General features: G+C 54.6%; 6 protein-coding genes and 1 long non-coding RNA gene across 9 annotated transcripts in view; 5 read left to right on the top strand and 2 right to left on the bottom strand.

The window, feature by feature from the left end:
* The window catches only part of GPT2 (glutamic--pyruvic transaminase 2), a 20305-nt gene extending 18827 nt beyond the window's left edge, over positions 1 to 1478 (bottom strand). The window contains exons 1-2 of the mRNA XM_054570299.1: positions 1370 to 1478; positions 889 to 1152 (exon numbers count right to left, since the gene is read on the bottom strand). Of these exons, the coding sequence (XP_054426274.1) occupies positions 889 to 1131 (243 nt within the window). The 5' untranslated portion in view covers positions 1132 to 1152; positions 1370 to 1478. The remainder of the gene's footprint in view (positions 1 to 888; positions 1153 to 1369) is intronic.
* A 14681-nt stretch (positions 1479 to 16159) lies between these two features.
* On the top strand, positions 16160 to 24119 carry LOC129068189 (uncharacterized). Its single transcript, XR_008528909.1, has 3 exons — positions 16160 to 16350; positions 18560 to 18656; positions 21434 to 24119. It is a non-coding gene; the product is annotated as an uncharacterized LOC129068189 (long non-coding RNA).
* Positions 24120 to 27201: 3082 nt separating this feature from the next.
* CUNH16orf87 (chromosome unknown C16orf87 homolog) lies at positions 27202 to 47255 on the top strand. Its single transcript, XM_054570298.1, has 4 exons — positions 27202 to 27489; positions 31402 to 31498; positions 39999 to 40181; positions 46265 to 47255. Exons 1-4 carry the CDS (start codon positions 27424 to 27426, stop codon positions 46381 to 46383), a joined length of 465 nt encoding a protein of 154 aa, XP_054426273.1. The 5' UTR covers positions 27202 to 27423; the 3' UTR covers positions 46384 to 47255.
* Positions 47256 to 61595: 14340 nt separating this feature from the next.
* On the top strand, positions 61596 to 83951 carry MYLK3 (myosin light chain kinase 3). The gene is made up of 13 exons (XM_054570297.1): positions 61596 to 62293; positions 67388 to 67478; positions 68207 to 68615; positions 70119 to 70627; positions 72351 to 72456; positions 72964 to 73057; positions 73413 to 73522; positions 74170 to 74311; positions 77748 to 77818; positions 79077 to 79205; positions 80262 to 80414; positions 81363 to 81495; positions 82428 to 83951. Exons 1-13 carry the CDS (start codon positions 61799 to 61801, stop codon positions 82485 to 82487), a joined length of 2502 nt encoding a protein of 833 aa, XP_054426272.1. The 5' UTR covers positions 61596 to 61798; the 3' UTR covers positions 82488 to 83951.
* A 4407-nt stretch (positions 83952 to 88358) lies between these two features.
* On the bottom strand, positions 88359 to 92988 carry ORC6 (origin recognition complex subunit 6). Its single transcript, XM_054570296.1, has 7 exons — positions 92844 to 92988; positions 91656 to 91785; positions 90450 to 90613; positions 90138 to 90227; positions 89666 to 89778; positions 88974 to 89045; positions 88359 to 88486 (listed from the first exon to the last, which is right to left on the bottom strand). The coding sequence occupies exons 1-7, from the start codon at positions 92906 to 92908 to the stop codon at positions 88359 to 88361; spliced, it is 762 nt and encodes a 253-aa protein (XP_054426271.1). The 5' UTR covers positions 92909 to 92988.
* Positions 92989 to 93391: 403 nt separating this feature from the next.
* Positions 93392 to 114687, top strand: VPS35 (VPS35 retromer complex component). 3 transcript variants are annotated; one of them, XM_054570293.1, is made up of 18 exons: positions 93398 to 93466; positions 96089 to 96318; positions 97697 to 97795; positions 98712 to 98808; positions 99364 to 99487; positions 99964 to 100146; positions 101684 to 101897; positions 102785 to 102868; positions 103248 to 103357; positions 105131 to 105227; positions 105334 to 105482; positions 106824 to 107031; positions 107347 to 107502; positions 109172 to 109294; positions 110996 to 111175; positions 111669 to 111908; positions 113048 to 113191; positions 113755 to 114687. In XM_054570293.1, the coding sequence occupies exons 3-18, from the start codon at positions 97781 to 97783 to the stop codon at positions 113932 to 113934; spliced, it is 2304 nt and encodes a 767-aa protein (XP_054426268.1). In that variant the 5' UTR covers positions 93398 to 93466; positions 96089 to 96318; positions 97697 to 97780; the 3' UTR covers positions 113935 to 114687. The 3 variants fall into 3 exon arrangements, with proteins under 3 accessions (XP_054426267.1, XP_054426268.1, XP_054426269.1); XM_054570292.1 differs by lacking the exon at positions 96089 to 96318 and having other exon boundaries at positions 93392 to 93466; XM_054570294.1 differs by lacking the exons at positions 93398 to 93466; positions 96089 to 96318 and having other exon boundaries at positions 98627 to 98808.
* Positions 114688 to 115589: 902 nt separating this feature from the next.
* SHCBP1 (SHC binding and spindle associated 1) lies at positions 115590 to 130396 on the top strand. The gene is made up of 13 exons (XM_054570295.1): positions 115590 to 115698; positions 118452 to 118619; positions 118765 to 118880; positions 120166 to 120374; positions 120727 to 120819; positions 122317 to 122550; positions 122634 to 122802; positions 123034 to 123154; positions 124779 to 124910; positions 125540 to 125658; positions 128280 to 128366; positions 128670 to 128811; positions 130071 to 130396. Exons 1-13 carry the CDS (start codon positions 115590 to 115592, stop codon positions 130394 to 130396), a joined length of 2025 nt encoding a protein of 674 aa, XP_054426270.1.
* Positions 130397 to 136336: the final 5940 nt, after the last annotated feature.

Here is a 136336-nt window from a genome sequence, read left to right as displayed (position 1 = left end):
AAGGCTTTCATCAGTTCCTACCAATCTTAGATGTGCTTATCTTTTGACATTCCCTTCTTGGCGTCACCTGCAGAAGTCCCCCCAGGTTAGAAGTCCCACGGGGCCCCTGTTACGACCACACCAGCTGCCCTGGCTGTGTGGCCCCTTTTCACACAACTACAAACTCAAGCCCCCAGCCAGCTGCCCAAGAAAGTCCCTACCAAGGTCTGAAAAGCCCAAGTCTCCGACTACCTGACTCCTCAGGGAGGGGTGGCTGTGTCCTCAGACAGAGGACAAAATGCGGCTGCGCACCATGGTTTCAGGGCGAGCCTAAAACAAGGAACTAGGCAGGGCCCTCCTGTCCGCCTCTCCTCAGGGACTCACTATTGGCAGAATGGCCCACAAGGTCTTGGACAGAGAGAAAAAGTTTGGGGCACCCCCCCCCCCCCCCCCCCCGTGACCACCTTTCCACCACTACCACGCGGCAGCGCATCCCACGCCCCTCCATTTTACTTTTTTCAAAGGACTTCTTCACGCTCTGAAATTCTGCTGATCTGTTCACTGCTCCTTGCTGTCTCCCTGCCCTACCCCCACCCCACCCGCGTCCCCAGGATCCGGGTGCCAAGCGGGGAAAACAGCCACCTTATCCACATAACACGCAGTGCCCACCGAACACGTAGGGCCAGGCGCCACCACCGCTCAACAAGTGAACCGCATCTGGGGGTCTCACTCGGTGCCGAGTGCCGGGCACTGGTGGGTGAAGGGCGAGGGGGAAGGCACTGTGTCGTTCCACGCCAGCCTGGCCGACTGCAGGAGCCCCGCGGGCTTGGAGGCAGTCCGGCGCGCGGACCCCAGCCTCGTTCCCCTGTCGGCGCCCCGCGGCCCCGGGGCCCGGGAGCCCGCGCTCACCCGCTGCAGCTCCAGCTCGATCTCGCCGGCTTTGAGCACGATGGGTCCCCGCACCGCATACTCCACCGCCTTCACCTGCGGGTTCATGGACTCGAGCGTCAGGATGCGCTCGCGCCGGCTCCGCTCGGGCCTCACTTTGAGCACGGCCGGGGCCTCGGCGGCCGCGCTGCTCTGACGACGGCCCCAGGGGCCCAGGGTCCGGGGGCGGCAGCCCCGCCGGACCAAAGCCGCCGCTCGCTGCATCGCTCACCAGCCCTGAGAAACCTTGGCACAGAAAAGAGAAAAGGACATCGCTCACGGTCCAAGGCGGGCACCCGTCCGCCTGCCCCCAAGCCCAGCCAAGGGCTCCTGAAGCGATCGGTGCCAGCCCGGCTGCGGGGCTGGGTGCAGCGGCAGGACCCTCCATCGCCCCACTGCAGAGCCAAAGCGCTGCACAATCGGGCGTTGCAGAGGCTGTGCCCAGTGCATGCATGCAACGTGCCTGTCGCCGCCTGGCCGCCTCCCGCCGTTCCGGCTCGCGCGCACTCCAGGAGCCGCTCTCCCGCTCCAGCGCCCGCACCCGCAGCCCAGCGCCCAGCGCCAGCACCGCGGGGTCCCCTGCGCTCGCACACCCACCTCCGGCGACTCCGCCCCGGGCTGCCCGCGGGCTCCTGGGTTTTGTAGTTTCCCAGTCCGTTTCTGAAGTGGGTGTGGGAGCTGGCTGAACTACAAGTCCCATAGTGCACCGCGCTGGTCTGATGGGGGCCGGGCGGGAGGCGAGAGCCGGAGCCCGGCTCAGCCCGGGACTGAGCAGGCTTTGTCCCGGCAGAAGCGGGGCCGGGCGGGGGCCGCGCTCTCGGTCTTCTGCGAATTCAGAGCTCTTTGCAGCTGCTCCCTGGAGGCGCGTTCCTCCCCGGGTCCCCCACACCTGCAAGGACGCCTGCCGAGAGATGGTGCAGTCCTCCACCGGAGTTTCATCATCCAGGTGGCAGCGGCCGCTCCGCAGTGGCTGGCAGGAAGCGGGCTTTAGGAGTTTGGGACTTGACTGCCACTCTTACCCCTTCTGAACGCGGGGTGCCTTGTTGGCACAACGGAGACCCGCGCACACCTGTAAGGGTGGCTGTGAGAACAGAAGTCCCAGCACCTGGCCTAGCACACGCCCAGGCTTTTCCTGACCCACTGCATCGAGGCTCTCCCCCACCTGCATGACCTCTTTTCATTTTTTGCCAGGCCTCCAAAATGATCTTGTTCAGATACTTTTTACTGGGTTACGGTCTACCTCTACGGGTGCTCTGGCGCAGCATGCGGAGCGCGTTTCTTGTCCATGGTATTCTCGGCACCGCCAGGGGGGTTTCCAGCACAGAGTAGCCCCTCAGTCAATGTTTGCTGAAGAATGAACGCTCAGCACAGGGCGGCGCTTGTGTGTGGCAAAGGTCCCTACAGGTAAAGAAAGGCCTCCTGGCTCACCCAGAGCCAGTGCGGGGCAGGAGAAGCAGGGAGAGGCAGCAGGCGGGAGACACCGAAGTGCACAGAGAGGATGCGAGAGGGCCTCAGCTTCTGCCGCTGCAAGGGGGCTGCATAAATGACCGCTGGGGCCCCTTCCGGTCTACCAGGTCCTTCCCAGCCTCTGCCTCAATGGTCAGGTATTCAGCCTCCGGGTGATGGGACCGCCAGGGAGCTTAGCTTTCCTAGGGACTCTGCTGCCCTCAATGGCATGTTCTCACCTGTCCCACCTTCCCCTCCATAACACCCTTAACCTTGACCTGCCTACGACGGAATCACAGTCCCTCACTCTTCACGCAAAGGTCAGGGCACTTCCTGCTGCTCTCTCCCCGCCCCGGCCGCAATCAAAAGGGACGGGAGAGCTGGGAGGCAGGGCGGGCTTCGACAGGTGAGCTCACGCTTATTTGCACAAGCTGGAAAAACAATGCCCAGCACACAGCCCTTCCACATGGGCTCCCGTGTCATGACGTCGGAAAACAAGCCAGTGTCCCAATCAGGTCCTTTGCCAACCTGTCACGATTGCGGGAGAGGAAAGCTCCCTTGTTTTCTTGTGAAACACACCTTACAATTTGCAAAACACTTCCTGGCCTCTCACTGCCTTTGAACCTGACAGCCACCAATGAGGAAGACAAGGCAGGCATTCTCCCCACGTCACAGACGAGGCTCTGAGAAGGTCAGCGACGACGTGCTCGCGCTCAGGTGGCACAGTCAGGGGGAGACCGTGGTTCCTAGCTCCGGGGCGGCAGCCCCCCCGACCCCACCCCAGACCCGGCTTGTGTAGCCCCTGGGCTGGGAAATGTGAGTTGCTCCTGGTCTTGCGCTGAGTCTTTAAAAGGCTTTTGGGTGGTGGCTGTGGTGATGGGTGGTGATAGCAGTGTGACCTTTGTCCGTTTTGCCCTTTAGAACAGGAGGGGGTGGGGCAGGAGTGGGCTCCGAGATAGTAAAGATGACACTTGATCGAACCGATCGGGACTGCCCTCCCCGTGAACTGAGTGAGCACTTGGACCGCACACGAGCTCCTGACGCCGCAAACGGTGGGGAGAGCCCAATGTCACGAGGCGTGGCTCCGGCCTGTGCTCCTTTACCAATTTTTCCTAAGCTCTGGGGCTGTGGTGAGTCACGCAAACCGTCCCCAAACAGAACGTATAGTTTCTTAGAGACGACATGATCCATTAGGTAATCGCACACGCAAATGTGTAATTACAAACGGATCGCCGCTGGGAGAAAAAGGAGGGCGTTTTATGGCAAGTTAGGACCCAGAGGTCTGAGCAGAGGTTTCCCTTCGGAAGCGGCCCACAGGCTGCCCTGCGGCTCGGCAGGACACTCTGGGACAGCGATACTGTCAGGGCCTATGTGCCCCCTACCCGCCAAGAGGGAGCTTACCTCCTGCTGGGTGGTGCCCTCGGAGCCAGCCGCACCCGCACAGAGCCGCCCTGCCTGAGGCCCCACCTTGCCTGACACTCAGTTCAAGGACGGACTCTGAGCTCAGCGACTGAGCAAGACTCAGGACACGATGGAGCAGCATCAGCCCCAGGGCTTCCCAGCAGGCTGGCCAGTGTCCGGCAGGCCCGCATCGCAGCGGTTCTCTCCCTGACTGACCCTCTCCCTCCCACCTCCTCCTACACGGCTGGCTCCCTAACATCCGTCTTGCACCCCCACCCCATCTGTGCGTCTGTGAGAGGCAGACAGCATCCCAAGCCAGGGACCCTGGGAGGCCTGGAGGCCGGAGACATTGCAAGACAGCTGCAGGGTGGCGTCGGGGTGACAGAGGGGGCGGGGCAGCGTGGGGAGACGGGTCAGAGGTGAGCCGGGGAAGGACAGGCCAGCCTGGTGCCGGGGGTGAGAATTTTGGTGTTCATCCTAAAAAAATTAGAAGCCTCTGGAAGGCTTAAAGTAGGGGAGTGACGCGATCATAATTATGTTTAAGATTCTGCTGCTCGGAGGGCAGGCTGGAGAGGGCAGGGAGGCTGCCCTGCCCTGACCCCTGGCACCGACAAGGTCACCTGCAGGCTGGCCCCGGGGCGTGGCTCAGATGGGTGGAAGGGGTGGTTGTAAATAACAGGCGCTCCCTTCGCTTAGGAAATTCCAAGGGTTTTATGAGCTCCGCGTCAGGAACTGGGGACAAAGACCCAGGAGGTTTCTTTTATGACATCACAACAGCATACGGTTGAATCCTGTTTTTTAGAAGTCGTTCTGCAATACAGAGAAGCTTCGCATGGCCCCCGTGCAGAGGCGGTGTGCCCGTTCGGGAAGCGGTCCACATTTCTTAAAAAAAGCCGTTCTGCCGTCTCAGTCTTCGGACTGGGGAATTTAATCCATTCACATTTAAATTAATTACTGATAGGAAAGGACTTCCGACTGCCATGCTGTTTCTTGTTTTCTGTAGGCCTTAGAAGTTTTTTTGTTCCTCGTTTCCTCCATTTTTGCTGTCCTTTGTGTTTAACTTTTTGTAGTGACATGGTTTGAGTCCCTTCTCGTTTGTTTATATTCTGTAGGTTGTTTTGCACTTTTCCCCAGGTTTCTTAAGATATAATTGACATACAATATTGTATACGTTTAGGATCTACACTGTGATGGTTTGATATACACATAGATTAAAAAATGATCATCGCAATATATTTAACACATCCGTCACCTCACAGAGGCACCTTTCTGTGTGTCTCAGCGACTTTCAAAGAGCACAACAGTGTTAACTACAGCCAGCATGCTGTGCTTTCTGTAGGTATGTTCTTCGGGGTTTCCATGGGGATTACACAGAACAACTCGATGTTACAGTGTCCCTGGTGGGCCCAGGTAGCCAAGTTCTTGGTGATCGCGGACAAAGCGTTGAACCGAACACGCAGAGTTTATAGCAGAAAGAGAGAGAAAGCAGATTTATTAGTGATAGTGCGGTCCACAGAACGTGGGAGCGGGCCGGCTGCGGGCAGGGTTGACCCCGGGGGCTGGAGGGCCTCTGTTCTTACAGGGCCGGTCCCCCGCCCCCGGCTGGTCTTGGCGGGCTTTTATTGCACACGTACAAGTAGTTATATTCCTTTAAGGCTCCTGTGCATGTGGTCTCCCACGATTTTCCTTGATTGGCCACCGGGGAAGGGGGTCCCGCGATGTTAATTTATTATAATGCTATTATAATGAAGCAGGGGCCATGTAGCGTCTGTGCGGTGCATTCCTGAGTCACTATGATTCAGTGTTTCCATGGAAAGACCAGTCTTGGAACAGGGTCTCAGTCCTGAACCGTGTTCTTTATCTTAGCCCTGGGCCACCTCTGGAGTTCCCGCCTTCCTGACTGTCTCCTGCCGCACTAGCAATCTATTTTCTTTCTTCTTTCTTTATTTTCAATTTTAAAACTTTTTTTTAACCTTGTACTCCTCCTAAGGAAGCACTTGGGGTATGTACTCACTCCTTCTCTGGTTTCGTTTCACTTCTGAAATAACTGTAACTTCTTCCTAAGTTTTTCCTGCAGTTTTATCACTTCATGGCCATTGTTTTCCTCCTTCTAATTTATGCTACTCTTGGATACCTTGTAATCTTTCGAAACGCCTTCCGGCTAGTTTTGAAATACCAGTTCATACTGTTCGCCTGGTTTGTGGAACGGGGCTTGGTCGCTGAGCCTTGAGCCGGTGTCGTCCAGGCGGGTGGGCTCCAGCCCCTTCCAGCCTCGTCAGAGACCCTGTTCTCTCGGGCGCTGGAGGGGGCGGGCCCCGGGCCCTGCCACGGCTCCGCCCACACGGGCCCGCTCCGCCTCCCGCTCGGCGGGCGGGTCGGGCGCCCCGACTCTGCGCTCGGCTTGCCCCTGCGCTGGGGTGGCCGCCACGCAGACCTGGCCATCGTCCTGCTGCTTGTCGCCTCGCTCTGCTCTCCCCTTTGGGAGCTTTGGGGGCCGCCTCACCACCCGGCCGTGTCGTAGACTTGGTCCACGGCCTTTGGTTTCACCGTCCTCTTGCTCTGTCCGGGTTTGGCCGTCCGTTTTTAGGCGGAGAGGCGGAGTCAGGGGGAGGGAGAAACCGCAGCGCCCCTGTGACCTGCCGGAATTCTTGGGGAGGGAAAGAGCAGGGGAGCTCAGAGAGTGAATGAGCGTATTTGTTCCCACGACCCTGGGCGGGACAGGCTGGCTCCCCACAAGCCGGCTGCCCCGGCTTTGAATGCTCTACCAAAGAAGCAGACGCACAGGGGACGCCCACTTTCAGCGCGACACAGAGCGCCCCGTTGGGGGGGCTTCGCCCCTCTTTCAGGAAAGAACGCTGAACTCATCCAGGATCGTGCAGTCGGACATGGCTTGTCATGGACCCCTACGTGTTTTCCAGTTTATTTTTCCTTACAGGAATAATGTACAAATATGTTCCTTTGTGAAAGATTAACACAGAGACCAGGCGAAAGCCCTCCTAGGCCACCCAGGTCTCCCGGGGACCTTCTGCTGCCCGGCTGACTTGGCCCCATGGCCTCTGGCCCGTGTCCCGCCCCGCCCCCCACCCCCCCACCCCGCCCCCAGCTGAGAGATCACTTAAAGTCCCTGTTGCATTAACCGGAGTTAAATGTCATTATGGGAGTGAATCCACGAATAGTCTTTTTGGGGTCCAACTAGGCGGCCCTTGCCCCCCATGAGAGGTACCAACGTGTAAAACTTGAGAACTGTTGAGAATTTTGAAGGACTGTATTTATTTATATTTAGAGCGAGGGGAAGGGAGGCAGAAAGAGAGGGAGAGAAACATCGATCGGTTGCCTCTCATATGTGCCCCGACTGAGGACCAAACCCGCAGCCCAGGCCTGTGCCCGGACTGACTGGGAATCAAACCCGCACCCTAACCTTTTGCCTTGCAGGACGGCGCCCAGCCCACTGGGCCGCACCGGTCAGGGTGAGAACTGTCGAGAATTTTAGAAGCGTAGCCCTTTCCCAGTGCTTTTGCATGGCGAGGTCTTGGGTCGTGGCTTCAGCTTTGAAGAGCAAGCTTACTGTTCTGTCCCCCGCTACTGACTGAGGGGCTTATTGACTCCGCTTCCGCAGGGTTATTGAGATTGTTTTCATTAGGACGCATTAGGATTCAAGTTGCAGAAAACTCTACTCATGTCGGCTTTTAAAAGGGATACATTGACTCGTGGCACCCGAGGGCGTGGAGGTATTTGGCGCTTCAGGATCTGCGGACTCAGGGCTCCGATCAGCTCGCGGCAATACACCTTGTCCCGCTCCCGGGGGCCTGGTGACGTTGTGTGGCAGGAGCCCCGGAGTCCTGCGCTGCGGGGCCCTGTCTTTGTTCTGCTGTCTCTGTTCTGTGACTCCCTCGGTGACCTCCCTTCCCCTCCTTCCATCACCAAAACCAGGAGAGGACAGAGGACCCCTTTGTCGCTGAAGCTGCGGGAAAAGCCCCGGCAGGACGCGCTGGCTCCGACTGCGTCACAGGCCCAGCCCTGGGCCAACCACGGAGCTCAGGGGAACGCCGAGCTGCCGACGGGCTCACCGAGGTGAGCTGATCAAGGTCAGCAGCGCCCTCGGAAGCTCTAGAATGAAGATGGGGGAGGAGGGCGTCGGGCAGGCTCGCAGAGTGGCGCTGTGCCCAGGGGGCACCCAGCCTGGCTTCGACGGTGCCCCTCTGGCGAGGCAGCGTATCAGCGTGGTTCAGGGCCACATGACCTGGGTTCCCATAGTCTCCTTATTAGTTAAGGGCTCCATGACCTTGGGCAAGTTACCAAACCCCTTTAGGCCTCAGCTTCCTCCTCCCTTCCAGTACAAGTGCCGTGACATAAAATTGGTTTGATATGCACAAAGCACAGTGGCGGGGCTCAGGGGCTAAGTCGTTGTGATCAAAGATGGGGATCCAGGAGAGTCTGGAGGAACTGCTCCGCAGGAAAGTGCTGAATAAAGGGCTCTTTTGCTTCAGGCTGTGACACACAGTGACGGAGTGACCTAGTTCCTCTGCTCCTCAGCTTCTCCATTGTCCTGTGGAATGAGAGAGCTTCTCATTCCAGGTGTGTGTGCATTGTGGAGGGGGGGTCCCCTCGAGGATCTCTGGGCTCAAGGCCCTCGCTGCTGGATGCCGTGAAGGACCCCCGTTCTGTGCTTTGTGAGATTTGATTCACAGCCTTGCCCTAGAACAGGACGCTGTGATTCAGGATTTCGCCGCCCGCCTGTGACGCCACACGCTGACTTACAGACTAACCGTTTATAGCTCTCCACCCCGCAGCCACGCCGCACCCGCGGCCCGGGCCGATGGGAGGGAGAGCAGGAGGCGTGGGAAGCGTGCGCGCTGCCTTCAGGAATCCCAGGTCTCGGGCGCGCCGTTACCAGAAGCCTGAGAAACAAAAGCGGCTTGTGTTCCTGGCCTCCTTTTCCAACCTCTCCGAGCGAGCGAGCGCTGCGTTCTCAGCCTGACACCCTCCGCAGCCGCCTCCACCCCTTTCTCCGGAGCGGCCTCCGAGCCTGGCTCACTGCGTTCGGCACAGACAGGGCGACATAAATCTTCCCACTGTAAAGCCGTGTCTTTCACCCTTTCTCTGGGAGTCTGCTTGGGCTCCCCACGAGCCAGGTCCCGGGCTGGCTTTCTTCTCTGTTTTAAGGAAAACCTCCGGATGGCAGTGACTTTCACCCGGGCATACGCACATTCATCAAGAGCCTACTATGGGGCAGCCGCCCGGCCAAGTGCTCACAGTCCCTCCCTACCCCTGAACGCTGGTGCTTCGTCCAGTCCATTTGGACACCGCCCCTTTTCTTTCTTTTGAGGAACGGCATTGGCTTAACTAAAAGACCTAGTTCCTGCGTGGTGACCCCCTGTTCGGGAGGGTTGATGCCGTGACAAGGAGGCCACCAGGTCCCCCCAGAATACACCAGGCTGCCTGTCACTTCCTTGCATTCCAGGGTGTCCCTGAGGGCCGCCTCCTCCTCCACCCCCTCCTGCTCCTCCCCACCTCCCCTCCCCCTCCTCCCCTCCTACACCTTGCTGCTTCCTCCTCATTTTTCTGAAGTTCTGCCAGCGTCCCGACCTCGGAGAATTGTCTGGGCCTTCTGACTCAGCTCTTTCTCCCCAAGGCTTCTCCGAGTCCACCGTTCTTGGAAAAAGCCCTCCAGTCGGACTGTGGCTGGTGGCGTCCTAGGACCTGGCTGTCTTCCTCGCTGGGGCAGAGGCCAGGCAGGGGCCGTGCGTGACTGGACTTAACATCCACAGTGTCCGACAGGGAAGTGGCAAAGCAATGAATGAGCACGTTTACTGAGCACCCACTACGTACCAGTCATTGTCCTAGGCTCCAGGGACACCGAAATCTAGTCTCTGAAAGGTGTCCTCTAGAACAGCAATTCTCAACCTTGCCCATCCCACGGCACACATAAACTAATTGCTAAAATTCAGTGGCACAGCAAAATCTATTTTTTGATCATGTGACCAAAAAAATAGGTATAATTTTGAATCATTCACACCAGATGGCTATTGTTGTGTTGGCAGTTGCCATTTTTTTTATTTGATGATCTACAGGAAAAGAGGTTTGTGCCCTGACTGAATCGTGGGCTACGGCATGTTTTAAACATTCTTGGGGCACACGGCATGAAAACGGCTGTTCTAGTGGAAAGACGTGTACTAGGTTAATAATCACACATGGTGCTATGTGACCTTGAAGGGATCTGGGCTTTGAAGAGAAAGAACAGGATATGAGGAGGCTGCGGAGGGAGGACAGAGGCTGCACAAGCTGGACTGTTACCCGGGCAGCGTTCGCGCAGGCAGCCCCGGGGGTCGGCCCTGACCCCTGGACACAGAGGGCAGGGAGCGCCCACAGGGACAGGCTGGCCGCTCCAGCCTGGTGTTCATAGGGTTTATTAAGGGAAACTTGTGTACGAAGCATGCCTTGAGCAAGCGCAAGATGAAATGGATCCCCGCGCTACTTGGCAAGGGCCAAAGAAATCTATGGGGGAAAGGGGGTGGGGATAGGTCACGGGGACAAGTGTACAAATGCCACCAGGCATAGGAAATTGCTTGACATGCTTGACCAGGCCAGGACAACAACCTGTTCTAGGAACCACATGGCAGGGTGCGAATTCAGGTCAGAATGAATGGGGTTTTCGATAGATTGCTTTCCTTTTTTTATTATTTTTATTTTTAGAAAGATGGGAAGGGAGTAAGAGAGGGAGAGAAACAATCAATGTGCCAGAGATACAGTGATCGGCTGTCTTTTGTGCGCCCCGCAGCTAGGGACCTGGCCTGCGACCCAGGCATGTGCCCTGACTGGGAATCGAACCGGCGACCTTTGGGTTCTCAGGCTAGTGCTCTATCCACGGAGCCATGCCACACCAGCCAGGGCTACTTCTTTTAAATGTATGATTGATTGATTTTAGAGAGAGAGGAGAAGAGAGAGAAACATCGATTTGTTGTCCCACACTGGTACATTCATTGGTTGAGTCTTGCGTGCCTCTTCCCCGGGGATCGAACTTGCAACCTTGGTGTATGAGGTCAGTGCTCTAACCAACTGAGCCACCTGGCCCGTGCTGGGAGCAGGGTTTTCAGAAAGCAACCTCCGTGGCAGCCTGAGCCCAGCTCGTGGGACTGACAGCGGTGAGCCGCGGCACACCCCTGCTCCCCGGGTAGGGGTGGAGAGCCAGAGGGAGGAGGCTTTCAGGTGGGAGATGCTGAGCTGCGCTGTGTGAGCTGTGAACAAGCACGAGGAAGGGAAAGTGAACAGTTGCTGGCTTGGTTTGTGCTGTGTCCTTCTTCAGGTGATAGTACCCTGGTTATTTCTCTTAGGAAGCAAACCTCCCTCATTCCCAGGCTGACCGATGCCCCTTTCTGGCCCCAGGCACTCAGCCTGGGGAAGTGGACTCTGTCCTCCCCAAGGCCCTTTCCGTGTGTCAGTCTTGGGATAGCTTTGCACCCAGGTCACGCTTCGGAGTCTTGGGAAAGGGACTATGAAGAGTTCGTCTGCGTGTTGGATGTGCATCTAAGGAGAAAGCAACTCCTCAGGGGCAAATTTCTGTGCAATATTAGCGATATTCAGTTCTTTCAGCACTTGGAAATTCGAGCTCAAGGGAGAAGGGAAGAGATGGAGACAACTATATTCATCATTTTTGGCCAGCACCTCGATCCAGCCTTGCCGAAAACTCGCGTGGATATAACTGTGTCTAAGTGTGCATCCTATGGATGGCTCTTAAAGCTATTAACTGAACAATTCTCCCATCTTTTTCTTTGGCTTACGCTCATTTTCACAGGGCTGTGGACACGTGCAGCTAAAAGTGCCTTTTATGATCACAGTGATTTGAACTCATGTCACTCATTTGCTAAATCCAAAGGTGGTGCGGACACCAGTTAAAGCAATTGTGGGGGTCAGCCACTTAGCGAGAGGGAGGGGCATCCAAACAACGCCTTTATTTCCTGCACCAGGAGGGATTCCTCCGGAGACTCTACCCTCTGCAGCCTCCTTCCCTGAGACCCTCGGGGTGTGCCTGGGCGTCCAGCAACAGATGCGCGGAGAACGGGCCGCAGAGAGAGGTGCAAGTAGGAACGCTCCGTGACCCTGGCCGTGCAGCGAGGCCCGGCGCCCACGCGCTGGGCGACGGCCAGCTCTTCCGTGTTGGAGGCGTCGGAAGCCCCTGAACTGAGGGTGGGGAGCCGGTGGGAGCGCCGGCTTCGCTGGACGGTGAAACCTGACCGCGGGGCCAGGTTGGCTGGGACTGGCAATGACTTCGGTGAGCGAGGGCGCCGGCGTGTCACGGCTGCCACCTAGTGGCGGGGGTCACCTTTTGCAAGTTGTTTACCGGCCGCTTCCAGCTGGAAGACCCTTTGAGGGCCCTTCGGAGGGAGGCGGTCATGGCCTCTGCTCTCAGACCACGAAGGACCTCAAAATCCGTCTTTCCATACCATCCCTCCTTTAGCGTATGGCGCCTGCTGCGCCGGAGCCAAACTGCCTGGATGGAGCAAAGGGTGGTCTGTTTCCCAATGTTACACTTGTGTCTCGTTCTAAACCATAGGGCTCCTATGAGTTATACAGAAGATAGACACTTTGAAAACCCCTGCAATGGGGAAATTGATGGTTCGGGGTTCTGGCAGGAAACAGGTAGCACACTCTGAACGGGTGTCTGGGGACTGTTCAATGAAAGGCAGTGGAGAGGGACCCAGGGAAGCAAGCTGGCCTTAGTGACGCTAGGGAGCTGCCGCCATCCACAGGCCTGATGGGGCAGAAGCTGCTCTGCAGGTGCTGTGGCCCCCGGTGCCAGCTCCTGGTCAGGCCCCCCGAGAAACACAAGCTTAGAGGAGGAGTCTGTGCAAGCGATTTCTTAAGGAAGCGCTTCTGGGGCCGACGGGAAGTGGAGTGTGAGGCAAAGAAGAGGAGGCAGGGGTGTCTCAGGCAAGTCCATGGAGGGCAGCTTCAGCCGGATCCCGCGGGAGAATGTTGGAGGGCGGGTTGTGTCTCGGGGGCCTGCCTGACATCGAGGCTCTCCGCCGGCCGGTCACTGCTCAGCTGGGAGGGGCGGGCGGAAGCCAAGCCCTGGCTCCTCTGCGTGTCTGGCCAGGGACCCAGGGCTGACTCCAGGGCCCTGAGGGCAGCCCCTCAGCTCAGCCAACGGTGCTGGGGGTGGGGAGAGCACCCTACACATCAGAACAAAGGGACCCAAAGGGGTCTGGGTACAAAAGGACACCTGCTTTGCTTGGGGGCAGGAGCCAGGGAGCCAGGCTGAGCCGGCCGGCTCTGGAAGGAGAGAGGCCCTGAGGGGGACTTGGGAGAACAGGAGGTTCATGTCCAGAACAGGGTGACGCCCCTGAAGGCGAAGGGGAGCTCAGACTGCGATCAGAGCTGAGCTCTCACGTTGGCTCAGGTAACCAGAAAGCCACGCACGCTGACAGGCGTCAGGCTCGCCTGGAGCTGCGCGTTCACGGGGACCACCCGGGCCACGTCCCTCTCTGCCCCTTAGTTCTGTACTCTCTGCAGGCAGGCTCTTCCTCCTCTTCCTCATCCTCTTTCTTCTTCTTTCAAGATTTTATTTATTCATTTTTTTTAGAGAGAGGGGAAGGGAGAAAGAGAGGGAGACATCCTTGTGTGGTTGCCTCTCTCACGCCCCCTACTGGGGACTGGGAATCCTGCCTTTCGGTTTAGAGGCAGACACTCAGGCCCTGGAGCCACACCAGCCAGAGCAGGCTCCTCCTTGATGATTCCAAAGCTTTTGGGAGGAAAAAATAAAAAAGAATGACCAAAGACCTCTAATGCAGGACTCAGGAGCTATTTCTGGTTTTCTGAGAGAAATGGGAAATTTGTTCATTTAAAGACCTGCTGAGCTTCCCACTGCCCTTCTTCCCACCAAAAAAAATAACAGTTTTAAAGGGCCCTTGGCGGAGACTTGGCCGTTCTGAAAATTAAAATGCTGGGCAGAGAGGCGGAGCTGCTACCCCTCAGGTCTGTCTTCCTGAGGAAGCGCATGTCCTAATTTTAGGGAGGCCAGAAAGTGGCTTTGAAGAGCCATTTTGGTTCATCAAGTACATAGTGCTTGTTATTAAAGAAGCTCCCGCCCGGTCTCACTCCTCATTGGGAGACTGGGGCGTCGGCTTCAATGATGGCCATGCGCAGGGGGGGTCCTGAGCAATGTTAGAAATAGCATCAAAGCCGGGGCGAAGTGCACGCCTCTGACACCTGTCCTGGCTCTTTCCTTGGGAAGCCAGCCCTCCCCAGCGGCCCCGGCAGAACTGGTTGTTGCTCCTTTGGCTGCCTGTGGTGGCCAGCATTCAGCATGACCCCCCGTTGCCCCGGCTTCCTGGGATACATGCCCCGATTTAGTCCCTTCCCACCCTGAATAAAGCTGACCTCTGTGACCAATACGATGCTCCAGAAATGAGTGGACTTCTGGAGTTTGCCCTTAAAAGACATTGTGAACTCTTTCTTGTTCTCTCTTGGATTGCCTGCTCCGTGAAAGGCCAGCTGCTGTGTCATGAGGCTGGCCACTCAAGTGGCCTATGGAGGGAGGCCCAGTGGTGAGGAGCTGAGGCCTCCTGCCTTCAGCCAGTGTGGTGGTTTTTGAAGATGTCCACAAATTCTTCGATGCACCTCTCTTCAAGAGGTGGACTTAACTCCCTGCTCCTTGAGTGCGGAATGGACTTGTTGACTCACTACAATAGTGAAGAACGTCATTGTCACCCAGACTTATTGCCCATGGCACGTCCGACAGGCTCAGTGACAGACAGTAACCCCGCAAAATGGTCTGATCACAAATTCCTAACTGGGCAGGTCACAGCGGGTAGTCACGACCCAGGCCCGTAGCTTCCTTAGCAAGGGCCAGTCTTTACCTTAAGCGAGCCCTGTGCAGTGTTCTTGTGACACCTTCTCAGTGTCAGAGTAGGTTTCTTTTCCAGACCCCTCGAAGGCACAAGCACAGGCGCCAGGGCACAAGACCACCAGAGCAGGAGACCACGGAACCCCTCATTGCATCTTGTTACCCTCATACCGTCGCTATGCGCTGTGAGTGTGAATTACTAACTATCCTGCACCGCCAATGTCAAAGACGTATGTTTCACCGTTTTCCTTTCGATCCAGTGCTAGAGATTTCCCTGCTTGCCTTTCTGAAACTGCCTCCTTAATATACCACCAATGAATGTCATGCACCTTCCTTACATTTTCTTTTTTGATTAAAAATGCAAACCTGTAATTTTTCTGGAGCATTTTCTCAGTCAGTTGCGATATTACTTCTGGGCGTGTCCTCAAAATCTTGGCTCTGATAAACTCTTCTAAAATGTTTCTATAGGTTTGGATGTTCTTTTATTGACAGTGAGAACTTAGTAATAGTTTAGACATACATTTTCCTCTACAAGTAATGCCTTTATCAATCCAACCTAGTTTAGATACATGACCAATGAAGGAACAATCTCATTTACCACATCGAAAGCTTTAGATATTTATATACATTGTATCCATTCAAAGTATGCTCACAGGCATTTAATATGCAGAATAGAAATGTTACTCTTAACTGTGTTTTAGTTACAATAGAACAAGTTACCAGTGTAATAGTCATTGTCATAAATGCTGATTAGCAAATTTTCTGAGCCAAGTGTACAGTTTCTTAAATTATTTTCTTTCTGACGTTTGTTCCTATTGTTTATTGAAATGTAATTTGATGTCGGTCGAATTCTATATTTAAAAAAACGAGTGACGGTGTTAAAAAAAATGAACTTGCATTTGTATATATTTTTTTCACTTCACTTTTACGAGTAATTTATTTTTATCTTAATTTAGTAAGATCAGTGACTGATGGGTTAAAAAACAGTCATTCACTGCGGACAGTAAGTAGCGCTGGTCTAAAAGGCTAAACGGCGTTTTGTGAAGGGCAGACGCTGCTGCATTTCAAATTTGCCTGACAGTGGGCCTTAGGCAATTATTTATTACATAAAAGAAAGAATTTTCAATCCCCGACTCTGGGTACATGACGTTAGTTAGGTGTCTACTACGTCTGCTCAATGATTAGACTTGCCAACAGTTACTGACGTTAAGGGAACGCCAACACCAGTGCTGGGCGCTCTACCTTCCACTCCCTCTCGCTCGCGTTCTCCTTCCTCTCGGGGGAGGCGTGCCCAGCATTGATCTGCATTCTGTGTTCTCATAGGTCGATCCCGACGCCCGTCACTGCCCGCCTGAGCCACGCCCCCACGTAGGCCTCCAAACCGAGAGAAGGCGGGGCCATTGTCTCGCCAGAGGGTCGGGCCAGCAGCTCACGTGAGAATCCGGACGCGCTCGAGGGCCGGCGTGGGGCGGGAGGGAGCGCAGTCTGACGACCCACGGAGCCGGCGCACGCCACGCCGCGCCCCGCCCCCTTAACGCAGGCTCGGCGCGGCCTCGCGCACGCGCGCGCACCCGGTAGCTCCTCAGTCTGGGCAGCGGGACCGGTTGGCGGAGGCCCGGCCCCCAGAGGTGCCGGGGGAGGAGCCCGAGCCGCCGCCGCCGAGTTCGCGGCCGTCGCGGTAGGGGAGCATGTCTGCAAGTCGAGCCAAGAAAGTGAAGATGGCCACCAAATCGTGCCCCGAATGCGACCAACAGGTGGGCTGCGGGTCGGCGGAGGGTGCGCCGGCCCTTGGGCTGGAGGCCGTGGCGGAGCCGGACCGCAGGCCGAGCCGAGGTGGCTGGAGGGCGGCGGTGACGGGGCGGAGCCGGGCGGGTGCGCACCTGGCGGCGGGGAGGTGGTGAGTGTGGGTCCTGCGGCGGGCGGCGCAGAAGGGGGCGTGGACTCGTCCCCGAGTGGCCCGGCGGCTCGGGGGACGGCGGCGGGGTCTGCGCCCTTGAGCCCCTCGGCCCCGCGGGGTCGCGCGTGTGCCCGGCGGGAGCGACGTCCTGGCTGCGAAAGCCCCGTCGGGCCCGGCAGGGCGGCTTTGTTCCCGTCGTCCGTGTGCGGGAGACCGCGAACTGTCCCCGCCGTGCCCGCAGGTGACAAAAGGGGCCGTAGTGTAGTGGTGTTTTTCTCTTAAATTTAAATAAACCGGTGATCTTACCATGATTTTTAGCAATTGTCATGCCCAGGTGATTGTCGTGGTCTGAATTTTTGGTGGGATAATGTGAATGCCAAGTTCCCGTAAAGCCCTGTCCTTCTAGGCGCCTGGTCTAAATGGAGTGCACCGCTCTCGCCTTCTGAAAGGTGAACTTGCGTTCCCACCTGGGCGTGGTGTCCCGAATTAACGCCTGCTCTCTGAACCGGAGTCCTCCGGGGGCCGTCGGTGTCTACGGCCCCTGGTGTCGGGTTCGGCAGGACGCTCTTCTCGACTGGGGCTCCGAGGGGACGAGAAACACCGCCTGGGGCGGAACAACTTCAGAGCGGCGGTCCCGAGGGCGCTCGCGGCACCTGCCCGGCTTCTGCGGGCCGGCGGACGGCCGCTGCGGGCAAAGATACCCGGCCGGGCTGGACGTGCGGGGCATACCGCGCCGGGGGAAGCCCGCACCCAGCGTCGGTCACCGCGCCAGAATGTTCGTTCTTTTTTTAAAGGTTTTATTATTTTTAGAGAGAGGGGAAGGGAGGGAGAGAGAGCGTGAGAGATACATCCACGTGTGGTTGCCTCTCGCGCGCCCCGTACTGGGGACCCAGCCTGCAACCCAGGCCGGTGCCCCAACTGGGAATCGAACCAGCGACCCTGCAGTTCACAGGCCGGCGCTCAGTCCACTGAGCCGCACCAGCCAGGGCTAGAATTATTTTCTTAATTACTTCTTTTTGGATTGTTTATTGTTACTCTATACAAATAAGACTGATTTTTATTTTTTGGTCTTCTGCAACGTTGCTGAATTTTTTCATTAGCTTTCATATATTGTATGTGTTTAGAATTTTTTATGTATAAGGTCATGTGGTCTACGAATAGAGATAGATTTGCTTTTCGATTTGGATGCCTTTAATTTCTTTTCTTGTCTAATTTCTCTGGCTTTCCATTGCAATGTTGAATAAAAACAGCAGAAGCAGATAGGCCTGTCTTGTTCTTCGTCTTGGGAAGAAAGCTTTCAGTCTTCCCTGTTGAGTACGATAGTATTTGTGGCTTTTTCACAAGTGCATTTTATCGTGTTGAGGAAATACCCTTCTGTTTCTCCTTTGTTCAGTGTTTTACCATGAAGGGTGAAAGACATTGCTATCCCTCAGGAAATGCCAAGGTATAGGAACTTCGTGTCAGGAATTGAGATCAGAGACCAAACATTAGACATAAGATGCTTCCTTCTAGTGCTCTTAGCATTTATGAAATTACAAGACTTTTAGGAGCTCTGTGCCAGGAACGAGGGACAGAGAGATGTGTATATATACACATAAATGTATTTTCCTGTTGTCTCACAATGATGTTTCTTTTTATTTTTCCTCTTAGCCTGTTAGTGTCTGGTCCTCTTCCCCTCTCTCGTTCATACTCTAAGTCTCCTTTTCACTTTTTTTATAATCAGTGATGTGTGTGTGTGTGAGTCTTGTTCCTTTCTTCCTTGGAAACGTCTGTTGAAATGTATACTTTATTTTTTAAGATTTTATTTCTTTACTTTTAGAGAGAGAGGAAGGGAGGGAGAAAGAGGGGAGGGGAACACCAATTGGTTGCCTCTGGCCCACGCCCCGCCCCGCACCCGACCTGTAGTCCCGGCCCATGGCTGACCGCCCGTCGCTGACCGGGCTCCAGCCAGCAGCCTTTCGCCCTGTGGAGCGCTGCTGGGCCAACCGAGCCATGCTGGCCAGGGCGAGAAGTTTAATGAAAGAGTAAAATGTAATGTATTTTTTTCTCTTTTTTCCCCCCTCCAGGTTCCTGTTGCATGTAAATCTTGTTCTTGTGGTTATTTATTTATTAATAGAAAGTATGTACAAATAAAAAATTCAGAGAAATCATCACCTTTTAAAGGTAATTGCAAGTTTACCACTTTTCCTCCTTTTATGATTTGTATTATATAGGTTAAAGATTAATTTTTGTGAGTTTTTTTTTTTTTGCTGGTGAAGTTATAACATTAAAATCTATTATAAAGCACATCTTTGGCTTTTATTAGATAAAATAAGTCAACTTACAACATTGTTTATTTTTTATTCAACTTTGATAACTTTTGCAATAAATATAAACGAGAAATTTTAATTTGAAAACTCTAACTTGAAGAAAAGGAACCTTAGTTTTAGTATTGACATAATGTTTTAAAGTACTAGTTATTTTGTTCACTGATTTAGACTATCTAGGAAATTGCTGATTTTAATTTTGTTTGAAATTTGTTAGAGTTTGTAGCTTTACCTTTAAAGTTGACAAATCTAGGTTTATTCAGTAAGTATATTCCTAATAAGTTATTTAGTTAGAAAAACTGATTTTAAAATTCTTATGGAGAAACAAACATGGAAAAATAGACAGGAAAATTGTCAATTGACTGTCAATGAAGGTCACAAGGAAATGAACTGGGAAGGAAATAGTCTTTTCCACAGATGGTATTGAGACCCCATTCTAGATATTCACATGTGAAAGAATCGTATTGGGCCCCTGTCTCATATTGTACACAAAAATTAATTCAAAATAGATTATAAACCTAAATGTAAGAGCTAGTAAGATTGTAAAACTGTTAGAGGAAAGCACAGCAGAGTCTTCGTGACTTTGGGTTAGGCGGTGTTGTTTTAAGGATGACACCTAAAGCGTAAGTGACAAAAGAAAAAATAAATTTGACTATCAGAATTAAAACTCGTTTTGCTGCAAATGATATCTAGAAAGTAAAAAGACAACTCACAGATTGGGAGAAACTATTTGCAAATCACATATTTGATAATGGACTTACATCCAGAATATATAAAGAGCTCTTACACTTCTGTAATGAGAAGAGAAATAACACAATTAAAACAGTGGGCAAAGGATTTAATAGAATTTGGCCAAAGAAGATATACGAATGGCCAACAAGTACATGAAAAGATGTTCAACATTAATCATTAGGGAAATGCAAATTAAAATCATGAGTTACTACTTCACACCCACCAAGGTGGCAGTAATAAAAAAGAAAATAACAAACGATGAGGAAGTAGAAAATTAAAACTCTCAGACACCTCTGATAGGAGTGTAAAATTGTGCAGCCGCTTTGCAAACAATTGGCCATTTCCTCAAATGGTTAAATAGAGTGACAAATATGACCAAGTATTTTTTTTATTATTGATTTTAGAGAAAGAGAGGAAGGATGAGAGGGGGCGGGGAGAGAGAAAGAGACACCAATTTGTTGTTCCACCCACTTAACGAATTCATGGATTGATTCTTTTATGTGCCCTGACCGGATCCTGCAGCCTGGGCATATGGGGACAATACTCTAAACGCCTGAGCTGCCCGGCCAGCGCTGTATGTAGTTTTGAGATAAGAATTCTAGTCCTGTGTCCCTTCACCACAGTGGCTTTGAGCTCCATCCCACCTTTATGCATTTGGGAAATTCTTTTTCTTTGGGATTTCACTCTGTATTAAAAAGACTTTTGTTTTTTGGTTGTATCTTAATTAGCATGTTTGCTTGAAGTGGAAGAGGTGACTTCTTGCATAAATTAATAAGTCTATGGGACCCTTTTCCCCCAATTTCTATTCCATTTGGGAACAACAGGGTAAATTGCTTTCAGTATACTGGGGACTAAAAAAGAGCTGCTCACTTTCCTAATATTTATTTTATAGTTGTAATATATATATATTTTTGGGTTTTGGTAACAATATATTATGGTTGAAGTCAGATTTGTTCTGCTCTTGTAATAAAAGATTAATTATGGACTTACTTGAAACAGCCTGGTTTAGAATTTAAGCAAGGGTCCTTCACCATCTTGGGAGCAGATGGGAGGAAACAGGCAGGAAAGTTGATGTGAAGGGACTGGGATTAAAGCTGCGGAAAAGGAAACCTTCCCCCTACTGCTCACGATTCACCCAAACATTGTTCAGAACTTAATTCTGCTGAATCTCTCCACAGCCTTTTTTTAAAAACCTTCGGTGGGTTTAGGAAACACGTGTTATGGTTGTACTTTAAACAACACGCTGGACAGTGGACTCTAGTGCTGTTTAGAATACATGACTGCAAGGGCGGGCGGCAAGGGTTGCAAACCTAGGCAAACAGCTCTCTCACATCCCTAAAATATATTGTTTCTATTCATCTACACCAACATTAAGTGCGAAGCCGAGAACGGAGGAGTAGGGAGGTGAAAGACGACAAAGAGGCCGTGAATTAGCAGTCATTCAGGTCATAGGAGACAGGGAAGAGGACCTCAAAAAACTCTTTCAGAAAACATAAGAAACAGGTGTTTATCAGCCCGTTATGAGAGAATTCTCTTCAAAGCCCCATATTGATCTGAGATCTTAATTTGATAGTACAGAAAAATTGGTAGGCATTGAGTTCCAGGAGTTCAAAGCGCAGCTCACTTTTGAGTTCAAAAGCATGTCTTCTGTGGTAGATGCTTATAAAATTACTGGCAATTGTATTCCTATTGGAAAACCAAAAGACTTGAAAGTAACATCCGCCTGATAGAAGCTGATGGCAGCCGAGCACAGTGACTGCAGCGCGGGCCCCGTGAAACCCAGCCGCGATGGTAAAGCCGCCGTCAGGCCTGTGTCCGGCTGCGCTGCTTACTGTTCATAACGATAGTACGCTCTCCAGTTTTCTTTGGTGATTGAGTGTTTATTGTTTGTTTTCTCCACAGAAGTGAACAGTACCATATCTTTGAAAGATTTGCGAATACTTTTTTTGTATGAATTTAAACTAGGACATAGTGCAGCCATGGCAAGTAGAAACATCATTTCTGTCTTTGGAGAAGGCTCTGTCAGTGAAAGGACTATCCGGTGGTGGTTTGAAAAATTTCGTTCTGGGGACCTGAGTCTGAAAAACGAGCCTCGAGGGAGACCCAGGTCTGTGTTAAATGAAGATCAGTTGAGAGCCAGGGTAGAGGCTAACCCCAAAGCAGCGATCCGAGGCCTGGCGGCAGACTTAGGAGTTTCTGCTACGACGGTTTCTCGACACCTGGCTGCCATAGGGAAGGTGAAACAGTTGGACAGGTGGGTGACACCGGTTGATGGGTGATCACAAAGCGCATGGTTGGAGATATGCCCGTCCCTTAAGATTGGACAGAGCAGAGGCCTTGTGAGAGCATCATAAGCTGTGACAAAAAATGAAATGGAAAGTGACCTGGACAAGGGTTGGATGTTGATGAAGTTCCCAAACATGTTCAGCCATCATTCAGCCAAAAGAGGATCTGATGCTCCCTGTTGGCGGTGTGCAAAAAAGCTATTTCATTATTGCTTTTTAACCCAAACCGCTTTTACTGCTCTAAAGCTATCAGTAGCATTGTCAAGAAGCTGAAACCATGTATCCAGACCGCTCTAAAACCGCGGCGTGGGCCAGGACATGAGGACCTGCACTTCCAGCGACGGCGGTCGGCCGCAGACGTCACAGCCCGGCGTGCGGGCGGTGACGGAACTGGGCGAGGACATGCTGCACGCCTCTCCTCCTTTTCCCAGGAAAGACAGGACAGCTGTAAAAGTCTCCTTGATAGGAACCTTGGTTTGATTATCAAAATAAGGGACAGGAGGCGGAGGCTGCTACAGCTCACCCCCCCAAAACTCTGCTCAGCTCCCTGAGATAGCTTGGGTCCTAATTATAAAAAGGAATAAGTGGACGCACAGTGCCATATACAGATCATGTGTCATAGAAATCTACACTTGAAACCTATATAATCTTGTTAACCAGTATCAGCCCAATAAACGTAATTAAATTATTTTTTAAAAAGTGGTTTTGAATAGTCATTTTGGTTTATCAAGTACACAATACCTGTTACTTAGGAAGCTCCCGCCTGGCCTAATTGCTTATTGTGAAACCGGGGCAGCTACAGCCACTGTAGCGGCACACAGGAGAGACCCTGCGCAGTGAGGAATCGCATCAAATCCGGCGAGCCCTGGTGCGTGTGGCTCAGTTGTTGGAGCATCATCCCATAACCAAAAGTTTGTGGGTTCGAATCCTGGTCAGAGCAGATGCCTAAGTTGCGGGTCCAGTCCCCGATGTGGGCACATCCTGGAGGCGACTGATCAGGGCTTCTCTCTCGCCTCAGTGTTTCTCTGCCTTTCTCTCCAAACGCACTGAAAAAATGTCCTTGGGTGAGGAGAGAAAAAAAAAAAAAAAGTCAGTGAAAAACGGGCTCTCCAAGCTCCTGTCCTCAGTATGTTGGAGTCTTTATGTTTCGGCGCTTCAGCCACACTCTCCTCCTCTAGTTTCCTTTGACCTTGGTTAATTTGTCCATGATGTGCTTTCTCTGAAGAGGAATATTCGCTATTCCTCTTCACCGTATTGACTGCCCATCATGCACTTTTCCTGAAGGAAGTCTTCCCTGATTGTCCCAACGCCACCATAGGTCAGGTCCCTTTGACTGTGACCTTAGAGCTTCAGTGTTGTTCCTTCAAAATTGTGATCACAGTAGTAATACATTTATTTGTCTGATAGTATGTGTTTGTCTCTGTCCTCTGCTAGAGCGTAAGATTCGCAACAACAGGACTTTGTTGTTTTGCTCACAAGCTCATACCCCCATCAAGGGTACAAGATCTAGCACATGGTAGGTACCTAGTAAATGTATGAATGAATAAATGCTAGAGCCAGTTTCATCCACTTCATAGGAAATCCTTGCTTTGTTATCATTGCAAGTACGGGATATGTTTGACAGCAAATAATGAAAAACCTAATGCACAGTGGCTTAAATAAGTAGGTTTTGTTTTCTATAACTCATGACAATTTTCAAGCATGCAAAGTACTTGACAAATACAGTGATCACTTGTGCCAACCACCTAGTATGTACTGTTGACATTTTACTGTACTTGCTTTACTTACCTACCCATGTAGTAATTTTTTTTTTTTGAGGTGCAGGCATTAGTACATTTTACCGTAAATACTTCAGCATGTCTGCTTAAGATTCCTGTTCAGGTAAAATTTAAATTCAATAAAACGCCCAAATCTCAACTGTATTATTCAATGTGTTTTGACACATGCGAACACTTGTATAACACAACCCCTACTGAGATACAGACACCAGCACAGAAATTTCCTTCACACCCCTTTCATTTTATCCTCACCCTTAACCCACCCCCCCCTGGAGGCAAACACTGATCTTTTTCTACTGTAGCATAGTTTTGTCCTGGAACTGAATTAAATGAAATTGTACAGTATGTGCTCTTCTGTGTAAGACTTTACTAAGCATGTTTTTGAGATTCGTCCATTTTGTTATGTGAATCAATAATTTGTTTCTTTTAAAAGCTGTTTAGTATTCCATTAAATTAATATACCACATTTTGCTTATCTATTTATCTGTTTGATAGACGTTTGTGTGTGTTTTTCCCAGATTATGGGCCTATTACAAATAAAGCTGTTACAAATATTCTTGCACAGTCTTTTTGTGGGCATGTGTTTTCATTTCTCTTGGATAAATACCTAAGATTGGAGAACCTAGGTCATAGGCTATGTGTAAATGTTTTTTCCTAGACATTTTTCCAAAGTGATTGCACCATTTTATATGCCCCCCGCCCCCCGTTTGATGTTACGTCTTTTTAATGCTGTCCTGCTGGGTGTGGAGCTGTATCTTGTTTCGAGCTCCTTCCCTCCTTTCGCATTATATGGGACTCAGGGATGCGGCCGTGACCGCGGCAGCCACGCAGCACGCTGTCGGGAGACCCAGGGACTTTCTGGCTTCCTGCTTGGTCTTAGTGGATTGGTCACAATTCCATGCATGGCCCCTGGGGTAGGCAGGCTCTGAGATGTCCCTCAGTGATCCCTCCTGCTTGTCACTCGTGCCCTTGCGTAATTAATTCCCTGTCCCTGAGTGGGCTGGACTTCGTGACTTGCTTCTACTAGGATTCAGCAGAAGTGATGGGACGCCCTTTCAGAGACCAAGTTAGGGAAAGCCTGTGGCTTCCATCGTGCACGCTCTTTCTGGCTCGTAGCTCACTCATCCTGGGAGGAGCCAGTGGCCGCGTGGTGAGGCGGCTCTGGGAGGAGCCCCTTGGTGAGGGGCTGGGGCCTGCTGACAGCCCAGTGAGTGAGCGCAGATGGGTCCCCCCCCCCCAGGGTGCGCACTCAGGTGAGGCTGCAGGACCACCCCTGGGTTCTGACCCACAGGCACTGAGAGAATGTTCGCTGTTTGAAGCCACGAAGTTTTGTGGTTATTTGTTATATAACAATAGATTACTACAATACCTCATGGTCATAAGATGGTTCCTGCAGGACCTCATGGTCTTGCTCCAGGTGGTAAGAAAAAGTGAAAGGCAAAAGACAAAATTTTTTATATGAATTTGTTTTTATCAGGAACTATAACCTTTCCAAAAATCCCACTCAGCAGACTTGAGTTTATATTTTGTTGGCCAGAGAGAACACTGCAGGACCGCTCCTCGCTGCAGGTGGCTGGGGGAGGGGGCCTGCATGCAGTTGCATCGGCCATTGTCAGTGTCCACCACAGCGCCCACTTAACTCTCCCATCCCCCGGAGTTAAAGACCTGTCGCGCCTGCCCCAGCCAAGTGATCTTTTTGGGAGATTCCAGAAAAAAGGTCTATTCAAATGACACCTTCAGAAAATTCCCCAGGGTCTGGATCGCAGGGTCTGGTTCCTGCTTCCTGCCCTCCACCATTCTCCTCCAGGGGAAACTGAGGTACTATCGTTGTCGCCTATCGAGGTCTATTCCTCCAGTCCTTTGCAGTAGAAACAGAGTCATCCCAGAAATGTCCCTGACCGCCCTTAACCCCCAACAAAATAGCTCCCCAAATTTTGCTAACATGGCTTTATATTTTTTATGAGTTTATGTGAGCTAAAATTGATAACATATACTGGGGAGCAGGATCGCAAATGCTCCCCGTGGCCTTATTTTTTTAATCCTGCCCATCTCTACTCTCCATATCTCCCTGTGCATCAGGTCTGATACCTGATGGGTCATTTTGCTGGACCAAGCATTCTTACCTTCATATCTCATCCTGTTACTCCCCAACATAACACGCGTACTGTGCCCTGGCTGGTGTGGCTCCGCGGACTGAGTGCCAGCCTGTGAACCAAAGGGTCGCTGATTTGACACCCGGTCAGGGCACAGGCCTGGGTTGCGGGCCAGGTCCCCAGGAGGAGGCGCACGAGAGGCAACCACACAGGGATGGTTCTCTTCCTGTCTGCCTTCCCCTCTCTCTCAGAATAAATAAAATCTTTTAAAAAAAGAAAGAAAACGGAATTGCACTACTGCCCTCAGGATGACTCCCTCTTACGGTAGCGAAGGAAAGCCTGCGTAGCTGAATGCGGCCCACCTCTCGCGCCTTCGCTCTGCCCTGCACTTGGTGTGCCCCACAACTCGCAGCTGCCTTTGCTTACACTGCCCGTCTGCCTCGTGGGTCTCCGTCTTTGATTGGGCAACTCCGCCTGACATCCTGAGGGATTCAGCTTTGGAGGCAACTCTTCTGGAGAGCCTCCTAGGACCACCGAAGTCCTCAACGGTGAGTCAGGTGGCATCCTCAGGAGCTGTGTACAAACCCTTTTTCCTCTTTTGGGGCGAGGGGGTAGGGTGGGTGGGGTGGAGGGTAGGAAGGGCCATACTAGGTTGAACTAGTAGAAAATTGAAGTCATGTAATAGGTGATGGCATGAAAAACAAGTCTCCTATTTCTTTGGTGTTCTGTACCTTATTTTTCCAACGAACTATTTTTGAGGTCGTTACCTCACCTCATATACATCTAATTCTTTTGAGGAGCTGCATATTCCGTTGTATGCATTTCTCAAGCGGGTTGATGCACACCTGGGCTGTTTGTGATTTTGCTCTGACAAGCAATGTTGTAAAGGGCACCACCATCTTTGCACAAACGGACTCGGGGTGAAGAGTATCTCTCCATCAAATTCTTAGGGATGGGATTGCTAGATCAAAGGCTAGGTGTATTTTAAACCTTTATAGAACGTTCTAGTCAGCTGATTCACTTCCCATCAACAACACAACTCTCTGGATTCCAACGTTAGGTCGTCTACACTGGACTGCGCGTTGAGGGCAGCACCTCCTGGTATTCACATTTGAGTGGCAGAATGGGCCCTCAGTAAATATTTGACAACCGGTTTTATATCTCGAGGCGCCGACTCATCAGATGTCTACATCTGCTCAATAATTAGACTTGCTAACAATTGCGTTACGTGAACGTCAACACCTCTGCTGGGCGCTCTACCTTCCACTCCCTCTCGCCGCGTTCTCCTTCCTCTTGGAGGAGGCGTGCCCAGCAGCGATCTGCATTCTGTATTCTCATAGGTCGAGCCCGACGCTCGTCACTGCCTGCCTGAGCCGCGCCCTCAGGCCTCCGAACCGAGAGAAGGCGGGGCCATTGTTTCGCCAGAGGGTCGGGCCAGCAGCTCTCGTGAGAATCCGGACGCACTCGAGGGCCGGCGTCGGGTGGGTGGGAGAGCGGTCTGACGTCCCACGGAGCCAGCGCACGCCACGCCGCGCCCCGCCCCCTTAACGCAGGCTCGGCGCGGCCTTGCGCACGCGCGCGGGCGCGCGCGCGCACCCGGTAGCCCCTCAGTGTGGGTAGCGGGACCGGTTGGCGGAGGCCGGGCCGCTGAGGTGGAAGGGGAGGAGCCCGAGCCGCCGCCGCCGCCGCCGCCGCCGCCGTCGTCGCCGCGTTCGCGGCCGTCGCGGTAGGGGAGCATGTCTGCAAGTCGAGCCAAGAAAGTGAAGATGGCCACCAAATCGTGCCCCGAATGCGACCAACAGGTGGGCTGCGGGCCGATGTGCGGGCGGCCGTTGGAACAGCGGTTGGCTGTGGAGAGGCCGCGGCGCTGGCTTCCGGTGGCAGAGGGTGCGCCGGCCGTTGGGCGGGCGGCCACGGCGGAGCGGGACCGCGGGCCGAGCCGCGGTGGATGGGGGGCGGCGGGGGCGGGGGCGGGGCCGGGCCGGCGCGCACCTGGCGGCGGGGAGGTGGTGAGTGTGGGTCCTGCGGCGGGCGGCGCGAAAGGGGGCGTGGACTCGTTCCCGAGTGACCTGGCGGCTCGGGGGGACGGCTGCGGGGTCTGCGCCCTTGAGCCCCTCGGCCCCGCGGGGTCGCGTGGTCCTGGCTGCGAAAGCCCCGTCGGGCCCGGCAGGGCGGCTTTGTTCCCGTCGTCCGTGTGCGGGGGACCGCGGACTGTCCCCGCCGCGCCCGCAGGTGACAAAAGAGGCCGCAGCGTAGTGGTTTTAAATTTCGATGAATTTGGAGGGCTTTTTTTTCCTCCTAAGTGTACTTCCTCTATGTCTGACATAAATCATCGTGAATTCTTCCTTTACGTTGTGTTTAATGGAACTGGATTGAATGGCGCCCCCCTGAAGCCCTCCCTTGGGGGCGCTCCTCACGCCGCCCCCCACCCCGTCCCACTTCCCCCGCCCCCGCCCCCGCCCCCGCCCCGCGGGGTCCTCTGTTAAACCCTCGGCGTTCCTGCTGCCAGAATTTTAAAAAAAACACATACGTGGTTTCGTGCATTTTAAATGCTCGCTTTCTGCACAGAATTAATGGCGGCGGAGCTGTAATTTAAAAATTCTCATTTTGCTGTGTAGTAGTTGAAGCACGCCTCCTTCTTGGCTGGAATAAGAGACGTACCTCAAAGCCTTGCAGTCTAATGACTTAAAACTCTCAATTAAAACCATTCGCGAGGCTCTTATTTCATGCCAACATGCGGGCCTGGGTGTGTTTTTTCTTTTCCACCGAGAGAATTTTTTCAAAATGACTCCCTCTCTCCTCCCCCTTTCCTTTTTTTTTTTTGGATCGGGAGTAATTTAAAATGGCTGGTGACTTTTAATTCGCTGCTTTCAGTGCATCCTTGAAGGAGTAGCCTTAGCGGTTGCTCAGATCTTGTATCAGAAAATGTTACGTTTTATTCAGTGTCTTTTACTTTCCGTGGGCAGCGGTGAGATGCTGATCGGAGGCCGATCGTGGGTGGGGAATTAGTTTATTGCTGTGAGCAGTTGGAGTCTGCGTTATAAAAATAACTTCGTCGAGTTTTCCAAAGTGAAGAAAGAGCTCAGCTTCCATTCTTACCAATAAGCCGCATTTGTTCAATTCTGACGAAGCTGGACTTGGCGATGAAATGCCTTGGAAGGAGTCTGTTTTCAGCCCTGTCCGTTGGTGGCCGTCGCTGGCGCGGAAGCGCGAGGTGCCCGTGGTGCGCGCTGTGCATTGCAGTTCCCGCAGGTCACGAGTTACTGCGGGTCCTGACCTTCGTTTTACTTGGCGTAAAGCAGCGTTTGGGGGGAAATAGGCTGCTTTTGATATCCTGGCTAAAGAAAGAGGAGAGGGCGGTGAACTTGTCGGAGGCCCGTGACTGGCTCAGCGAGACGCGGTCACCACTCCGTTGGGAAAGGCCGCGTCCGTTTTGTTTCACACGCCCAGTTCCCCCTCCGGCCGCCCCAGCGCGGCGCCCGGGTTGGGTGATGCGGGCAGCGGGGAGCGGCTCTCCCGCGCGCTGGGGGCTGCCGTCCGCTGTCCCTGCAGAGGGGGCCTCTCCGGCGCGTGTGCTCCTGGTGCCGCGGGTCCGTCCGGACGGCCGCGCCTCGCGACCCCGGTGAACCTGGACGTCTCCGCGCCGGAGGCGGCCTGCGGGGCGGGGAGGCGGGCCCCGGGGCAGCCTTGGCTGCTGCGGAACGTGGGATGCTGGCCTGCTCTGCCCCTCCGCGCGGGCGAACGTAACGCGCAGGGCGCTGATTAAGACTTTCGGTGATTCTTAAAAGGGATTTATCTTTTACTAATGTAACAGTTGTAAAAATAATTTTAGCATCCTAATAACTTGGAAATGCAAGCTGCTTATAAACGAGAGAAAAAACTGTAATTCCGAAAACTATTTTTTAAACATCAGAATACTGCTCATACAGGCTAAGTTGCTTGACAAATATGAAACTGGAATTTAGTTTATAAATATAAATGTAAAATCTTTAAAGTTTGGGGAGATTGCTCCAATTGTAACTACACAGACTTTCTGTGTGTAAGTTTAAAAACTGGTACAGAGAGCAGCAAACAAGACAGGCCTTGATTTGTAGTTGCTTTAGAACATCACTTTTACATACTTCTATTGAAAATACCGTTGTGAAACATCTAAACCACAATACGTACTTTTCATTTTCAAGGGAGTTTCACATCCACTAAACCCAAATTACTGAGCCATTTTGTGTGTAGTGCTATTCATGATTCTTGTTCACTTCCTGGTATCTTTTGTATATTTTTCTGTTTTGCTTTAATTTTTAAAACTAAAGCAGCTGGGTTTTTTTCATTTGTAGAAAATTTTGTGTGATATACAACAAACACATCCACTATAGTTAACTGATTCTTCTAGGCGCAAAGAATATAAATGTGTTTTCTATAATGTGGTTCTTTTAGCGCTTTTAAAATCAGTGAAACAATATGGGACCAGGATTTAGTTTTTTGCTGTTGTGTTTTTTTTTTTTTTTTTTACTTATTTTACTTGTAAAACATACAACCTAAATACATTTTTCAAGAAATAAATTGATACACAATAAGCCATCAGTAAACAGAATTTTGGATTTTTTTTCTATTTTAAATTCCTAAAAGTGTAGCATTAGAACTTTCATTACCATTACCTTTGGCACAGCAACTGAGGTTTGAAGGAATTTTGGGCTGTTTGTTTAAAATTCAAATTATACTATTATTTAAATGCTTTTTAATTTTTAAATCCTTACCCAAGGATATGTGTATTGATTTTAGAGAGAGGAAGGGAGAGAGGAAAACATCAGTGTGAGAAAGAAACAGGGATTGGTTGCCTCTTGTATATGCTTGGACCGGGAATCAAACCTGCAACCTTTTGGTGTATGTGATGGTGCATGCGATGGTGCTCCAGCCAACTGAGCCACCCAGCCAGAGCCAAATTATACTATGATTTAAGAGATTAATGCTATTGAAATTGTCCACCCTGTTTAATAATTCTTTTTTTAAAGATTTATTTTTAGAGAGAGGGGGAGGGAGGGAGAAAGAGGGAGAGAAACATCAGTGTGTGGTTGCCTCTCATGCGCCCCTACTGGGGACCTGGCTCACAAGCCAGGCCTGTGCCCCGACTGGGAATTGAACCGGAAACCCCTTGCTTTGCAGGCCGACACTCAATCCACTGAGCCACACCAGCTAGGGCTTAAGAATTCTTATTTTTAAAGTATATTTTGATTATACTGTTATAGTTGTCTGAAATTTTTCCCTGTCACCCCCCTTCCCCCCAGCCATGCGTTGTGAGTGTGAGTTCTTTGGCTTCTCCATTCCCTACACTGCTCTTAACACCCCCTTGTCTAGTTTGTGCCCACCGATTAGGCTTTTCAGTCCCTGCACCTTTTCCTCCATTCTTCCCTTTCCCCTCCCAGTTGATAATCCTTCATGTGATCTCCATTTCTGTAACTCTGTTCCTGCTCTAGTTTGTTTCGTTTGTTTTTGTTTTTTAGGTTCATTTACTATATTGATCATATTGTAAAGCCTTATAATATGATGTATAGGACACAATATCCATCTCAAATAATTTGTTGTAAGAAGAAGGTAGGGTTTAAATAAATCTCTGACTTTTACTTCAGGTACTTTATCATTCAGTTTAGGAGGCTGTAAACACTGAGAAGTTTAGCAGTAGAAAAAGATAACAATATATTTTTCTTTTTTTTTCCCTGCAGGTTCCTGTTGCATGTAAATCATGTCCCTGTGGTTACATATTTATTAGCAGAAAACTTTTAAATGCAAAGCACCCAGAGAAATCACCACCTTCTACAGGTAATTTGAGTGTGTATTACATTTTTAGCTTTTTGATGTAAGCATTTAAGTTTTTTGTGAATTTACTATTCATATTTTTGTTGAAGTTAAAAATTAAAATCTGTTGAGACATGTTTGGTTTTTACCAGCTACTGGGAGTCAGCTTACTAGTTTGCTGTTCATTCTATTTGAATGGTCATCTCTTATAATGCGGATAAAGCTTGTAACAAATTTTCTGTTTCTGGAGTATGGAGAGCCATTGAAGGATTTTATGCAACGATGTGTATCTGATTTGATTAAAAAAAGTTTAATTGACATTCAGTAAGTCACACATATTTAATGCTGCATAGGTCGCAGCTGATCATCTGAAAAGATACAAGCATTTTTATTTTTTCCTTTCTTTTTTAAAAAAATATTTATTTTAGAGAAGGGAAGGGAGGGAGTGAAACATCAACGTGCGACAGACACAGGGATCTGTTGCCTCTCACACGACCCCAGTGAGGGACCCAGCCAGCAACCCAGGCATGTACTCCCACCGGGGATCGAACCGGTGGCCTCTAGGTTTTGCAGGCTGGCAGGCAGTCCACTGAGCCGCCTCAGCTGGGGCCACAAACTTTTTTCTTAAATATTGTTGCATATATCAGGTGCCTAGGTTCAAGGTCATGACTAGCTGCACATTTGTATGTGACTAATGTCAAGCCATAACGTTTAAGCCTTCATCTTGGTTATTACATCATTTGTTTTTTTGAGTGCGACCTCTGCTGAGTTAAAATGTACAGTTTGATAAGTTTTGTCATGTGTTTACACCAATCAGTCACCACAATCAAGATAATGAACATGCCCTCTCATTCCCAAAAGATTGCTAGTTCCTCTTGATATTCTTGCTACCCCCCCTCCCACATAACCACTGATCTTTTTTCTGTCACTATTCTAGAACTTTATATAAAAGGAATCATATAATAACACACTCATTTTTGTCTGGCTTATTTCACTCAGCATAGTTTATGACTTGGCCTTATTGTTGTATGTATCAATAAGAATTAATTTTTATTGCTTAGTATAATCCTGTGTAGGGATAGGCCACGATTTGTTTATCTGTTCGCTGGTTGGTGGACAGTGGGGGTTTTTCCTCTCATGCTGGTAAAATTTGTAACAACGTTAAAGTTTTTTTTTAAACTAGTGGCTGGACAAATATAATTTTATTTTGGTGTGAATATAATTTTTAGACTTACTGATTATTTATAATTCCATGATTTAGAAGATCTAAAAAATAATTTTGTTTGAATTTTACTTTCTCATTAACTAAACAAATTGTATTTACTCAATGGATAAACTTATTAAAAGTATGAAATTTTATTTATTCTTTGATACAGTTAGAACTTCATGTTACAATGATCCTCAAATAAGAGTAGATTGAGTACAAATATTGAGCTCCTACTGTATGCTCGGCACTGTTTTAAGCCTTTAGGCATAAAATAATGAATGAATGTACTCTCGAGGTAGATTCACTGCTGTCATGGAACTTACGGGTTTTTTTTTTTTTTTAAGATTTCATTTATTTTTAGAGAGAGGGTAAGGGAGGGAGAGAGGGAGGGAGAGAAACATCGATGTGAGAGAGGTTGCGTCCTGTATGTGCCCTAACCAGGAACCGAACGCGCAGCCCAGGCCTGTGTCCTGACCGGGGATCGGAATGGCGACCTTGGGCTCTGCGGGACTGCACCCAGCCAGCTGAGCCACACTGGTCAGGACAGAGCTTACATTCTTGTGGGCAGGAGATAGACAATGAGCAGATCAATGGAGAGTGTCAGCTTGTGATGACCGAGCTTGTAGGAAGTTGAGAGAGAGTGCTGTCCCAGCAGGTGGCTGGAAGGCTGCTTGTGGTTGGAGGGCGGGAGAAGAGCTCTCTGAGAAGGGACGTTTGAGGAGGGTTGAATAGGAACAAGGGGCTAGTCATGATCGGATCTGGGAGAACATTCTTGACAGATGAAATAGCAAGTGCAGAAATTCTAAGGCTGGAAAAAGATTGGTGTATTTTAGGAACAGAAGGGTTAGGGTGGTTGCACTGTAGGCAGCGGGGAGTGTGGGGGATGAGGCCAGAGGGTTAGGCAGATCAGATTAAGTAGGGTTTGTAAACCAGAGGGCGAAGTTTGGATTTTGTTCTTCAGATGTGGGGAGAAACTATTGTTAGGGTGTGGGACAGGGGAGGGGAAGATGGCGGGCTCTGATTTGCTGTTTTAAAGATTGTTCTGGTTATTGTCAAGAGCATAGTTTGCGGGGCACATGGTGGAAGCGGGCTGTGGCGGTATGTGAACTGAGTGAGGGTGACTCAGAGGCCGGTGTTACAGCGGCAGAAAGCGCACGTATTCCGTTTATGTCTGTGAGCGGGCCGTGTGTCCTAGGTCTACGCAGAGGTGGCAGGAAAGTGGTTGAATTCCATTTCTGCTTCTTTTAGGGGTTGCTTCCTTTCATCATGAGGGTGGACTGAATGTATTGGTTCTTCAGGGCTGTCACTGCATTAGGTTACAGGCATCATCAGAGAGCTTGTTAACAGCGGTCCCCTGGGTCCCATTCTCTAGGAGTGTGACTCAGGGATGGGACCTCCGGGGTGACTCATGCAGCAGATGCGCTGGGATGGCGTGTCAGCTCCGTTCTGGGTCTCCAAAGCCAGTAAGACGTGGTTCATGCCCTGCGGGGGGCAGGTGTGTTTATTCTTTTTATTCGGCAGTTTTTTTGACCTCCTGTATGCAAATGATTCAGCTGAGAAACAAGGTAAGGAGGAAGCACCGCAAGGACAGAGAGAAGGGACAGACGCTACAGCTGTTACGGAGTCAGAGTCATTTGAACCAGAGGGAAGAATTTAGAATGGCTCCCAGATTTCAGACTTGGATACTGGTTAGAAAGGGAACGTAAAAGAAGACAAGGTGAAGAATTTAGTTTTGGATGTACAGTAGTTGTGAAATGTCATCCATGGATGTGTTCCCCGCTTGGACGTATAAAACCATCAGCAAATAGATGGTAGTTGACTTCATGGAAATGGAGGAACTTGTGCTAGAGAGTCTGTAGGGGAGGAAAAGGAAGGAGTTCGAGAGCCGAACTCTGGGAAGCTCTGGTCTTACTGGGTTGAAGTGGGTGGGGAGGTCAGGGCAACTGAGAAATGTCTCCTGTAAGGGCACAGCCAGCGGAGGTGGCGCTAGGCAAGTCATGGTGATGGGTGAGAAGCAGTTCTTGTTATTTTACATTGGGAGTTTCCTAAGATTCTGTTGGTTTATAGTGGGAGTGGCCTTGTGACCTTCAAGGGAAGATGAAGCCTAGAAATCCCAGGGAGGAAAAAGAGCAAAGTAGCAAAAGAAACAGGAAGAATATTTACAGAGGACAGAGAAGCAGCAGGGATAGACTGTACCCATAGAAACCAGGGAGGAAAGGGTTTCAAGGAGAAGGGCTGAGAATATTCGAAGCCTGGAAAACAGTTCAATGTAGTACAGACGTGGAGGCCGGAAGACCCGGCTTCAGGTTCAGACTCCAGTTCTGTCACTGTAACAAGGTGACTCACCTCCGAGAGCCGCTGCTGTTTACTGGTGCATCAGGGAGGTTCATAATACCAGCCTTAGAGGACTGAAGTCTAGATGAGGTGCTTTTGAAAATGTCTAACAGACACAAAGCTCGGTCATATACTCATTTTTACAATAAAATGTCTTAAGATTTGCCATGGGTAATCCATAGTATATAGGGAATTTAGAAGAATATAGTTTTTAAAATCTTTGTAATTTACCAAGTACTTGTCAATGGGATCTAGAACGTTTCAGTTTACATAGCAGAGAATTTATAGAAGAAATGAAAATGGATAATATATAGTATCTGGAAAGGTAATCAACTTCTCTAACAATCAGGGAAATACAGTTAAACTAAAACACCGTTCTTTTTGCCAACATTCTGACAAAAATGGATTTCTAAGTGCTTTCAGGAGAGGGCAGATCGAGTACCCACACCAGCGGGGTGAGCTGAGGTTGGCACCGCCTTTCTGGACAGCAGTCTGACAGTAGTTGCCGGCTGTTTTAAATGCGCACAACCTAGAATCTAGAGTTCTTAAGGTTTTATTTACTTATTTTTAGAGGAGGGAGGGAAAAAGAGAGGGAGAGAAACGTCCATGTGCAAGAGATACATCGGTTCCCTATCGCACCCCTAGTTGGGGACCTGGCCTGCAACCCCGGCATGTGCCCTACATTGGGAATTGAACTGGCGACCCTTTGGTTCGCAGGCCGGTGCTAAAACCAGTGAGCCACACCAGCCAGGGCAATACTTAATATATTTAAATCTTCATAACATACATAGAAATAGGGAGGTAGGACACTAGAAATATATGGAACTTTGGCTGAATATATATATAAATAAACAGAATCGGTTACAGAAAATAACAGGCAAAGGCTAATAAGCAAAGAAGTCTACAAATGACATTCACTTTAAGATAAAGGAAAAAAAAACGGAGAAATATTTTTGTCAGTATCTTTTATAAACCCATAATAATTGACCATTCATAATCAGTGATTCTCCCTCTACTCTGAATACTTGACAATGAAAGTTTGGTTTTGTTGTTTCAAAAAACGTTGTTTCCTACATACTAATCACTTAAAATTGCTACAGTGTGGAACATGGCTATCATACCATTTTTATTTTGCCCTTTGATGAAAAACTGTATCCTTCACCTCTGTGCCTGCACTTTTAGATGAAAAACTGTATCCTTCACCTCTGTGCCTGCACTTTTAGGTTCCTAATCACAGAGTTTTTGTAACGGTCTCTGTTCACCTTTAAGGCCTTTCTGAATAGAACCCTCCGGCCTCTGGAGGAGGCTGACGTCAGTTGCTGCGGTGCAGCTGTTGGTGATGCTCAGGTTCCCTTCCACTGTCCCCCAGGGGGACTCCCGCTTGTTCTTAGGCGCCCTGTTTTTAACCCATGTGTTTTTATTTCTGGAACAGATTTTGCAGAAATTGTTTCAGACCTGGGAAAATTTTCAAGACAAACACGTGGTGTACATTTCCCATCTTGCATGTGGAGAATGCCTTTGCTCTGCACTGGCACGTAAATGTTCCCATTCTTCCCTTGGCATTTCGTCCTTCCCGTGGAATGCTCACGGATTCAGCCTAAGGCAGTTTTTTCCTATTTTTTTATTTTTCCCCATTGTCCTTTCTTTCCCTTCTGACGTGCTCATCGGATGATAGAGGAGGGTCACCATCCACCACAGACCTGGGTGACAGTGGCCTGGACAGGTTGTTCACCGTCCCCAGTGAGTGACGAGGGGGGAAGCTGGCGCTCCGCGACTGGGGGTTCTGTGCCAGCACCAGGGCCCTGGGTTCTGCTCCCTCCACCCCGAGGTGCGGCGTTCGGCCAGCCGCGAGGCGGCACCTCCGAGGCTCCCTGTGGGCATTCCAGGCGGGACGGGGGTGCGGGAGGGACGGAGGGACAGAGGGACAAGGGGCGTGACAGCCATTCTTACCCCCTTAAAAAATCTTGCTGGAAGCCTTACTCAGTTCCACGTACATGTCCTTGGCCAGAACTAAATTCCATAACCACTTCACCTGCAGGAGTCTTGGAATGTGTGTGTATGTGTTATTTATTTTTATTTTCATTTTCTTCTTTTGGAATGTGTGTGTTTTAGCTGGGCACGTGGCGCTCTTGAACAGAACAGGACTCAGTTCTTAACGGGGAGGGGAGAGCGAAGGCCGGGCACAGCGCTGCGTCCTACAGGAGCGGTGTTGGGTTCCCAGGGCCGCGCGCTCGTGTCCCTTCACGGACTGTCCCGTTTCCTCTCGTTTGGTCTTTCTGCTGTGTTCTCGGAGATTTCATTGATTTCCTTCCCTCGGTTTATAACACTGTCTGCAGACATTGTCTTTTATTTAGTATGTATGTCTTTTGCACTTCAGTTTTTAGCAGTTCATCTTGTTTTCTAATTTCTTTTTCATCAGATCTTATTTTTTCATATCTTATTGTGGTAAAATTTACATAATAAAATTGAGTATTTTAATCATTTTAAGTGCACAGGTCAGGGGCGTTAAGTGCACCCCTAGCCGTCACCATGGCCCCTCCGTCTCCCCAAGCAGAAGCCGGGGGCCGCCCGGGCGGAGCCCCTTCCCCTGCCCCCGCCCCGCCCCAGGCAGCCGCGGCGCTCTTCGCGCCTGTGAGTTTTACTATTGCAGTTCCCTCCTGTGTGGGGAGTCAGACAGTATTTGTCCTTTTCTGTGTCTGGCTTATTTCAGTCAGCCTCGTGTTTTTAAAGCTCATCCATGTTGTAGCATGTGTCAGAATTTCCTTCCTGAAAATTATTTTGTTTATTCGTGCTTCTATGGACACTGGAGTTGCTTCTGCCTTTTGGCTTTATGAGTAATGCTGCTGTGAAGGTGGGTGTTCAGATATGTTAGATTCGCTGTTGTCATTTCTTTTGGTTATATGTGCAGAAGTGGAATTTCTGTATCATCTGGTAATTCTGATAATTTTCTGAGGAACTGCCCTGTTTCCCACAGTGGCTGCACTTCACAGCGCCACTGGCAGTGCGTGGAAGCTCCGATTTCTCCGCATCCTTACTAACACTCACTGTTTTATGTGCTTTTGATCGTAGCCATTTTAAGGGGTATGAAGTGATACCTTGTGATTTGGATTTGCATTTCTCTAATGGTTAGTGATGTTGAACATCTTTTTATATGTTTATTGGCCACTCGTATGCCTTCTTTGAAGAAATGTCTATTCAGGGTCTTTCCCCATTTTTTAATTGGGTTGATTTTTGTTGTTGAGTTGTAGTAGTTCTTTTTATTCTGGATATTAACTCCTCATCTGTATTTACAAATATTTTGCCTCATTCCTGATTTGCCTTCTTACTCTGCTGGTAGTGTCATTTGATGCAGAAAAGTTTTTAACTTTGATAAAGTCTAAGTTGTCTGTTTTTTTCATTGCCTGTTTTTTTGGTGTCATAGCCAAGAAACTATTGTCAAATCCAATGTCATGAAGCTTTTCCTTTTTTTTGATAAGTATTAAATGTAGTTTTAGCTGTTACGTTTAGTCTGCAATTCATTGAGTTAATTTTTGTATATAATATTTTGTATGTGATATTTAGCACTTAGATTCTTTAGTCCGTTTCAGGTTTAAAATGATGACACTCTGATTTTATCATTCCTTCTTCATGTTTAGCTACAGTAATTCTAAAGTGAGAAACTTCTGTGTGTCCTTTGGTTATTCATTGAGTGGTTACCCAATGGGAAAGGCAGGATAAATGCTTTATTCTTTTAAGTTTTCAAAATAGTGAGCTGGGTCTTCAGCGTCCTCCTACAGCGGTCACGTCGTTTCCGCTTTTGTTTATGTAGTTAATGTCATGTGGTTTAAGTATATTTATTCGCTGTACTTTAATTTATTATAGTTACTGTTTTTTATTGATGTTCATGTTGCCCTGTAACGGTCAGCGGGAGCGCTTTTAGGTCGGCCTTCGTGTCTTTCATCGGGGCCCCGGCTGTCTTGGACGGCTGTCTTGCAGGCTGGGGTAACTAAATGTTCTTGCATCGTATGGTGTGTGCCTAACCTGAGACAAAATTAACTAATTCTTCAAGGATATCGTATTTGGCAACAACTATTACTACTTCACTTTAAAATTTTAAAAGATTTTACAGTAGCCTAATAAACATACTTAGAGATAGTCTCTTAAATTGTTCCCTTTAGTTTTGGGGATGTGAATTTTCTTTCTTACTGTTTTGCCTGTGATTTTCCACTGTGATTTTAAGAATTTGTGAAATCATCTTTTTTACTTTTGAGGTCAGATAGGTATTAAAGCAAGTTTTTTTTTTTTTTTTTTAAATTTTGCCTGTCTTATCCACCATTTTAATTTGTTTGGAGAGGGTGATTTTTTGTATAAATTACATCTCCATATTGAGTAAAGTTCCTCTGTTGCTATTCCATTTAGGGATCATCATGTTCTTAGAATGTCAGAAATGACCTCATCTCTGGCTTAAAGGGAAAACTACTTTTCTAGTGTTTTTATATTTTCTCTGGATGCTTTCTGTTTGCTTTTTATTGATAACCTTAATATAATATGGTAAAGATCAGTTTTGCTTCTGAATATTTGACATACTTCAATCTGTAATTTGGATAGTGGCAAAGAAGAATGGTTTTGGGTTTTGTTTTTTTTTGTTTTTTTTACTTTTCTAATACTTTACCATTTTTAACTTGGAAGCAGAGAGAAAAAGGCAGAAGGATTGCTGTGGAATTGTGCAGACTTGTAGAGGCTGAAATTAAAGGTGCCAAATGAAGTGTCTTCTGTTACAAGGCTCCCCCTGCCTCGTGTGTGAATGTGGACCATCTGCATTCTGGTGAACTTTTCTTTCCATGTGGATGTGAGATGCATAGATGTCATGGTTGTACGGCAGTTTAATAAAGTTCTCCAGGCAGCAGACTCTAGTGCTTTTAGAAAGAAAAAAGAGGACAGCGAGACTTGGGCAAACAGTTCTTGCTAAGCCCTAAAATATATCACTTTTATTCATCCATACAGAAAACAAGCATGAGGCCAAGAGGAGGCGCACAGAGAGAGTTAGGAGAGAGAAGATAAATTCTACAGGAAATAAGGATTTAGAGAACAGAAAGAGGTCTCGAAGTAACAGCCATTCAGATCATATCAGACGAGGAAGAGGAAGACCTAAAAGTGCATCTGCCAAAAAACATGAGGAAGAAAGAGGTATGCATAAATCCAAGCAGCTTTTTTCCAATTACATTTTTCTAAGACCTTAATTAGATAGTGAAGAAAGTGTTTGACAGGCATTGAACTCCTGGACTTAAAATGACCACTCATATTTTAGTTTGAAAGAGTTTCATCTAAGGTAGATGATTGTTTAAAAAAAAAGAAATTTAATTATTATTGGAAAACTAAAGGCTTAAATTAGGTAATATTCACCTTACTGTAAAAATGTTCTTCAGTATGAATTTTTAAAAAAAGATCTTACTTACACTTAGAGGGGAAGAGAGGGAGAAGGAGGGAGAAAGCATCAATGTGAGAGAGAAACCTCGACTGGTTGCCTCCTCTTTGCGCCCCAACCGGGGACTGAACCTGCAGTCCAGGCACACGCCCTGACCTGGAATCAAACCTGCGACCTTCTGCTTTGTGGAACAATACCCAACCAACTATGAATTTTTAATTGCTCATTGTGTGCTCCCTACTTTGAGGCAGCTTTTTGGGTAGTCAAATAAATTCTTCTTCGTCCAGAATGTATTCATCTTTCCCCTTAGAGGTCTCCCTTTTTAGTATTACCAGTAACTTGTTTTTAAAAAATTTTAAAAAATGTTCATTGAGAGAGAAACATTGATTGTTGCTCCACTTACACAGTTGTTGGTTGATTCTTGTGCGTGCCAGACTAGGGATGGAACCGCAGTGCTGGCGCATTGGGGTGATGCTCCAACCAATTGACTTGTTTTTAATTATTATTTTTTTAAGATTTTATTTATTTTTGGAGAGGAGGAGGGAGGGAGAAAGAGAGGGAGAGAAACACCAATGTGTGGTTGCCTCTCACGCGCCCCCTACTGAGGACCTGGCCCACAACCCAGGCCTGTGCGCTGACTGGGAATCGAACCAGTGACCTTTTGGTTTGCAGGCTGGCGCTCAGTCCACTGAACCTCACCAGCCAGGGCTGTTTTTACTTATTAACTAAAACTTGAACTTCTCTTTTTCTTTGATTTATACATCTTTTATTTTTTTATTTTTTTCCCTGCTGCGTAACCTGGTTCAGAGCCTGCATCCTATGGGTGGAAGCCAGGCACCAGTTGAAAACCACTGTTTGCTCTGGCATGGGGGACTATTAGAGATTTATACATCTTTAAAAAAAAAACTTAATCATGGAAAATGTCAATGATCACAAAAGTAGACTAGTGTAGTGAATCCCCCATGCCCATAAATATCTTTTTTAAATTAAGGCTTTCGAGCTAGTAGTTAATGGAAAAAAGGGATAGTTGCTCTTCGTAATTCTTTTAAAACTTCTATCAAAAGAATTTCTTCAGTGAAATGCTTTTTATAATTTCACATTATTTGTGAAATGTGCGCTACTTTTTCAGGTATTCATTCTTAGGTATTCAAGTATTCAAGAATAAGTGTAAATTTCTCTTTTTGTAGACATTGAGAATTTTTTACCTGTTTACCACTTTCCTCTGCTTTAATCTGAAAAGTTACTCTTGCTAGGGAAAATGACGTCACTGGTAGAGCTGTTCTTAACTTTTGTCAAAGTAAAGATTTAATATTGTATGGCTAAAGGCATACGGTATAAGGTTTATATTGTGTCTGACTGTATTCTATGAAGACTGTACTTAGATATTCATTAATTCCTTGGGTCATTCCACTGTTTTTTCCTTCTGTTATGCTGCTCTTCCCGAGAGTTTGAGTTATTTTCTCCATTTGAATGTGTTGCTTTAACAGTGGGATGTTCAGAAAATCTGTGCTAAAGACTTTCAGAAGGGAAACTAGGTAATGAAAAGTCAACAGAAAAAAGGAGAGGGGGAAATAGTGCTTGGCCCGGAAAGCAGAACATTCTTTTCCGTTGAAGTAAAGGGACCCTAACCCAAAGGATGGAGGAGGAGCGCTCCTGGCGGAGGGCGCGAGGCCGAGAAGACGGCGGCGGCCTCAGTCGGGGGCCGAGTCGGCCTCTGTGTCGTGTGCCCGTGGAGAACGGAGCACGCGCTTGGCTCTGCCTTTTTCCACATATTTTTAGTTTATTGTAAAAAAGTTATACTAACTTAAGAGTAAAGTATGTTTTAATTTATTTGCTTTCAGTACAAACAAGAAAGCGGTCAAAGCAACTTTTGTAGAATAAACAGCTTTTTAATATAGACTGGGTGGGGAGGAGGAATGGTCAGCAAGCTGCTTCTGTAAAGAGCAGCCAGATAAATAAATCAGGCCTCGTGGGACATCCCGTCTGTCACAGCTACTCTGCTCTGTCATTGTAGCTGGAAAGCAGCCACAGCCAATATGTGAATGTACGGGCATGGCTGGGTGCCAGTTAGACTTGATAAAAACAGGTGGCGGCCAGGCTGTCCCCTGGGCTGTGCTGCCTAGCCCTTGTGGCAGAGCAGGTTCTCAGAATATAATGCAGAGAGGAAACAGGACTTCTCAAGTGTCTATATATTTTGGCATAGACCTCTTCGATATGCTTCTTAGTGTTACATAGCTATTTACTTTAGTTTTTATGGACTCCCTGAGCATAGGGCACTTGAAACAGTTGAAGCAAAGATTACCATTATTTTAATAAAGACTGCCTGACAGTATGTCTAAAATCACAATTCTTGTTTTCTCTACTTTGAAAAAGAATAGGAAGAAGAAAGCGTAGAAAATGAAAGCTTGTTATACATCCAGATAACTCCTCTTTATAACACCATAAAAAATTCTCATTAAACATAACAACTTTTGGTTGGTTTAACATAAGTTCATTTTATATGTGGAGAGTATGATTACTCTGGATATTAGTAATGTGATATTTTTGACTAAAATATTTTGGGCAGTACTGAATATCTTATTAATGCACATGTAGAATTCATGTAGACGTTCAAGTTAAAGATAGTGGATTGAATAAACACATGTAGCTCTGCGCACTCCCCAAATCCTAGTAAAAGGATATTTTCAAAAATGGCAAAATCCCACAAGTACAAGGAATGGGAGAAGCAGTAAAATTCTGGAAAATGATAACTGCCTGAGCATACCTATGAAGCCTAAATTCTAAGTTCTTTTGGGGAAAGAAAGCTAAGAAAGAAACTCATATTTATTACGCAACTGCCTTAAGATGAGTTAGTGTATCATTTATATCCGGAAGTGTAGTGGTGAAAGTGGAGCTAAAAACGATACTGTCTGAAAGACTCTTGTTCAAAATATCCTGTCAAGGCTGTTGTGTCCTGCCCTCCCCTCTCTCCACATGTATCCTTTGAAAAAGGTAAGACAAAGACAGTCTGGGGAACGCCAGGCTCCATTGAGGGCACTGCGTTAAGGTCCGGAGGAACAGGTGGGAATGGGAGATGGTAGATGCTGTGTTCTCCAGGTCGGTTTTATATCTTCCAGGGAAGAGATCAGAAGTCTCTTCCCTAGGGACTCCGAAGAGCCTAAGAGAAAAGGCCTACAGAAAGATATTTCATTAAGGATTGCACGAAAAAGTGGCCCAGTCAGAACATCCTGAAGTGCTGACCGCAGCCAGGCTCCACGTGTGTGCGGGAGCTAATCCGCTTTCTGGGTCCCGCCTCAGTGTGAGTGTGTCACCGAGCACTACCCAGACCCATGGGAGGAAGCATCTGGTATGGAAGGCTAAGACTAAACCAGCAGGGAAGGAAAGAACTGGGATAAAACAAGTTTTTGCGTGGAGAAGAAAAAGTTAAGACTCTCATAAATATTCTTAGTGAAGATGTAGTCATAAAACAAGAACAAAAGGATATTTAAAGAGGAAATTGCAGATGTCAAAAGTACTTGGAAAATTAACTTGAAAATACGATTCTCAAAAAAAAGTATATATGTAGTTACATGATTTACAGAAATTAAAAAAAAAACAACACATAATGGCTTATATATGGAATTGAAGAAATGTACCAAAATGTAGAGCAGTAGGGAAAAGCGATATAAAAAAACTAGAATGGGAAAGGTAGATTCAAAGGACCGGTGTGAGGCCAGCATCTCTAAGTAATTGGCATCGCCGCTGAAGAGCGTCGGGGGGGGGGGGGCGTCGTCAGTGAGGTAACTCAAGAAATTTTCCCGAACCTGGAGGACTTTACAGGGTGTTCCTGTCGACCCGCTGCATGGCCAGGGGCTGGCTAAAAGGGGAGGTTCTGCCAAAGCGTGTTACCACAAGTCATGTCTGCTTAGTTAAATAAGGGAACTCCTTCAAGCGTTCAGAGAAAACAGGCAAAAGAATCAATACGGCATTAGAATTAATACAGTGGAACAAACTACTCATATGAACAACATCAGTGAATTTCAAGAACATGGTAAAGGAAGCTAGACGTGAAACAGTACATGCTATCCGATGCCATTGATACGAAGTTCAAGAGCAAGCTCCTAGGGCACTAGGATCAGCATCACCCTGCTGGGGAGGGGCTGGCAGGGCGGGGGCCTGAGGGATTTTTGTATCCTGGCTGTGATGTGGGTCACATGGACATGTGTTTATCAGAACCCCTCCAGTTACACGCTTAAGGTCTACATATTTTCCTGTAAATTCAGCAATAATTTAAAAAAAATCTATTAAAAAGGGTATTGGGTTTTCTTAACAGTAGCATCAGCTGATGGAAAACAGTGGTTTGCTTTCACAATACTGAGAAGAAATCTGTTAGTCTTTAGTCAACCACACTGTGAATTAGAGTGAAGGTAGACTAAAGACATGTTCCAGCATCCAGGGTCTCAAAACTCTGCTGCCTGTACTCCCTTTCTCAGAGAGCTGCTGCCAGATACATGCCATCAAAATGAAGAAGTAAAGCGAGACAGTATCTTGGGATCTGGGACACAGGGTCCAACTTGAGAGAGAGACGAGGAGAATCTCCAGCATGATACTAGAGAGCGAGCTCACGGTGGTAATTGTGCAGCAGGCCTAGAAAGCAGCCATTTCAGATTGGAGCCGATCAGAAGACTTGGAGATACTTCTTCAAGAAGATAAAATCGATATAATACTTAATGTGTATAAACATTCTGAAAGTTTTATACAAGGAGAAAGTTTGGGTTCAGTTAGTAATGAAAATTAAGCAGATGTAAAAAGAGAATCTTTTCAGGGAAGACAGTGTGCACGAGAAGTGAAATCATTTACATAGTTATAATAATGTAAACATTGATTAGTAATGTCACCATAATTGTGATAGAACTATAATGGGCAGATGTGAGAGAAGCGTGTGGTGGGGGACAAGAGATGAAAAGCAATAAAACTTTAGTTTCCCACTGTGGAAAGTCAGTTAATAATGCCTAAAGCCAAAAAACCAAGCAGTAGCATCATGTAAAAAGGTTGCTGAGAGAAAGAGAGGTAAAAACAAAAAGAAACAAGTGGAAAAACAACGTGGTTGCATCTGAGAGTGGGACACGTGCGTCGGGGAGAGACTTCTGGTTTTGGTAACAAGCTCTGTAAAAGTGATTTGACTGTAAGGCATATGCATGTTTAACTTGGATTAAAAATCAAAACAACAACAACAACGAAAAGACAAAAGTACAATCACGGTAGAGCCTGAAAAAAAATGGGAAGACTGTGCATAAAGATGTTGATTGTGATTTTAGCTGGTTTATGAAATAGGTGATGTATGTTTTGTCTGTATTTTAAAATTTTTCTACCATGAACTTGGAATGCATTTGGAATCAGGAGAGGAAAAACAAATAAATATTGGTTATTCTTATTTTTGGTAGAAAGGCTGAGGTGAGGAAGTTAATAGAGTCATAAAGGCACCGTTGACATTCAGGAGGGACTGTCTTTAGGGTGAGAAAACCCATTTTTGATTGAGACATTTTGATTGGCTCATACTAGTGAAGAGAAGTATTTGAGATTCTTACAGAAATGATGTAGAAAGCAAATGGTATATAGAAATACATATGGTTTTCATTTAGTCTTTAGAATGTAGAATGCAGTTCATGACATTTCAGTAACTCCTTTGTCATATTTAAAAAATTTTTAGTTCAGTAGCATAATACTTTGTAACATTTAATGTCCATTGGAGTATCCTGTATGAGATTGTCATTTAAAGAAATATTTGAAAGCTTTACATTTTTAGACAAAAATACTGCATCTGCTGCCTTTATATTAAGCTTTCCTTCCCTTTTTCTTTTAACAGAAAAACAGGAAAAGGAAATTGACATCTATGCTAACCTCTCTGATGAAAAGGCTTTCGTGTTTTCAGTCGCCTTGGCAGAAATAAATAGAAAAATTATCAATCAAAGACTTATTCTCTGATATTTGTCTGCAGAATGTGTTGGAACTTCCTTCAGGATTGCATCAGCGAATTCTCAGACAGCCGTGGACTCTGCGGAGCCTTCTGCCCGCGTCCGCGGGGGCCGGCGGGGCCCTCGTCCCGGAGCCTGGGCCGCCCTTTGGGAGCGGAGCTGTGGTCTTGGACTGTTCTGGGGGTTCCTTGGTTCCCGAGGAGTCTTGTCAGTGTTTTGTGTTTGGGATATAAGAAAGTGTATTTACAAAGAAAAAAGCAAAAAAAGCTGAATGACTGTTAAAGGTTAAAGGGGTAGGGATGGGAGCAGAAGTATGAAAACTAGGGAAATAAAATGCTTGATAATTTTCAGGTTCGCCACCAGAGATGCAATATTTTAAGTACTTCGAGAAAGAATGACTTTTAAAAATATATATTTCAGATTTTCAGCACTAATGCATTGCGTATATACAGTTCATTTACTTTTAACAAATTGGCAATTGATATTTTATTGAATGGGGAATTAATATAAACTGTAAATTTTCTCTTAAATTGATTTTTTTCTTGGCCTTTATTTTTATGACTTAAGGTATGAGTTATATTTTGGGAGATACTTTCTAGACAGTTTGGAAGTTTGGGTGCTATATTAAGAAAAACATTTAAGGATATATGATATTTCAGATATAAACACCTTGTTTTCTTGAATGTAATTTATTTATTGGTTATAAAAAACACTTTTCTGCTCTCAAGATGGTGCCTGTTAACCTAGACATTAAATATATTTATTACATGCAAAATATTTCTTAGCCACTTTTAAGCAGTAATGTTTTATCTGAATGGATGTTCATTTATACATCCTGATAATTATTTAAATTGTTAACCTCACTCTGGAAGAAAAAAAAATAAACCTTAATATTGAAACTAATAGATTAGTGTGTTACAAACTTTTCATTCCAGTGAAGTTTGTGAAACATTTAAATTCTTAATTTTTCTAGTGTTAAATAACTGTTTATAGTTGCTTTATTTTATATTAAATGCTTTTGTAGTTTTGCATATCGATTTAATGATTAGCATATTTAGACTTGACAAGAACTTCCCTTATTTTAAACCTGCCACTCACGGCCACATCTGTTTGGACATCCTAAAGCCTAATTAGGGAAGGTAGGCAGTGATCAGACTCGCCTTAGGAGAACCTCCTTTCTGGTTGTACCGACAGCGTTGTCAGCTTGCTCCTGCATCCCAGCACCTCCCCAAAGAAAAAGGTTGCGTTTTCTTCCTAGTCTACTTACGTGGTAGCCAGCAGAGGGAGCTGAAGAGGTGTTCTAGAAAGGATGTAGAATTTCCCCACGAATTCCTTATCCCTCAATCCTCATGTTTGCCCGCAAGTACTAGTACAGTTTTCTTGCATGTGTTTTATTCGTTTATTTTTAACGTTTTTTAAAATCCTCACTTGAGGATGTGTTTACTGATTTTAGAGAGAGGAAGAGAGGGAGAAAAACATCAATCGGATGCCTCTTGCACACGACCCGACCAGGGATTGAGCCTGCAACCTAGATATGTACCCTGACTGGGCATTGAACCCATAACCCTTTGGTGTACAGTATGATGCTCCAACCAATTGAGCCACCCTGCCAGGGCTGCTTATGTGTATTTTAAAGCCCTCATAAGAATACTGGTAGGATTTTATCTTTGAAACATAATACAAGAAACCTATTGTTGAGGAAAAAAATCACAAAAATGGTTAATATCTAAAAATGCTGTGAACAAATAAATGTCCTCAGAGAAAGCAGGAACAGCCTATTATAGGCATCTCTTTAAAGAATGTTGACGCCAGCGCCTGGCCTTTTAAAGCTGAAGACCCAAGAGGAGAGCTGTGTAAAAAGTCGCATTGGAAATGGGAGCAGATGGTGACTAGGCTGGAGCTTGCTGTAGAAAAGGAGTTTATTTCAGATGCTCGTAATGATGACTCATTGGCTTTTTAAAAAGTTCTTTGGCAGAGGGAGGGATTAGCGTCCCTGCTTGTGATGTAACTTATTTAACCGATTTCTTTCCCTCTAGGTGAATAAGGCTCTGGAAGAGGCTTCTCCTGGGGCGGGGGGCGGGGGCGAGGGGAGCGGGGAGGCCTTTGTTCTGGAGAAAGATCTGGGGGTATTTCAAGACGGCTGTTCCTGTCTCCTCCCTCCCAGGGCTGGGAGGGGATTCGATCTTGGTTTTCACCTGAGAAGCTGGTAGGGCTCTAGGAGTGCCCAGGAGAGGGCGCGCCTCTGCCCGCCGGGCCGCGGCTCCTGCAGCCTCCCGCTCTCCCTGCCTCTGGGCAGCCGCAGGAGCGCTCCTGCCCGTGTGGCCGCAGAGGTTCCTTCTCCAGGTAAGCGGGCCTTCCCTGCGCCGCCCGGATTTGCACGTCCCCGGAGTTCAGGGCGTTCAGGGCGGCGCTCTGCCCCACAGCCTCAGGTCTTTGATAGGCCCCTGAGGAGTCATAGATTTTTCAGTTTCTCTAGCTCTTTTTCCTGTAAGGAGGGGACTGAGGGCTTCCAGACTCTTCCCAGGTCAGAGCTGAGACCGGAAGCCTGGTTCTGGGCTGTCCTATCTACGAAACACCATCATAGCAATTCCTGGGTCAGTAGTTCACACCAGGGACCGGGCCTTGTTGGTGACACACAGAGCACAGTCTTCCCTTGTCTCGCCGCCGCCTCTAGCTCGCCTTCCTCTCTGCGGCAGTGACAGGCACAGCTCCCCGCCTGCGCGGCTGTCCCTACCGCTGCCGAGCGTGCTGGCCCGGGCTGGGAGAGCACGGCCCACGCTCCCGGTCTTGGGCCCTGTAACTTAGGTTCTGTGATGCAAAGCTAACTGTCGTGAATGCACCTTATGTTAGAGATGGGACGGGGACAAGAGAGGGAATGAAACAATACCCCTAAGCCTCGGGTGCCCACCTTTTAGCACACCGAGGCGCGCTCTGTTGCAGACGGGGCAGGCGTCGGCTCCACTGCGTGGAGTCCAGCGAGAACAGGCCATGGGTCAGCTGGCCGGGCACACTGTTAGATCCCGTCCGTCCCCTAGAGGTAAACGTGGAGTTCACAGTCTCGTCTCAGTGAGCCCATACTATATGCCCTGCCCGACCCAACTTTGTATTCCTTCCGCCGTGATCCCACACGTGACGCGTTATTCTCACAGTCTCCGTATCTCACGTCTGTTTTAACTGGGAGGCTCGTGCAGGTCTTTCGGTGTGTGGCACACTTGGCTGTGTGGGGCCACACGTGGTAACTCGTCCCTTCCTGAGAGTCCTCACGTGCCCTTGCGGCTCGAAGCCATGACTGACGGCTTCCCTCAACCGCATCTTCGTTTGAAGCTTGCAAGTTGCCAGTGAATCTGCCTTTGCCTACATTATAGTTCTTGCTGGTTGAAAAACATGCTTTTGAGCCTTTCATCTTGGACTTCCTCTTTTGTGCCTTTTTCAACCCCGTCCTTTTCCCTTTGTGGGCTCTCACGGCTGTCCTCTCCAGCTTGAAGCCGAAAGACTGCGCTCTCTCTCTAGCCAGACCAATTTCCAGTTTTCTGGGCTGGAAAGCCTGGCTGTTTCAGGTTGCTCAGAAGTCCACTCTTGTGTCCGTCGGCCATGACCGGCATCCCGGGCACAAACGTGGACTCTTGGAGCCCTCTGATGTGGACTGCCGGGCGCTCTGGAAAAGGCAGAGGGCCGACCAGCCAGGCGCTCGCCCGGGCCATCGGGAGGAGCCCCGACGGACGGCGGCCTGGGGGGCGGGTGCCAGGGCGACCGCTGAACCACTGGGCCCCGAGAGGGTGGAGGTGGGGGCCGCAGGCAGGCCCTGAGTGCCAAGCCGGAGCCAAAGGGCTTTCTCCCGCCTGCCCCACGTCAGTGCTGCTTACGGCCACGCAGAGCGGTTGTCCCGGGCGTGCGAGCGGAGCAGGCTCTGTGGTCCTGGCTTCCTTGGTGCCATCACGAGAACAAAAACTGGAAGTCACTTGTCATTTTCTGGCCCCCAACGCCCCTTCCTGAGTATACCACCCCCCAGTGCTGGGCGGGAAGGCCAGGGACTCCCATCAGAGCGCCCCGCGGTCGGGGGCGAGTGCTGCAGCGGCGGGGCAGCGGCTGCGTTCCTCGGCCCTTCCGCGCTCCCCCCGCCCTCCCTCCTGGGCCTTCGTGTAGGCGCGCTGGGCTTCTGGGTTTTATCTCTTCCTTCCCATTTTCTCTCTGTTTATCCTGTGCTCTGGTAGATTATCTCTATCTTATGACTCATCTTTTGAACATTTTGTTTCAGTTATCCTATTTTAAATCTGTAATTGCTTCTCTGATTTTTTTCCCCCCAAATCAACCTCGTCTGGTTTTAAAAAAAAATCTTTCTTAAATCTCCTGGAGCGAGGTTTTTTCCTATTCCCTGATTGTCTTTTTCTCCACTAGATTTTTTTTTTCTTTTTGGCATCTGTGTCTCTTGGTCTTTCTCTCTCACGCTGCTGGATCTGCTAATATCTTGGTGTTTGCTTGGGCCTTATTTAAGAAAGAAGGTCCATGGAACCCGGGGGGCATCTCCCCAGTGACAACCCTAACTGGGTGCTCAGGACGTGAGAGCGGGGAGGTGAGACGCCAAGGTGATGGCTAAAATGCGTTCGACTCACCAGCGTGGGTGGTTTAATGTCTTCAGAGAAGAGCTGTCATGGCCTTGTTTATTTTTGCTTGACGATTAGTGCCCGCTGCCCTGACTCCCTGCGTCTGTGTGCGGAGGGGAGGGGCTGCCGAGCGGCCCCCTGCCGGGGCCCCCTCGGCCGCGCTCGCGCCTTGCCCTGCTCTGAGAGGTGCCCTTCGTCTGTCAGCTCTCCCGTCAGCTCCCTGGCTTCAGGGAAGTGTCAGCTCTCTCACCCTACGTGACATGGCTTCGTTCCTTTGTGTCCGCCGCCTCCTCTAACACAAGCGTGAAAGCAGAGAGCGCATGCCTGGTCCGCTCTCAAAGGTTAAAGAACAGCACGCGTTTGCTGATCCTGTTTGCTGATCCTCGTCCCACACGTAGCATTCCTAGCAAAAGAACTGTTAAGTTAATGTACCATTTCCATTGAAATAAAATTTTTTTATTGCTTAAAAAGTATACAAGTAACCCTCTCCTTTAAAAAAAAAACCAAAAAAAGTCTCCAGCCCTGGCTGGGTGGCTCAGTTGGTCGGAGCGCCATCCTGAACACCGAGAGGTTGCGGGTTCGATCCCGGTTCGGGTGTGCCTGGGAGGCAGCCGATTGACGTTTCTCACTTCAGTCTTTCTCTTTCTCTCTTCTCCCCGCTTCGTCTTCCCCTAAAATGATAAAATAAAACTAAATAAAAAGTATACCAGTAATATATAAAAACATGCTCCTTATAAAAATGCAAATACAAAAGCACAGGGACTATACAGGGAAGTTGACTTTTCTAATATTTGGCTTGCTCTCTTTCACCCAGTTAGGTTTCTGAGTTGGCTCCCCTGAGATTCTTTACGGATGTGACCGGGATTTCTCAATGTGGGTGGAATGCATGCTGAGGGTCAATGAAACAGGATAGTAGATTGTGCCTTTTTAGAAAAAGAAAAAGTGCAAACTGACATGCCAGCCAGTGGAAGACAGAATGAGAGCCCCGCACTCACCGCTGTGGGAGGCTGTCCACGGCTTGTGGCCGAGCTGAAGCTCCCAGAGCGACGTGGGAGCGTCGGTCCGACCTAAACTCGAAAGGCGGGCACCCTGGTGGCTGGGTGGACGCCCGCGAGGTGTGCGTCTGCCCGCGGTAACCTGGTAGCAGGAGGCAAGGACGTGGCCCCTGTCACCAACAGTGTTCGCCTCCTGGAGGGAGCAGACGTGTGAGGGCTGTCTGTCCCTGCGGCAGAGCCAAGCGGCCGGGGAGTGCACTCCTGAGCAGCTCCCATTTGCTCGCCCAGCTCCCAGGGACGTGATAGCCTTCCCTCTGGGTTGCTCTGGCCTAGTGATGGAGGCGTTAGCAGCTTGGCCTGGAGTGGCTCTTGGCTGGCCCGGGCCAGCTGACACACGCCACTTAGCGTTTCCAAGCAGCCAAGCTGTCCCCACTCGCGCAGGGCTGATGCGCTGTGGCTAAATGCGGTGCGGCCAGGGCCCCGGGCCAGCCTCGGGGCAGGAAATAGAATGGCACCTCCATCACCAGGGAAACAGTGGTCTGCCTGCAGGATTTAAAACCGGGGCCAAGAGAAAGCTCAGAGGGACGGCCGCGGGGAGAGGGAGGCAGGAAGAGCAGAGGGCGGCTCGCGTGGACTTCTGTCTTGGCTTTTGCCGGTTAACAGGCCGCTGAGCCGCCCGCCCCGGGTTTCGGGTGCTCTGTGTATAAGATGGAGGTAACGCTATTGATACATCTCGCTGGGGATCTGTGAGCCGATCGCCGGCAGACCGCTGGGATCCATGGATGGAAGGTGGTATGTAAGTGCCCATGAAGAACGTCCGTGTGTGCGCGCGCGCGTAGGCCCTCCGGATAGTTTATTGAGAGCCCGGTCAAAACCAAGCAACAGCAGCAATGAGCCCTTTTCGGTGCGTGGTTTGGCCTTAGGTTCTGTGTAGGTTTGGGGGGGTCGCATGTGTAAGTCGGCCTTCCGAATTCTCCTCAAACTTGCTGCTGCAGTCCGTGATGCAGGTGCTAAGTCACTGGAGAATGCCGAGGTGCGGGGTCGCCCCCCGACGCCGGCCGCCTTTGCTCTGAAAATTCCCCAATAATTCCACCGTGCAGTGTCTGAGGCTGGCAGATTTGTTTTCAAGATGGAGGGGGGCAAAATCTATTTTCAAAACAAAGTCCACAGAGGGGAACCAGCCGTTCTTCGCCCGGGGGTTTGCTGTTGCTGGGGAGCCCGGAGTTTGTACCTGTGTCCTGCTCATTTAGGCTAAGTAGGCAGTTGCCCTCGGACCTCACAAGGAGGGGGTTGGTTAAGGGGCGTTTTCCGTCCACGGGGGTCCGCAAGGGGCCTGCTGCTCCGCTCTCCTTAATTCGGCCTCTCTCAGGTACACGCCGTCTGTCCGGACGATAGGTGACCGTTAACAGAGAAACAAATGCGTGCTAGCACCCATGAGACACATTTTTAAAAAATCCGAATAATTACATCAACGAAATGGAGGCAGTAAAGATCAGCTGCACTTCCCTGGTGCAGACTTAGCCATCCTGGCATCTGCGTGTATTTTAGACAAAAATGGGATTCTGTTGTGTGTAGTCACTGTTTTTCCCCCCGCTTTGGGGGTAGGGTCTTCACCTGTGGGTCTGGAAAGGACGTCACAGGTCCTTAGGGTCTCTGGCCGCTGTTGTTGGGGGCGGGGGTCCCGCTTCTGCTGCTGGTCTGTGAGGTGGCGGAAGGTGGGCCCCGAGCTGCAGCCAGCACTTGTAAAAGAAATTTCCAAGAGTTGTTCAGATGTTTCCACTTCCTTAGTGCTCCTGTGTTTTGGCAACAGCATGCGCCCGAGCTGGTAAACACTTGCTGGTTTTAGCTTCTGCATGGAGGGCGATCTGCGCCTCCCAGGCCATTGCAGCCGCTGTCAAGCTCGCCCCCGGCCTCGCTCAGGCCGACCGGTCCCGGCCGGCCACCGCTTAGAGGAGGAGCAGCGCGCGGGCCTTCGTGCCACTGAGCCGAACGCAGCAGGCCTGTGTGCACCTCCCGGAGCGCAAGCCATCGCTAGCCCCCGGCGGGGGCTCCAGGTCCCCTCCCCGTCAACGCCCGAACCCCAGGCAACCACGTCCTCCGTTCTCACACGCTGATTTCGTCGCGCTACTTGCCACCTAAAGGCGTCCGGCAGGGTCGCTGCCCCATGTCCTGCCGCTGTGGGTCTGCAGGTCTCGCCTGGATTTCTGGTCTGCTCTCTTCTCTGGCCTGCTCTGTGGGCCCCGAGGTGCGTCTCGGCCAGGCCCCGTGTGGAGCTTCGCCCGCTGCGTGTTTACTGGAACGGCCCTCGCCTCGGCCTCCCGAGCTCTCGCCCATCCTTCCAGGCTCAGCGTGGGTCCCATTCCCTCCAGGAAGCCCTCCCCCTTGGCCAAAAGATTTTCTGGTTTTTTTGCCTCCCTCCACCCTCTGAATTGGTCGACGCCAGGTGACTGGGTTTCTGTAAAGTCCCGGGGGGACAGAGGCCCAGCCTCGCCGCTGTGCCTGCTTCTGGCCCCCGACGACCGTCTTGTCCTGTCCCTCGGCAGACAGTCCCCTCCCTTCTCCCCCGTGCCCGCACCTCTCGGGGGCTGCCCCGCCCCAACCCAGACCCTCCTGCTTGTCTGTCCCTCTTTTCCCGCTTGGGGTTCTTTGCCACCCAGCTTGGCCTCATCCTCTCCCCAGACCTGAGGTCCCACCGACCCATTCTTCTGATTTGACATAAAAACCCCTGAGCCCAGGCTCTCAGAGGGGAGGGTTAGACGGAGGGGCGAGAATTGGAGCCGGTGAAGGCGGCGCTCCTTTTGCCAGACACGGGAGGGCTGGGATCGCTGGCATAGGGCCCAGTTCTGCCCCACGCCTCCCACATCCTCTGTGCCCGGCAGCTGGTGGTGACCCCGCCTGCCCCTTTTCCAGCGTGTTTGAACCTCTGCTGCCCGCACCGCCCATTTCCACGGCCCGGGCAGAGGCCTGAGCGCCCCAGAGTTGGCCCCGTCCTGGGTTAAGTTGGACGTGGAGCTGACGTGTTTTCCGTGGGGCCTGCACTGTCCGGCTCAGAAAAGGAGCCAGTGCCGGAAGCCGGAGGCCCCGGTGATTGCCGTCGGCCAGGCAGGTGACCTGGGGTCCTGCTGTGAGGTGCGGGGGGCGGGGGCGCGTCCGGAAGCCCCGCCACTGTCGTGGACACAGGCCCTGGAGCTCTGCCCGGCTCACTGCGAGCCCCCGTCTCCACAACGGGGCCCGCCACCCCAGGTGGGCACCAGCGTGAGCCCGCGTCCAAGCGCTTTGCAGGAGGCCCCTGACCCGTGCGAACTGGCAGGAGGGCAGGCACGGACCTGGCTGGTGAGTTTCAGCCTGCAAATAGGATTGTGCTTCTGCCCCCAGGCACAGCCAGGTTCCAGACAGATTTTTTAAAAAAATACTTTATTTATTTTTAGAGAGAGGGGAAGGGAGGGAGAAAGAGCGGGAGAGAAACATCCGTGTGTGGTTGCCTCTCGCGTGCCCCTCACTGGGGACCTGGCCTGCAACCCAGGCCTGTGCCCTGACTGGGAATCGAACCTGTGACCTTTAGGTTTGCAGGCTGGCACTCAATCCACTGAGCCATGCCAGCTGGGACCAGACAGATGTTTGTGATAAGAGGCCTTTGAGTGGTGAGCAGACTCGGGGGGGGCCTGGCCGCCGGCATTTATATGGAGGGTCTCATGCTGACTCTGGAAAGGGGTGTCGTCACTTCAAGCCTCAGTCTGCCTGTCGGGGAAATGGGGATAGTAGTCCTTCCCCTTAGAATTGTTCTGAGGGGCAGAGGTAATTTAGGCGAAGATGGAGCATAATGCCGCACACACACAAGTGGTCACTGAATGTTAGTGCTTTTGTTATTTCCTAAGAAGCCTTACTCAGAGGTGGACGGATGGGTGGATGGGCGGATGAAAAAAGGAAGGATGGATGGAGGGAAGGAAGGAGGGAAGGAAGACAGATGGATGGCTGGATGGAGGGAAGGATGGAGGGAGGGAGGGAAGGAAGGAAGGAAGGATGGCTGGAAGGAAGGAGGAACGGACGGATGGACAGACGGACGGGTGGCTGGCTGGCTGGCGGCTGGCCTGGGCTTGGCTCCCGGGGGCGCTCGTTTTGTTTTCTGGTATTTCAGGCTGATTGCGTCTGACCTAAGTGTATGGGACTGGAACTGAGGAAATAAGACACCTTCCACCAGGGGGAGGAATGTTGGCCGCATGAAAGAGCGCGGTCTCGGGAGCAAACCCAGCAGCCACGTGAGAGTGCGCGGGCGCTTCCCCACGCCAGGCCGGGCTCCCACACGGCAGCCGCACCCCGCTCTGCTTTCTTCAGGGGCCCCCCGACTTCGGTTTTATTCCCAAGCGCAGTTCCTGGATTCATTCCGGCAGGACTGGGGCTGCTGTTCCATTACCTTTCTGGGTTGGAGACACTTGTGTGTGGAAGAGTAAGCAACCAATACAGCGCCTGGGGTCCCTGCGCCTTGGCCCCCTCAGACGGCTGTCAGGGCCCGGCCGCGGGGCCGCGTGCGCGCGCGCGCCTGCCTCAGACCCACAGAGAGGGCGGGGACTGACCGGCCCTTCCGAGGCCATCAGGTTTGCTCTCTGGGCCTGTCTTTGCCATCGGCCTCTGCTGTGACCTTCAGAAAGTCCCTTCCCCTCCCTCGGCTTCAGATTCTCCATCTGTAAAACGAGGGGGGTGACCTCTCCGGTCTCTAAGGTCCCTCCGTCCGGGGTCAGCAGAACGCTGTGTGTTTTCAGCCCAGGCTTGGAATTCTGGCTCCCAGCGCTTTCCGACAGGGCCCTGGGCAGGCAACCTAAGTTCGGTGGATGGACGGACCCCTCTCTGTGCAGTGGGACGGCAAACAGTCGCCGGGTTGTTGCGAGGTTTAAATCCGACGTCGCCGCTGACACGCTTCCCGCGGTGGGAGCGCCGTCACTCAGAAAACGAGCTCGTATCAGAAGTCTGCAGCCCCTTCTGCTTCCCGTCGCCGGGCCGGGCGATGGGGGGTCCGGAAGTGGGGGGGGGTGTGCCCGTGTGTAGGGGGGCCTGGCGTCTCCTGAGCGCTCTGGGGGCCCCCCCGAGGGCAGGTGCCGAGGGGGACCTGGCCTCTCGCCCCGTCCCTAACTGCCGCATGTCCCCCTCTTCGGGCGCTGGATGTCTTTGTTGCTTCCTGAATGGTTTTACTTAGAGAGGCAAGAGCTGGACCCTCGCAGCCTCCAGATGAGCCTCCGGGCTCCCAGGTCAGGTGCAAGCAGCCCCAGTGAGGACAGGGTGGGCTGCTGGCGCACTCGGCCCCTGGCCAGGCCTCCCTCCGTCCTCGGGCGCCCTGACCGGGACTCCCAGCCCATCTCCCGGGCCGGCACCAGGCCTCTGGGGTCTGAACGCAGGTCCGCTCTGCGTTCCGCCCCTCTCCCTGCTCCCCTCCCTCCCCAGACCCCGCCGTGTTTGTTTCACGATTGGAGACTCGCGCTAAGTGATGCAGGAAGTGGGCCCCTGGGAGCAGATGGAGCCAGCGCAGCAGATAACCCAGTGAAGCCTCTGCGCCGCCCTGGGGCTGGGACAGGCTCAGAGATAAGCGGCGTGCCGGGCTTATCGGGGCTCCCGTGTTCTGGAGGAATCGTCCTGGCCGGCCCCCTCATTCCCAGGCTGGGGCGGCCGGGCATGTGCAGGCGGGGCAGACACGGAGCTGGCAGAGGTGCGCGGCGGCAGCAGGGTGCGGACTCCGTGCCCCCCTCCAGCGCTTCACAGTCCCTGCGCCAGGGGCCGGCCGCGGGCATCAGGTTACGCCCAGATATTTGTGGTGAGGGCGGCTTCTGGCCGGTCTGCTTTGAAGTGGGAGCCCGAGGAGCAATTGTTAGGGTCACGGGACTGAGGGAGCCTGGGTGGCAGTTGTAACCTAGACCTGGGTCTTCTGGGAGCAAGGAACTGAGCAGGAAGAAGCTTTGGTTGCCGGGTCCAGCCCGGGATGGCCAGCTCGGGCCCTTCCCGATGCCCACAGGGTGGGCACGGGCAGACAAAGCCTAGCGGGGCCGGCCCCAGAGCTGCCGCTTCTGGCGCCTGCGAGGCTGGCGGGGTTCTGGTTCACCTCTGGTCTCCCCTTCCATACTTGGCTCTGCCTGGTGGGGGACGCGTTTGCACGCTCAGCTGCTGGGGCCTGCATCGGGGTGGAGTGCAGCGGGCGAGGTGGCCCTCTTCCTCCCGGCTGCACCTGCGCCGAGGCGACCGAGCGCATGCCGTCCTGTTGGCGGGCCCTCTGGGGCGGGGGGCCGGCGGCGAGCTCTGATCTCTGCTGTGGTCACAGACCGCGTGGGCCGGCGCGGGCCCGCGCTGTGCTTCGCAACCGCCCATGCAGCGCTGCGGTGCTGAGCCCCCCGCAGGTGAGGAGAGCTGCGGTGAAGTAAGTGGCAGGCGCGCAGCTGGCCCAGAAAGTCCGCCTTCCTCCGGGCGCGTGGCCTCCATCTCTCGGAGAATCATCCTGGTGTTTGGTTTTGTTACAACGAGCCCTTTCCCTACCATAGGCCTGCGTTGGCCGCCCCTCGATGCCGTGCCCTTGACCCCTGCAAAGCCTGCTGCGCCCTCTTCCCCGGCGGCCAACGCGCGCTGCCGGCTCTGGCTGTTCTCCTGGGGTTTGCCTCGTCCCTTCCTCACTGATTTTGCATGTTGTGTATGGACTTCCCGCTCAGAGAAAGGAAGATTTCGCTCTCGCTGCCCACGTTCCCTCCCCCATCCGCACAGTCCGCGCGTCTCTGTTGGAACCCAGCATTTACCTTGTGATGGCACAGTATGACTACCATTATGTACCTGTTGCCCACTGAAAAATGCATCGTGCGCTTTAACTTCATCCTTTCTCGGGAGAACTGGGATTTTCTTGGCGTCTCTAATTTCTTTTGTTCCCCTTTGCCCTATTAGCCAGCATCATACCGGGGCTAAATTTGAGCACATACAATGTGCCAAGTGCGCTTCCAGGTGCCTCGTAAACCTTCTCACGTAACTGGCGGACGGACGTCGCCATGGAGTGTAGGCATCGCTCTTCTCGGGTTACAGCCCAGGAGGCGCAGGCTCCGAGGCGAAGTCAGCCGGCCCATGAGTCCACCCCCGAACCTGGCAGGCGCAGAAGTGAAACCCAGACAGCCCGACGCCAGGCCGCACGCCCTTCACATGTGGCTGTGTGTCTTTATGTTATACTGTATACTGTCTTCGCCCCCCGAAGTCCTCCCTTGTGGGGGATCCCTATCCTTCTGCTTCACCTTCGCGCCTCAGTCAAAGCTGTGGTTTCCTGGAGCTACGTTTTTTATTTGTTTAGTCCTTCGTTTTGCTGGAGTCTCCTCCCAACAGCTTCTTTAACAGGGGGCCTACATTTTTTACATCTTAGTGAGTCTTAAAGCTCTTCACTCTGTCCTCTGACAGAGGCGCAGTGTCTTCAAAATTCGAGGACATTCTATTCGAGGACTGCTTTCAATTTTAAAGTTTTGCGTCTAACCTGTCTTCCAGCATCCGGTTGCTTTTAGGATGACAAGTCTGATGTCATGCTGATTTCAGTTCTTTGACGTACAACTTTTTTCCCCTTAAGTTTTGGGGAGACTATACGCTTCATCCCTCCGCCTTAGAATTACGTAAGGACGGTAGTATTTCCTAGATATGTTCCCTCCCCCTTTCACCCTCTTGAAACGCCCCTGAATTAGATGTGGGCCCGCCACTCCCACTGCCTGGCTTCTTTAGGTTTTCTCTCCCAGTGTACACGTCTTCCTCCTTCAGTGCCATTTTCTGCGATAGCAACTTTATTTTCTAATCCCTGCATTTTAAACTTTCACGTCCATCTGTTTTCTCTCCAAGGCCTGCCTTTTTCTCCATGTTTATGCTTTTCTGTGGCTGGGAGCCTTTCAAAGACTTTCCCCCACCATTGATGTTTCTGCTTGTTTGCTTCGGGCCCTCTTTTCATCAGGGGCTTCCCTGGGAAGCCTGGCGATCCTTTTTTATCTGTGCATATTTCAGAATAAGGCACAAACCGATGGGTGGGTCGTTAAGGCTTGTCTGCTTGGCTTTGCTGAGGGCGATCTGGCGGGCCCCCGAAGCCAGCACCTGGGCCTGTTGCAGTGTGGACCCCCGCCTGCCTCCAGGACTCGCCCTCCGATCACCAGGGAGGCGGGGGCGCTCCTCGCCACGCCCATCAAAAGAGGGCGGCCTCTGCTGTGGAACCGACCCCTCAGCCTTGCATTTCTGCTCCCGCCTTACACCACCTGGGGCCGAAGGGAAAGCTGGCGGTCCCGGCCAGGCCAGCGAGGGGCCTCGGGGTTCAGCGTGTGCTGCCCACGGCCCTGCCGTAGCCTGGGGCAGCGAGGTCCTGCAGGGGGCGCAGCAAGCACCGGGAGCCGCTGGCGCACGGGGGTCCCCCGGGGTGTGTTCTAAAGGAGAGGTGGTTTGCGTGTCTGTCTTAGGCCACAGGGACTAACACAGAACGTGTGACAGCGGGTGTAGCCGCGCTCTGCACCTCGCGGCCATTGCGTCCCTGCCGCCCAGGACTGCGCCCCCAGATGCCGGTCTGGGATTCCGCATGGGCTGCGCAGGGTGGCTGTCCCCATCCGGGACAGGGGGTGGCGTGCTGGAGGTGCCGCTGCGCTCCCGTGACGAGCACCTGGTGTGCAGGGCTCACCCAGCACTTGAAGGAGCAAAACCACGGCAGGCGGTTTTAGATGTCAGGTTTCCGGGTCAAAGCTTATTCTCCTAATTGCTGGTGTTCGGAAGGAGGAGCTCAGACGGGCACGCAGGGCCCGGCCAGGGTCCCGGCCGCGGCCCAGCCGAGCCACCCCAGGAGGCCGTGCACGGGACGGCGCGGGCGCCGTCCACGCTGACCGGGCCGCCTCCCGCGGCGGGCTTGCGAGGGGACCGGCAGCAGCCCCCGGCAGCCTTGGGAACCTCGTGCCAACTTGAGCGTGTCCCTGCTTTATTTAGTTAATGTTGCTTCTGTCAGAGTTCCCTTCGAGACGAGGGCTGTGAGGCCAAAACGCCAGGAGCCGTGGGCAGCACGGTCCCCGTTGCTGTGGGGGAGCCGGGGGCTGCGGGCAGCTGCGCCCCAGAGCGTCCCTGTGAGGAACATGACCTGCGGGACGGCCCTTGGTGAGTCACCGAGGCCATTGTTCCTCACTCCTATTTTTAGGCACAAGTGACGAGTGACGGAGGGCCTGGTGTGGGAGGGACCCGCAGAGCCACCACACGGGCAGCCTAGCACATGCTCGGGACGGGGCAAAGCCGGGGCCCCGGCGCCTCGCTGGTAACAGGCCAAAGCACCCAGTGCTGCTCAGGGCGGAAAGCGGGAGGCTTCGTGTTTGTTTTCGGTCCTGCTTTGCACTGGGGCTTAGCTGTGCGAGCGGCAGGCGGGGCCCCATCTGCTCCTCTGCGCCCCTGTCCGCGCGGTCCCCCTGTGCCCGGGGCTCCCGAGGCCCCCGGCAGAGTCCAGCCTTGAGGCGCTTTGCCTAGAGGACCCCCTGCTTCTAACCTTCAATTCCAGCGACACAAACTCCTGCCACCCGCGGGCGGCGGGTTCTTAAAATACTTGCCCGTCAGCACCCTCTCAGAAAGGAATGTTCAGTGCTGCCGTGATGTCAAAGGGGCCCCGAGGATAAGGGCCTGGGCCAAACGCAGCCTGTCACTCACGGCTCACGGCAGAGTGGCAGATAAGCAAAGGCTCAAGGAGAGCCTGCTGGTCCTCGGCTGCAGGTGATCCCTGCGGCGGCTCTTCCCCGCGGGGGATGAGGAACGTGCAGACGCCGCCGCCCAAGTGAACCGGGCCCTGCGCTCTTCCGACAGCCCCCCTTGCCAAGCCCGCATCAGGATGTCAGGAGCCCCCAAAGAGGGCGTGGGGGCCCGAGGGCTGCCGGCGGCGGGCAAGGCCTGCTTAACCACCATGGACAAAAAGCTGACCGCGCTCCATGAGAAGGTCGACAAGCTCCTGCATTTCCAGGAAGACGTCGCGGAGAAGCTGCAGTGCGTGTGCCAGGGCATGGGCCACCTGGAGCAGGGCCTGCACCGGCTGGAGGCCTCCAGAGCCCCGGGCCCGGCCGGGGCTGCCCCCGCCCCCGCCCCCGCCCCCAGCCCCGCAGGGGACGCGCAGGCGGGGTGGCCGGAGGTCCTGGAGCTGGTGCGGGCCGTGCGGCAGGATGCAGCCCAGCACGGCGCCAGGCTCGAAGCCCTGTTCAGGGTGATGGTGGCCGTGGACAGGGCCATCGCTCTGGTGGGGGCCGTGTTCCAGAACTCCAAGGTGGTGGATTTCATCACGCAGGGGAGAGTGCCCTGGAGGAGAGGGGGCCTGGCCGACGGCCCCGCAGAGGTTGGTTCCCGCGCCCTCCCGACTGGGGGCAGGCAGCCAGGGCCGGTGGGAGGCCCGCGGGGGCCCGTCTTAGGAGAGAGAGCCAGGGGTTGTCTCGTGTCCCCTTCCCGTGCCTCCTGTGTGACCTGTTGAGGCGAAAAAGGAGAGACGGGCCGTACAGGTCATAGGTGGGTTTCCAGGCGGGGAGAGGCAGTGCCCGGTGAGGGCCGTGGGGCCCAGGGCACCTAGAGCTGGGGGACAAACAGGCCACGAGGGACAGGGCGACCTCGAAGCTTCCTGGACACCCGGTGACTTCTCTTTGCCCCCTGTGTCCCCTGTGGGAGGCAGGGGGGGAGCGGTCAGTTTCTCCTGACAGAGCCCCCCATTCAAAAACCCCAGCCCTGCCCTTCCTGCCCCCAGCCCTGTGCCCTGTCCCAGAGTGGGCGGAGTGTGGAATGACAGCTGCTGTGGGGACGAGTGTTGCCAGTGACCCAGGGGGGACACAGGCCGGGCGGGGGCCGGAGCCCGGGGGTTGCGTAACCGGCCCGCTGGCTGACGGGAGTTTGGCTGGGGTGGGGTGTTTGTGTGTGCGTACAAGGTGTGTAGGGGCAACACTCTGTTTGGGAACAGCAAGGGGACAGCCACTTAGCAACACTCACGTGGCGTGGAGCCACCGTGTCTGATCCAGGCAGTTACCCAGCAGGCTCAGCAGCAGATAAGCGGGGGTCTCCACAGCGGGTGCCTTCCTGCCGCACCCCCAGCCTGGCCGGAGCTGTCCCAGCCGGCCCGCCCCGCCGCCCGGCTGCTTCCCCTGCGCCCCTTCCACCCGGCCCCCTGCTCTCCGCACGGCCCACGAGAGCACCTGCAGGGCCATCGGTCAGTCTCGGGGGTGAAGGAGAATTCATCTTGTCCGAGCCCAGGGGGGAACCACCCCCGGGGGGCAGGCCCCTCCTGCTCCATCACCCAGGCCCCAGGACAAGCCCCTCCCTCAGGCCAGCGGGTGCCAGTTTCCTGTGAACCTTCCAGAAATAGCCTGTTATCTTGAAGCGCGTCGCGATTCACACCAGCCTCTTTGTTTTGTTTCAACTCAGTTATTCTTCCCACTGTTCGGGCCTGGATCGTTCTCTGAGTTCATGCATGTGGACTCGGGGCATCTTTTCACGTTAATACCGAAGGGGCTCCCTCCTTGTTCGTAAGTGCAGAGCGGCCATTCTGGGGACAGGTCTCCCTGGGGTCGCCCGCCCACGCCCTTGCGGGTTCATCTCGGTTCTCGTTTTTAGCTCTTGTAAAAATGATGCAGTGACTGTCCATCAGGTGTGAGTTTTTCTGTCTGAAACTCTCCTGCAAGTGGCAGCGCTGAGCCAAAGGGCAGCTTTGTGTGGTCCATCAAGGCAAACCGACCTCGGAGCGGCGGTTCTAGTTTAATGCGCCACGTGGAAGGGGTGGCGGGTGCTGGTTGCCGACGGAGCGCATCGCCTGCCTCTTTGATTCTTTGCCTGTCTCGTGAATGAAAACGGAAATCTTACTGTGCACGTGTGTGTGTTTTTAACATTTCAGTATTAAATTTTCAGGCATTTGTACAAAGAGCTTAGCGGGATGACCGCTAGCAGCCCCGTCACTGGAGGCCGATTTCCCCGCCCGTTTTCCTCTTTCTGGAGGATTTTGAAGCAAATCTGAGAGATGGGATCCTTCGGTCCATAAACATTTCAGCATTTTTATGCAAAAGATAAGGCTTCTTTTACCTATTATCATACCTAAAAAGTAAACAGACACCTAATATCAGCAAAGTCAGTGTTTACCTTTTCCTGACTTAGGTACGCTCTTTTAAAAAACGTTATATTTCGGTGCTGGTGTACATTCAATATTATTCTGTATGAGTTTCAGGTGGACAGCTCAGTGGTCAGACAAGCATGCGCTTTACAAGGTGGTCCCCGGTAAGCCCGGCACCCAGGCGCCCTGGGCAGCGAGCACAGCGACGCCACGGCCCCCTGTGCCGGGCCTGACAGCCCCGGGCCGTTGCGTAGCTGCTGGCGTGTGTCCCTTGCCTCGGTCGCCCTTCCCCCAAACCCTGTCTCATGCTCTTTTTTCCTTACAGTTTATTTGAGGGAAGCTCCAAATAAGGCAATGTTTTTTTATATGCTTCTTAAAGCTTACACTTTTTCTGTAATTCCTAAAAAAGTTCAAAACTTCCTTATGGCGCTGGCTGGGTGGCCCAGTTGATTGGAGCGTCGTCCGTGACGAAGGTTACGGGTTTGATCCCCGCTCAGGGCACAGGCCTGGGTTGCGGTTTGACCCTCAGTTGGGGCGTGTGCAGGAGGCTGCTGGCCAATGTTCTGTCTCACGCTGATGCCTCTCTCAGGGGATGTCCTCAGTGATATGTTTCTACTGATTTTAGGAGAGAATCTTAAAAAAAAAAAGAAAAATCCCCCCAACTTCTCATTATGGAAAATGTCAAACATAAAAGATAGGATTATATATCTCACTGGCGTTTTAGTTTGTATTTCTTTTCTAGGCATTTGAGCGTCTTTTGTAGATGAAAACCTTTGCACCTTCCTGGGCCCTGCCTGCTCCTGCCCTTTTTCCCTTTTCTGTTTCAGCTTTTTGCCTTGTTCTTTCTAAGCTGTAAGAGCGCTTCACGTGTTAGTGGAACGAGCCCCCACAACAAGTATGTTGCAGACACTCAGGCTTTTCTGGGTGGGGAAGTGAGAGAACTTCCTCTTTTCTGAGTCCTCCCATTTCTCGTCTGTTGTCCACGGATGGCGCCCTCTTCCAGTCTTCCTGGGTGACACACGGGCCCCGCCTACCCGTGGGTTTGGGCCTGACCCCCGGCAGGCGGTCAGCTCCCCGCTGGCCCGCTGGGAGGCCTCCCCGCCCTCTGTGTGCTGCAGCCAGGGCTGGCCATGCAGGAGGTGCCAGGGGATGGCAGGGGACCAAGACACAGCCCCGGCCAGTTAGCGCTTTGTCCGCTCGGAAAGCTGTGCAGTGTGGAGACTTTCTAGAGGCCTCTTTGTGCTTCCAAAGAGAGAAGCGGCACAGTGTTCGTTTGTGGGATTGATTGGGTCCAGGCTCTAGCTGCTGAGTCTTATGGTCACACCAGGACTTCTTCGCCCAGGCCCCCCGTCCCCTGTCTCTCAGAGGCCCAGCGGCAGGCGCTCCGTCTGGTTGCGAAATGAAGTCCGCTATTAGGAGAGCCGAGCGGTCTTCAGGAAGGAGGGTTCAGGCTCAGCCGGGGGTGGTCCCACCCATGGCCAAGCTGTTCAGGGACCCCAGGTCTCCGGGATGGTGTTTGGGGCCTCTTCTCCTCGCCTGGGACGCACCGGACAAGGCAGGGACCAGGAGGCTGAGCCCCGAAGACAAAACTCGCATGCACGCGTGTGCGCATGTGTGTGCACTCCTACCCCAAAGACACACAGGGAGAGGACAATCTGAGCCCAACAAGGTCTGCCAGGGGACAGCCTGCTCGAGTCCCCCTCCCTGGTGGGGTGACAGAGCGGGCGGCCTGTGATAAAGCCTCCAGCCGCCCCGCGACAGGGGTCGCAGGACAGAGTCTGCAGGAAGAGGCTCAGGGACAGGTCTCTGCTGAGCTGGGGGTCATCCTCACAGCGGCAGGTGGCTTTTGTTTATTAGGTGCCAACCCCACGCCAGGCACTGGGCGCTGTGCCCCTACCTAGTGTGTTGTTACCATTAAGAAGGCAAAGCTTGGTGTCCTGAGACTTCAAAGATACGAGCGGGCAAGGGAATGGAGGGACGTGGGCGCAGGGTAGGCACAGCGATGGGACCGACCCCCATTTCCATGCCGGGGGGACGTGTAGAGGGCCAGGGGCCCGGGGCCCCCCGTCGGAGGGACCTGCTCCTGCTGGTGTGTGCCACGTGGGCCTGGAGGAGTCCGGTGTTCGCATTTTTGTTTTTTAAGAGACACTGGGAACTTAGACTTTTTCTCCAATCAGATTTAATAAGGTTTAGTTTACATGCAGTTCAACGTCCCGCACACACATTTAAGTACCCAGTCCCACAAATGTGTTCCCCCAAGTAACCGCGACCACAGTCCAAATACAGAGCAGCTCCGTCACTTCAAAAGGGCACTTGGAACTCCAACGTAAAAGTCTCCTAGATCTTCGGTCTGCATCACAGAACTTTAAAAATACTGCGCAAGCCAAGCGAACGGCACCTGCGGCTGTACTTGGCCTCCGGGCTGCCAAGCGGGGCCGGGGCCGGGGCCGTGGCCACAGCGTGGGCTCTGCCCAGGCTCCAGGCCGCGCCCAGACCTGCTGCCTTGCCAGCCAAATGCTCGGGACCCCCGGAGGCACCGAGGGGACCTGGTGAGGGGTCAGGCCACCTCGAAACACCCACACTCAGGAGCACTGCCTGCTCGGAGCGGTCGGGGTGTAAGAGCGGGTGCACGGCAGGCGCAGCTCCGCTGCAGACCCGAGCTGCTGCGGGCCGGGCTCCCAGCGTCCTCGCACGCAGGCTCGCAGAGCACAGGCAGGACAGCCGCCCGCAGCCCGGGGCTCTCCCCACCTGCCGGGCGCCCTTCCCAGAACCGCCCTCGGGTCAACTCCCCCAGCCTCCCACTAGGTCTGAGTAGTGGGTGTTCGCCCCGTTCTGCAGGCGGGGAAGTGAGGCGCCGCGAAGTTCAGGGTCGTGGCCAACCGGTGACGGTGGACTGAAGGGCCCGCGCGTTCGTGCCCCGGCTGCGCTGCCTGGACACCCTGGGGCAACGTGGGGCTCGCCCGCCTGCCTCCCTGGCAAGCGAGGGTGCATCTGTCTTGGGATCGCACCCCTGCTGACCCTCCACAAGCCGTGACTGATCGATCCGAGTTGACATTTTAAGATGAACTGTATTTTCTGTCCCTGGCCCAAGTGCCTGGGGGTCCGGTCCGTGTAGACCTCTGTCGGGGGCTGGGCCGCCCTGAGCAGCAGCGCAGAGACCCACGGAGACGGCACCCGGGGAACGTCTTGGGTCACTATGTGGCGGAGCAGCCTCCACTGCTGGGGTCCCAGGGAGGCGGCGCGCGCACTTGTAGCTCAGGCACAGGGCGGGTGCCCAGCAAATGTTTGTGGCCCGGGTGGTGATGTCGATGACGACAATGACAGTGTGTGTGCTTGTCCCTCCAGAACAAGAAGAGAGAGGAAGAGAAAGCAGCCATACCACAGCCTGCGCTGAGCACCGGGGCCGCGCAGGCCGCGCTCGAGGGGCCTCGGGGAGGTGAGTGCGCCCCTCCGCGTCCCCCTGCCTCGCACGCCCGGCGCCACCTCTGCCACCGACGCGGCCGTCACCCAGCACCCGAGACACGTCTGTCTCTGTCCTGTGCAAAGACGGACAGTCTGTTGCCATGTTAAAGTCACTTGGAAACGTTCCTCTCCTTGGCCTGTGCTGCCAGCTTGATACCGAGGTTGATTTCTCCACTTTGCTTTAACTTTCCACGGATTGCACTTTGTAAAGTTCAATTTTCTTTTACCACGTTGCATCCTATTTACACGGTCCCAAAGTCAAACGGACAAAACAAGGCCTGCAGAGAAGACGAGCACCTACCCTGCCCCGCCACATGTAGCCACTTTACGAAGCTTCTCTCTTCCCTTCCCTGCGGTGCGATGTCTTTAGGCCGCGCCGTACTTGGCTATGCCCACGCACATGCGCGTACACGCATGTCTCAGATGGAGCAGGGCCGCGCCACGCCCTGTGCCACGGCTGCCTGCAGCCCATCCTGAGGTTGCCGCCGAGCTGCGTGGCAGGCTCTGCCCCTCATGGTCGTGGCCGCGCAGCCGTGCCTGTGGGACCTGCACTGGTTCCGTCCACCTGCCCCACGGGGGGCCCTTGTGCTGTTTCCACTCTGCCTCTCACAAGCACGTCTCAGTGCGTGGGCCCCTCGCCTGGTCCTGTCGTATCCTTGGGACAGATTCCTCCAACGGGCCTGCCTTCCTGTTTCCCTGTAGAGAGCCAGGAGGCTGACCCGCCGGAGGGGACGCCGGAGGGGCTGCCCGCCGCTGGCGCTTCCGGGATGGGACCCGACGTCCTGGCCCAGCCGCAGGCCTTGCCGGGGCCCGAAGACAGCGTTCCTGGTCCCGACCACGTGCCCCCTGGACCCCTGCCGCTGCCCGGAGAGCCAGAAGCCAAAGCTCCTGGGGCGTCCGGCGAGAGCCCGGAGACCAGCCTGGAGCTGCCCGCAGCACCCAGCGGGGTTGGCGAGGCCGCCGCCACCCAGGAGGCCGCGCCTGACGCAGGACAAGCACCACTGTCAGGCGATCCCGACGCTCAGCCTGCAGAGGAGGGCACAGAGCTGACCTCAGGGCCGCCGGCCGAGGAGGTCCCAGCCGCTCCCGGGGGTGGCGACGTGCCCCCCAGGTGGGTGGGGCCCTGTGGAGCTGGGCGGGGAGCGGGCGGGCGGGCGGCAGGGGCCGCCGCGGCGCTGCCTGCGTGAGCCCACGTCCGTGTGGTGCTGCACAGGCCTCGCAAGAAGGCAGCCCGAGGCCCGGCCCTGCTTCGGGAGCTCCGGACGTGGTTTCCTATCTGGCGTCTGTAAGAATCGCCCAGAAGGAAGTTTTAGATAGCGATGCCCAGAGATTTGGATGCTTTCAGCCCCGAGTGAGGTGTGGGCGTGGATTTTGCTTCGCTTGGGTTTCGCGAGCGCCCCAGGGGATCCCGGCGGGGGCTGAGCACCCCCAGCTGCTAGGCCAACGCGGGCGATGCAGCTGCGGCTCCCCCGCCACAGCCCCCGCTCCAGGCTGGGCACCGCGTGTGCCAGGCCGCGTCTCGTTTTATTCTCACGACACCCCAGGAGATGAGTGTGGTTGGCCCCCTAGGGTACCGACGAGGAAGGAGGCCCAGAGCCCCCAGGGCCGCGCAGCTGGGGGTTCAGACTGGGCCCCTGACCCTGGCTATTGGGATCCATCAGAATCTGCGCCCCTGACCTCTGCATCCTGCTTCCTCAGCTCAGCGTTAAGTCCTAACCGTGTGGTGGGAGAGGAGCAGGCACCCCAGGGGCGCTTTCAGGAGGATTGTGCTGGAGGTGGGGCTGTGACTTGGCCCTCAGGACGGGGTGTGACTTTGGCTGACATGGCGCAGGACAGTGGAGAGCCAGCACCGCTGACCCCCGCCTCCCCCAGCCCCGGGGCCGGCCCGCCCCAGCCTCCCTCCCCCCACAGCCTCTGCAGGGCACTGTGCCTCTCAGGCTCCCCACCAGGGGCCGGTGCTCCCTGCCATCCTGGGGCGCCCTGACCTGCCGCAGAGCCCGCCCTCCGGGGCCTGGCTGGGGAGCTGGTGTCTGCGTGCTCTGGCCACTGGCCCGGAAGCCCGGGCCATTTGTCTGCCTTTGTTCTGGAAGGACCGGGAGCCTCCAGGAGACCCCACCAGCTGGAGGGAAGGGTCCCTGGCAGGCCTCCCAGATCCCGGCCAGGGTCTAAGTGTGGCATCTGGGCATGGTGGGGGGACTTTCCATGGACACGTCAGGGTCTCCCCAAAGATTCAGAGTGAGGGGGAAAGGTCTCCAGGGCAGATTCCACCCCGAGCTGAGTTTCAGGCACAGTGGCCCTGCCGGGGGGCTCGGGAGGCAAGGAGGTCCCCACCGGCCCTTCCTCAGCTGGCACGGGCTGCGCTTTGCAGGCTGTAGACAGAGGCCCGCCCTCAGCCGTGGCTCTGGGTGGCAGCGGCCGCCCTGCCTGGGCCGATGCGGACGGCGCGACCGAGGGCTGCTGTTGATGTGCGGTGCCTACCTGCCAGAGGGTGCCGTGTGGCGAGGTGAAGCGTGGCGGTGCCTTTGGGCCACCCCACGCCCCCGGGAGGGGAAGACCGCGGTGGACAGCAGTGTCCGCTGACCTTCTCAGGGCTGTGTCTTTTCTCTCTGCCCAGGATCTCCGTGCATGTGCAGGAGACGGGCGTCGCTGCAGAGCTGCTGGTGACACAAGGGGGTGGCCCCACCCTCCCACCCCCTGCGGAGGCTCCCGTGGCTGCCCAGCCAGGTGAGCAGGACCCACCTGAGCCCAGTTGCTGTCCCCAGGCCCCTGGGGCTGAGCTGGAAAAACAGACCCCGGAAGGAGCCAGTGAGTGCCCCCCACCACCTGCGCGGAGCAGCGATGGGGCAGCAATGGCGGAGGACAAGCAGGGGCCCGCGGCCGAGCCTGCCCCGGGGCCGAGCGGGGTGCAGAGGGACGCGGGAGGTGGCGCTGGGGTCCTGGGCCTGCGGCAGGACAAAGGCCCAGGAGCAGAGAGCCCTGAGCCCGGGAAGGACTGCAGTCCCGGGGGCCTGGACGGAGCCGAGGCTGGAAGGACGCCCCCAGGGGCCGAGGCCGGAAGGACGCCCCCCGGAGCTGAGGCCGGAAGGACGCTCCTGGGAGCCGAGGCCGGCAGCCTGGTCCTGGGTAAGTGAGGCGGGTGCCATGTGCCCAAGCGAGGCTCGGGTTTGGAGGGCCCCTTCCTGGGGGCCGCCTTGCAGCTTCCAGGGAGCGGGAAGGCAGGGCTGGGGTCCAAGATCTGGAACACCCTGCTGGGGCCTGCTGGGGCCGGTGAGCTTGCGTCAGCGTAGCTGTGGGGAGGAAGGGACCGGCGGAGTTCCCAGAGCGCCCGCCTGCCTGAGCCTTCCGCTGCCGCTGTCCTGGAAGGGCACGGAGAAGGCTCCTGGTGAAGAGCCGGCATCCGCGTGGGCCACTCACCGCAGGGCCGGGTGCGGGCGGTGCGGTGCCAGCTTGCTCTCTGTGCTGGTGCTGCCGGAGGCGGCGCTCCGTGCTCCCAAGGTCCTCGGCTCCTGCAGCCGACCCGCTCACAGGGCCCTTCCCCTGTGGCTGCAGGAGAGCCGCTCTCGGCCGACCGCTGCCCCGGGTCCCTGCAGAGCCCCAGGAAGGACTGTGTGCCCGGCAGCCACGCTGGTGCCCTGTCCACTCTGGGCGCCGCAGGTGCCCTGCCGCCAGCTGCTGTTTCCAGGTGTAGAGCTTGGCCCAGGGACGGGCGCAGGCCTCCCCTCTTCCTGCAGCCCGGCTGAGAGCAGGCTGTGGCTCCGAGGCCTCTCTGAGCCCGGGGCGGCAATGCGACAATGAGGATTCATTGTGCCCAGCAATGCGCGTGGGTGCCGGCCTCTGTCCTCGCAGGCCTGTGGGTGGGGAGCCAGGAGAGGGCGGGCATCATTGCCGCAGGAGCCAGGACCCGGCCCTGGCTGTCTGGCTCGAGGATCCGCGTGGAAACCTCGCGGCGGCGACACCACCGTGCGGAACAAGGCAGCTACGTGACCTTGAGGCTGGAATTCTAGCTTTGGAACCTGCTGCGCGCACCGGGGATCCGGGCTCTCCCCGCCTTCTAGGGGCCCAGAAAAAAGAACAAAACAGCAAAGCCCACAAATGTTAGCGCCTGGAGTCCAGGGCTCAGGGTCGGCCTTGGCAGGAACAAAAAAGAAGCCAGATATAGGCTCAGAGCCAATTCGAACGTCTGCTTGGGGGTGGGGGGGTGGGAGGCAGAAAGCTGAGAGAAAATCGCGGCGTTCGCTCGGTTTCGGAGGACGGGACCTGTTCCGGGAATGCGGAGCGCTCCCACGGCAGGTTCCGCGCCAACGTCGGCCCAGCCGCGGCCTCCCCGCCCCGGCACGCACGCTGACTTAGGTCGTGGTGTTCGGTGTGCCTTCTTGATTCTGGTTTATCCCTCTCCCCTAGTTCACGTAACATTTCTAGTTTCCCATCACCTCTGAAGGACAAGATGTGAAGAAAAACCCTAACCCGTTTTTGCCCTTCCAAGCGCCGGCGTCCTCCATTGCCCCCGCCCCAGCCCGCTGTGCCCCCCGCGCCCCACCCCCCAGGACTGGCTGCCGGGCTGCATCACAGGCTCCCGTGCCCATGGGGACACCCAAGGGCAGGAGGAGGGGAGGGGCTTGTGCGCCTCCAGCTGCCTCCCCGGCCCCACAGCTTGCTGCTGTGTGACCTTGGCCGCCACCTCACCTCCCTGGGACTCAGCTTTCTCCTCTGCCCAATGGCTGACTTGAACGAGAGGATCCTTGAGGAGGACGCAGGGCTTGTCACTTGAGCCGAGGGGGCCTGGGACGGGTGGCTGAGAGGTGGGGGCCGCACAGCAGTGGCTCACGGGCTGTTGTCCCCCGAGCAGATGACACCCCGGCACCGCCAGCCCCTTTCGAGCACCGGCTGGTGAGCGTCAAGGAGACGTCGGCCTCGGCGGGTTACAGCGTGTGCCAGCAGGAAGTCCTGGGCGGGTAGGCGGGCTTTCGGCCCTGGCGACGGGCGGGCGCGGGGCGCGGGGGCGGGAACGCCTGGGGAGCCGGCGCGGGGGCTGCTGGCGGGTCTCGGAACTGGCTGTGCTGGGCCGGCGTGGTGTGTGTGAGCAGTGGGTGGGTTGTCCACGGGGTGGGGGGCGAGGAGGGCAGCCCCTGGAGGACAGGAGCCCCACGACGTCGGGGGGTGGGGACTGTGTGCTGGAGGCGGCAGGAGGACCATAGGGGGCGGGGAGAAGCACGTGCTGCAGGGAGGGGCTCGCTCCCTGGGGCGCAGGACAGCGGGCCGCTGTGGGGTGAAGCGGTTCCTGCCTAGGTGCCAGGCAGCCCCGTGCAGTGGGGCCGATGACACGGGCACCCCTGGCGTGCAGGCCGTCCCCGCGGTGCGTGTGGAGGAGGGGGGACCGGCGGGCGGGGGTGGGAGGGCGGATGGCGTGCCGTGCCGGGCGAGCTCGGGGGCTCTCAGCCGCTGTGTCCTCATGTCTGCAGGGGCCGCTTCGGTCAGGTCCACAGGTGCACGGACAAGTCCACGGGCCTCTTGCTGGCAGCCAAGATCATCAAAGTGAAGAACGCCAAGGATCGGGTGAGGCGTCCACCCCAGGCCACCGGCCCTCGCGTCCTCCTCAGCCCCCGGGCCCGGCCGGGCCCGCGCACGCTGAGCAGGGAGCCGGCCTCCTTCCCTGCCTCTTTTCCCTGACCCCGTGCCCCCCCGGGCCTGTGGCTGGCCTTCTCGGGCTTGCCTCTCCCGGCTCTGAGATGGGCGGGTCTGTTGTCAGGATCCAGTTTGGGTGCTGAGTGGAGGCCGCCTGGTGCGAGGGCAGGAATCAGGGGGCAGGGTGGGCACACGGGGGTGCGCATTGCGTGCGCCTCCAGAGGGGCAGCTGGCCCCTCCTCCTGATCTGTTTCTTGGAAACCCCCCTCCCCTCTGGCTCTGCAAGGACGATGTGAAGAACGAGGTCGCCATCATGAACCAGCTGAGCCACGTCAACCTGATCCAGCTCTACGACGCCTTCGAGGGCAAGAACAGCTTCACGCTAGTCATGGAGTAGTGAGTGTCGGCCGCAGCGGGGGGCGCGGGGCTGGGAGCAGGGGCCTGGGCGAAGCACTCCTCCCTCCCCCGCTCCGAGCCACCCAGGAATGGACGCCGCCCCCCCCTCCGCTGGACCTCCGCGGGGAGCAGGGAGGACGAAGCCTCTGTCCCAGAACAGCAGCCCGTGAGCCCGATTGGACCTGCAGGTCTCCGTTGGGCCTGCGCGGTTTTTAGTGACTTTGATTTGGGTGTTGGCCGTTGGAAACGGGGAAATAGCGCGTTGTGACCTGGGTGTGTGGCTTTTCTTGGAGATCTAGTAAAGCCGGGCCTGTGTTTCCAGCTGGAAAGGGGTCTGATCAGCCCGTTTGGGGTTCTTGCCTAGCAGGCACCAACGGGTCCCAGGGGGCTGACGAGCTCACAGCCTTGGCCTAGGGCGGCCAGACGGAGCCCGGCTGCCCACACCGGGCACGACCCAGCCTCCCCCTGGCCTGCCACCTCCTCTTTCTGACCTGTGCTCTGAGCTGGGAAGTGGCCAGAGTGCAGGTCCCCGTAGGACCCCAGGCAACAGCGACATCCCCGGGCTCCCCTGGGGCGGCGTCGGGAGCAGGCCAGCTCTCTGAGAGCCTCGCTCAGCGCAGCGCCCGCCTCTGCCTTTGCTCCGGCAGCGTGGACGGGGGCGAACTCTTCGACCGAATCACAGATGAGAAGTACCACCTGACCGAACTGGACGTGATCCTCTTCACCAAGCAGATCTGTGAGGGTGTGCACTACCTCCATCAGCACTACATCCTGCACCTGGACCTCAAGGTCAGGCCCCGCCGGGCCACGGCGGCTGCGGGCGGGCGGGCGGGGGCGCGGGCGGCTGGGAGGCCCCGGTCTCCGGCCAGTGCTGCTGTCACGTCTTGCAGAGCTCTGTCCGCAGACACCGGCTGTCCGCCCTGGCTCCCTGCCATTTCCGGTTCCGGAGTCTAGGGCGGACAAGTCTGGCTGACGCTCTGAGCCTCGGTTTTCCCATCTATAAAACATGGATACCATACATCTGTAAGTGATCCTGGAAGATTAAACAATGTGACTTTTTTCTTTAAAAATACCTTTTAAATTAGTTTCTTAAAAGTTAACGTAGGAGCGTGCGCATCTGGTAGCAAGTAGAGACCACATAGGAATGTTGTAGAGTAGACACTGAAAGCACTTCCCACCTGGTCTCCGCGCTGAGAGGTCTTCTGCACTCACAATGCAGCCTGGCGCATGAGCGAAGGAGTCGCTTCTGCATCTCCTTTGTACACGGGTCTTTCTTAGTCAACAGGGCACTGTAGACACGCTTTCTCATTCTCTTTAAGGGCCGTGGGATATTTCACTGAATGAATGCAGTACACTTTCTTTTGTCTACTTGACAAAAAGTAAGCACTGATACTGGCAGTCATTTCTTTCTCTCTCTTTTTCCTTCCTTCCTTCCTTCCTTCCTTCCTTCCTTCCTTCCTTCCTTCCTTCCTTCCCTCCCTCCCTTCTTCACTCCTTTCCTCTTCCTTCCTTCCTCCCATGTGGGTTTATCTCTTGGTTTTCCCTATTCTGTGCCATTGAGCTATGTGTCTATTTTTGTGCCAGTACCATACTGTTTTGATTACTATGGCTTTGTAATATAATATAGTTTGAAAGCAGGAATTGTGATGCTGCCTTTGGCTTTGTTTTTTCTCAAGACTGTTTTAGCTATTTGGGTTCTTTTGTGGTTCCACACAAATTTTAGTGTAGTTTGTTTTATTTCTGTGAAAAATGCCATTGGATTTTGACAGGGGCTGTATTGAATTTGTAGATTGTATTGTGTAATTGGATATTTAACAATATTAAGTCTTCCAATCCATGAGCACCAAGTGTTTCTTCTTCAATTTCTTTCATCAGTATCTTACGGTTTTTAGTACACAGATCTTTCAGCAGCTTGGCTAAAGTTATCCTAAATATGTATTCTTTTTGATCAATTGTAAATAGGATTATTTTCTTTATTTCTCTTTCTGATAGTTTCTTGGTGTATATAGAAATGCAACTTACTTTTGTATATTGCTTCTGTCTCCTAAAAATTTACTGTCTTTGTTTTTAAGTTCCACAGTTTTTTGGGGGAAATTTAGAATTTATTTAGAATTTTCTGTATATAAAATCATGTCATCTGCAAACAGTGAGTTTTACTTCTTCCTTTTCTATTTGGATGCCTCTTATTTTTTCTTTCTTTTTGCCCAATTGTCCTGGCCAAGACTTCCAATCCATGTTGAATAGTAGTGAGAGTGGGCCTCCTGGTCTTACTCCCAATCTCGGAGGAAAAGCTTCCAGCTCTTCACCACTGAGTACGTTGTCCATGTCCTTTATTATGTTAAGGTATGTTCCCTCGATACCAAGTTTGTTGAGAGTTTTTATCATGAAATGGATGTTGGATTTTGTTAAGTGTTTTTTCGGTATCTATTGAGATGACCATGTGATTTTATCCTTCGTTTCGTAGATTTGGTGAGTCACGTGGACTGGTTTGCGTATGTTGTGCCCTCTGTGCCTCCCTGGAATACCTCCCATTCGATCGTGGCGCATGGTCCTTTCATGTATTGTTGGATTTGGCTTATTAATATTTAGCTGAGGATTTTTACATGTGTATCCATCAGGGATATTGGTCTGAATTCTTCTTTTCTTGTAACATCCTTGTCTGGTTTGGGTACCTGGGTAATACCGGCCGCAGAGAATGAGTTTGGAAGTGTTCTTTCCTTTTTTGTTCCTTTGAAAGACTTTGAGAAGGATTGGGGTTAATTTCTCATGAAATATTGGGTAGAATTCACCTGTGAAGCCATTTGCTTCTGGACTTTTGCTTATGAGATTTTTTTAAAAAAGATTTTATTTATTCATTTTTAGAGAGAGGGGAAGGGAGGGAGAAAAAGAGGGAAAGGAACATTGATGTGCGAGAGGTACATCAATCAGTTGCTTCTCGTGCGTCCCCAGCTGGGGACTTGGCCTGCAACCCAGGCAGGTGCCCTGAATGGGAACTGAACCAGCAACCCTTTAGTTCGCAGGTTGGCGCTCAATCCACTGAGCCACACCAGCCAGGGCTAAAGCTTTAATTTTCTGGAGACTTTATGTTTCCAGAAGAATAGCACCAACTTTTACAAACTCTTTCAAAAAAGTAGAAGAGAAGGGAACACACCCTATCTTATTTTATGAGACTTGTCTTATCTGAATATCAAAACTGAAGAACTCGCAAGAAAGGAAAACCTATAGAGCAATATGCCTTATGAATATAGATACAAAATTTCTCAGTAAAATATTAACAAACTAACTACGGCAATGTATTAAAAAGGGATTATACACATCACAAAGTTGGCTTTTATCCCAAGAATGCAAGGTTGGTTTAACATAGGAATGCAAATCAATGTAATATGCCATATTAAAAGAGTAAAGGACAAAAATCACATGATCACCTCAAGAGATGCAGTTAACAAAATTGAACATCTTTTCATGATGAAAACCCTAAACTAAACCAGGTGTAGAACTTCTTCAGTCTGATAAAGGCCATCTGTGGAAAACAGCTAACCATAATGCTTACTGGTAAAACGTGGAATGCTTTCTCCTCAAGATTGGGAACAAGACAAGGATGTCTGCTCTTGCCACTTCTGTTAAACGTGTACTTGAGGTTCTAACAAAGGCAAATAGTCAAGAAAGAAGCAAGAGACATTCAGATCGGAAAGGAAGAAGTCAAACTCTCTTTGTTCACGGATGATATGATCTTGTATGTAGAAAATCCTAAGGAGGTGGCGGTGGGGGGCGGGACACTATTAGAACTTACAAATGAGTCAGCAAGGATTAGTTGCCAGCATTTAAAAGCGTAGGATTTTCGCATCAAAACCTGGACTTCTGGCTTCCCTTGAGGACTGAGGAACTGCATTCGTATGTGGCTGCCTCTTTATATAGGGCAGGAGTTCCCTGCAGTTTATACCACCCCAGGCTGTCTCACGCCAGCCCACTTTATTTATTTTCAATGTCTGCCTGTCTGTCTATCTACCTATCTCTCTTACCCATTTCTCTCTCCACCCACCCGTCTACCCACCCACCCATCCGCCCATCCATGCACCCCTCGCTCCCTCCCTCCCTGTAGGGCTGCCCTGAGCCATTCATTTCCCTGGGAGGCTGGGCAGTGGAGGCCTTTGGACAAACAAGTGTGGGAGCTGCAGACCATCTTAGCTGCTGATTGAGCCTAAGCAGACTTGTCCTTCTTTCCCAGCCGGAGAACATCCTGTGTGTCAGTCAGACGGGACACCAAATAAAGATCATCGACTTCGGGCTGGCCAGAAGGTACGGGGTGTGCTTTGGCGCCTTGGCCGAACTCCTCGGGAGCGCTCTTGGGCGCGGTTACCCATAGCTCAGCCAGGCGTTGCGTTTGGGGACGGACACAGGCACGCTCCCCCAGAGGCGGCGGGCGGCCTCAGGCCGTAAGCACCGCAGGGGCCGCCGTGGGGTGGGCTCTGCTTCTCCTTCAGACCCTCTGGGTGCGCAGAGAGCGGCGCGAGGGGCCTGGCAGCTCAGTCCTACTTGCTCCCCGCCTCCGGGCCCAGGACGGGCTGGCCTGTGTGCTGGCCTTTGTCAGCAGCCCCGCCTTCCCGGCAAGGACGAGGTTAAGTGGGAAAGTGCGTATGTGACCGCGTGGGGTGTGGGCCGCTCAGGGCGCGGTGGACCTTGGCGGCAGGTCCCTGCTGACGGGCAGTTATGAAGGTGAAATGAGAAGATACGTGACCGCGCAGAGCCATCCTAGGAGGGTGGGCAGGTTCCCAAGTGTCAGGGCAGAGAGTACCGCCTGTCATTGTAAAACATCTTCAAGTCCCTTACAATGCCCTACGCCCGGTGAAGCCTGGTTTCCCCGTTGGATCCCGGGCAGCCACGTGTACGGGAAGCACTCAGCCTCCGCCGGCCTCTGGCCATGGTGGCTTGCACCCTGCCGCCCCCGCGGCCCTGCCCCCCCCCGCGGCCCCCCGTGCCCCCGCCACCGTCGGCAGGTTCTCAGCAGTAGCAGCAGCAGACCCTTGGCATTGGGTGGATTGTCAGTCACATGGTGCCTGGCCAAGAGGAAGTTCCATTACAATTTTTGACTGGACACTATTTTTTTTTAGAGCAGTTTTAACTTCACAGGAAAATCGAGGGGAGGAAAGGAGATTTCCCATAGGCCCCCTGGCCTGCACAGGCAGAGCTGGCCCCGTTATCAACACGGTGAGCCTGCTCTGCGGCATCTAAGCCCCCGAGGCCAAGTACACTGCGCGTGGCAGAGCACACACCTCCACACAGCTCCCTTCCAGTCTGGGCTCCTGCGTGTGGCTGCGGGCCGGCCGGCGGGCAGTGATGCAGAGTGACCGTCTCCTTCTCAGACTGTAAAGGCCTGGGGGGGCCTTGGGGAAGCCCGAGTCGGGGCCTGGGGCTGAGGATCCCCGGTAACCCGTGTGTGGTGGCACACGGGGCCGGCAGTGTCCAGCTTTCATCGAAGGAGCCCAGCCCCGCATCTCCCCCGCCCCGGGGCTGACTCCCGCGGCCCCCTCACCCTGCCCGCCCCCCCGCCCCCCAGGTACAAGCCTCGGGAGAAGCTGAAGGTGAACTTCGGCACTCCCGAGTTCCTGGCCCCGGAGGTCGTCAACTACGAGTTTGTCTCGTTCCCCACGGACATGTGGAGCGTGGGCGTCATCACCTACATGCTGTGAGTGCCCGGTGGGGGCGGCCGTCCGTCTTGGTGGGGTGTCCTCACTTACAAGCAGCAAGAATTTGAGTGGGAGCCGTTTACTGGGGAGGTGTGCCCGGGAGACACCAAAACAGTGGGGAGGTGGCCGTGGGGAAGGCAGCCAGTAGAGGGCGCCGGGGAGCCAGTCACCCCGTGGGGACGGAGGCCTGTCCTGGCGGGAACTCCGGGATCTGTCCTGGACACTCACTTCCTCAGTTGTTCCGTGGAGTTGCCAGGGAGACGGGGGCTTATTCACCGGCTTTTCTCAGTTATGGCCCGTGGGCTGACCCTGGGGCACTAAGTCCTGAAACTCCTGGGCCCCTGGGGAGAAAGCTCTCCAGCAAAGGGATGCGGGCAGGCCGTGCGGGTGGGCGGGGCGGCCGCCTGCTGCGCCCCGTGACTGACCCTCCCCTGCGACTGACCCTCCCCTGCGCACGTCCTGTGGGCCGACCAGGCTGTTAGGAAGGGCTGACCGGTTTGTGTCCAGACTAAACATCCTGCTCCGCGGGGACTTCCCTCCCTGTTTGTTGTCCCAGAGAAGTCAGGCTTTGCTCCAGTCCTATCATTAGGGCTCCAGTGCGACCGTGTCCCCACACTGTGTGTGTGTGAGTGTGTGTGCTGCGACAGGGGGGAGGGGGAAGCCCCAGGCCGGCTGGTGAGGGTGCCCAGCCGCCCTGCCCGAGGCCTGGGGCGTATGGAGACAGGCTAAGACCTCAGGGACGTGCTAAGCTGTTTAAATTAGGGCACTGTGCACCTGACACATGCATTTACGGGTGGGCCGGCGTTACTCTTTACTTCAAGGTTGGGGGCAGTGGGCAGTGCGCTGGGCTTCGTTTGCCCTCCTGCCGGCGGTTAGCCCTCCCTGCCGAGCCTCCCCCCGCCCCTGCCCGCAGTGTGGAGTCCGCGCTGTTCTCCAGTGGAACCCTCTTGGGCTGCAGGGTTCAGCTTGAGCCTGGCGGGATCCCACTGTGTCCTGTCGCTGTGTGTTGCCCGACGTGGCTTCCAGATGCTGAGGGTCCTTTCTCTCCTCCGCAGACTCAGTGGCTTGTCCCCGTTTCTAGGGGACACAGACGCGGAGACCATGAACTTCATTGTGAACTGCAGCTGGGATTTTGACGCCGACACCTTTGAGGGGCTGTCGGAAGACGCCAAGGACTTCGTTTCCCGGCTGCTGGTCAAAGAGAAGAGGTACCTCTATTGCCTGTCATTTGTAATGCGTTCTGATGGTGACAGCCCGTCCTGGCCGGTGACAGTCAGGGAGGGGCCGTTCTTCCTGTGGAGCCCTCTTGTCCTGGATTTCTCGGTGTGCTCCCTCTTTGGAGCAAAAAGGTAGCAGGACCATGATGAAGGAAATAGTTAAAAAACAACACCGGGGAACGTAACATCCAGGTGGAGTTTTATTGTTTTCTTTTTTCTATTTTATTCTTTTTTTGGTTTGCTTTTTCTTCTACTTTTTTTCTCTCTCTCTAGATGGAGATTTAGAAAGGGCCGTATTTACAAATCAGTCCCATTTCCAAATTATTGGTGTTCATAGACTGATGTTGGAAAAAAGTGGAACTGTGCAGTGTTATTTCCCAGAACAAAGGCCAGGAGGCCCCCTCTCTGGCCGGGGAGGCCTACGGAGTGCCAGGCGGGGCCGTCAGTGTCGTGGGCGGGCCATTCCATTCTCTGATTCTCAGGCATTGGGAGCCCCCCGGGGGTGAGGGCCAAGGCGGGGCTCTGAGATGGGCCTCGGGCCCTGGGCTGGTACCGTCTGTTTCTTTCTGATTGCCGAAGGCTATGGGGGAAAGATAGTTCCAGTTTGGGGGACCAAGCTGGCCTTTGTCATCTGGAAAGAGAGGGGAGCTTCCTCCAGAGCTCCCGGTCCTTGCCTTCGGAGGGGCTCCCCTGGCCACCGCGGGCTGCGGCCCTGCCTCAACGGCCCACTCAACCACTGGGACACAGCCCCTCTCTGGAGGCCGGGGACATTTTGCTGACCACTTTCTTGCCCTCCTGAGGGGCATTCTAGCCATGGGGAGCTCCCTTTTGGGGGCGCGGCATGGCTCTGCCTCCGTAGCTGCCCTGACCCGTTGACTCAGGCTCCCGACCAGAAAAGCAGTGCCCACTAACCGTGCCGCCCGCTGTTTGGCGTCACAGCTGCAGAATGAGCGCCACCCAGTGCCTGAAGCATGAGTGGCTGAGTAATTTGCCGGCCAGAGCCTCCGTGTCCAAGGTCTGCCTGAAATCCCAGCTCTTGCTGCAGAAGTACATGGCTCACAGGAAGTGGAAGGTACGCTTTCCCGGTAAAGGCGGCATCTGTCTTCCCGCCACGTCCTTTGGAAGAATCGTAGCTAAGCTGCCACTTGTGTTTGGATTCTAAATAGACTCGTTAAGGTGAAAAAAACCCTCTGGTGTCAAACCTGTTCGCTTCCATTAAAAAAATGCCAGTGACCCAATATGAGCGGGCACCAAAGTCGCAGTGGCATTGAGTTCGCACTTCAGGGACACCTGAGGGGACAGAATGAGGTCGGAGTGCAGGTCCTCAGTGAACGGCAGCCTGAGGCCCGGGTCCCTCCACGCATCAGGCAGAGGGGCTCGGAAAGCGCGCTTTTACAGTTTTGCATACTATGTGCTTAACACAGAACTCTTCAGTACCAAGCGCACAAAATGTATCTTAAAAACCACTGTCCTCCAGGGCCGTGGCTTTCCAGCCTTTTGATACAGACTCAGATTTTGTTGAAAAAACAGAAAGAGAGTGCTTCCCCTGGAAGACCAGCTGCAGCCTACACACGCACGGCCACACACGTGACCACACACGATCACCTGCACAACCACATGTGCACACACGATCACGCACATGATCATGGGATCACACATGAGCATACATGCCGCACTGGCTTCCCAGGCTGGGATGCGCTCTGATGTTTTCTACCACACTTGCTTTCCTTCCAGAGCATTCTGGTCTGAACCCACGGGTGTGGCTGCATGACGCTCTGGGGGGCTCCATTTTCCGTGTGAAAAGGGTACCACGTGATCTCACTTTGTACCTGCTCCAAACAGGCCCCTGAAAGTCACATGACTGGTCCACTTTGAGTTTGCTGGAACCTCGGTTTCCCCCTTTTATCAGTTTTAAAGAAACCCAAGCGCCTAACTTAAGTCCTTGTATTGTTTTTGTTTTCTTTTAACATTTGCTTTCTTGCCTTTTTTTTCTCTCGTCTCAAGAAACATTTCAACGTGGTGACCGCTGCCAACAGGTTAAGGAAATTCCCATCTTGTTCCTAACCCTCAGCGCCGCTGCTCACCGGGGTGAGAAGTGACTGGGGCCGGTGGCCACGTGAGAACTTGAGATTTTAAGCCGTCTGGCCTTTTCCTCATACTGGTTCCGCTTACTTTGTAAAAAGCGTGATGGCGGTCGCCTTCCTTGTGGGAGAAAAGAGGCTGTAAAGAAAGTGACTGAGGAGCCTTTTTCTGCCGTGGCAGACCACGGAGTTTGAAATGCCACGTGCTCCCCAAGTGTGGGAACTCGGGGCGGTAAGTGTGGGCGCGCTGTCGTAGGTAGGAACGCTTGTGCGTGCACGCGTCAGACTGGAATTCTGAACCTGCTGATTAAGGAGCTGGTGCATGTCGGTCCGCAGTGTCCCCGCCGCGCAGAGAATTCCTGCCAGTCTGATTTGCTCAGGGTGGGCGGACCTTCTGTCGCGCAACCGGCTCTTGGTTCAGCAACGTGGACTTAGGGCGGCGATCCTCCCGCTTGTTTTAGCCTGTGCTCCCTTGTGAGAATCAGACCATGCACCCTTTAATCGTCTTTGATATTTCAAAATATACCCACTGTCATGGCTAAATCAGAACAAGCATCATTTTGAATGTGCCTTTAAAGTCTCTGCCCACCTCCAGCCTCCCCCAGCTCCGCCCTGTCCCGGACCCTGCAACCTCCCTCCTCAGTCGCAAATCAAGGGTCTGGGAAGTGTGGGAACTGGTGCGCAGTGGGGGAGAGCCGAGAACAACGTGCGGCGGGAGTGGAGCGCGGACCCGCTGTAGCACGGGCGTGCCGCTGGCTGCATTGCTGGTTAACTGGCTCACAACAATAAACAAGGGGTGCGTTATCAGTCGAAAGCAAACAACCCTTTTCCTTTCCTTGCTTCTAGTCCGATGGCCTGTTCTGTTCCCACAACCCCTCCGGGAGGCTGTTTTAGTTGGAGTAGTTACTTTGGGTTGTTAAGCAGTCAGCTCTTTCTTAGCCTTTCAGGATTTCTGTCCAAATATAGGCTGGTTTTCGGCAGACGGCCTGGGTGCATGGAAGTCCTCGGGCTGGCTTTCCTGGCCGGGAGCTGAGATTCCCGGGGCCGGCTCGGCTCAGCCTGCTCCAGGCTGGCCCGCTCACGGGACCTCGGGACAGGCGGCCGCTGGCAACTGCCTCTCGTGAGCGAGACGGGGACTTGGTCGAATGCTCGACTGTGAAGCATCGGTTACCTCTGAAGAAGGTGTTGTGAGGGCAGCTCGCAGAAGGCGCTGGTTACAGAGGCACCTGTAGCTCCGTGTGGGCGGGCAAGTCGTGGCCTCTGCGACGAAGGCTCTTGCGGGACGCTCTGCGCTGTCCCCAGAAACACGGGTGCGTTCCGCTGAGCTACAGCAGCGTGCTGGACAGGGCTGTGATACGCGGGCCACGTGCGCCTTTGAAGTACCTCCCAGAGTCCCTTCAAAAACAGAAACCTGCTGAAATAAATTTGAGTAATTTATTTAACACAATGACTCAAAGCATTATTTCAATATGTAACCGACATAAAAATTATTGAGACACTTTATATTCTTTTTTTTTTTTATGCTAAGTCTCCAGAATCTGGTGGATGGCTTCTAGTTTTCAATCACATGCTAGGTTTTCATCGGGCATATTCAATGGGGATTTAGGTTGCATAAAACTTACTGCAGAAAAATACTCAAGTTGTTCGAAATATCTTAACCATTTTCTAATAATGGAATTAAGTATCCAGTTTTACATTTAATTAAAATAAAATTAGAAATTCTGTCCTGTAGTTGTAGTAGCTAATTGTAAGTGCCTAACAGCCACGCGTGGTTAGTGGCTTCTCTGCTGGGCAGGGCAGACAGAGAACCCCTTATCTCCCCAGTTTTATTTTTTCCTCCACCTGCTGTTATTTTCCCCCTAGAGAAGCAGTTTCTCTCCAAAGTCCCCTTATGGCGCCCACAAGGGAGCGAGCATGTGGATTTTCGCCTCCCTTATCTGAAGTTCTGAAGCTTTTAGGAAGCTTTAATTTTCTGGAGATCTTTAGTTCTCTACTTTGCTGGTGTGGACGTAGCTCAAAAATACTTCCAGCCTGCCGGGCACCGGCACCCACGATTTCCCGGGGGCTCCTCCGTTCAGGGGAGCACGCGGTCTCTGGGAGCTGCTGGACGAGAAGCCCCGGGGGGTGGCAGAAGCCACCGTTCCACCTAGCGGGTGGGGGAGGGTATGGGGAAATGATTTTTCCACTTTAAAAAGCATTTATTGTATGGTTTCCCATTCCCATTGAGTCCCGGTAGGCCCCGCGCCCCCGAGCCGTCACCACACTGTTGTCCTGCCCGAGTCCTTTCCCCGTTTGATGGACAGGTACCCAATAAGCCACGCCCACTGTCTCGCCCCGCAATTCCATTTCCAGACACTTACCCTCAGCAGAACTTGAACAAGTGCCACAGGCCTAGACCAGGGGCCCCAGGGAAACAGCCTCCATGGCCTCCGGCGTGGGCTGAGCCACACCGCGCGCCACGTCCACGTCGGGGAGCGCCCCGCCCCCGCGGCCCAGGGCAGGGCTGCTCCGGCTCAGCGTCTTCCCGTTTCCGGAGCGACAGAGGCCTCGTGTGCCGTCACGTGTCCCAGCAGAGGCAACGGAGGTGATGGGGGGGCGCGGAAAGCGGACGATGGGGAGGGGGGAACCCACCTCGTATCGTTTGATTCTTTTTTTCCTTTCAGTGAGGAGCATGGATTGCCTTTGTAATTAAAAATTAGCCAGCCCATTGTCCAGTGTGGACCTTGTTTTGACCCTGGGTTGAGTGGACAATAGATATTATAGAGACTTGCGGGGAAATGTATTTCTCACTTGCACATTTGATGACGACGGCCTTTCCGTTAATTTTGAGAGGCACGATGACGGCGGTGACGGTGGTTATACTGAAGGTGAAATGACTTCAGAAAAAAAGGGGAACATGGGTTAAGCGGGTGTGACAAATGCTTATTAACTCTTGGACCTGGCTGTTCGGTTCGTGGTTTGACCACACTGTTCTCTTTACTATTGTACATATTTGAACACTTTCATGATAAAGTTTTAAAAAATCAGTTAAACCACGAGGAGCTGCTAAAGAACTGAGCTTTCCAAAGGCCTTCCCAACGGAAACAGATGGACTCTGAGTGGTGAGCTCCCCTCACCGCGAGGGCGCTGCGTAGAGGCGCCTCCGTAGGCGGGCACGCGGACAGGGTTGCGTGCTGGCCGTTCCCCTACCCCCCCGTAATTTAGGAAATAACCAAGTACCTCCTGTGATCCAGAGAGTCAAAATAATTACCGCCATGTACTTTCAAGGCACAGAGGGGGGAAGAGCCAGACAGTACTTAGATTCACTCTCATGGAACCAACGCGAAAAGGCAGCCTCAGACGCGGGAGAAAACACCTGCGGGGCTAGACAGCCTCCTCCCGCAAAGCAACCCGCCCAGGTCAGAAGTGGACAAGGGCGCGAATACACATTGTGTCACAGAAGAGTGAGCGTCTGAGAGCACGGGGAGCGCGCAGTGGTCACGAGGAAATGCAGATCGAAGCCGCAGTGAGCGGTCGCCTCCCCCCCATTAGGGTGGCTGCTGCGCGAGGGCTGGCGAGGATGCGGGGAACCGGAGCCCTGTGCCCTGGCGGTGGGAGTGTGGACTGGGGCGGCCACGGTGGGACAGTATATGGAGGTTCCATAAAAAGTTAAAAAAATAGTTACTGATTTTAGAGAAAGGGAGTGAGAAACGTGATTGGTTGCCTCCCCTATGGGGACCAAACCCCCAACTTTTTGATGTACTGGGTGATGTTCCCTCTGAGCCATACAGGCAATGGCAAGTGCCATAAAAATATAAAAATAGAACTAACTGTTCCATTCGATCCAGCAATCCCACTTCTACCTACAGAAGAATTGGAAGAGGAGTTGTTGTTCGCACACAACGCATGTGCACACCGCTGCCCACGGCATTATTCACAACACCCAAAGGTGGAAGCAGTCAAGTGTGCTTTGAGAGAGAAGTAAAACGGGACCGTCCACGCAGGGGAACATCGATCGGCCTCGAAAAGGAAGGAGATTCTGACACGTGCGGCAGGCTGGATGACCCCTGAGGACAGAGCGCAATGAAACCGAGGTCAACACCGTGTGATCCCACCCGTACGAGACGTGGACTGAAGTCCAGAGACAGAAAGTGAACGGTGGTCCCGGGCGGGGTGGGGACTGGGGGCTTGTTCAGTGGGTGCTCGGCTTTGGGCAAGGCGAAGGTCTGGAAATTGGTTTCGTGGCACTGCGAATGGCCTTCACACTGGTCCCCTGCACACTTAAAAATGGTTGAGGTGGTAAATTTCATGTTATATGTGTTTTACACATTAAAACAAAAAGGTGAGGAGGCTTCATTTTACCTGATGAGTAGACTGCTTTTGATCCAAAGCTAGAAATCTAAATTGCGGCACCAGATAAATAAATTACGTACCTTCTTAAAACACAGGGGGAAGACTGGCACCCTGAGCAGGCGCCGCCTTAAACTCTCCTGCGGCGCTGACGTGCCTCCGTCTTGTGAGTGAGGACCCCAAGGCTCTTTAGGGGGTTAAATCTCCTTAGGGGACAAGTGGCAGAGCCAGGACCGAGACGCCAGTGTGCGGCTGTCCCCTCCCCCAGGGTGTGCTGGCCACGCACCGAGTTGGGATCCCTTGCCTGTGGCCACAGGGTGTCCCGCCCGCGGACCGCACGCAGCCCAGGATGGCTGTGCACGTGGCCGACAGGGTCCTACACTTAAAACATGGATTTTTTGTGGTTGTGTCACAGCATATTTAATGTGTGGCCCAGACACACCGAAAGGCTGGATCCCCCCGTGGGTGTAGCTGCTAAGTGTCCAGAAGTAACACAGGTGGGCAGGCACCCCTGTGAGCGCCCCAGGGCCTGTGGCAGGTAGGGTGCCTGAGAGCAGGTAAGGCAACCGCGGGTATTGATATCTGCTGAGTAGGTTTTTACTATTTGGATGCAGTCACTTTATTGCATTCTTCACGCGAATACTTAATTGGGTCATGTAGTCTTATTTTTAAAATCACGTCTGGCGTAACTCAGGGCCCGTAGCAACTTATCTTCCATAAAGTCCCTTTCCCGGAGTTTTAAAATTAGTACTTGGTAAGGTGACATTTTTCAATATGTGGATATCAAAGAAAATAAGCTGTAGTCCATTTGGTTTTTAACATGGTGTGAATGTGTAATTCACCATGCGAGAGCTGTGTGTTTCTCTTTATTGTAACATGTACTACTTTCAGGTACCGCGCTACATGCTTCACATGTATGTGCTGACTCAGACTCTGCTCCCAGCGAGCGCGGGCGCCACTTTCAGTCCCATGAGTGGATGAGGCCCGAGGCCGGGAGCGAGTGTGCAGTTGTGCGGGGTGGGGCAGGCCCAGGCCTCCGACTCCGGAGCCCACGCTCTGCTGAGCGGCACTGCGCGGCGTGTGGCCTGCCACGGTGGACAGCTGTGGACACAGCAAGGCTTCCCCCAAAGTGAGGACCAAGGCAACGTGAATGTATATAAAAATAACATTTATTAACTATGTTGTACTATATATTTAGTTAAACCAAGAAACTTATATAAAAACTCAAGTAAAACCCGTAAGATGCCCCTCAGCCCGAGCTTTTCAGGCCAGGCTGGGAGACGTGTCTTTCGCTATGAGAGCAACATGGTCCCCCTCGGGGGGCAGGCCGGCGGGAGCTGTGGCCGCAGCACCAGGACCGGGGCTGATCTGGTCAATCTGTCGCCTATGTCAGGGGCCGGCGTCCTTGCTGTTCAGGCAACAGTCTTAGGATCCTTGTTCTGGAAGCTGCAACAAAACCCCAGAGCACTTGCCCCGTCGCGGAGTGGCGGCGGGTGCGCGGCACGCGGCAGCCTGGACACAGGACTCACTCCGCCGCAGCCTCCTGCGCCCTGGCAGCGTTTTCCAAAATCCTCCGCTTCCACTCCTCGTAATCCAGCATCTGGTCCTCTTCAGGCTGCGGCTTGCATGGGGCCTCTGCTACCGTCTCTATTTCTGCAGGAGAGAATTTTCACAAGTGTCTCAAGGTTCTTCTGTTTACAGGTGACGTAAGAAAAAAGTAAACTACTTTCAAGTGACTAATTGTGACGGTACCAGGGAGCAGGGCACTGCAGCGCAAAGCGGGAGCGGCTACCACGCCAGATCTGTGCCCTGTGCCCCCAGCACCTGCGACGCCCTGGCTGTGGGTAACGCTAGCCCCACCCCGTTTACCCTCCCCACAGCTCCGGCAGCTGGGGGCTGATACTAATTGCCTTTCACAGATTGGGAAGCCGAGGCTCTCAGAAATTAAGTGACACGCCTAAAACCACAGCCAGGAGGAGCAGGGCAGGATTTGGGCCCACGCGGTCTGGCTTCAGCTCTGTCCCCGGGGACAGGACCCCCCCCCCCCCCCCGCCCCGCCATTAGCGTGTCAGTGTGCAGCACGGGTCGCGCACTGCACGCACCCTCTGTGCGCGGCCGTGTTAACGTCGGCACACCTCACCCTGTGCTCCTGGAGGTTCAGCTGCTGCCTTCTTTTTCTTCCACGGTGGAGTGCCTGCATCCTGAGGGTCTCCTTTAAGGAAAAAAGTATCAACGAGGTTAATTTTCCTCCTGTTCTCAATTTTAGTATCTGGGCACATTTTGGATGACAAAAACTAGATTCCACCCTGGCTGGGTGGCACAGTTAGTTAGAGCGTTGTCCTGATGTGCCGGGGTTGCGGGTTCAATCCCTGGTCAGGCCACATACAAGAATCACCAGTGTGTGTCTGGGTGGGTAGAGAAACAAGTCGATGTCCCTCCTGTCCCTGCCCATTTAAAATCAATTTAAAAATAAAGACAAAATAAAAATAAAAACAAAAAAAACTAGATCCTCGATGGACCCGATACTAGGATAAAGGAGAGCTCTCTGGCTCTCCGGGCGGACTGGAGACGCTCTTCCGGCCGCCCGACGCCCAGGCGCGCCTCCGGAGGGTCCGCTTTCTGGGCGTGCGTTCGCAGGATCGTAGGTTTTACGGGAGTTATTAAGCTACTTTGAACAATAGAAAACGCAATTTTCTCATAAAGAACGTATCTGGTCCGCATTAAACATAGAATTCAGAAAGCAGCCATTTTGTGAGTTTGAAAATACTGGACTTTTCCGGCAGGTTTACATCCTCATGCGTCACGGCTCTGAAACACGGAATTTATACTCACTGTCTGTCTGCTGCCCGATCTTCTCCAACTGTTTACATAGTCGGTCAAATATGGCCTTTTTTACACCGGATGTGGCTACCATTTTATCTTTATCCACCTTTAGCTTTAAAATCCTACAAAAGAATTTGATAAATCAGTTCTTGAAAGCAGTACAGTTGTTTCTTTTTCATGGACAATCACAAATGGCTACGGTCTGAACGGCAAACTTCGTCAGTTTTAGGAGGTGAACCCCGAAAGCGGAATGGACACTCAGCTTGTACGTGCGGCCGCCCATGGCAAGGGGACTTTGGGGAACGTGGCTTGCAAGGTGTCAGTTGCCTGGTGGGACAAACCGAGAGCCTGGTAACTTGGCCATTGTTCCTAATGGTGCTTCCATGGGAAAGCAGGCCTAGCTGCTGTAAATTAGGCTCGGGGTGTCCCCTGGGCGCGAGCGGCGCCCGCGACGGTGGCCCCGAGTGCCGCCGACGCTCACCTGCAGGCCGTGAGCAGCGCGGCGGTGGTGAAGAGCGGCCGGGAAAGGTCGAGATCCGCCTGCTGCGCCTGGAGGAGGCTGGCCTGGTAGCTGCGGGAAGGCGGTGTGGGCAGAAGTACGCGTTAGAAAACGGTGTTTCAAAGGGAGGGAAAACGCAAGTCGGGACGTAAAAGCTATTGGAATGTATGAGATGCGCGCCCTGTCTCTTCAGCACATGAGTTATTTTTTAGTGCCAAAGATGGGCAGGGCGCCGGCTAATTTTGCTTTGGGAACCAGTGGACATTTTCGGTGAAGGCCCGCGGGGCCCCGTACCTTTGCAGCACCCTCGAGGCCAGGCTCACCGCCTCTGTGCAGCTGAACTGCACCGCGAGGTCCCTTATTCCAACACTGGAATTCAGGCCCAGCAAACACTCAAAAGATTTCAGGCAGCTCTGATACGTCTTCTTGTTCAAACCAGAAAGTGTAGTTAAATAAGCCTTTGGAAGGAAACACAAATCATAAGTTGGCGTCCACCCCCTGACCCCGACCCCCGACCCCCGAGATGATTCTGTGACCAGGCTCTGCCTAGAGGCTTAGCTTGTTGGCCCACGGTCAGCGCTCGCTTGTGTCGGGGGCGGGGAAGGGCTCAGGGCGCCGGCCAGGCGCTCGCACTGCACAAGCACAGCGTCACTGCAGCCGGCTGCAGCACACGGGGGACACGCACACAGCCACCCGTTTTCACCCTCGGTGCCCACGGGAGGAGGAGGGGAGCAGGGGAGCGGGTGGGGATGGTGAGTGTGGGGCAGGGGGCAGGGAGAAAAGAAGGAAACCAGGAGGGAAACAGTCCACAGCCGAGAAAGCCCGCTCTGCCCGGGGGAGCCGTCACAAAGGAGGCGACCGGGCAGGGTGGGCGAGTCAGACGGAGCCCCGGGAGAGCGTCCAGGCTGAGAAAGTGCGACGCTCGACAAAGCCCGGAGTCGCTCCAGGCGGGGTCCGCAGAGGGAACGGTGCAGCCTGAGCCTGGGGCTCCAGACAGGCCGTGAGTCTGCTGACCCCTGGGAGCCCAGGGCGTTTTCGATGCCCCACTTAATGACTGTTGCCGTGTGACCGGCACGGCGTCACACGGTGCCCTGTTTGCTCCTCACAGTGACCCAGTGAGACCGACATTCCTACTCCTGCCTCATGGATGAGGAACCTGGAGGCTCACAGGGCTAGTAACTGGTGGAGGTGAGATCTGGTCTCTGTGTGTGACACATGTGTCCCTCCCTTGTGCTCTCAACCCGTGACACCAAAGGAAGAACACATGGGTTTCATAGTGTGTGCTTCGGGGGTGGGGGGGCGGCCTGGGAGACGAGGCCGTAAATAATAAAGAGAAGCTGCAAAACGTTTTCTTCCCCCTCCACCTTGACAAAATGGTTTTCAGATTCCTGTACAGTTAGTAACGTAATAGCCAGGAAACTTCTGAACCACCAGAGTTTGGGCGGGGCACAGTCCGACCAGAAAGGAGGGGTCTGGTCCCTCGGACCCGGGGACCCTTACCCTGTCCAGGGGGCAGCGCGCGCAGGCCGCCGCCAGGTCCAGGCACACGGCCGCCCGGCCGGTCTCCGTGGTGCGCGCCGCCAGCGCGGCGCATCTCACCCGCGACAGCCGCAGGTACTCCTCCGCTTTCCTGGTGACAAGGGCAGCGCGGTCACTGCGTGCCTTCCCCAGAAGCCTGTCCCGCCCTTGGGCGACTGAACCCAGCCGGCCGACACGAGTCCGAGCCCGCGTCCTGCGTAGCTTCACGTGGGGCTGCGGGGCGGACGCATCCTCCGGGGACGGGGCGCTGCGGCTTCAGACGCCGCTGAGCTCAAGCACCGCTTTTGGGCAGAGCGAGCTCTCCAACTCCGCCCAGAACAACCCTTCTCCCTGCCCGCCATTCCTGGAACAAGCGCGAAGTATCGCAGAGGCTGGTTACTCCTTTTCCCCCTCTAAGTCAGCGGTCCTCCAACTTTAACGCGCAGGACAATCACCTCGGGGCGTGTGACCCTGCGTTCCCCTCAGCAGGCGAGGGGCGGGGACCGAGAATTTGCTTTTCTAACTAGTGCCAAGACGCCGCCGGTGACGCCGCCGGTCCCGCAGCCACCTTGGGAACCGCAGTCCTAGGAGACAACCGAGTCCGAGAGGTCTCGGTTGAGGTCTTCTGCGGAGCGCGCCGCGCCTTCCCTGACCGCCCGGCCCGGCCCGCGGCCTGCGCTCCCACGGCTTTCCTCCTGACCCTGGGCCGTGCCCGGTCCTCCCCATCTCGGCGCTTTTGCACACGCCGTTGTTACCTGCGCTCAGGCCGCTCTCCCCGCATCGTTCCCAGGCGGGCCCCTTCTACCATTCGGTCTCAGCGCAACTGACACCCCCTGACTTTTTGCAGGCCGGGCCGCGCTGTCCCCCCGTCGTTCCGGCCACCACCCTGTTTTGTTTTCTACGTAGTTCTTGCCAACACAGAGACCTCCGTGGGGCCTGTGTCCCGTTTCTTTCTCCGCTGCAAAGGACTAGCTGAGGGATGACCCGAGCTCTCCGACTCTCGCCTGCCCCCGCCGCCGTGCGCCCCGGGGAGCCAGCTGCTCCGGGGACCTCCAGAGCCGCCCCCGCCACCTCCTCCTCCAAGACGGCTGCCGACCTACAGCCCGCGGGAGAGGGGCGTGGCTCATCTGGAGGGCCCGGGGACGCTGCGGCGTGCGCGGCCGCACTCACCTCAGTACTTCGGGCTCGGGGATGCCCAAGCGCCGCGCCAAACGCGGGATCAGCCCCGACTCCATGGCGCCTACAAAACATGCGCGCACAGCTGCGAAGCGATGAAACACGCGCGCAGACGCTGCGCCCGCCAGTGACGGACGAGCCCCACCCCTCTTCTGTATCCGGATTGGTTTGGACGGAAACGTGAGGCCACCCCATATACCAATCATCGTCTTCTTTCTGCGCATGCGCACCCGCGTGTACGCGCCAAGATAGATAAACGTGGGCTAGCGGCTCTTACTCCTTTCATTCTCCGTTCTTCACCGACTCGCTAAACGCTGCCTTTCCCTCTTGCTGTCTCCTTCCTGTCTCCGAGCGAGCCCCTATTCTCGGCCCCGCCCCGCCCTGTCTCACATTGTGGAGAGACTGGCTGGCGCCTCAGTCCATCAGGCCAGAGTTCAGGGCAAGAGCCAATAAATACGCGAGATTTGGGTTCCTAGAAGCGGGCCAATCGAGGAGCCGCCTGCCGGTCCGGGGGCGGGGCTAGAGAGGGCGGGGTTGGCGGGGCCGTCGCGTCACCTGACCGCGGGAGGCTCCGCGCGGACCGTGCTGATTGCCGCAGGTCCAGGGGAGTCGCCATGGTGAGTGCGGAGGGCCGGCGGGCCCCTGGCCGACCCTTCTCCCAGCCCCTGCTCTCTCCCACCGCCTCGGAGCCCTGCGGACGGGGTTAGGGCCCCGGCGCCCGGTTGCGGTTCAGACCGGCCCGACTTGGCCTGCGGGGTGCGGGACAGGCCGGGGAAGGCCGCAGGCGGGCCGATCCGCGCCGGGGTGGGCGGTGGCTCCTGGACGCAGTCGAGACTCCGAAACGGACGGCCGCTCCCAGGGGGTGTCTCGGCCTGTGGGCGCCTCTCAACGCAGTCGGCCACCGCCCCGCTGCGCCCTGAGCCCGAGTGCCGGCTCTGAGCGTCGGGCTGGGTCGGGGGCGTGCGGAGGGCCCGAGGCTCGGAGGTGGCATCGGGACCGGCCGAGAGGTGGCTTCCCTGCGGGCGTCCCACCTGGGTGCCTGGTAGTGTCTGCCGGCCCCACGCCCTCTCTTGTGCGAGAAATGCCCAGCGGAGGGGCCGTCACGGTGCCCTGGCCTTTCTCGGCCTCGTCGCTCCCTTGACTGCGGTGCTTTTCAGCGATTTCTAGGGACTCGCTTACGTGAATTTCCTGGAAGGACTCGTGCTGTGTGATTATCTAGTAACATCTGGTCATTGGGCACCTTGGCTCCCTTATTGGTCTCCCCATTGACAAAACCCAAGTATTCCACTTGCTGGAAGTAGGCGTTCTCAGCGCCGCGGCGGCGGCAGCAAAGCGTGGCGCTGCTGTTGGCCGGTGAACTGGAACTTCCTCAAAACGGGAACCCTTGTGTATGGTTTCCAGAAGGGCAAGTTGCCACTTGCATTTTATTGGCGTTTTGCTGATGTCTGCACCATCTCAAGGATGCGCAGGTGCACTGCACGTCGGTGTTAACGCTGGCGCTTTTCGCTGTGCAGACAGGCTTTGGAAACTGGCTTCCCTCTACATGTGTTAATGCCGGGAAGCAGAATTACGTGTTCGACACACACTACTTTCCTTCGAAATGTTGTCGTAGAAGGTGATTGTGCTTGTGGCTCAGAAGTTTTACAGTTGGGAATTGCTGTAAGAGCAGGGCAGACATTTCCCTAGGATTGGTCTGTTTCTCAGCATTTACCGGTTGACAAATGAAAAACCTTAATAGAGAATCCCCTGAACTGCGATTCTGCTCCGGGTGAACCCGCTGAGCGCAGTAAGCCAGATGCACAGCCCTGTTCTCAGGAATTTCATTGAGAAGGAAAACTTGAGGATCAGTCTTGCCAGAGTCACTGTCTCTGCCTTGGGCAAGTCTCTCAGTCTTCTTTGAGTCTCACTTTTGAATTTGAAACCAAGTGCTGGCTTCTTTGGCTCTTCCCAACCCTAAATTCTAGGACCCAGCATCTGGGTGCCCTGTATGTGGGCACTGGCAACACACAGGCCTTGCAGCCATGGAGCTCAGGCATCTAGAGGGGGTCATGGGGGTCGTCGGGGTGGAACTGAATGCAGCGCAGTCTGAGGATCCAGGAACCGGCATCGTCAGTGCTGTGCTGGGGTCTCTGTGTGGAAGGGGCAGTGCTGCCTGGGAGATTGAGAACGGCCCCAGGAAGTACGGTGATGCGGGAACTGAGACAGCAGGAAGCTGTGCAGAGATTCTCCAAGGGGAGAAGGAAGGGCACTGCGGGAGACGAGGCTGGGGCAGTGAACGCCGCGGTGCCTGGGTCATCCCGAGCCCTGGGGACACAGAGGGGGAGGCGGCCGGGGATTCAGACTGCTCTCCCTCACGAGGTTCCCGCCCCTCACCAGCCTCGGCTCTCCCTACTTCAGTTGTTCCTTTGTGCCTTACCATGTTTCAGCGGCACTGTCGCTAACGTGAAATTCCGTGTGTCCATGGGGTGGGTCATTTTCATTTTGCAGGGGTCGGGGTTATGTGGTTAGGTTACTCGGCGGCATGTGAGGGGAGAGGTGGACCAACAAATGCGTTGCCAAGATGAGTGGAGACAGTTGTGCCTGCGGAGGATGGGACAGTAGTGGTGGCACTTAGGGAGTGCACATTGCTGAGTGCTGAGCTTTGCTGAGCTTCGCGTCTTCATTTTATTCTCCCTGACAGTGACGTGAGTGCTCCTAGTCTCCCTGTTTGATAGAAGAGGAAACGAGATGGAGAGTGGTTTTATAATTGAGGTCACGATGACCTTTGCTTTCGCTGCACCTTATAATTGTTTGGACTTAGGAGTGCTGTTTGGCTTGGGCGTCAAGTTAAAATGGGCCTAATCTCCAGTGTTAATTTGGTCTTCATTCTGCAGTGCTTCCGTTTTCCTCTGGTTCACATAGCTGCTAAGTACAGAGTTTATAAATGGAGAACCACGTGGCTTGTGTTTGATGAGGACATGTCCATGTTATGAGTGTCCTGCTCTCTGCGACATCGTCTTAGGGTGCTGTGTAAAAACACCTTTCTTTATTAAAGCCTTAGCTCTTCATTTGTAACTCCTTTGTAATAAGTTGGTAGTTTTTAAACCAAGTTGATACAAATAGAAAAATTTTGCTAAAGTTTTATCTATTATAGATCACTGAATCTAGTTAGTGCTATACAAATATTTTTGTAATTATTTGTAATCTCTTTATAACCACAGTTTTACTTGCTATAGAAAAGTAATAATTATCCACCACAGCCAACAGGTGGAAGCAACCCAAGCGGCCATCCGCGGCTGAGTGGGTAAGATACGGTCTGTCCGTGCAACGTGGTGTTTGCTGTTCAACCTTAGAAAGGGAGGGAACCGCGCCACAGGCCGCAGCACGGGTGGCCCCGAAGGTAATCGGCCTGGCGAAGTGAGCCGGGCACAGAGGTTACACGGTTTCACTCAGGACCTACCCAGCGAAGTCACACTCACGGGGACAGAAGGTAAAATGGCGATTGCCGGGGGCCGAGGACGCATGGAGCTCCTGCCCCCGGGAACAGCGTTTCCATTTGGAAAGATGGCGGATGGCGGTCATGACTGCGAACGACGCGAACATACCTGATGCCACCAAACCGCACAGCTAGAAATTGCTAAAATGGCCAACTGTGTCATATATGTTTTAACACAATAAAATGGTAATTATAAAACTTTCCTGATGTATCACTACTGTCTGTGAGTTGACCATCTGAACTTAATGAAATCCATTGATTCTAGTAAGTGTTAAATCTATTGCATCCGGGGTAATGAGTCAAAAAAAAAAACAACAACAAAAAACCCAAGCCAGAGCAGGCCTCATGGGGGTTCTCGGGGGGATGGAACGCGATTCCATCGTTCGCGTATACCGCTGTTGGTTTATCCAGCTGCTGTTTCTTTAGTCATTTTTTATTAAATACATAATCTAAACATTCCAACACCAGCTCATGCTTTCATTCATGGAACGTTTGTGAAGCACCCGTTATGTGTCAGGCAGTGGGTCCCAAGGGTGCAAAAATGACTAACAACTGTAACGTGCTACACACTGCACCCGGGGGTAAGCACGGTGTTCATTCTGCCGGACAGGTGGACCCCCCTCATTTTGTGAGCAGGTGTTTGCTGATGGCAGAGCATGTTGAGATATGCAGGGCAGGGCAGAACAGTGTTCATTCTGGTGTCGTCATTTATTAATTACTGTACAGGTGTCCATGCAGACACCTGTAAACCGCTGTGTTTTGTCCTTTATAACTGCAGCTCTGTGTCTGAGATGATTGCCTGCAGAGGTAGGCCCTGGGGCCGAGCGCTCTTCCTGGAGCTCTGGGACAGGTTGATAGCGACAGCCTGGCCTTTTCAGTTCTGAGCTGTGCAACCCCCGTTACATGTTGCTTGAGGGGGTCCGCGTTCCGTAAACCAGCTCCTTGGTCTAAGGATAGACCAAGATGCAGATGAAACGTTGCCTACAGAGAAGGATGCTTTTGGGGAGTGGGCAGACTATACCCCTTCGCAAGTGCGCGGTGGGCTGACGGCCATATTCTGGGCGGACTCGGTGTGGTAGGGAGCGTGGGCCGCGCCAGCCGCCCTCTGGCTCTGGGAGACGGCGGGTCGGGAGGGTGCTCAGCCAGCTCCGGGAGTCAGGTCCCGTGCACGTCGCTGTCCCCTCCCTCCGTGGCGCGCTGGCATCAGGGCCTGGGCCCAGTGGTCTGCTCAGCGGCTGTCCACGCGGATCGGCGGGCCGGGGCGCGCGCTGGGATGGGCCTTCCAGAACGCCTGGGGGAGGGCGGGGCTGGAACAGTGGGGTTGCTGGGGGGGGCAGCTGGGAACTGACGGGAGCCTTTCTTCGTTTCCCAGCCTACGACGCAGCAGTCGCCTCAGGATGAGCAGGAGAAGCTCCTGGATGAAGCGATCCAGGCTGTGAAGGTGCAGTCGTTCCAGATGAAGAGATGCCTGGTGAGGGCGGCCGGGCACCTGGTGGGGCCTGCGCCTGCGCCGTGTGCGCACGGGGGGCGCGTTCGCACGCTTTCTGTTGGGGTTTCTAGCTTTTTTCTACCTTGAAGCCTTTTTTCTCTCCTGAATAGATGTGCATGTACTTTTTGGTGAACACTAGCTTAAGAATTATATACACACCTCTTTATATACAAATTCTAAAATCATTTTAGTAGGCGATAACCTGTGTAGAAACTGTAGATTCTCTGGATTGAAATTTAAGAAATGGAACCACATAGGCTGGCACTTTAAGTTACAAGGTGCTGTGACGATGACAATCGTATCTTACTGTGCCTCACAGTTTCTGAAGCTCAGCAACGCGCTCCCTTAACCAGGCCCATCAGCTGTGCTGCTTTTCTTGCAACACGTTCGCACAGAAGAAGAAAGGCTGGGAGCAGAGGGTGCGGGCGGGCGGGTGGGTGCCCGCGCTTGCTCTGCCTCTTCCCGTGCAAGTGGTGCTTCCTGGAGCTAAGGGGTCGCTGCTCCAGACGTCCTGAGAGTCTGCAACCTGCGACAAAGCCATTGTCAGTCTAGTGTCCTGCTTCAAAAGAATCAGCCGCCAGCCTCCCAGATTGTGGGAGGGCATAGACCAGTGGCGCGGCGGCGGGCTGGGAGGAGGGGCGCGGGCTCGGGGTTTGCCGGGCAGCCTGCGGTTCTGGGCACGTGAGACTTGCTGTTCTCCGCACACTGCGAGGATGGCTCACGCCCCTTTCTTGCCAGGAGAGAGAAGGCAAGGAGAAGTAAAGTTGAGCTTTATGGCATTGAAATAACATAACGTGTTGTGTCCCTTTAAAGCTGTGTAACAGATACCTGGCGCGGGCTGAATAGCGAAGCGTTTGTCTCGGTAAGCGCCTCATCGATTCTCTCGGTGCCTCTGCAGGACAAGAACAAGCTCATGGACGCTCTGAAACATGCCTCCAACATGCTCGGCGAGCTCCGGACTTCCATGTTGTCACCAAAGAGCTACTATGAACTCTGTATCTTTTGAATGTTGGAGGAGGAACACTTTGACTATGTTTTTCTTGATAAGGCCCTGTTCTGTTTGTTCCTTATTAAGTTTTTCTGGAGTTACACAACTTTCTTCATTGTCTCAGCGGTTAGCATCCCTTTTCCATGCAAATGTGCCAAGTGACGAAATGGAGAACTCAGTATCAGAAACCCTCTCTGGGCCTGACTTCCTCTCAGCGGGCTTGAGTGGTGCCTCGGGGCCCAGGCCCTTGTGGGGCGCGACGCTGGGCAGCAGCTGGCTCTCGCGTGCCACAGGGTCTGTCCCGCAGGCCTCTGAAAGAGACAGGCGTTTGGCGACGGGCCATTTCAGCCCCTCCATCCTCTGACGGCGGTCCTGGTTCTGGTGCTTGGCCGCACCAGACCTTGCTCTAGAGTAGGGAAGTCCCCCAAAATCCGGCCTTCACGTCGCACGCTCTGGTGACGGCCTGGTGTCTAGGATCTGCCCAGTAGCTGAGGGCCGGTGACAGGTCCCGAGTCCTCCCCCCAGTGCCCAGTGCGTTTGAGCCCTTAATCGGAACGGGAAGATATGGCCATTTCCGACGAGCTGCACTACCTGGAGGTCTACCTGACGGATGAGTTTGCCAAGGGGCGGAAGGTGGCGGACCTCTACGAGCTCGTGCAGTACGCCGGCAACATCATTCCCCGGCTGTGAGTGCCACCGCGGGGCTGTCTCGGCGCCGCCCCCTGCGCGTGACTGCCACCAAAATCGGCAGCTTTGCTAGACACCGATTTCAAAGCTATTTAACTTCTTAACAGACGTGATCAGCATTTTGGTAGAGAATGATTTTTTAAAAGTTTTAGAGTAGAATTAATTTTATTGTTTATATAGATCATTGAGAAATTTTGGAAATAGAAATGTACATACTTTGTTCAGTGTCTCGACTGCTAGAAAAATGAATGCGACAGTTCTTCCAATTAGTGTTTAAAGGCGATGGTTATATGCGCATATTTGTACGGGTATGGGTGCATGTTTTACATCTGATGGTATTTTTTAAGTCGTGTAGGAGAAAACCAGGCCCCTGTCTTGTTGATTTCATATGTTTGTATTCGGTATGTTTGGACATAATTGAATTCTCGACTCAAGTATGTTCTTTCTAATCGACTGTTTCCTTGCGATTCTCCAGCTACTTGCTGATCACGGTGGGAGTGGTCTACGTCAAGTCCTTCCCCCAGTCCAGGAAGGACATCCTGAAGGACCTCGTGGAGATGTGCCGTGGCGTGCAGCACCCCTTGAGAGGCCTGTTCCTCAGGAACTACCTTCTTCAGTGCACCAGGAACATCCTGCCCGACGAAGGGGAGCCAGCCGAGTGCGCGCTTTTCTTTCTTCCCTCCCTCTTCCCTTCCCTTCCCTTCCCTCCCTCCCCCTCCCCCCTCCCCCTCCCCCTCCCTCCCCCTCCCCTCCCTCCCCCCCTCTCCCTGCTTCCTTCCATTTTACTTATTTTTATAGAGAGGGGAAGGGAGGGAGAAAGAGGGAGAGAAATATCCATGTGTGGTTGCCTCTTGCGTGTCCCCACTGGGGACCTGGCCCGCCACCCAGGCCCGTGCCCCAACTGGAAGTCGAACAGGTGACCCTTTGGTTCGCAGGCCAGCGCTCAGGCCGCTGGGTGCCTTTCTTTCCTCCTCTAGTTGGGCTGGGGTTTTGTTGTAGAATACCTGGGAAGTATAGAAAGTGTGTAGAAGGAAATACACGTCCACAGCTGCGGCTGCCGGGAGCCTCTGCAGCACCGAGGAGGAACCCGAGCAGCAGGCCCGCGGTGGTGGGGCGCTCCCCGGGGTTTGTGGTGCGGGGCGCGCCGCCCCTCGCGAGAGCCGTGGCGGCGTTATTGGAACCCGCTCTTCCTGTTTAGCGCAGTTGGGAGCGTTTCCCCTTCCATCAAATAGCGTGTGAGACCATGGAGTGAGGGCGTGTTCTTCCCTTTTCCCATGAGCTTTCTAGTGTTCACACTGTCTCTTGAATGTCTGTCAGTTTTTATAATCCGTGGACCGGACTGCTGGCTCCCCTGGAATATAAGTGACTAATTATTTGTGCACGCAAGTTAGATGATAACGCCAAACAGGCACAGCAGAAGCTGTGGAGAGAGCCTGCCTCCTGGGTGGGCGGGGCTCCGGTGCCCGCGGCCCCTGCGCGCCTACCCCCGCGGTGCCGGCCGCGGTCGCTGCCTGGGCCACCTGTGCTCCCAGGAGAACTGGATTCTCCTCTAACGGGAGAATGGAATTCTTTCTTTAACGCTTATTTATTCACTTATTTCTAAAATATACAATTCAGGGGTTTTAGTATATCTGCATCAACTCCGTTTTAAAAGAAAAAAATACACATTTTCACAATGCATGTGACAAAAAATGGTACAGAAAAGATAAAAACAGTAGAGAAGAATGTTATTTGCTTTATTATGATTTGACTCCCAATTTTGAGCACTTAATTAGGTAATCAGTAAAGAAATTTGGAAAATTGCTAAGTGCCTTATCTTAGGAGGAGCAAAAATGAGCAGGAGACGCAGGGCCCTGTCCCTCCCCCGTGCTTCCCCGCGCTTCCTGTCCACTGGAAGGTGTGACCCATTCCACAGTGAAGTGGTGGCGTCACCAGCACAGCGTGGCAGATGTTTTAGGCTTTTTGAATTAATGTCATGACAAGTCTGGCTGGTGCAGGGAAGGGAGAGAGGGGAAGGATCATGTCCCTTTCGGCCTGTGCTGCGTCCTCTCCCTGGGCTTTTCCCGTGAGTTTGTCTGCCTTGAACACGGAGCCCAGGAGGGGGAGGTGCAGAGGAAGCGCGCCAGGAGGGTGGGCAGGGTTTGTCCTGCGTGTCAGCCCGGCGCGCGAGCCTTCTTCCATCTGTGTCCCTGCAGCGAAGAGACCACCGGCGACATCAGCGACTCCATGGACTTCGTGCTGCTCAACTTCGCGGAGATGAACAAGCTGTGGGTGAGGATGCAGCACCAGGGGCACAGCCGGGACCGCGAGAAGAGGGAGCGGGAGCGGCAGGAGCTGCGGATCCTGGTGGGCACCAACCTGGTGCGCCTCAGCCAGCTGGAGGGCGTCGGCGTGGAGCGCTACAAGCAGGTGCCTCTTCTCGTGGGCCCCCCCCCTTGTGGCATGAGTTACCGTTGAAACCTGACTTCTCAGCTGAGATATTTTTGTCGAGTAGTAGGTACCACGTTGCAAATCATGGGCAGAGACGACTTAAATAAGCTGAAAGATTGATTTTGAGTTTTTGCCTATGGAGTGGAAGATTGAATTACCAATTTTCATCTTAAATTGAGAAATACTATATTCTGTTGTAGATTTACTCTAGAGTTATCTAAGATACTGTGGTGTTGGTGAAAGTTTAAACATGTAAGTCAGTGGAGGAGAATAAAGCAGGATCAGTAGACCTTTTTTGGAAAGGACCAGGTAGTAACTATTTTTCGGCTCTGCGAGCCGAGTCGTCTGTACATGCTGCGCCCTGTGGGTTCTGCTGACCCAGCAACGGGCAGACCCCCAGCGTGGATGGTCCGGAGCGGACCGGCGTGCGGCCCGTGCGCTCAGCTCTCTGAAGGCGCACTAGCGGCCTGTGCAACACGGCGCGGGGCACCTGGGCGTCTGCGTGCAAGCCCGACCCCTGGCGGCCCGCCCCACACCAGGCTGAGCATCTCAGAGACGGGTCAGGCACCTCGATCTAAAATCGGAAGCCAGGAAACTTCCTGGAGAAAATGCGAAGGAACTCTTTATAATCTTGGATCCGACAGACATTGCTGAGGGTGCAAAGAGCACAAACTGGAGATAAAAGATTGATGAGACAAATTAGTGAATGACTTTCCTAAGTAGGAACACAGGATTTTTTATTTAAAAATGCTCCTGTAAGAGTCTGCATTTTAACCTGGAAGTGTGGGTGAGAAAACCCTAACCCAGGCCTGCGAGGCTGGCAGCCCAGGCCGCGCGGCGCCTCCTCAGCCCGGCTTTCCCCCCAGGTCGTGCTGGCGGGGATCCTGGAGCAGGTCGTGAACTGCAGGGACGCCCTGGCTCAGGAGTACCTCATGGAGTGCATCATCCAGGTGGGCCAGGCGCGCCGGGGCTTTTTAAGTGACCCATTTTATACTGCATTGGTTTTCGTTGTTTTGAAAAATCTTGATAGAGTAGAAAGCAAGTTTTCCAGAATAAAGAACACTTTCTCCTGCTAACAATGCGCTCCTGTGCTTTTCTCCCTCGTGCGCCAGAGGCGCAGCCACTGAGCCTTCCAGGCCCGGTGAGCCTCACGGAGCTGCTGGGGGGCTTTGGTCAGTGGCCTGTTTCTCCCTGGGCTTGCATTTGGAGAGGCTTAAAAGTTACGTGTTTTAATCTAGTCGTGTGAGATCAAAGTGATTACCCCCACAAACATGAATTTTAAGTACCGCGAGGAAGTCCTGAGTCTAAGGCTAAACACTCTGGTCGCAGGTGTTCCCGGATGAGTTCCACCTGCAGACGCTGAGCCCCTTCCTGCGGGCCTGCGCGGAGCTGCACCAGAACGTGAACGTGAAGAACGTCATCATCGCTCTCATCGACAGGTGGGGGCTTCCGCTGGGCCTCGGGGCAGCGAGCGTGGCGGTGTTGGGAATTGTGTGTTTCTGTTATGTCCTGGTTATAGGAATGATTTTAACGTAATTACACTAGTTAGTTCTGTGAGCATCAGATTCTACCAAGAGCTTGCGTATCCCAGTCATGAGAGAGCATGTGACTGTGGCAGGAAGCATGGGGACAGGGACCAGTTTTACGCTCTGCATTTCATTGTTGTTTGCAGACACTGTTATGCAGGCCCATCATTTAAATCTTGGAAATCCAAAGGTTACGAAAGAACAACATTTGTTCTCACCAAGAAGAAAGTTATCTTTCAGTGGGTACCAGTTGTTTTGGGAGTTGTCTTTATTGAGTAGCCACAAAATATAGGTGATTAAAAATGTTCAAGTAATCATTGTCGTCATTTGTTTTTCTAAATCCTTACCTGAGGATGTGTTTATTGATTTAGAGAGAAAAGTAGGGGGAGGGAGAGAGAGAAACATGGACTGGTTGCGTCCTACACCCGCCCCGGCCGGGGATCGAACCCGCAGCCGCCTGGTGATGGGATGGCGCACCAATCCACTGAGCCACCCGGCCAAGGGCATCACTTTTTTTTTTTTTTTTTTTTTTAAAGAATTTTAAAGTATTACTGTGTTAGTAAATTACCTTTAGGTTTAAGTTTTACTTCTGTAGCCCTTGGTCTTGTTTAAAAGTGTAAAACCTTCCCTGACCTGTGTGGCTCAGTTGTCCCATGGAGCGAAAGGTCGCTGGTTTGATTCCTGGTCAGCGCACCTGCCTGGGTGGTGGACTTGGCCCCTGGTTGGGGTGCATGCAGGAGGCACCCGGTTGATGTTTCTCTTGCATCGATGTTTCTTTCCCTCTCTATCTCCCTCCCTTACCCTCTCTCTAAAACTAAATAAATAAAATGGGACAAAAAAATGTAAAACTTGGCCTTTGTGGATTTAATGCAGGTCTCATTGACAGCCATGCCCAGCGCCAGCCCGGAACCTGTGTCCCACTGGCGACGCGCAACAAGCAGCTGGCGAGGATCTAGGTTGACAAATACTGCCTTTTACGGAGCTGTGTTCTGAGTATCTAAGTTACCGGCTTTAAAGTCTGAGTTTATATAGCCGGTTTCTCCAAATCATCAGCACAGTCCTGGGCAGTGAGAACTGCGTGCTGCTTGGGCCCGTGCTCAGTGGGGGCAGGAACCAGGTGGTCCTGCGTGGGCGTGGCGGTGCCCTCAGGCATCTGTGTCAGCAGTGATGCTCTGTGTGGGGCACCGCGCGGAGCCGTGCGACCAGGACATGCTGAAGGTGGCCACGTGACAGACGGGGTTGTGCACGGTGCCGTGCGTGGGAAGTAGGAGGTCGCCTGACTGCTTTTGGAATGGGTGGTTTTAAACTCGACAGCAGTAAGGACGCAGTGTCTGACAGTAGCACCGTCGATCTTTGAAAGGCGATTTTTATCATCATGGCTGTTGAGTGCATTTGTCACTTCAGCGCACTGCTGTCTGTATCTGCTTGGTTAGGTGTCAAAGAATTTGGCAAAACTGGCCTGTGGAAAGCCTGTCCGTGGGGTGCCAAGTGCGGTGCGTAGGCAGAGCGCTGCGAGGCAGGGTGGCGGCGGCCGCTCAGTGACCGCTGAGCGGCTTAGAGACCTTGTCGGCGTGTTCTAGAGCAGCAGCGCAGCTGAAAGCAGGGAGGAGCGGGCGGAGGAAAATGCCGTCTCTGACCGCCACCCCAGGCGCTGTGTCTTCTAAAATTAGGCTTGTTTTTTTTCAGATTAGCCCTGTTTGCTCACCGTGAGGATGGACCTGGAATCCCAGCCGACATCAAGCTCTTCGATATCTTTTCCCAGCAGGTGGCCACGGTGATACAGGTGGGTATGGCTTCCCTCCTGGGGCCTCGGAGCCTGGAGCTTTCCCGGCAGGCGGGTCCTGTTGTGATGGTTTGAAATCACTTCTGTGGCTTTCTCGACATTCCAGTCCAGACAAGACATGCCTTCGGAGGACGTGGTGTCGCTGCAAGTCTCCCTCATTAATCTTGCTATGAAGTGTTACCCTGATCGTGTGGACTATGTTGATAAAGTTCTAGAAACAACAGTGGAGATATTTAATAAGCTCAACCTTGAACAGTAAGTCAGAGTTATATTTTTGTAAAAGCCCTCATTACGCACGTTTCGGTCCCAGATTTGTTTTTTTTTCTCAGTTCCTTTTTTTAAATGGGAGCATTTGTCTTGTTTTAAGCATGTGTTCAGTTGACACGTTTGGGGCTCATCAGTGTGGAAGGTGGTGGCCTAGTTGTGTACGTGCATCACGTAGAGGCACCTGGGCCAGAAGCTGCGCCAGGGGCGTGTGTCCAGGGCGGACCCTTTGGTCTGTGTGAGTGAGTCCGGATTTAAACTGCTGGGGAAACTCTTTATGTCATGCCGTATTTCTACACTACATGTTTCCTATAGATGAGTAAGTTGCAAAAAGTTAGGGGCATGTGTGTCTTTTAAGGTGCAGAACGGAAGTTGGTTTGCAGCGTTGTTTTGTCTTGAGCTTTGATCTCTTGATACCGCCAAGGGCACTGCAGCCCTCTGCTCAGAGCTCCCTCTGCTCAGAGCTCCCTCTGCGGTGCTCGCCTGGGCTGGTGGCTCCCCCCTGTGGCCGTCGTGGGTGCTCCTGGTCCCTTGTCTGTTCCCTGCTGTCCCTGCCTGTCCCTGCTCCACACTCCTGGGCCAGAGCCACTGGACCCTGTCACTCGTGGCTTCACCCGTCTCCCTGGCTCTTCCGGGGCATCAGCTGCACCGGGGGGGTTTCTCTCTCTCGCCTGTTTATTCCCCTTTTTTTCTTTTGGTCTGTCCCCTTTTTTGTTTACTTTTTTTATTTTGAAAAGCATTTCGGATCTTGAATAACAGTAACGTATCTGTAGTTTTCCTTACTAAGTGGTTTTTATAGTGACATGAGACAAAGAATTAGAAATCCCAACCTCTAGGGTTCTCATCAATACTGGATATTCCTCAGTCTCCGCGGAAGCCCTCCCCGCGGCTCCTTAAATTCTGCTCCGCTCCCGGATTTCCCAGCATCTGAGGCAGCAGCAACCGCTTGCCTTTCCCCTGTGGTGTCGACTTGCTCGTTGTGCGAGGACTTTTCTTCCTACGCTTTCACTATGAGTGTATGGTGGTCATCAGCTACCCTAGGAGCCTGAGTGCCCCTTCGAGCGCTTCCCTGGGGGGCGGCGGGTTCCAGGCAGTCTTCGGGAGCCCTGCCGCAGGGCGCCGGCGTCAGCAGGGCAGCCCTGGGCGCCTGCGGGCATTCGGATGGGTGTCTTGGAAGGCGGTCGCTGGAGTACCGTGGGCGGTGTGTGGTTCGCCCGCCCTGTTTCCTTTTCCGTGTGGATGGCAAGTGTCCGGTTCGCACGCGACAGGCGCGTGTGCGCACGTGGGAAGGCAGTGCCGCGTGGTGACGGGCTGCCGCGCTCCTTCCTGCAGCATTGCCACCAGCAGCGCAGTCTCGAAGGAGCTCACCAGGCTCTTGAAGATCCCTGTGGACACGTACAACAATATTTTAACGGTCCTGAAGTTGAAACATTTCCCCCCGCTCTTCGAGTACTTTGACTACGAGTCCAGGAAGAGCATGAGCTGTTACGTGCTGAGCAACGTGCTGGATCACAGCACAGAGATCGTCTCTCAGGACCAGGTAGGAGGGCTCCAGCTGGCGCTGCGTCGTTGCGGGGGGTGCATCTGTTCCCTAGATTACAACACTGGGGCTGCGTGAGGAAGGGATGACACAACAGCCGTGTCCTTGCCGGAAAGAGAACGACCGGTGTTGACGAACGCGTGGCGCATCTCTCTCCAGACGCTTGTCTGTGCGCGTCACCACACACGGACGTGCTGATAAAAAAGGGACGTTCCTGTCGCGGCCGTTTTGTGACTGCACAGCTGGGAACACTTTCGACCGTGGCTTTTCATAGTGATGGTCTCACCCAGTGGCTTTCTGTCTCCTGTGTCCCAGGTGGATTCCATAATGAACCTGGTGTCCACGCTGATCCAGGACCAGCCGGACCAGCCTGTCGAGGACCCCGACCCAGAGGACTTCGCTGACGAGCAGAGCCTCGTGGGCAGGTTCATCCACCTCCTGCGGTCCGAGGACCCCGACCAGCAGTACTTGGTGCGGGTCCGCCCTTCTGTGCCCGTCACAGCGCCCCGGGGACCTGGGTGCAGGCGGCTCACGTGCCCTCGGGTAGCTGGCACTCTGAGAAGGCCTTGAAAGAGTCGCAACTGAATGAGAGATGAAGCGGAATTGTAGACTTTCACTTTATTATAAACACGTAGTTATCATCTTCTGGAGCTTATGAGGAACAAGTTGGTTGCTCTGGTTTCCTTTGAAGACTTCTTAAGAATTGGAAAAAAGCCTGTCTTTGTTTAGTTGGGTGTCCAGTAATCATTCCTCGTTCATATTTCTTAAACTATGTGTTGCTTTTAAAGTAGAGGCAACAATCCTTGCCTTCAGCTGTATTTATGTTCCTAAGGTTTGCAGGTGTAAGTTGTGTGTGTGCCACCTTGAAAGTGTGTGAAGACTTGAAAATTCACAAAGCCTTTTCCTTTACCCCCTTTTCCTGGGGAAGAGCAGTCAGACGTCCTCCCTCTCTGGCGTCCTCAGTACTCGTCTGTGAAGTGACCGAGGCGCGCGCCCGGGCGGCTGGCGGGGGAGCTCCCTTTCATGGCAGAGGGCGCAGCCGGCTGCCGGCGACTGCGGGCCCAGCAGACGAGCTGGTGGGTGCGTGAGGGTCGTGCGAGGCTGGGTCCCGACGTTGTCCTTGTGGCTTCCTTTGTCACAGCTGACAGCCTGTGCTCCTTCGTGACCCATGTGACCAGGAAGCTGACCTCTGTTGGCGGTGGGACAGCTGGGACTTGGCTTAGTGGCAGGCATGCTGGGCACCGTGTGTGAGCGGTCGCAGTGGGGACCGCCTGGTCGCCCACATTCGTGCGGGTGCCCGGTGTCCCCGCGCCCCGCGCCCTTGCCTGACTGTGTGGGCGTTTCTGGTCGCGCACCGGGCGGTGGTTACTAGGAGCTAGGACTCCCTGTGGCCAGCGGCCCGGGCCGAGGCTCAGAGACCTTTAAGGCAGGGGTCGTTGCTCTGCCCCCCCGGGGGGGGGGCGCACCCCCTTCCCCTCTGTCGTGTGTGTCGGAGAATCCCTCGGGCCTGAGTCCGTCCCCCAGTGTCACGCCCACTAGAAGGCGCTGCGTGAGCGCTCGCCGCCCTCCGAGCTGAGGAGACCCGTTTCTCAGCGGCCCCTCTGAGGCGCCCTCCGTCACCCTTGGCGCGAGTGGTCTGCTGTTCTGGATTAGGGGCGGGAGATGCCGGCAGGCTGCACGTGGCTGTTTGCGACCCTGTGATGGCCGATACTTCCGCACGCGTGCCCTGGGTCAGGTGATGTCACACTCCGTGTCCCCGTGACTCTAGGAGAAATCTCCTACTCCATTTTTCCAATGAAGGGAGAGCTAAGAAGGCGAGCAAACTGCCCAGGGTTGTGTGAGCAGCACGTGTTGGACCAAGTCTTGCCTTTAGGGCCCCACGCCTCACAGCAGACCGCATGTGCGGGAGGGCGCGCCCATCGCTCTGCGCGCTGACACGTGCGCGGCCCTGGGCGTCCCTGCCTGTGAGGCGGGGCTCGTGTGTGTCTCAGGGTGACAGGCAGCAGGGCTTGTGTGGGGCCGGAGGGCGCAGTGCCGCCGGGGGCCTGGCGGCGACGGAGCGCCCGGAGCCCCCACCTCATTCTGTACAGGACCGGCCACAGCGCGGAGAAGCTGACGGTTGTGTGTTTTTTTCAATCAGATTTTGAACACGGCCCGGAAACACTTCGGAGCCGGCGGGAACCAGCGGATCCGCTTCACGCTGCCGCCCCTGGTGTTCGCGGCCTACCAGCTGGCCTTCCGCTACAAGCAGAGCTGCAAAGTGGTGGGTGCCCCCCGCGAGCCACCCCGTCCCGCGCCTCCCTCTGTGTGCGCCTCAGCCTGTGGCCGCTGCAGGCTTCAGACTCACATCTGGCAGCCAGCGGTGCCCTCAGGTCCCCGTGCCACCGGCCCTCAGCTCCCTGCTCCTCCTGTGCTTGGCGTCCCTGACAGACGCAGGCAGGGTGCGTCCTGGTGGAGGGGCGGCCGGGCCCGAGCAAACTCGTAGAAATGAGAGTGAGCCCGTTTAAATGTGCCCGGGCCTCTTGCCGTGGGTAAAGGTCGCTTGTGGGATGCGATCACACTGCTGCACAGCTGGCCCAGACGCCGAGAAGGACGTGCTCCCCGGACCCTGCTGTGCGCTGCCCCGTCGGGGAGGGCCGGCCCAAGGCAGCTCTGCCTGCCGGGCGGCTGGGCGGTGGCCTCCCTCGCCCTATGAGACCTTCATCGAATCAGTTTTTACTGTTTACGAGCTTATTCCCCCGCCAGCAGGCTGGCGGCTCAGGTCGTCACAGGCGGGGTTCCATGGGGACCTCCTGCACCGAGTGCACCTGGAAGCTGCACGGCCAGGTCCCCGTTACGGAACAAGCCTCAGAGAACTTAACTCTCGGGTGATGGGGAGACGGGACCACCCTGCAGATTGCCGGCAAGGCCTGTGGCTTGTGGCCGGGCTCTGTTGGGCCAGCCGCTCGTTCAGTCCCTCTCCAGCCTCTCGTGGACGGGTTTCTGCGAGAGCGCCAGTAGCCATGGCAGCCGGCACGCACGCACCAGGGGCTGGGCACCGTGCTGGACCGCACACCTGGTGCGTTGCATGAGTCCTCGTAACAAGTCCGTGGCTTTTCTTTCAAACACAGAAAGAACATGGATAAAATGGGGAACCTCACTAGTGGGCACAGCACTGACCCCTTTTAGAAGTGCCACTGGCAAAGAGAAAAGGAAGGTAGGAGTCAGCGATGGCAGCGGTGCCGCCTTCCCGTCTCGCAGCGGCGGGAATGTGCGTTACTGCCATCTTTCTAGAAAACCGATAGTACGCACTGGAGCCATGAAAGTCCAATAAATGTGCTTCTGAGAGTTTGTGCTGAGGAGTGGGCAGGGACCGAATGAAGCTCTGTGTACACGGGTCGTTCACGCGTGGTGGCCCAGTTGTTCCCAGAAGGGCACGGTTACATGTATCATGCTTTATGCCATGTCCAGTTTGTGGGATATAGTCTCACAATGAAAATGACTTAAGTAATGTTAGTATCATGAGGAACATTGTTACGACAAAGTAACAGAAGAAGTTGGATACAGATTACGTGCAGTCTGAGCCTAATTTAACCCTTCCAGTGAGCTGCTGTGAAGTGGAAAAGAGAAACTATACACAGAGACCCCTGTTCTGTTACGTTTTCAAAGAAGACAGAAGGGAAGACCTTAACTCCAGAAGCTTTTCAGTGACTGGTCCTGGGTGGTAGAATTAGGGATGATTTTTATTTTTAAAATTCTTCTGTTTTCCTAATTCTGTCCGACCTGGGAACGTGTTGCTTGTCTGATGAGGAAAACAGACACGGGACATGTGGAGGGTGCGGAGGCGCCGCGCTCAGGTGGCCGTCGTGAGCGGGGGCGGCTGTATTGCTTTCTTTGTCTGCCCTGGAGAAGTTTAGATTCAGTAGACGTTCTTGAGCAAGTTGATCCTGAGCTTCAGGTGGTGGAACGTGTTTTCTCGTCGCAGGACGACAAATGGGAGAAGAAGTGCCAGAAGATCTTCTCCTTTGCGCACCAGACCATCAGCGCCCTGATCAAGGCGGAGCTGGCCGAGCTGCCCCTGCGGCTCTTTCTCCAAGGGGCGCTGGCCGCCGGAGAGATCGGCTTTGAGAACCACGAGACCGTGGCCTATGAGTTCATGTCCCAGGTGACGAGCCACTCCCTCGCTGGGTTGCTGAGCCGCCCTGCTGGGCTCGGTCCCGCGTGCTGTCCTGATGGCGGGGTCCGCGGGGTCCGCGGGGTCCGCGGGCTCGCGCTCATTGAGTCTGTGGCCGCCCCTTCCGCGCCGCCTCGGGACTTCTTAGTGCCATGCTCATGGGGACTGGCGGGGCGATGGAAACTCAGCCCTTTGCTGGGTGCCGGGGAGATCGGAGATTGCCCGGTGGGTCATGGTGAAGCTTTCGTGGGAGACAAAGGTCCTTAGTTAATTCAGTTGGGGGGCTCTGGGTTAAGAACGTGAAGACCCGTTTCCTTATTGCAGCTTGTTGGCATCTTCCCTGGGTTGCCGTGCCTCTTGCCCCGCGCCTGTCCCCGAGGGCCCACACGCTCTGGTCCGAAGGGACTCTGGCTGGAGGTCTGGTGGGACTGCTTTGGAAAGTGCTTGGTTCTGTCTGAAAGTCCCTCTGCTTTGTGTCCTCCAGGCGTTTTCTCTGTACGAGGATGAAATCAGTGACTCCAAAGCCCAGCTGGCGGCCATCACCCTGATCATCGGCACTTTTGAGAGGATGAAGTGCTTCAGTGAAGAGAACCACGAGCCCTTGAGGACGCAGTGTGCTCTCGCTGCATCCAAGCTTCTGAAGAAGCCCGACCAGGGCCGAGCCGTGAGCACCTGTGCCCATCTCTTCTGGTCTGGCAAAAACACGGACAGGAACGGGGAGGAGGTGAGGGCTCTGCCTGGGCTGCTGCGGGAGACCGGGTCCCTGGCGGCGGAGGGGGGGCGGGGGAGCTGGGGAGGGCTGGCTCGTGCCCTGCAGGGAAGGCATTGGGAGTGCTCGGGCACCTGGCGCAACAGCTTTGTCACAAGAGATGGAAAGGAGTGTGTAGAGTGACATCCTGCAGTGAAGCCTCAGCTTTGAGACCACTGTAACCTAGCAGGTTTAACCATGCCTTTAAATAGGCTGCCCTGGCTGGTGTGGCTCAGTGGACTGAGTGCCGGCTGGCCTGCGAACCAAAGGGTTGCCAGTTCAGTTCCCAGGCAGGGCACATGACTGGGTTGCAGGCCAGATCCCCAGGAGGGGGTGTGTGAGATGCAAGCACACATCAATGTTTCTCTCTCTCTCTCTCTCCTTCCTTCCTGTTGAAAAAATAAATAAAATAATCTAAAAAACCTTAAAAAGATAAAATGGCTCCCTAGCGCAGGCACAGCCTGCTGCATTGCGCGTGCCGCATGGACTCCGCAGACACTGCGTCCGGCGGGTCTCGGCGCCATCCCCAGCAGCCTGTGCTCACTTCCTGTCGGTCCCAGTCATTCTGGCAGTAGTTTGGACCTTTTCCTTATCATTTGTGGTGATAATGGAGATCACGGGGATTTGGGACCTGTGATCTTTGATGTTGCTACTGGAACTGTGGTGCTGTGAACTGCCCCCATGTAAGATGGGGTCTTGGCCGTCGGCTGTGTTCTGACCGATGAGCCATCCCCCATCCCTCCCCCGCTCAGCCATCCCTGCACAGCGTCGGTGGCCTGCAGTGCAGCCTCAGCGCGGCTTGTCCGTGCTCGGGAAACCGAGAGTGGGGGGGCTCGCTCCACGGCGACGCCCGCTGTGTTCAGTGGTCTGGGAACCCACGTGTTTCTCAAGTGTGCCTGCGTGAGAACATAAAACATACGTAAACATGCAAAACAAATAACCTGTTGGCTTTAAAAAAGAACTCTGTGCTTTAGAAAATGAAGGTTTGAGTTCTCCGTGTCCCTGTAGAACCTGAGCGAGGCACGGGACTGCCATGTGTATCTCCTTGTGTGGACTGGGACGTCTGGGGTCCCTCCATCTCTGTAACCGTCCCCCCCGCCCCCCCGCCATTCCAGCTGCAGGGAGGCAAGCGGGTGACGGAGTGCCTGAAGAAAGCCCTCAAAATAGCCAATCAGTGCATGGACCCCTCTCTGCAAGTGCAGCTTTTTATAGAAATCCTCAACAGATATATCTATTTTTATGAAAAGGAGAACGATGCGGTAAGTGGGCTGACGTTTTCCTTTCCTGCTCTTGGGTTTGATACATGCAAAGGTTTATCATTCTGGTACTTTTTTTGTTTACAAGAGTCAGGGCTGGGGGAGTTCGCCTGTCAGTCTCTGTTTCTCCCAATACCCTTCTCTCTCTGTGTCTGTGCATCTCTAATGAAGAAATTGATTATGTGCAAGGGAGTTCCTGTCTCTTTTCCTTAGGGACATTTTATAAAAATAGTTGTTATTTAAAAACTACACAATAGTTTATAGACACTAAGTGGTAGGCTGACTTGTCATCCTGTACAAGTTTAGAATAATTCCTAAAGAAAGAATGATGCTTTATGCTGCTAACAGTACAGTGTTGGTCAAGATTTGTAGGTTAAATGATACTTTGCTAGTGTTGGCTTTCTGGTTCATGATGCTCTGTATTTTTTAACCTTTTTTTTTTGATGAATAGTCTATTGTTGCTCAAATCGGGAGCCCTGTTCTCATCTCTTTTTCTCATAATTACCTGGTAATTGGTGAGGGTAGCACAGCCCCTTCAATTCTTCGTGGCGCATCCTCTCCTGTAGGTCACGATTCAGGTGTTGAATCAGCTTATCCAGAAGATCCGAGAAGACCTCCCCAACCTTGAGTCCAGCGAAGAGACGGAGCAGATTAACAAGCATTTCCACAACACGCTGGAGCACCTACGCCTGAGGCGGGAGTCGCCCGAGTCCGAGGGGCCCATCTACGAGGGCCTCGTCCTCTGAGGGGCGGGCCGCCGCCCCGTCCTCCCACGTCTGCGGAGGGCTTGTCACACTAGGCCTCCCTGCCGTAGACCGTGCCTTCCAGAGATGCCGAGGCAGGTTCCCCGTTTCTTACCTGTGATGTGTTTGGCCCAGCACCTCCGGACGCTCACCTTCAAGACCTTAATACAGTTACTCACTTCATAAGTGTTCAGGCTGTCTGATCGCCCACAGTAGCATGATTGATTTGCTATTTAAAATTCCTGTGATGGTAAAAAAAAACAAAACAAACCAAACAAATTCTTAACAACCACTTCTCTTGGCTACTAATGGAACTCTCCTTCCTCTTCCCGCTTTGTTTCACTGTTGATGCGCCATTCCCTTCGCTGCCTGGGAGACTAACCCAGCAGCGTCGTCTTGTCTCTCTGTTCTCTAGTTCACTTTGAGATTAATTTAGAAGAAAGGATTACTGTATGTGAAATTCAGCTTGGGCTTTTCCCTAAATGCAAAATAAGGCCATGTATAATATTCTCCCTGAAACTAGAATATATTAATGCATGTTTGAGAATTTTAAAGCGCCCTGGTCAAAGCCAGAAGCTATATTTTGCATATTTGGACTCAGCCATCCATTAAGAATCTATGTTGTCCTCTTGACATATTTATCAAAGTAATTTTTGTTCTAAATAGTATAAAATAGAAAATTTGTGATCTATATAATTTATGTATAACCTTCATTATTGTAAATTTAGGGGGAAATGCATCATACAATTATCACTCTTTTTTTTTTTTTTTTTTGCACCAGTGAAAATAAAGTTGCTATTAACAATGGTGGACTCTCGTGCTTGATTCATGAAGGGGACTAGCCGACGCCTGTAGGGGGCCTGGTCCTCTGAGGGGCCGCCCGCCGCCACGTCCCCCCACGTCACGGGTGCCCTGGTGACCAGGCCTGGCAGGGGCCTTGAAGGGTGGCTGTTGGAGTCTGGCTGGTTTCTCATTCTCACTGTGCTGGGTTAAATTGGGCGTTACTTAATTTTTCTTTTTTACTTACTTGTATTTATCCTTTTGAGGACCCTGTTTCCTCATTTCTAAAAGGGGGATAATAGTATTTCCAGCCTCCTAGGACGGTTTTTGGAGTGAGAGGGAAGCAGGCAAAGCCTGTGGGGGTGTCTTGCACAGGAGACCACAAATGTTACCTATGATTGGAGGTTAGAGTGCCTTTGATGAACAAATACGGACAAAACACACCTTTAGTACATTTAATCTGCGTGCCTGCGTGTAGGCGACGGTGAAAGAAAAGGAGTTTTGGTGGTGAAGGGCCGGGAGCCTCCGAGGCCAATCCTTGGTTGCCGTGGACGGCAGTCTAAATGCTCTGCCTTTTTCGCTGCACTCCATTTCCAGGCGTGGCTTGTTAGTTTTCTGGAAATCATCCCAAAAGACCCAGTTCAACTTCATCCAAGTTCGTCCCAGTAAACGTGGACGGAAACAACGGCCCGCCCAGCCAGGAGGTGGCGCCCAGGCGCTGTGACTGGGTTGGACGCGGGCTGCAGAGGGCGGGGCTCCTGAGCTCTGGGGCCACGCAAGCTTTCCTTCGATTGGTCCGGGAGCCACAGGGCCTTGTCCAATCAGCAGTGCGCGCGTCATCACGTTCCCGGGCTGGGCGGTGCCCGCAGAAATTTGAAATGGCTGAGGCACTGCTGGCGGGTTTCGGCCTGGGGTCCGAGGGGATGGGGCCGCAGCCGGAGCGCACGGGCTGGGCGGCCGAGCAGGAGCCGGCAGCCCTGGAGCAAGGTGAGTGCTCCCGTGCCGGCCCGAGGAGCCGTCCCCAGCGTCCGGCCGTGTCCGCGGCCCTCCTAGGGCGCCTTCCGGCCGGCCGGCCGGGTGGCGGCGGCAGCTGCGCCCGGCCTGGTCTCTACGGACTGGGCGGCTTGGGCCGGGGCAGCCACCCGGCCCTGTGTGTCTGCGTGGGCTCCCGGGCGGCGTGTGCGCGTGTCTGCGTGTCCCTCCTCCTGGGCCGGAGCTCCCTGAGCACCGAGGGCAGGGGACGCGCCCGGAGTCAGGGGACAGCCTAAACACAGCACCAGGTTTATGCTCAGCCCTGGCTCCTCCCCGGGAGCCTCTCGTGTTTATTCTTCCCGGCGTTGGAAGCTCGCTCGGGCTGTCGCTTTGGCATTTTCCGCGGCGCTCTGTAGTGGAGAGAGCCGAGGCAGAGGGAGAAGGGCAGGGGACTTCAGGCCCCTGCTGCCCTGCGTGCGCACTGGCGCAGCCCCTTGGCGCCGCTTTCTCATCGGGGGAGCTGCCCGCGGTCCTTCGGAGGGGTGGGGCTGGAGTGACATCGCGCAGGGACAGGGGTCCTTTCCAACGGGCTGTAAAGAGCTGCGCTGGAGAAAGGCTGCCTTCTGTTACTCTGTTAAAGTGTGCCACACAAAATTTACCATCTTAACCACCTGCAAGTGTGCAGCCGAGCGGCCTCAGATACAGTCACATTGTTGTGCAGCCACCACCATCCCCAGAACTCTTTTCAGTCTGTGAACCTGAACTCTCGTGTGGGCGGAAAGGGGCTTAGGGAAAGGCACCGCCCCGGGTGATCCGGGCGTCCGCTCCGGACCGGCAGGCCCCGGTGGCGGCCGCGCCCCAGGCGCACACCTGCTGCCGTGGAAGGTCCTAAGCCAGCCCTGTCTGTTGTTTCTGTGCACCTAGGCTGACACGCCTTGGAAATGCCGGGAGTAGCACCCCTCAGAGCGGGGCGGGGGTATTAATCCTCAGGAGAGCCCGTAATCCTAACTCCCCTCTAGTCCTCCCTTTGCTTTTTCCCACCTCCCTCCCGTAATCTCCCTCCTGGATTGCAAACGAAACTGCCAACTGCCTTTCTGAGGAGCCTTTTCTCAGCCTGTTGACACCTTGCCGTTTCCAGGTGCAGCCTCTGTCTGGCCCAAATCAGTGTTTATAAAATTCCTCCCAGGCTCGGCCATTCTCCCGTGGACACTGTGCCTGTTTGACACTCGCCCCGCCCCGCCCCCAGCATTGTCCCCTTTTCCGCCTGCGTGGGTTTCGACCAAGTCACTCCTGTTGGCGGGGTCTCACCGCGCTTTTCTTTCTGTGACTGGCTAGTTTGGGTTAGCACGGCGTCCTCGAGGCTCTTCCACACTGTAGCGCGTTGCGGAATTGCCTTCCTTTCAAGGCAGAATAATAATGCTCCATTGTACGGATGGGCCACATTTTGTGTATCCATCTGCCCATGGCTGGGCGCCCGGGTTGCCTCCATGTTTGGCTCTTGTGGGCGATGCTCCTAGAACGCGGGTGTGCACGTGTCTCTTGGAGACCCTGCTTTCAATTCCTATGGGTAGGTAACACAGCGGGGAATTGCTGGGCCTCCTGGCAGCTGTTTCTAAGTTTCTAAGGAGCCCGCAGCGCCGCCCACGGCGTTGCCCACCGGCAGCGCACGAGGGACCCGTTTCTCCACATCTTTGCCAGCGCTTGTTTTCTCAAAGGTTTTTCTTGTTGCTTTTTTGCAAGAAGCCGCCTCATGGGTGCGAGGTGAAGGCATGAATTCTTTAGCAGTGGGCACCATTGTGAGTGGCTATTAATGGATGGAAGTAGGCACCTATTTTTGTCTTCCCTTCATGGGTGGGGGCGCCGAGTCACGGAGAGATCGTCACTAGCTTGTCAGTGCTGGTGTCCTCTGTGGCTGCGTGCTGTGGCCATCTCTGGGGGCGGATCACTCTGGTGGCCTCAACGGGGGCAAAGAGGCTGAAGAAAGGAGGAAATAGAACAGTTTTGGGGGGAGAACGGCTGTATTTAATAGTCTCAGAGCCTCCAGAACCGCCTGGCAACGACCAAGCCGGTCTGCACCTGCCCACGGCGATGTTGTTCTGTCGTCCTTTGCGCGTTAACAACGTGCTGTTACACAGACCTACACGGGCCACTGGCCAGGTCAGGCCCCCTGGGACATAGTTGCCCACAGCCCACACCGGCTGTGACTAGCGTTTTCCGCTCTTCTCCTTTGACGCGGTCACTGGAGCTGGTGGGGGGACCTGGCGGCTTTGGTGAAGCAAGCCTGGTGCATGGCTGGAACTGCTCATCCCTGATATGGAGGGGCCGCCGGCGGACGGACGCTGGGAACATAGAGGGCGGCTGCAGCTCGTCTGAGAGTGAGCGTAGGAAGCTCCTGATTTGAAGACACCTTTCTAGAATTGCTCTGGACAGAGTGACTGAGGGGTCCGCCTGTGCCGCGCTGCTGGCCGCAGTGAGGATCACCACTGTTCCGGGAAGCGGGGCGGGGTGCCCTCCTCGAGTTCAGGGACAGCCGTCCTCTGCCTCCCGGGGAACCTCAGAAATACAGCCCCCACGCACCTCATGTTCTTGCCGCGTGGGGGAGAGCTCGGCGTTGGGGGCACGTGTACGTTTAGTGAGCCGGCCTCTCCTGACAGCGCAGACGGGACGGAAGGCGTCTCCCTGGCCCGTGTCTGCGTCTCGTCAGAGTTCCTGAGTGGGGCCCGGGGCCGGGGCGGCCGGCCGGCTGACCTCGCTCGGGGTGGTTTCAGGCTCGTTCCAGGACGGAGAGTCGTACAGCGACTGCAGCGGCGATGGCAGGCCGGGGTCCCGGTTCTCCAGCTTCGTGCTGCAGGGGAAGACAAGCTTCCCGGAGCTGTTCCAGACCGGCCACCTGCTGTTCTACGAGCGGTTCGCAGCCTACCAGGACTACATGCTGGGTGAGCGGCTCTCGGCGCGCGGGCACGCTGCCCGCTGCAGCCCCGCAGGCTGCCCGCTGGCGGCTCAGAGCGAGGGGGCGCGCAGGCCCCGGGCTCCCCTCTGCCGGGCGCGTCTCAGTCCTCGCTGTGTCCGATGTGTCCGCAGCTGACTGCAAGGCCTCGGAGGTGCGCGAGTTCACCGCCGAGTTCCTGGAGAAGGTCCTCGAGCCCTCGGGGTGGCGGGCGGTCTGGCACACGGACGTGTTCGAGGTGCTGGTGGAGGTACGTGCCCTTCTGTCGTTAAGTCGTTTGTCTCCAGCTAGAAGCCCTTTCCTTCAGACTGTTATGGCCAAAGCGCTTATTTTTAATTAAAGTTTATGAGCTGATTGAAAATGACATGTTTTTCTCATCGAATTGCCAGGGTGTGTGAAGTGTTCCCCACATTTAAAGACAGTGAGGAGGGGCAGCCGGGGGCTGGGGTGGCTTTCATTCCCGTGCCCTTTCACACCAGGACCCGGGCTATAAACCCCGCCAGTGGAGGGGGTATTTGAGACCATTTCAGAAACAGGCGCCTTAATTATGAAGGCAGTGGAGTTTCAGTTAATGTTTTTTTACCTTAGCGGCAGCTCATTAGAGAGCTCAAACCAAATAGGCATTTTTAAGACTAGCTCGGCTTTGCCTAACCAATCTGGTGATACGGGTTAATCTCGGGATGCTGCGTTGCGCTGCAGACAGGAAAAACAGTCTCATTTTTCAACTGACTGGGCCTCTCACATGAAATTTGCACTCTAATTATAGCTGTGAAATTTTCTCAGTGTTTGTTAACTGGACCACAAAAAAACCCTGTTCAACTAAACTGCGAAACCGGGAGCGTTGTTACAAGCGGGTGCGCTGCTCTGGGGGCGGGCCGCCGCGGCCCGCGGTGACTGCGGTGGGGGCGGCGTGTCCCTGGGAACCCTCCAATGCCGGGTGCCGCTGCTGTGTTCGGCAGTTCGGGCCTGCGGCTCGAAGTCCTGAGAGTCCCCCGCGCTCCCCAAGTCAGTTCCCTAAAAGCCGTCATGGTCACCGCTCTGAAAGAGCAGTGTGCCCTCGCTTAAAGTGGCCAGTCATCCTGCCAAGGCCCGCCCCGCCTGCCAGAGAGCGGCCTCCCGGCTCCTCCCCAGGGGACCCTCTGCTGCTCCCCGCCCCCACCGTTTCCTTCCCGGGGCCCCAGCAGCCGCCTCGGGGTGGGAGGGCTCTGCCCCAGGCCCTTTGCCCTCCCCGCTCTTCAGGGAGCTGCTGCGGTCCCAGCCTTTCCTTGCAGCTCCCGGTGACTTCCCCTGACCCCTCCCCTGCCCGCTGGTGATCCTCTGTCACAGGCCTGTCACCGCCTTGACGGTGTATTTGTTTCCTCGATTTCACGTACGCGCCCCCTGGGTCAAAGCCAGGCCGGCCGGTTTACCCTCTGTGCGGGGGAGGAGGCCTCCGCTCCCGTTTCATGGCCGGAAACACCGGGCCGCGGGGAGCGCCGTCGGCGCGGGTCTTCCTTCCGATCCCCGTGTGCTCAGTCCCAGCGCTTTACTTGGAGGTCACGGACGTGGACGTCGCAGCCCTGAAGGCCGTGGTGCGGCTGGTGGAGCCGTGCCTCTGCGAGTCCTCCTTGGGCACCTTCACCCCGGAGTGCGTGCGGGAGCTGCTGGACCTGAAGGCGCAGCGGCTGCCGCTGCAGGAGCTCTGGGTGGTGTTCGATGACTCGGGGGCGCTCGACCAGACCGCGCTCGCCATCGAGCACGTCAGGTAGGCGGTGGGCCGGGCTGGGGGCCGGCGCGGACCCAGACGTGGCGGAAGCCTGCTTCTCGCCCAGCCCCCCTCTCTCAGCGAGTGGCCCTCCTGCCCACTCACGGGTGGCCAGGAACTCGTTCTGGGAAGCAGGAGGCCCCGGCCGACCCGCACCGTGGACATACCCGGGAGCCAGTTCAGAGCAGGGCTCCGGTGACACGTGATGACGTGCGGCCACCACGGGCACCGAAGGCAGCGTTCTCCCCTGCAGTCGATAGGATAATTCTGTTTCTCCTTTGCTCCCACCCCTACGCAACCCTCGCACTTTGAGCTAGTGATCGAGTTTGAATGATACAAATTTCCGTTTCAGGTTTTTCTACCAGAACATTTGGAGGAGCTGGGACGAAGAGGAGGAGGACGAGTACGACTATTTCGTCCGATGTGTGGAGCCGCGGCTGAGGCTGTGAGTGTCCCTGGCGGCCTGGCGTGTGCTGGGGAGCCAGCTCCCCGTGGTTCGCGCCGACCAGGCCTGTGGCCTGCGGGGGCGGGGGCTGCCGCAGGGGCCGGGCAGGGCCGGGCGGTCGGTGCGCACAGCCCCGGTGGACAGAGGGGCCTGTGTGCGGCGTCTGCACGCCGGGTCTGAAAACAGGGCTGGGCAGCACCAAGTTCCGGGCTCGGTGGTTTGTAAGCCTGAGGAAATTTGAGCTGACGTGTCAAAAACCCTGCGTGAAGTTCAAAGACAGCTGTTTGAAAAGCAGTGGCGGGGGAGCTGGGGAGAGGCGAGGTAAGCCGGGGGCGTGGGTGCCGGACGCACTGCGGGCCCCCTCTACGACCGCAGTCACACTCTTCATAAGCTGGCCGGCCGCCCGCGGTGGGGCCCCGTGTCTTGTTCGCAGAGCAGCTTGCGGGGGCGCCTCCGAGTGCGTGGGGTTCAGCAAAGCAGACAAATCCTTGCTTTCAAGCTTCGCCTGACTCGTCTACTTCAACAGCAGAAAACAATTATTTTTCATACGTTTTTAAACCCTGCCTGGCTGTTCCCTGTGACCTGGTGTGACTTGGTCGGGCACGAGGCTCTGTCCCTTCACCTTGCCTGGAGTGCGACGGAGCTCGAGGGCCGCCGTCCAGGCCGGCACGGCCCGGCGTGCCTGTGGCGAGGGGCTGGGCGAGGCGCCAGCCCGCCGCTCGGACAGGGCGGGAGCGGGGGCTCGGGCCCGCGGCGCCCGGGGGACAGCCCTGCACCTGAGGAATAAAGGCGTGATTTCAAACTGCGGGTAATGACAGCAAGAGTGTGCTTTATTCTCAGACCCATTCATTCCACGTTCCTCAGCTGGATCGTGTGTTCATTCACAGTTGCTTTCTTGCATCTAGAAATGCTTTCTGTTCTGTCTGTATATTTGAGAAGGTGTATAAATTCGCAGGTTTTAAGCACCAGTAAGGTTGCCCGGTCGAGACAAGGTTATTTGGTTTAACCGCTCCCTAGTTTCGTAGCCATGGCTTTAACTTGGTTTCTCAGAAGCTGGGCGGCTTAGGTTCTTGAGACACCCTGACAATGTTCCCGAGGCAGCGTTCTGCGGGGTGTTGTGCCATGAACTTTCAGTGTGGGGGGGACGGGGCGATTTGAATCACAGTCGCCCGAAAGGCTGCTGTGAGGCTCTGGGGTGCGCCCCCGCCCCCCGTGCCCCCGGACGGCCCCAGCGCCTGCCGACTCAGAGTTTGAGCCCAACACGTGCGAAGGCAATTTCTTGCTGCACGGTGGTGGCCGCGGTGCAGCGTGAACGTTCAGTGTTTCTGCAGTGCAAGTGCCTGGACCTAAGGGAGAAAGCATAGTCTCAAAGGGGGAACAGGCCCCTGAGTGTGCCCCCACCCCCGCCCCGGGGCTGCCTGCGGCGCGCACTCCCCTCCGCGAGGGCGGCAGCGGGTCTGCGGGCAGAGGGCTCAGGCCGCCGTGTTACGCTCCCAGGCACTACGACATCCTGGAGGACCGCGTGCCGTCGGGACTGGTCGCCGATTACCGCAGCCTGCTGGCCCAGTGCCAGGAGATCTACGGAAGCTTCCTGAGCCTGCGGAGCCACCTGTCGGCCTGCGACTCGGACAGCGAGCAGGGGAGCCTCTCCATGGTGGAGGGTCTGAAGCTCTACTCCGAGATGGAGCAGCTGAAGCAGAAGCTGAAGCTCATCGAGAATCCCCTGCTGAGGTGCGCGCCCCGCTGCCCGCCCACCCGCCGGCGCCCTTGCCCGGCAGCCGTCCCGAGCCCTCACGGCTGTTTGCTCCCCCAAGGTACGTGTTTGGGTATCAGAAGAAGTCTAACATCCAAGCCAAGGGCGCCCGTCCCAGCGGCCAGAAGGTCACCCACGTGGTCGCCTCCACCCTGACGGCAGGGCTGCTGCAGGCCCTGCTCAGGGACAGGCTCTGCCGGGAGCCTTGCCAGGAGGAGGCGGAGGTCCAGGTAAAGGAGGGCCCTCGCTCCGGTGGCCGCCCCCTCTGCCCGCCCAGGCCCTCCTGCGTTCCGCGGGGTGCTGCAGAGGCTCCCAGAGCCGGTCTTCCGTGACACGGGCCGGGACGGCCCTCCCTGCGGCGGCTCCGCCACTTGGCGGGCGGCGGGGCGTGCGGCGGCCCCTCTGGAGGGAGGCGCGGCGGCGCCCGCGGGAAGCCTGGTGCAGGGGTCTCTGTCCTCCAGTTCCACAGGGACCCGCTGTCGGCCGTGAGCGCCTGCTACGAGGGCGACACCGTCCTCGTCTGTCCCGGCCGCTACGTGGTGCAGGGCGCCCTCGCCCTCGCGGACTCCATCGCGCTGGAAGGTGAGTGCTGGGGACGCCGAGCCGGCCGCCGAGCCTGTCGCAGCTCCGAGAAGAGGCCCCGCCCAGCCCGCCGGCCTCCGCAGCGGGGGCGTGCAGGCTCGCAGGCGACGCGGGGCGGCTCTGCGCGGTGGCTCTGCGCGGCATCGGCACCGGCATCGGCATCGGGGTCGGCATCGGCATCGGGGTGCGGGGCAGACGAGCGCCGGGAGGACACGGGCCGTTAGGGAGAAGCGCGCTTTCTAGATTGCGGGTTGTTCATGGAAAGGAAATCTCGTTTCTAGAATAAAAACGCATTCCCAGCAAATATTTAGAAAGTAATTTTTTGCCTGTTGCTTACTCTTATTTCATAAACGATGTGGCTATATCAGTGCATGATTTTTTAAAAAAAATTTAGGTTACTTCTGTGAACTTGAACCAAAAATCTTAGTTTTTTAAAAGCTTGCTGAATGCCACAAATTCTACCCTTTGAATCTTGACCAGAGCGTAGTTTGGAGAACATTCGCGTGGGAAGACTCCGTTAAAGCGACTTTTTCTCAGTGACAGTCTGCTTGCCCATTTAGAATGGTTCCTAAACGCGGGTGGCTTGGCAGTCGCTCGTCTCGGTCCCGTATGTTTTCAAAACGTGTCCCGTCTAGATGCGCCTGTTCGACTCTTTAGCAAGAGAGCTTCAGGTTAGCAGCCCAGCTGGTAAGGCGAACGCTCGTCCGTCGTTCTGGAGCGCGAGCGGATGTGCAGCGGCCGCGGCCACCCCGACCCTGCCCTTCATCTTCTCCTTGTCGAGGCTTCTCCAGGGAGGCGGCGCCCGGGCTTGACCCTGTGGCTCGCCAGCCGTCGCCACGCGCCCCCTGTTCTGTGCGCGGGCTTCTTAGTCCCCTTCTCCGAGGTCTGCCCTGGGAGGGTGTGCGTGAACAGCGCACCTGCAGACGAGTCACCGCGACAGAAGACCTCACTTTTTGGCACAGTGAAAACCCCGCTGCTGCTGTCGCTCGTGGGCGGGCCGGGGGATGGGCTCCTCGTGGACTGGCGAGGAAGGGGTACTGTGGTTGCTGGGGCGCAGGGTGCGGGCGGTTGGGAGGGACGGGTGTGCCACGCAGGATGGCAGCGTGCGGCTCGGGCGGGTGGGCGTCTCCCCAGTGCCAGTGAGCCCCCAGGGTGGGGCTGGCGGCCTCTGTGACGAGGAGGGCGGGGCAGGTGCCGAGAGCCTCGCCGCAGGGCCTTCGCGGTGCCCCGGGCCGGGCGTCTCCTTCCTGCTTAGAACTTCCGTTCACCGAGCGGGCGGCCTTGTCGTTTAAACCGCTAAGAATACATAGCTTGTTTATGTCATAGTCTCAGTTTTTTCCTCAATATGGCACTTTAAAAATAGTTTTAATTTTTCTGATAATAAAACGCAGTGGCCGAGATGGTTTTGGGGTGCTCTTCCTGACAGGGGAGCAAACTGAGGCGGTATAAAAGCCACACGCTCCGGTCTAAAACAGCCGGCGGGGGCGAGGATTAGAATTTATTTAAACGCAACTGGCTTGACCGGTCGCCAGTATTGTTACGAGTTACTTGAAGTAGAGAAATGCTGTAGCGGTTTGTGTTCCGATGTCCCCCTCCTGTCCTGAACGGCCCGCTGTCCCCTCAGGGTACGGCCTCCCCGACGACGTCGTCATAGAGCAGAGGGGCAAGGGGGACACGTTCGTGGACTGCACAGGCGCGGACGTGAAAATCTCAAACATCAAGTTTGTCCAGCGCGACGCCGTGGAAGGGATCCTGAGTAAGTGTCTCGGCGGTCCGCGTACTCTGGTCCCGGCCTGGAAGGGAACGGCTTCCCGACGACAGACCTAGTAAGGCAGCAGTTGGAGTACGCGGGGCGCGGACGAGTTACTTACGTGCAGAGCGTGGCGACTTAGGAAGCTTGTTCCCAAGTGAAAAACAGTTCAGCCTATTCTGAAAGTCGGTTAGTGAAACAAGTGCGTTCTGTGCGAGCATTGTTTTCCTTCTAAAACACCCCAGGATCGTGACCTCTGCTGTCGGCATTCGATTTGGCCTCAGGTGCAAACCAGCCGTCTTCCTGGGTCCCCTTCCCCTTCCGGGTGGGGCCCCTTTTCTTCTGCCCCCCGCCTGCTCGGGACTGTTGGACATTTTTTCTTTTTTCTTTTTAAATGAAAAGTGCTCTTGAACTCAGTTTGCATTTCTGAGGTCAAGCTGGTGTTTTTAAGCATGCTGCTTGTAGCTCTTAGACACTAACTAAAGATAGTCATTGTTTCGTGGATTTTGAATTTGTAATTGTAGTAACAGTGTTGAAGTGGGAGCTGTGGGAGGCTCCTAGGCCGGCTAATGCGCCCCGGGCCCCTCGCTCCCTGGGGGGACGCGCCCCGCGTGTGACACGTGTCCCCCTCGCAGTCATTCACCGGGGCAGGACCGTCGTGGAGAACTGCGTGCTGCAGTGCGAGACGACCGGCGTCACCGTGCGCACCTCCGCGGAGCTCCTGCTGAAGGCCTCGGACTTGTACGGGGCCAAGGTGGGTCCTCTCCCTGTCCTTTCGGGGAGTCGTTCGGGCTGAAGCTCTAAATACGCCCAGAAACGGTGGGGCCAAGAGGCGAACGCACCCTCCGCGCTTGGTCCTCAAAGGAGGTCAGACACTTCCTGCTGAGTCAGCGGGACTCGTCCGGGAGGCTCTGGTTTGCCCCTGTCCAAGCAGGTTAGGGGTGGACATGGTGAAGCTGCTGTTTCTCCACGACAACCTCAGGAGGGTTAGACCCTCAGAGCCCAGCTCGGCGCCTGGTTTGGTAGCAGCTGAAGCTCCGTTGCTTTTCTAAACGAGACTTATTTTGAGGCGATTGTAGACTCACACGCAGTAGGAAGAAGTAGCACAGAGGTCTCCTGGACATGTGTCCGTCCCTGTCATTGTCACGTCTTGCGAAACCACAGTGTGACAGCACAGTGTGACAGCACAGCCGGGGCGACCCTGACGCGGCCGCGTGACTCTCCTTCCCGGCAAGGGCCCCCCCCCCCCCCGTTATCCCTCCCCTGCAACACTGCTCTGGGGGTGGGCTCACAGGCTGTCACCTTCCGGGCTGGCGTTCTGCACGCAGCGCGACTTTCTGATGCTCCATCCAGGGGCCACGAGGGCCCAGTCCCGGGGCCCTTCTGCTGCCGAGCCATGTTCCTGTGCGCGGTCGCTCGCCGTGTGGCCGCCCACCTGCGGGAGGCCTCGGGCTGCTTCCGCGTGGGCTTGTGAATAAAGGGTGTGCCCTGGTGGACAGGCCTCTGAGCGCAGCCGGTCCCGTTGCCCGGGGGCGGGGGCGCCGCTGTGGCCTGCGCTCGTTGGGGGGAACTGCCCGAGTGCTTTCCAGAGCTGCCGTTCCCGCCGGCGGAGTCTGAGCCACCCAGCTTCTCCGCAGCCTCCCCAGCACCTGGTAGTTTCACTGCTGTTTTTCATTTCAGTCATTCTGCTCGCTGGTGGTTTTGGTTTGTATTTCCCTAACAGTCGGTGATGAACATCCCTTCACGTGCGTATTCGCATCCTTCTCTCCTCTTCAGTGAAATGTCTGCTCGTGACTTTTTCACATTTTGCAGTTGCATTGTTCTCTTTCGCTGCAGAGTTCTGGGAATTGTTGTATGTAGATACTAGTGCCTTGCCGGGAGTGCGGTTTACAGATGCTTCTTGCTGATCTGTAGCTGGTCACGTCTTCTTCATGTGGGCTTTTATGAAGCAAAGACACGTTTGCATGAAGTCCCGGTTACTCGTCTTTCCTTTTCTGGACTGCGCTCCAGGGGATTTAAGCATTCTTTGCCTAGTCCTAGGCCTCAAAGATTTTCTCCGATTTTTTTTTCCTAAAAATTTTGTGGTTTAACCTTTGCATTTAAGTCCATGATTCATTTCTGAGTTAATTCTGGCCTAAAATGTGAGATTTGGGCGAAGGTCCAGTAATTTGCCGATGGATGTCCAACTGCAGCTGCATGTCCTGAAAAGGCTGTCCCTGGGCAGGCGGGCCCACAGGCGAGCCCTCTGGGTCCGCGGGGCTGGATTCGGCCCCGCCCCCCGCCGCCCCCCCCCCACCACGCCTGCAGCGGCTGGGGGGCTGGGCGTTGGGCATGGGGCCCGCCCACTTTGCTCATCTTTAAAACTTCTTCCTGTTCCTCTAGTTCCTTCGCCTTCCAGTACAAATGTTAGAAAAATCTTGTCCAGACCTACAGAAAACCGTCGTGGGATTTAGACGGGAATTCACGAAACCTGAGTCTCAGTTTGGGGAGAGGGGGCGTCTTTTTTTCTGTGCAGTCGTCTAACCTTGCGAACCCCGTGTGTCTCTGTTTGTGTGGGTCTTTGATTGCTTTCGTCCGTGTTGTGTCGTTTGCAGCGTACCAGCCTCCTGTGTGCTTTGTTACATTTTTACCTGAATATGTCAATTTTGTGGAGTGATCCTGATACTGTATTTTTAAGTTTCACTTTCTGTGGGTTTATTGCTAGTATACAGGATAGGGTTTCGCATGTTTATCTTAGATCTTGTGACCTGGCTGAACCTTCGGATGAGTTCTAGGAGAGTTTCGAGATTCCTTGATTTCCCGTGTAGACGGTCAGGTGACCTGCAAGCAGGGACAGCCGTGCCTGTCCCCTTCCGCCCGGCGGGCCGCTTGCCTTGGGGCACTGGCAGGAGCGGCACCGTGGGAGTCCGGGCGGTGGGGGGGGGGGTGGCATGCGGGGGACGCCCCAGTCGCCCCTGAAAGGCAAGGGGAGCTGCGGGTTCCTCGTAGGCATTTTCTACCACGTTGAGGAAATTCTCTAGTTCCGTTTTCTGAGAATTTTTATACTGCATGTGTGTTCGCTTTTGTCAAATGTTTTTTCTGCATTATTGGATGTGGTCGCGTGGCGTTGATTGATGGATTGATTGAACCAGAGAACGAGCGCTGGCACTTGGTCCAGTGCGGGGGGTGTGTGTGCACGTGTGGTTCCCGAAAGGGACGAAGGACCGGCTGCTTGCGGGGGACGGAGCCAGTGCAGCGCCCTCTAGCGGCACCGAGCACAGTTTTCTATAAAACCGTTCTGCTTGCACCTCGCACGCACGGGGGCCGTGTTGAAGTCTAAGAAGCGGCCCTGCCTCCTGAGAGCCGGTTGTCACCGCCTCGCACTGTGACTTGCAGGGCGCGGGTGTGGAGATCTACCCCGGGAGCACGTGCACGCTGAGCGACAGCGGGATCCACCACTGCAAGGAGGGCATCCTCATCAAGGTGGGTCCCCGCCCCCTGCCGCCCCCGGGGCTCCGGACGCTCCTCTGGGGTGGCCGGGGTGCTGACCCCCCAGGTGGCATCCCAGTGCTTCCTGGTTTGGAAGGCGCGAGCAGTGCGTGGATGTTAGTAACGCGGTGCCGGGCGGTCCCAGGGGTCCTGTGGGAGCGCTGTGTTGTGTATGGCTCGCGGGTGCCGCCGCGCGGCAGCAGGCACTGCTTCCGACCGTGTTTGAGAGTCGCCTGGGAAGAGCGCGCCTTGGAGGCAGGCGGCGCTCGTTTACTGCGCTTGTTCTCCATGCCACAGGACTTCCTAGACGAGCATTACGACCTCCCCAAAGTATCCATGGTGAACAACATCATACACAACAACGAGGGCTACGGGGTCGTCCTGGTGAAGCCGACCATCTTCGCGGACCTGCAGGGTGGCGCCCCAGGCGGGGCCGCAGGTGGGCCGCGCCGCGCCGCCGCGCCAAAGCCGGGGCCGCGGGGGGGGGGGGACGGGGGGCGGGGCGGGGGGACGACGACCCGTGCATCTCTGTGCTGAGCTCTGGCTGGCGATCCGAGCCTCCCTCCCCGTGAGAGGCCGCGCCTGTGCCTGGTGTTGCGGGGGAGCCTGGGAGAGCGGAGCAGGATGGGAGCTGGGGTGAGAGGGACTCCAGCAGCTGGCCCAGGACCTCGCCGGTGGCCTCCAGGGCCTGCGGTCCCCTCCGCACCCCGCCGGGCTCTCTGCGGACCTGCCGAGGGAGGCGCCCGCCAAGGGCCGGGCTGGCCCCTGCCAGCTGTGTGCAGGGTGCGGGGGAGCGAGCCAGGCCAGAGGCTGCGTCTTCTGGGGGGACTGCGGGGTTTGCCGCTGCTTTTCACGGGTCGCGTGAGGCCCCTGTGGACTGTCTTTCTCGGCAGTGAAGCTGAGCTACCCTGGTGGGAAGCTCGTGAATGGCAGGCCGTGACCAGATGGCTGTGGAGTCTCGGCCACAGAGAAGGGCCGCACGTGCGTCGAGGCAGCCCCGGTTGTGCAGGGTCCGCTGCAGATCGGCCTCTGCGGCCTGCGTCTCCCAGTCCCAGCTCCGCGGTGCCGGCGGGCCGGCCTGGGGCCTCACGGGGTGACACCGCTGCCGGCCGGCAGGGCGCCTACCTGAAGGTTCCAGGGAGGGTCTCCTGAGCTCACGCCAGCTGTTGGCAGGGTCCATCTCTGTGAGGGTCCCCATGCGCCTGTCGGCTGCCGCCGGGGACCGCTCTCCATACCGGGCTGACCTCGGGCATGCCCGCCGCAGGGGCCTCCCTCGCTCCCTCCCTCCCTCAGCCCCGGGGACACCCTGCTTGTCCAGGGCCCGCCTGTGTGCTGAGGCCATGCACAGCACCCGGCTGCTCTCTTGAGAGCCCCTAATTAGTCACCTTTATCACATCTGCAAAAACCCTTTGCCACCTGCCTGTTAGGGAGGTGACGGCAGGGGCTGTGGAGCCCCTGACGCAGCGCTGTGCAGGGGGCTCCCGCAGGCGCGTCTGGGGAGCTGCTGGGGCGGCCCTGGCCGAGGGCCGGGGGGCTCATTGCAGGGGACGGCCGCCGTGGGCGGCTGCTGCCCGCTTCCCGCAAGAGGGCAGCAGCAGGGACCCGGGCAGGGGGAGCTCACAGGCTCTGGTCGCCTGTGAGTGCAGGCTTTGGTTGGGTCGGGCTTGTTTGCATAATGATCTTTGTTTGCTTCTCCAGAAAATAAAGCCCCAAAGACGCAGACCCGCGGGGAGGCTGAGGCGGCTGGACGGGTGGACCTGGAGGAGCTGATCGAGTGCGCGGCTGGGAAAGCGGCGCCCGGCGGTCGGACTGGCCCCTTGGAGCAGGTCGAAGGCAACTGCGAGATCTTCAGCGAGCTGGTGGCCGCCTCCACGCAGAAAGGCCAGCTGAAGAAGAAGAGGCTGAGCGAGCTGGGGATCACACGGGCGGACGACAGCCTGATGGCGCAGGAGATGTTCGCGTGCATCGTGGGGAACCAGTTCAGGTGGAACGGGAAGGGCAGCTTCGGCACCTTTCTCTTCTGACCCCACGTGCACGGCCGGCCGAGTGCAGGATCGGCCCGCGGGCCGCGTGGCCACCTCAGCGCGCTTCCTGGCCGTGCCTGATCTGTTCCATGGCGTTCGCGTGACACGTGATTTCTCCCCACAGGTGCGCAAAGAACATTCTGTCTTTAGATGAGGTCATATAAAATAGAAACTACTTGCAGATTATGTATCTGGAAACTTGCACGGTTCTCTGATGTCGGGCCTGTCAGTAACTCCCACGTGAGCGCAGTTTGATGGTGCAGCGCGCCAGAGAGCAGGGCGCGTCCGGGAACGTGGGGCGGAGCGCATGCGTGCAGGCGGCCTCAGCGGCGCTGGCTCCCACCCTGCCCCTGCTCCCCAGTCTGGTGTCCAGGTGCTTCGGTGCCGTGCTTGCCCTAGGAGAACAGCCGTGCTGACGGGGCCGTTTCCTGCCTCACCAACTCTGCCGAGGGTCTGAGGGGCCGTGTTTCTGTGCCAGACCATGTCACCGTGAAAACAGAGGAGATGGGGCAGCAGGTCCGCAGCAGAAGCGAAGTGTGCTGTGCGGAGCCAGTGCGTCCGCCGCGCTGCTGCTGAGGGCGCCGACTGAACTGAAGGAGCTTCTTCCCGTAGCGGCCCTTTGACCGGGCCGCGCCCCTTCCCCACGGCCAGGCTCTGACCGAGTCTCACACACAAATGACAGCCTGTGCAAACCACGCCCGCTCTGTGCTCTTGACATCGTATATGAAACCCAACTTTTAAAAATATTTATATTGAAAGGAATTATATGTGACATTACTATGTCTACTGATTAAAATTATGCTGATGAAGTGATAAATTGAATCTTGTGTTTTTCCAAGTGTGCTATGGGCCAGAGTGATCCTTTGAAATACAAACAGTTTGATGACTTGTTAGTATTTCAGAAAGAGTATTTCATTTCCTCCTTGGTGTGGTTGGTTGGTTGGTTTTAATTTGAATACATTATAACTCTTTTCAGATGCTACTAAATGTGGAAGGATTCCCGAAAGATGTTTGACCTCTGAGAGGCATTTTCCTTCCTTTCTTTTGAAATCCTGTTGCAAAAGTAATGCTCATGAATTCTGCTCCAACTTGAGCCAAATGCCAACCGAAAACCATCTATTCAACCTCCGAAAACCAGGCTGGCTTTCCACTTGCACCGCCGCCCTCTGCTGGGGCCGAGACTCCCCTCCCGTCCCGTAGCCGGGGCGCGGCCAGCCCAGGCGTGCACCACCGGCACCCTCTCCTCGCAGTCACGTGGCCGATGTGTCTGCAGCTTTCATTTCCCTCTTGGTTGAAGCCTAGGCTTCTCTCGCTCATTCCTGCCACCAGTCGTCAGTGAACAGGCCTGATGTCTCTGGGGGACGGGGTCCACCTGAGCTCAGCGGGGCAGCGCCGAGCGCCGCAGAGGGCGCGGCGTGGTGGGGGGCAGAGCGCGGACCCCGGGGGGCGTGGAGGGGGCATTTGCGGTGCAGACACTGATCGGGAAAGGGCCGTCTTCTGTGCACGTTACGTTGGTGGTCCTGGCCTTGAGGTCTGCCCTCAGTGTGACCTTGAGTTCGCGCTGTGGCCAAGCTCCGCACCTGATAGGACCGTTGTCTTTGAGACTCTTTAGAACGGCCTCCCTCAGCTCCCTGCTCCGTGAACGTGCCGCAGGTTCCGACGTGGGTGTGTTTGGGTTCAGCCTCGGGTGGGGCAGTGATATGGCTGTAGTAATTTAGTTTTAATTTGGACGTTTCACCAAAAATGCCATATGGTGTGCTCGAATATGATACTTTAATGTTACAGAATTACATGCCTGTGATTTTGTAATAAAAGATTTAGTAATAAGGCCTGGCTGGTGGGGCTCCGTGGACTGAGCGCCAGCCTCTGAACCACAAGGCTGCTGGTTCGATTCCCGGTCGGGGCACAGGCCTGGGTTGTGGGCCAGGTCCCCAGTGGGGGTGTACGAGAGGCAACCACATGCTGATATTTCTCTCCTGCTCTTTCTCCTTTCCTTCCCCTCTCTCTAAAAATAAATACATGAAATCTTTAAAAAAGGAAGATTTTGTAATAAAAAAGGGGCGTTATTTGTGCCAGACCTTGCATTTTGACCTTGAACGTGTAGAACATGTTTATGATACCTGTTTCAGTATCTTTAGTTGCTAACTTTATCATCTCTGTTGCTTCCAGCTCTGTTCCTATGGATTAATTTTCCTCTTGGCCATGGGTAGTATTTCCCTGTTTCTTCGCTGCCTGCTTACTCCTGATTGGATGCTCAGCGTTGTGAGTTTTATGTTACCGCTGGAATGTGCTTTGTCCCTCTGAGCAGCGGTGGTTCTCTGTCTGGAGTGCAGCTGTCTGGTATCAGTGGAGCCTTTTGGTGTTTCCTTCTAAGCTCTGTTTGGGCCCATCCAGGGCAGCTTGTAGTTTGGGGCTGATTGACCCCTCCCCCCTTTTGGTTAGAATTCCATCTGGTGACTCGTGTGTTATAAAGTCGTCTCCCTTTGGCTGGGAGGAGTGACATGTTTCTGCCCATCCTGTGTCCCTGGCCTTGGGCAGTTGGGCAGTCGCTTCTCTCACGCACACAGGTGGGGACTCAACCCGTCCTGCGGACCCTCTGCGGGTGTCTGGGGCTCCCTTCTCCGTCCGCCTCTCCCTCCGGGACACGGCCTGGCGGGGCGGGCGCCGTGGCCTCTGAGCCAGCTCCTGCCTTCTCAGCTCAGTCAGTCACAGGGCGGCGCCCCTGTGTGTGGGGGCCCGGACACCCCTCAGGCCGCGAGCTGGCAGGGCTGCCGAGCCCGCCCTCCCCTTCCCAGGGGTGCCGGCCACACGGCCGGTCGTCTGCTGACTGGGACCCACCACCTCCCGCCCAGTTTTCTCGCCATTTAAGGAATGAGAGTACATCTGACCCTTGTCACTCAGCCTGGACGTCTGGAGTCCTCGGGCTGGAACCATTTCTAAAGGGAGTAGGGACTCTGCCCGCAGCGCCACCAGCTGTTGGCTGGGTTGCGTTTCCGAGTTTCTCTATCTTGTTTGTGCCCAAGGCTTTCCTGGAAGGGCTGGTGTTTGACCGTGAGCACATTTCTGGAACATTCGAATAAAGGGGCGTGAGGTCACGGCTGGCCGGCCAGTAGCCTCTCTGGGGCTCGGCTCGGCTTTCGGGCCAGGTGGGCTGGCAACCTCTTCCCTGAAATGTTGGAACGGATCTTGGTGCATCGCTCTTTAAAGGCCATTTTGAATAAAATCGGACTGATTTAGCAAGCAATTAAAAACTAATTAGAGCCTGTGCGTTATTTCACGGGAGGATCATCCGTGGCAGGTGGAATGTGCTCCCAGGGTCTGGCGTCCCGGCTCAGGGCCAACCCTGCGCCGGAGGCGGCTCGCGCCCGGGTCAGGGCTGGCGGGGACGCGCCGCTTCCTCCCGGCGCTCGGACTCCGCGGGTGCTGGGCGCCCAGCTCCGCGGGGCGGCTCCGGTGCGTGACTAAGCCGCTCCGCGCTGAGCTTCCCTTCCGTGCTTCCGAGGCAACGAGCGAGCAGTGTAGCACTTTCTGAAGCAATACAACACTTTACAGCCCTAGAAACCTATTTAATTCCCTGTCATTGCCTCCAAAAGGCATTTCAAATCTGTTGTCGTTGGTAAAACGCTCGGAGTCGCTGGAGAATTATTTTTGACGTGGTGTCCACATCTCAGAGTTGCTGGTGAGACTGACCCCCTCCCGCACAGGGGGCGGCGGCGTCCCTCCCGCCCTTCCGCACGGCGTCGGCATAAGGTTGGCGCTGGCGGCATCCTGGGGTCCTTCCCTGACGGGGCGTGGAAAGGCCAGCGGGCGCCACCCTCCTTGTTAGAGAGTCACGGCATCTTGGTTACGGGGATTCCCTCTAACGCCAGTTTTCTGTTCTTCTAAATACCCATCGTGTTAAGCCAGGAGCCCGTGGCTGCGTGTCCCTGGGGCTGCGGTCCTCACGGTGGTCGCTGTGGAGCCCTCAGGCCCAGGCTGGTGGACCGTCCAGCACTGACCGGAGGCTGGGCCCCGGGCGCTGACCGCACACCTGTGGGCGGGAGCTGTGTTGTGGGGGCGGGGCGCAGTTCACTGACCTTCCTCATGTGGGCAGATTTTGAAAGCCAGACAGAATTCATAAAACACTGGCACCGCAAATTGTCCCAAAAGCCATACGTCCTTATGACTCCCAAGCCCACTTCATTAACGCGAAGCTGCTCGCTCGGCAGTGCCGCGGAGCGGGGCCTGCCTTGTTAGCTGGGTGTGTTGCTTGGGAGAGCGGCCTTGTTCGTATTTAGGGTGATGACAGAGTAAATCCATCAAGCGGTTAACCACCCCACCCTAAGTATTCTTTCTCCTTTTTATTGAGATCTAATTTGCACATAAAATTCATCCTTTTAAAGCACACAGTTCAGTGCTTTTTTAGTATATTCTCCAAGCCGAGCAACTGCCAGCGCTACTTCATCCCAGAACCCGCTCGTCACCCCAGAAAGAAGCCTGTACCCTCCGCGGCCAGCCTCCGCCCCCCCGACGCTCCCCCACCCCCGGCCTTGGCGAGGGCCCCAGCTTCTGGCGTAGGGATGTGCCTCTGGGATTTTCACACAAAGGGCACCTCCCGTGCCGGGTCTTCGGCGCCTTCCAGGGTCCCTCCTGCTGCAGCGGGTGTCGGGACCCGGATGGGTAGTTGTCCACGGGGTGGGCGGACCGCGTGGTGTCTGTTCCTGCATCGCTGAGGGATACTTGCGTGGCTTTTGCTTCTTGGTCACTGGGAGTGAGGCTGCTGTGAGCGCTCGTGCACTTGTTTTTACACAAATATTTGTTTTTAGGTCTTGTGGGCCGGCGCCTGGGCGTGGAAACATTGGGTCACGGGGCGCTGTGCGCCCGCCCGCAGCGGGGGCCCCCTCCCCGCACTCTGGCCGACCCCTGCCCCGGCTCCCCGTTCTCCTTACAGCCGGCCTGGTGAGCGCACCCCCGCTTCCGGTTCGCTTGCAGAAACTGGCCTCGCGGACGCTGCGCCCGGCCCTGTCTCAGGGGCGGCGTCTGCTCCATCCCTTGGCTTCCTCGGGGACTTCACTTGCCCTTGTCCCTGGGCTCTGGTTCCCACTGCCCCTTTGGGAGTTGGGTGTGCGGGGACCGATTCACCTCCGCCCCTGGGGGGCTGGGGAGAAGGCACCTGCAGGGCCCCGCCCCACTTACCTGGGCTCCGATGAACGGGTGCTCCACCGGGCACACCAGTCACAGCCGCCTGCCCTGCCCGGCATCACCCGAGGCCGTAAACGGAGGCGGGGACTCTCTCTCACTGCGTTTTCTCTGAATCGCTAAGGAATCCTGCCCTCCCACTGCCTTGCCGGTCTCCCATTTGTGTGGTGGGACATTGATTTTTTTCCCTCCCTCGAGGAATGTCATCCTAATGACAAATCAATTGCAGCGCCTCCCCGTGTGTCCCGCCTGGGGGAGCGGCTGGCTGAAGCCTGCGCTCCGCCCGCCCCCGCCTCTGTGCCAGCCGCGCGGCCTCCGTGATGGATGGGGGACATTAGTGGGGGGACTTAGCACCATTTTGATTTATTTTGTTTACTTTGAAAACAGTTTTCTCACTTGCCGAGCGGGTTAATTATGAGAAGGTGCAGGTGGGGCGGGGGGGGAGGGGGCTGGCGTTCAGGGCCTCCCCCCGCCCCCGTGAAGGGGGCAGTGTGGTGGAAGCGTCGCCAGGCCTGGCTGGCCCTGTGCTGTGGCCTTGGGCCCTGCCCTGCGGTGACAGCTGGGGGCACAGGGTCCCCGAGTCGCCGCGTGTTTCCTCCCGCGGGCGGGCTGGGCACAGCACACACAGCCTCCCAGTGGCGGTCCGATTCCAGCGGCCTCAGCGCAGGCTCTTGGCGTGGCTTGCCGCTTCCTCGTGGATCGCTGTCCTTCTCCTCTAGAACACGACGTGGCAAGTGCGGTGACAGAGTACTGATGTGCCGT

This window comes from Pteronotus mesoamericanus, unplaced genomic scaffold, assembly GCF_021234165.1.
Source record: "Pteronotus mesoamericanus isolate MK-2021 breed Mesoamerican mustached bat unplaced genomic scaffold, CSHL_Meso_final contig_202, whole genome shotgun sequence".
NCBI classification, from domain to species: Eukaryota; Metazoa; Chordata; class Mammalia; order Chiroptera; family Mormoopidae; genus Pteronotus; species Pteronotus mesoamericanus.
This window is presented reverse-complemented; position numbering and strand designations above follow the sequence as displayed.

What these genes read in the sequence shown, in the direction of transcription:
- CUNH16orf87 (XM_054570298.1), top strand. Translation starts at nt 27,424, where the DNA reads ATGTCTGCAAGTCGAGCCAAGAAAGTGAAGATGGCCACCAAATCGTGC. An exon ending in GCCCCGAATGCGACCAACAG is followed by an intron (nt 27,490 to 31,401) that starts GTGGGCTGCGGG and finishes TTTTCCCTGCAG; the next exon opens with GTTCCTGTTGCATGTAAATC. An exon ending in GAAATCACCACCTTCTACAG is followed by an intron (nt 31,499 to 39,998) that starts GTAATTTGAGTG and finishes TCATCCATACAG; the next exon opens with AAAACAAGCATGAGGCCAAG.
- MYLK3 (XM_054570297.1), top strand. Translation starts at nt 61,799, where the DNA reads ATGTCAGGAGCCCCCAAAGAGGGCGTGGGGGCCCGAGGGCTGCCGGCG. An exon ending in GGCCGGCAGCCTGGTCCTGG is followed by an intron (nt 70,628 to 72,350) that starts GTAAGTGAGGCG and finishes TCCCCCGAGCAG; the next exon opens with ATGACACCCCGGCACCGCCA. An exon ending in TCCTGCACCTGGACCTCAAG is followed by an intron (nt 74,312 to 77,747) that starts GTCAGGCCCCGC and finishes CTTCTTTCCCAG; the next exon opens with CCGGAGAACATCCTGTGTGT.
- ORC6 (XM_054570296.1), bottom strand. Translation starts at nt 92,908, where the DNA reads ATGGAGTCGGGGCTGATCCCGCGTTTGGCGCGGCGCTTGGGCATCCCC. An exon ending in CCCGAGCCCGAAGTACTGAG is followed by an intron (nt 91,786 to 92,843) that starts GTGAGTGCGGCC and finishes CCTTGTCACCAG; the next exon opens with GAAAGCGGAGGAGTACCTGC. An exon ending in GCGCTGCTCACGGCCTGCAG is followed by an intron (nt 89,779 to 90,137) that starts GTGAGCGTCGGC and finishes ATTCTTTTGTAG; the next exon opens with GATTTTAAAGCTAAAGGTGG.
- VPS35 (XM_054570292.1), top strand. An exon ending in ATCATCGCTCTCATCGACAG is followed by an intron (nt 103,358 to 105,130) that starts GTGGGGGCTTCC and finishes GTTTTTTTTCAG; the next exon opens with ATTAGCCCTGTTTGCTCACC. An exon ending in AGGTGGCCACGGTGATACAG is followed by an intron (nt 105,228 to 105,333) that starts GTGGGTATGGCT and finishes TCGACATTCCAG; the next exon opens with TCCAGACAAGACATGCCTTC.
- SHCBP1 (XM_054570295.1), top strand. Translation starts at nt 115,590, where the DNA reads ATGGCTGAGGCACTGCTGGCGGGTTTCGGCCTGGGGTCCGAGGGGATG. An exon ending in CTCGCCATCGAGCACGTCAG is followed by an intron (nt 120,375 to 120,726) that starts GTAGGCGGTGGG and finishes TTTCCGTTTCAG; the next exon opens with GTTTTTCTACCAGAACATTT. An exon ending in AGGAGGGCATCCTCATCAAG is followed by an intron (nt 128,367 to 128,669) that starts GTGGGTCCCCGC and finishes TCCATGCCACAG; the next exon opens with GACTTCCTAGACGAGCATTA.